At 38.3% G+C, this 142,412-nt stretch overlaps 10 protein-coding genes and 7 pseudogenes across 17 annotated transcripts; 4 read left to right on the top strand and 13 right to left on the bottom strand.

Moving 5' to 3' along the window:
- Positions 1 to 1,082: 1,082 nt before the first annotated feature.
- LOC148915993 (sterol 3-beta-glucosyltransferase UGT80B1-like) lies at positions 1,083 to 10,421 on the bottom strand. 2 transcript variants are annotated; one of them, XM_089054602.1, is made up of 14 exons: positions 9,776 to 10,421; positions 9,569 to 9,685; positions 8,645 to 8,793; positions 7,955 to 8,197; positions 7,332 to 7,443; positions 6,719 to 6,889; positions 6,008 to 6,071; positions 4,676 to 4,733; positions 4,388 to 4,565; positions 4,057 to 4,187; positions 3,335 to 3,437; positions 2,514 to 2,590; positions 2,109 to 2,156; positions 1,083 to 1,283 (listed from the first exon to the last, which is right to left on the bottom strand). In XM_089054602.1, exons 1-14 carry the CDS (start codon positions 9,843 to 9,845, stop codon positions 1,098 to 1,100), a joined length of 1,707 nt encoding a protein of 568 aa, XP_088910728.1. In that variant the 5' UTR covers positions 9,846 to 10,421; the 3' UTR covers positions 1,083 to 1,097. The 2 variants fall into 2 exon arrangements, with proteins under 2 accessions (XP_088910728.1, XP_088910727.1); XM_089054601.1 differs by having other exon boundaries at positions 9,569 to 10,421.
- Positions 10,422 to 11,188: 767 nt separating this feature from the next.
- LOC148915992 (uncharacterized) lies at positions 11,189 to 13,071 on the top strand. Of its 2 annotated transcripts, XM_089054603.1 has the most exons (3): positions 11,191 to 11,329; positions 11,594 to 11,717; positions 11,843 to 13,071. In XM_089054603.1, exons 2-3 carry the CDS (start codon positions 11,685 to 11,687, stop codon positions 12,926 to 12,928), a joined length of 1,119 nt encoding a protein of 372 aa, XP_088910729.1. In that variant the 5' UTR covers positions 11,191 to 11,329; positions 11,594 to 11,684; the 3' UTR covers positions 12,929 to 13,071. The 2 variants fall into 2 exon arrangements, with proteins under 2 accessions (XP_088910730.1, XP_088910729.1); XM_089054604.1 differs by lacking the exon at positions 11,594 to 11,717 and having other exon boundaries at positions 11,189 to 11,329.
- A 931-nt stretch (positions 13,072 to 14,002) lies between these two features.
- LOC148915991 (butanoate--CoA ligase AAE1-like) lies at positions 14,003 to 17,380 on the bottom strand. 3 transcript variants are annotated; one of them, XM_089055317.1, is made up of 3 exons: positions 17,150 to 17,380; positions 16,212 to 16,531; positions 14,003 to 15,624 (listed from the first exon to the last, which is right to left on the bottom strand). In XM_089055317.1, the coding sequence occupies exons 2-3, from the start codon at positions 16,407 to 16,409 to the stop codon at positions 14,158 to 14,160; spliced, it is 1,665 nt and encodes a 554-aa protein (XP_088911443.1). In that variant the 5' UTR covers positions 16,410 to 16,531; positions 17,150 to 17,380; the 3' UTR covers positions 14,003 to 14,157. The 3 variants fall into 3 exon arrangements, with proteins under 3 accessions (XP_088911443.1, XP_088911442.1, XP_088911444.1); XM_089055316.1 differs by having other exon boundaries at positions 17,159 to 17,380; XM_089055318.1 differs by lacking the exon at positions 17,150 to 17,380 and having other exon boundaries at positions 16,010 to 16,355.
- Positions 17,381 to 21,828: 4,448 nt separating this feature from the next.
- Positions 21,829 to 23,265, bottom strand: LOC148915990 (UPF0496 protein At1g20180-like). Its single transcript, XM_089054569.1, has 2 exons — positions 23,081 to 23,265; positions 21,829 to 22,985 (listed from the first exon to the last, which is right to left on the bottom strand). The coding sequence occupies exons 1-2, from the start codon at positions 23,118 to 23,120 to the stop codon at positions 21,931 to 21,933; spliced, it is 1,095 nt and encodes a 364-aa protein (XP_088910695.1). The 5' UTR covers positions 23,121 to 23,265; the 3' UTR covers positions 21,829 to 21,930.
- Positions 23,266 to 27,608: 4,343 nt separating this feature from the next.
- LOC148915989 (egg cell-secreted protein 1.3 pseudogene) lies at positions 27,609 to 29,898 on the bottom strand (annotated as a pseudogene).
- A 5,433-nt stretch (positions 29,899 to 35,331) lies between these two features.
- On the bottom strand, positions 35,332 to 41,292 carry LOC148915988 (TMV resistance protein N-like). The gene is given in 9 exon segments (XM_089054192.1): positions 35,332 to 35,723; positions 36,695 to 37,445; positions 37,539 to 38,504; positions 38,507 to 38,575; positions 38,689 to 38,964; positions 39,063 to 40,164; positions 40,258 to 40,358; positions 40,360 to 40,784; positions 41,123 to 41,292. Coding segments are annotated over 7 exon segments (3,627 nt in total). The 5' UTR covers positions 40,768 to 40,784; positions 41,123 to 41,292; the 3' UTR covers positions 35,332 to 35,723; positions 36,695 to 36,740.
- Positions 41,293 to 43,613: 2,321 nt separating this feature from the next.
- On the bottom strand, positions 43,614 to 45,284 carry LOC148915987 (agamous-like MADS-box protein AGL16). The gene is made up of 5 exons (XM_089055030.1): positions 45,271 to 45,284; positions 44,451 to 44,550; positions 44,320 to 44,359; positions 44,129 to 44,214; positions 43,614 to 43,889 (listed from the first exon to the last, which is right to left on the bottom strand). Exons 1-5 carry the CDS (start codon positions 45,282 to 45,284, stop codon positions 43,614 to 43,616), a joined length of 516 nt encoding a protein of 171 aa, XP_088911156.1.
- A 9,808-nt stretch (positions 45,285 to 55,092) lies between these two features.
- On the bottom strand, positions 55,093 to 55,730 carry LOC148915986 (egg cell-secreted protein 1.3 pseudogene; annotated as a pseudogene).
- A 1,194-nt stretch (positions 55,731 to 56,924) lies between these two features.
- On the bottom strand, positions 56,925 to 60,855 carry LOC148915985 (TMV resistance protein N-like; annotated as a pseudogene). Its single transcript, XR_016128109.1, has 3 exons — positions 60,595 to 60,855; positions 58,504 to 60,468; positions 56,925 to 57,328 (listed from the first exon to the last, which is right to left on the bottom strand). The product of XR_016128109.1 is annotated as a TMV resistance protein N-like (transcript).
- A 65-nt stretch (positions 60,856 to 60,920) lies between these two features.
- Positions 60,921 to 61,926, bottom strand: LOC148915984 (disease resistance protein RUN1 pseudogene; annotated as a pseudogene).
- A 6,274-nt stretch (positions 61,927 to 68,200) lies between these two features.
- Positions 68,201 to 68,584, bottom strand: LOC148915983 (egg cell-secreted protein 1.1-like). The gene has a single exon (XM_089055029.1). The coding sequence runs from the start codon at positions 68,582 to 68,584 to the stop codon at positions 68,201 to 68,203; it is 384 nt and encodes a 127-aa protein (XP_088911155.1).
- Positions 68,585 to 70,477: 1,893 nt separating this feature from the next.
- On the top strand, positions 70,478 to 71,352 carry LOC107881455 (uncharacterized; annotated as a pseudogene).
- A 19,307-nt stretch (positions 71,353 to 90,659) lies between these two features.
- LOC103336259 (TMV resistance protein N-like) lies at positions 90,660 to 111,717 on the bottom strand (annotated as a pseudogene). The gene is made up of 6 exons (XR_016127811.1): positions 110,012 to 111,717; positions 108,820 to 109,918; positions 108,338 to 108,606; positions 107,186 to 108,217; positions 106,357 to 107,090; positions 90,660 to 90,996 (listed from the first exon to the last, which is right to left on the bottom strand). The product of XR_016127811.1 is annotated as a TMV resistance protein N-like (transcript).
- LOC103336581 (TMV resistance protein N-like) lies at positions 90,838 to 96,825 on the bottom strand. 2 transcript variants are annotated; one of them, XM_089054189.1, is made up of 7 exons: positions 96,561 to 96,825; positions 95,705 to 96,230; positions 94,500 to 95,601; positions 94,114 to 94,389; positions 92,895 to 93,989; positions 92,058 to 92,799; positions 90,838 to 91,009 (listed from the first exon to the last, which is right to left on the bottom strand). In XM_089054189.1, exons 2-6 carry the CDS (start codon positions 96,211 to 96,213, stop codon positions 92,104 to 92,106), a joined length of 3,678 nt encoding a protein of 1,225 aa, XP_088910315.1. In that variant the 5' UTR covers positions 96,214 to 96,230; positions 96,561 to 96,825; the 3' UTR covers positions 90,838 to 91,009; positions 92,058 to 92,103. The 2 variants fall into 2 exon arrangements, with proteins under 2 accessions (XP_088910315.1, XP_088910316.1); XM_089054190.1 differs by having other exon boundaries at positions 95,705 to 96,227.
- Positions 111,718 to 120,279: 8,562 nt separating the features above from the next.
- On the bottom strand, positions 120,280 to 126,429 carry LOC103330132 (receptor-like protein kinase FERONIA; annotated as a pseudogene).
- A 1,556-nt stretch (positions 126,430 to 127,985) lies between these two features.
- On the top strand, positions 127,986 to 129,467 carry LOC103342453 (uncharacterized). The gene has a single exon (XM_008246079.2). The coding sequence runs from the start codon at positions 127,986 to 127,988 to the stop codon at positions 129,465 to 129,467; it is 1,482 nt and encodes a 493-aa protein (XP_008244301.2).
- Positions 129,468 to 135,819: 6,352 nt separating this feature from the next.
- On the top strand, positions 135,820 to 139,073 carry LOC103336590 (histidine kinase CKI1-like). The gene is given in 7 exon segments (XM_008239646.2): positions 135,820 to 135,870; positions 135,957 to 136,019; positions 136,126 to 136,501; positions 136,888 to 137,373; positions 137,376 to 137,470; positions 137,549 to 138,760; positions 138,855 to 139,073. Coding segments are annotated over 7 exon segments (2,502 nt in total).
- The last annotated feature ends 3,339 nt before the right edge of the window (positions 139,074 to 142,412 follow it).

Raw genomic sequence — 142,412 nt, 5'->3', positions numbered from 1 at the left:
GCTCAAAGCATAGCCACATAATTTCACATATTCTTTGACTTCAAGACACTACATTTAAATTGCCAGATGCAAGACCAACTATAAAATAACAATAGAATGCTTTCTTCCTTTTTCATATTATGGGAGTTTACAGCCTTAGGATATTCTTCCTTAATTTACAATACAATGAAACATACATGCACATCTCTGGAATCTCTAAATGTCATTTTAATTTGGTAATATTCTCCAGTTGTTTATGTAAGTGACTGTTCAAGCAGGTAGACAATGCATCGTGTGTGATCTGGACTGAAAATACTCAAGTTTAAAGAAATCTTTTGTTATGCTCACATAATGTAGTTCAATATGAAACTTAAACAAGTGACATGTTTTGGGATTATGGAAACAAAAAAACAAAAAAAAAAGATTATGAAAGGACTCTGTTTTTGTGTTTTTAAAAGCGATCATCTTCACCCAAATAATACACATATTACATGGGAGCTATGTATTTTTAGTTAAGAAACTATAATTCAGGTCAAAACGAGCAAAACATTGTGAAAACATCTTTGATATGCATTGTTTGGCCCATTGCTTAAGCTCTAGTGTTTTATTTGTTGTCTAATATAGTGTCAGAAAAGCTCTTGTTGCAGGAGGCCTCGTGTTCAAACCCCCCAATTCTCATCTCAGTAATTTGTTGATTGCAAAGTGCAAGGTGAGGCTGCACCTATATAATAAGCCTCTCCGCGTGCAAGATGGGGCAATACATGAAGGAATGTGTGTGTGAGCTCGATACACATTGTTAACTCATTCTTTAACAGTTTAATCTGTTGGGGGTCCAGTGGTTGTAACAACACACACACACACACACACACACACACACACATACACACTCATGCATGTGTAATCTCTTCATGAATAAAATCTATAGCTAGGTTGTATTTGATTCAATAAGAATTAAGAAATATTAGGTATGAAAAGCAATCTTAAGTTGTCACAACTTTGAAAAATAACTAGAATAATGAATGCCATAAGAGTTAAAATAGTATAATTATTTCCATATTGTACTGCACCCGTCAATTTCTTCAGTCAGATGATAAATAATTTTCAAGCTAACATGTTTTCTACATAAAATAGGCAGAAATAGAAATTAGAAATACCTCTGGCTCCAGCATGAATCTGATAGCATTTGAAAGGCTCTCGACACTGAGCTGAGAAATAGGTATTGGTGCAGGCCCCAAGCCTTTCTCATGAATCCTCTCACCCCAGAAGAACTGATCTCCAAAGAATGGCACTATGGTTGTTGGACACTGTACATTGTAAAATAGTGCTGTTAGATCATCTCCAACAAGTTTCAACTCCCTTCGAATAATAAACAAATAAATAAATATATCTAACAGGTAAAAATAGCTTTAATTGTCACAGATCGTTGAGACTATTATCCAACCCAAGACCACACAGCAATGGATGGAGACGCCTAAGATCTTCTAGACTACTATGCAAGGCTTCCATTTACCCTTGTTGGATGATAGTCTTAACAAGCCCCTCATGTGTGTGTCGCATTCAAGCCAAAAATGAGGACAACTTAAATGGGTGAGGTAGGAGCATGTAGGTGGGAGCACGTAGGTGGGAGCACATGTGGCCATTAGGCCCAACACATGGATGACTTGCACTAATACCATGAAGATTTTGTGAGTTTTCTTAATATATTCTTCTTAAGTGGAGGATCCGTTCAATCTTACAAAGACTAAACTAGTAAATATAGAATAATAAAGCATAGATTAAAGAATAGAGTTGACTTGAGAGAGCTATACACAGTAACTCATAAAAACAAATAACGGAAATTAAGAAAGTTGTGTAACATATTATGTGACTAAAGTTATCTTGTATCACATAATATGTTGACTCATTCAAAGTACTCTTCAAAACATTGATCACAGAATACTTTCTTTTCTTTTTCAGCTTGGCAAGATTTGAATCAGGAAACGACCCCAACTCCACTCCACCCTTACCACCTCAGCCACAGGCCAGGTGGGTTGATGCCAAAAAGTCTCAGAAACATGTAAAGATAATGCATCCATTATCCCAGAAAGTATGGATATCGGAACAACCACACCGACTGAAAAGAATCTTACCCCAGCTCTTAATCCTGTAGCTGTGGTTCCAGCACCACCGTGATGAACCTGCATATTAGTGGTAGTATAGCTTCAAGTTAGCTGACCATCCCCAAACTCTAAACAATAGATATTTAACAAAAACATGCAGTAATAATCAATCTCTACAATTTTTTCTCAATTGATTTACCCACAGTTTGTTACTGTATGGCACTTGGAAATTTTCAGTTTCTCTAAAGATTACAGGAGTAATAATTAGTTAAAAAAGAACAAAAAGTGAAACCTACTACTAATCTGTAGACTAAAAACTAACATTTTCTTAAAGAAAAAAAATTAAAAAAAGCTTATTTTTGTCAAAAAATTAAAACAATTCACCTACATCTAAAAGGTCCCTTAAACTTATTTTTTAAAAAAAATGCAACTCACTACTGCTGAACATTGAGGAAACAGCCAATCGTGAGGACAGTCCTCCAATAGGAAAACATTATCAGATGCTTCTGTAACTGCAACATGGAAATCAAATTAGACAAAAGCATATCAGATGCTTTATCATTAATGCAAAACAACTGACTACAACTGATTGTCTTTTTCCTTTTTTTTTCTGGGGTAAAAATACCGTTATAACAAACATGTAATTTGATAGGAAATACAAAAAGTAACATGAATAATCAATTGAAATTCGAAACACATAAAGGAAATACAAACAAATGGGAGAGTATGTCCAAGGGCAAGCATATGTGAACAATAGGCATTATATAAACCAATAAATTATGGGAACAATCTTTGACGTAACCATTACAACAAACATAATCGGACAGAAAATACAAAAACTAACATGAATACTCAAATTGGCATTCAAAACAAACAAAGGAAATAAAAAATGTGTGTGTGTGTGTGTGTGAGAGAGAGAGAGAGAGAGAGAGAGCATATGTCTAAGAGAAAGCATACGTGAACAGTAGGGTTTACAGACCTTCTAACTGTAATGCTATCATGACCCCAATCAAATTCCAAATCTTACAAAAGTATCATCCCAAAAGATGTAGCCTTTATTAACTCTACTGTTTCTTACCAAAAGATGCAACAGAAATTAATTAAAAATAATGGCGATATAGTCCAGTTCTATATCAACATGGACACTGATTGGAAAACCAAAGTGCGTAATATGTAAAGAACTATAAAATACTGTGGAATTTCCAAGGAATATCAGATTAAAGCATGAAATTTTATTGGAAAAAGAATACACTTACAATTCCCCAGGTCCCCCCAACCTCTGTCAATTATTCCTCTCTGTCCTGTATCTTTCAATGCCTCCAATATAATCTCCGTAGTTTTCTTGGGGTCCTCAAGTGGCTTAACAAGCAACAGGTGTAGTTTCAGATTTTAGTGCTTTCAAAAGTCATGATGAAAACATGATTTTATAAGCCACGAATGTGAATCATGAAAGAATTAAAAGGTTTACAAAAAAAGCCATCCATCTATACATATCCCACCTCCCTCTTCAAAAGAAAAATATACTTTATTATGTCCATAAATTATCATCCAGATTCCATGTAATGACAGAAATATCTAGAGGTAGAAAATTCAAGTCTACACTATATGCAAAGGTAGGAACATTATCATTTTTGGAAATTAATTAGTATGGTTGTCAAGCTACTCAAAGAGCCCTTGGAACTTCGTTAACAGAAGATACATACAATATTAGACGAGATAACCGTCCATTTTCTAGGAACAAGGTTAATTCCCACCAGTCCTTCCAAATTTGATATAAGATTTGATTATAACATAGCATGTACCCTTCCTCTCTGTTGAAGCAAAGCATCATGTACAGGAGCTTATATATTTTTAGAGTATAAGAGCCTCTCTTCTAATTGTGATACTTTTGAAGGAAAAACTTGACAAGAAACTAACAGAAGAATAAAAAAGGAATACACACTACAACTCGAATCACTTCATACATGAGATCACATACCATGCTTCCGAAGCCAATATATATAGGTTTCGACCCTTTCTGAATCCAAAGAACAAACTCATCTTGAGGTTGATGCTTTGACCCAAGGTTTAGGAAACAATAACCAACGACATCCACAAGAGGCCCCCAATCTGCAAGTATTATACATTGTCAAACCTTCCATCAAATATAGCATAAACATTGCATACATTGACACAGGCAGTGACTAAGACAGTGAAGGATGTCAAATGACAGCTGTTATATTCACATTGAGACGAACTCCATTAAACTTTCAAATATAGCATAAACATAGCACACATTCACACTGGCAGTGACTAACACAATGACTTACCACTTGGCTTTGGCACAACATGAGGGCTCCACATATAGCCTGTTGGCAAATGAGATATTGATCCATGGTATGTGCTGAAGTATGCAATAGGAGCAAGCTTCAACTTCTTTTTTCTGAAATCATTAATATATCCCCTAATGCCCCACCATATCAGCAAATCCACAACAATATATGAAAGCTGGATGTGGCAAAGACAAATGGGAATAAATTTGTCATGAAGTTAGTTCAGTAATTCAAAAAATATGACAATAAAATAAATAGAAATAGAACACTAAACAAAGAGCATACCCAATAACCAGCACTTTGAGGTACACGTGCCAGTGGGTGAGGAAATTCATAAGTAGGCCTGCCTATAGAAAAGACAGGTAAGATGGCATAACATAGAAAAAAGTTCCAATCGAAATAAACCAGTATTCACATGCTACTGGAAAAATAATAATAAATAAGAGCATAAAATATTTAAACTCCATTAATTAGAATCTCGAGTAATTTCATACATGTCAACTTAAAACATCAATGTAGTCCATGTGACTGAGAAAGTCTTTTCCAACCTTTTCTGCTTCTGGGTGGTATATATTAAGTAATAATTATATTTCCAACACTTCACTTGACACTTTCTAAAATCTAAACTAAGGAAGAAACTTATGGAGGTAAACCTGGATCTTATATATCAAACACTGGTGAAGATCAAAAGGCTCAAAATGGGAGCATTCTGATCCCATCCATGAAACTGTTTTAATCCTGGACCTAACAATCTACGATCACCTCTTGTGTTGCCTCTTTTTTTAGCCTCTTAGTAGAATGTTACTGAATATACATATAGGGAAACATTCTCTAATTAAACAGTCTACCATATTTTCCGACTGTCAATTTGAACAACTTCTCAAGTGGATTCTTGTTTGAATGAGTGGTCCAGAAGATTGACAGGTCAAACACAACATGTCAGATTGTCTTCCAAAAGAACATTACTTGAGACACATACACATGGATATTATTAATCTACTCATGTATACAAGACGTGTGTAAACAAGTGAAACTGGGCCATCTTATTGTTGACTTAGTACAAATATTATTCCAAGCATTGCTCTAGTTTAGAAATATAGATTCTTCAGGAGAAGTAAAAGTTGACATGATACATGCATGCAATATACATATGTGAGCCCTTAAAGTGAGGATGTTTGCATTTTAAGATACGTGTGAACATCCTCTCTCGGGTCACCCTGAAATGCAATTCAATGATTAGAAAGGTCTGTTGCTTGGGTCGCTCCTTAAGCATCATCCATGTAAAAACTCACCAAACCGGTAACTGTTTGGCCATCTAAATTTTTCGAACAATCCGTCAGCTAAAACCAAAATTACTTTCATTGCAATCAAATGGCTAAACAATTTTCTGTTTGGCTGATCTTTTGCATGGATGATTCCTAGAAGAGAACCTAAGAAATGGGCGGTTCCAATCATTGGAAAGCAGACTGGGGATAGTTTTTATTTTTTTTTAATGCAAACACTCACCTGAAAATTATCCAAGATTTATGTTTCACAATTTGTCAAAGAACATTCAATTTGTAAATGGTGTTTTTTCTGTATCAAAAGAATGCAAGAAAAGAACTGGTCAAAACTCACGTCCATGGCATTGTGAAGAAAATATGAAGGGGTACTCCAAGAGCTTCAGCAACATGAGCATGTCCTGCAAGACAAGAAGTGGTTAAGAATATGTTCATATATTCTTATATAACAGGAGGATAAGGTTAACACTTAGTTCCTCTCTCCTCAGACAACATATTCCACCAAAACTATTTGACTTTAAGGAATTAGCAACCACGGAGACATCTATTTACTCTTAATAGCCGAACTAGAAATAATGTCTCATTCTCCAATAAATAGTTATACTTCCAAGTTGTAACTGGGCCAGGCCCAATATGTTATACAACCATCTGTTACTAAGTCTATATTTCAGTGCATGGCTTCCAACCACTGTGTTATTCTCCTAAGATCAATGGGGAAACTATTCTGATTTCAAGCCCGATAGGACCCTGCACCCAATGTAAGGGAGGGTCTAGAGTTTCAATTAAACTTGATTAGAATGGCATGGTCCAGTAATAAAAGATGAGGTAAGACGCAAGAAGTCTGAAATGAAGTGTTAACATTTACACAAGTGACACAACATTTAGAGAAACACACAGGACCAAATCATAAGCTAAGAACACAACTTTCTAATTCTATTGTCAATAAAAGCTCATTCTAAAACCCTGGCATAGACAGCAATACATACTGACTTAAAGAAAATATAACTCAATTGAAGTGACATTAAATATTCCACTTGTGAGAACTCACCATAAGCAGGAGGGTTTGCAATAATTGCCTGTGCCTTAAAAGGCACACCAGTTTCTATATCTGGTTCTGTGCAGGCTGGAAGAAGAGATTCAATAATTGCCTTCAGTTGCTTTCTTTGTATAGATATTTCTGCTGGCCCAGATGGAATGAGACCTTTGTTTCTGGCCATATCTAAAATTAAAAGGCACTGAATTTCAGTTATTCAATAAAGAACTTGAGGGGAGGATGTGATAACATTAAATATATTTAGACGTGTTAAAGATTGTCCTTCAATTTAAAGTCCAAGCAATGAAAAATCTTCAACTTTGGCTAAAAAAATATAGAAGTTAGTAATTCTAAAGCAGTCAACATTCAAATATTTAGCTTGAGTTTCACACAAACTCTTACAGATTGACTTTCATAAGAAATTATGGAGAGAGGGAGAGGGAGCATGAGCCAGAAAATTATTAATGCTTCTGTCACACCTCTAAAGAATCACATGGTAGAACTGACCACATATCAGGCAAAATAGACAGGGACACAGGAAGAGAATCTACCAACAATATCGCCACAAAAATAAGATAATTTGCAATATATTATCAAAAATGTATTTTTAACATTAGGGACCTCTTACATCCTGCCAAAACACGAGGATCACCACCCAAAGGATAAAAGTCTACACCAGCTGACTTTACAAAAGCACTGAAGTTAGCATGAGTTGCCAGCCTAACATGATGGCCAAACTCCTGCAAGAAAACATCAAACCATCTAAAATCATTAAACCATGGAGAAAATAAATGTAGACAATAAGGTAGGTACCCTACATTATTTTATAGCAAGGACAACGTTACAATCATTAACCTATCCACATCCTTTTAGCCCAAAACTTTGAGACGCAATATATCACAACAGTGGTACAAAACTAAGCTTCAGAATGCAGTCATTGGACCAACAAAACAACACCTAACCATAAAGATATCAACAATATCTGCACTTGCTTAAGAACCAGTACATCAAGTAGAATCCTCATAACATCTGTATAATAAAAATTTGTATTACAAGTACAAACTGAATGCCAAGGTTACATGGATCTTAAATGTAATCTGGATTGATGAGATGTTGATTTTGAAGGAATTCTTTCACACTGAAGACATATCATGATATTTATAACTACAAATACCTACGAAAATACTAAGAAATCAGTGGCATCAAAAGTAAGCTATTCAAAACAAAGTCATCCAGTTATGTTAGACATGCCTGAAATCTCTTCGCCATAGCCAGAAAAGGCTGTACATCTCCTCTTGTTCCAACCACAAGTATGGCAATTTTCAACCTTGGAATTGACTTGGTAGTACTGGAAGTCATATTATCAAGATTGACAGGCACATCTTCAATACTCTGGAGCTCTAACAACTCAGAGGCAACAGGTGCACTTTTTTCTAAATCAACTTCTACTGTTCCATCATTTTGTATCTTGACCATCTCAACAATTAATTTTTTCTGCAAACCAAAAACAAAAATAATGATCAACCAAGGAGAATGAACCACAAAAATGTGCAAGAGTACATAAAACCATCTACATTTATAATTTTGTTAATGCTGATTTGGAGGATGGTGGATAACTAGCAGACTCAGTGGTTGGAGCCACTAAATTATTTAGCAGTGATATAACTCAATTTATGTCATTATTCTTATTTAATCATCAGGTCCGGAAACAGTATAAGATACTGTAAGACAGGGACGGTGTCGGACACTCATGCTTTGCAAATAAAATTAGGGAACAACATTCAGCATTAAGTTGCAGTTGCATGAAAGAAACTAGCCCAAACAAGCATGTTTGTAATGAATAATGCACATCTCTTGTACCTTCTGCAGTTAGACAAATAAAAATTTATATGCAAACATGAGTATGGCAATGAACTAGCTCATGCAGATGATGGTATCTACCTTTTCACGCTCTGACAGTCTATCCAGCTTGAAGTCATGCCTGGGAAGTCCCTTCTTCTCAGTCATGGATCTAGAGAATTTAATCTCATGATCCTCAATTAGTAAACCTTTGGGAGTGCCAATAGGTGCAGTGATGTAATGGTCCAAGCCTTCATTAACATATGCTTAGGTATCAGTGAGCATATATCCGATAAACACTAAAACAACAGAATAACATACGGTAAAGGTGTTCTAATATGCTGTTAAAGTCCAACAACATCGGGGGTCAGTATGATCATATCATCCTACTAATTGGATTAACGGTTCTGATCATATCATCCTACTAATTGGGTTATTGGTTCAGATCATAATCAGACTATCCAACTAATGGGATCATAATAAGATTCATGTCATCCTCCGATCCAATTACAAGCTTAGTAATAGGTTTGGCCACAACAATAATGGTGGATATAATCATATAAATCCCTCAATTTTACAGTCTGAGTTGTTTCCACAATTTAGACCACATTAAGTTTTACTTTTTGTTTCTTTTTCGGTTTTGTCTACCACTTCAATCTGGGCATCTATATTCCATGTTCCAACACTTAGTTACATCTAGAAGGAACTTCACAAAGTAATTTCTGATTACTAAACTATAGATAAACATACAGTAATAACTACAAAGGTATAGCTGCTTTTGTTGGTTTTCGTTTTCCCATTGTATATACAAATAAATTAACAAACTCTGGTTATGTAGAGATAATATCAAGTTTCTCGGCCAAATAATAGTAATTCCATATTGTCTAGAAATTATTAGAAGCATATAGTTCACACTAAAGAGAAAGAAGCTGATCAACTCTCTTCCCGGAAAAAGCTTCATTTTAAGTCCTTCAATGCATAACAAACAAGATAAGCAACAATAACTCAGACTACGTGGGCACTAACCTCTCTGAGGTGTCTGAGGTGAAGAACCAACATTGATCTCCTTTGACTGAAAAATCTCTAAAACTGAAGTGTGCCTAGAAGAATTTGTCTTCTGATTCCTCTCCTCCCGAAAAGAACCTGCATCCAAATTGTTCATTTGAAGACTTATTATATTATCCATTTCTAGTGACTTATAATAAATTCCACAAGCGTGCTGAAAATCCTTACTCTGTTCTTGGCTGCTAACACTTTCCTCTACCAAATCTTTCAAGGGATGGTCAACCCCATTACTCCCCATTTTGCCTATTGCAAGGCTTGAGCAATCGAAGCCCACGAAACCACAACTCCAACAACCTTAGTTTCAGTTCCTAATATCCAAATTCTTGAATTCACTAAAAAGTGAATCTGAAAGCATGAGGCAATATCAACATCAACCAAAACCACCACCTAATCCCAACTGCAATAACTTACAATTCAGTTCCCAGTACCAAAATGAATCTACTGAAATTGCTGTTGAGGATGTTAATAAAGACAAACAACAACAAAAGACACACCAAAACAACAACCCTCAAACCCTTTAAAATCAGTTCCCAATATCCAGAACCTCAAGTACAAAACAGAGAGAAGAGCTGAGAAACCAAGAAAGCCCAACCAACAACCAAGACCCACCAGTCCCTCAATTTCAAAAACCTTAAACAGCTCCACACAGGGTCTAAATTATTGAAATTTAGCTGTTGCATACGCGGATCATTGACAGCTCTACTTGCTAACTGTAATTTGACCCACCACTACCAGTCAGTCAAAGCACAGAACGTTTGGTGGCCAAAAGTTTTAAAGTTTAAACCGCCTTTAAATCCCAAAAGCAATACCAAATTGAAGAAAAGTGAACTTTCAGCAAAGAATCCAAAAACCAAAAACCAATTTTATGGGTGCTGCTGAATTTTGATGCCCAATAAAATATGGCGCTTCAACTCAACTCAACTCAAGTGCTAAAGAAAAGTCGAAGAACTGCTACAGACAAAGGGAACAAACTTGAAGAAAATTTCCGGGTCTTTGAGTTGAGAGGTGGTTCTGTTGCAGAAGCAGCAAAAGACAGGGGAGGGGGCAAAGGAAGCTTCTCACTGTCTGGATTTCAATGAACATGGACATACATGAGACAGAGTTGTACGGGACTGAGTCGTGACTCGTGCAAACTCTAGTGCTTCTAATTCATGTCATATCAAATATGTGCTAACTCATCATAACAGCACTTTAATTCAATATGAATTTTCAACTTTGCCCTCCTATGAATTCTTATCGCCTCAAAGGTTTGGGGATTATGTTTTTTCTGATTTATTTTTAATTATTAGAACAGTTAATTATATTTTTATCTATGTGGAAGTGGGTTCACTTGCCACGTCATCCATTCAAGTGGTGTGATGATTTATGTGTATGAAACTACAAAAACACCCCTGCCACGTCAGGAGTACCTGGGAAAGTGGGAAACATGAGACAAAAATTATGGTACCGTCCCTTCTGCAGCGCACTATGCTTCTTCTTCTTCTTTGCTCTCTCACGCGAGCTCGACAGAGGGGCAATTCTCGGCGTGCAATCGGCTTCGTCCGACCTCCGATTGACGTGATTTTTGTTGCTAAATGTTCTCATCATCCCCTTCTACATCACTCATTGATCATCCGCTCCGATTTGCCACTTTACGCTGCTGATTTTAGCTCCAAAATTTCTTAGAATTCCGGCCACTGTGAGTTTGACTGGCGATTTGGGTTACTTCCGCCCATCTTTCAGGTATGGTCCAACAACCAAAGTTTCTTAGTCGTTAAAGATCTTCATTTTGGTATGAATTATGACTGGTTATTTGAAGTTTTTCGTCGTCCAAAAATTACTCCGGCAAACCACCAGCTGGGAGGCCCGTGGGGTACTGTTGAATTTATGTGCTTGGCTCGGTGTGTAGTCCTCTATGTCCTGAGCATGAGGGTGTGCTCAGACTTGCGATAGTTTGATTGACTTTTGTCTATTGTGACTTTTGTCTTTTATCTATGGTGTGCTCAGGTTTGTTTGCGCTTAAGAAAAAAAAAATCTCCATGGATGGTATGTTTGTGTGAGAACTATAGGTCATCTCCGAGAGAGTCTGGGGTTAACTATGAGGAAGCGGGTTTTGTTAAGTCTAAGTGAGGTATTAAGTTTCAGTGGGAGGAGTCTTTTTTGTTGTTGAACTTGAAATAGTCTTAATTTAATGCTTGTTTATCTTAGAGTGGGTATTCAAATGTTTAATTAACTGTTGACCTTGTTTTCTAATAGGAAATGGACCCAATAAAAGGAAGAGGAAGAGGAAGATGCATAGGCCGCCAAGGCAGAAGTAGAGCCGGAGCTTTACCACAGACAGAGGTTGTTTCAGAGGTTCCGGAAGATTTTGAGCAGGAGCCGGAAGTTTCGCATAGGGCAACACCTGTGCCCACTGTACAGTTGGATGTTCATACGACAAAGTTGTTTGCTGAGTTCTTAAAGGCCAGAGGACATGGAGTTGCTCAACCTGCGTCTAGGGATCCTCCATTGCCTGAACATGTTGCTAATTCTCGATTGTGTGCATTGATCATTGAGCTCAAGGCACTAGGAGCTCAACCTTTCTTTGGGGGGAGTGATTTCATGATGGCGGATTACTGGATTCGTGACCTGAAGAACTGCTTTAGTATAATCGAAATCACAAGTGTGGAAAAGAGGAAGGTAGCCGCTTTTCTCTTACAGGAGGAGGCTCGTGTGTGGTGGGATACTGTGGTCAAATCCAAGAATGAGACCCAGATGGATTGGGAAGAGTTTGAGGCTCTCTTTTATGATAAGTACTTTCCTTATGTTGTGAAAAAGGCGTTACAACGTGAGTTCCTGGAACTTAAACAAGGGTCCCTAACTGTAAGGGAATATGAGTCCAGATTTTCAAAGTTGCTTCGTTTTGCACCGGCGTTTGATGAGGAGTATACAGCTTATCGGTTTGAGGAGGGATTGGCTGATCATATCGGTATGTATGTGGTTGCCTCGACACACAAGACCTTAGTTGAGGCGGTACACTGTGCCATGGCAGTCGAGAATAGTATTGAGCCATACAGACTGTACCAGGATGAACGAAGAGACTATAAGGGCAAAGGGAAGACATCATCTCAGAGTAGCTATGGCTCGGGTAAACATGGTGGTATTAGAAAGAAACAGAGAACGACAACTCTGTATGAAGACATCACAGCTGCATCTGGTCAAGAGGGTGGGCTAGGGGAGTGTTACCATTGTGGTGGAGTTGGACATATGGCTAGAGATTGTATTAATCGCAGTGCTCATGTATGTTACACTTGCAGTCAGCCGGGGCATATTGCTAAAAATTGCACTCAGGGGCAGACCTGAGTGTTCACTGGGTGGCAGAGAAATGAGGAAATGGAAGTTATGTTAACTATTGTTAGTAGTTTTGTTGAAGTGTTGTTTGATACTGGAGAATCATGTTAACTATTGTTAATAGTTTTGTTGAAGTGTTGTTTGATACTGGAGAATCATGTTCATTCATTTCTTAGTTTAACTTAAGAACACTTGACACCTCATCAATTTAACATAAGATCAAATGGTTAAATTCACGGAATATATAAATTGTTCGAATATTAAAACATTACGGTGTAAATTGACAAAATTAAAATCCTGTGGCTCATTTTGAGAGTGACCTTGAACCTTCATGGGCTAATATGTTGGGGTTTTCAGCTTTAGACTACACACCATTACAAATTTTATGTTGAACTATATTATAATTTAATGACAAAATAGACATAGACAAGTTATTCCATAAAAGATAAAAACATCTAAGTACTAGCATATAATAGTTTTTTGAGATTCCGGTATGAGTTTTCAATTTTGAGTCAATTCAACCCTTCAAATGGTTGGTTATGTTTAAAATTTGACCAGTTTCTGAAATTTTTCAAGAAAATTCCGAAATATGTACTGAAATTTTCCAAAAATTGAAAGTTCTCCAAATTGGACTGGATATTGAATTCCGAATTTTAACATAATTGAAATAGAATTTTCATTCCAAAAATCAACCCTAGTTCTGGGCTATCCTTAAGTAAAACGCACGCGTTTGCAGACAAATTTTTGTTTGCAGTTTTAAGCGAATTTCAGTTTATACGTTACATAATAGGTTTTGGTCATGAACAATATGTTTGCATGGATTTGAAACCTTCTTACAAGCTTTAGAACACCTACTGTATTGTGCAGTGAAGTTGAGTTTTCATGGCCCAAAGTTTAGCTTGAAGAGAATTGATGACAAGGGAGGCTAAAAGATGTAATTTGGCCTTTTGTATTTGATCTTAACTGGAGTTACTAATTTCTGCTGAATTTAGGTATACTCATTCTGGATCAGAATGAATTCAATCCAACTTAAATTTTTCTGGTTTAACTGACAAAAGTATTCCTGCATTAATGTAAAAAGAGGAATGAAAAAGTGGCACACTTACAAGTTCCCATTACTAAATTTCACAGGATAAAAGTGTGGATGGAGTAGCAGAACAAATGGCAATTGACAATGCCTACTTACAACTTGAAAGAAACAGACTGTCAAATAAAACAGTCATCAGCTACAGCAAGAGGCTTTACAGTTTGCTGATGGTGTTCTTGGTGAGGCTTTCCATGGCCTTAGCCTTTTCTCTCAATACAAACTTCTGCACCTTCCCAGTCGAAGTCTTTGGCAGATCTTCAAAAACAACTGTTCGAGGAGCCATATAGTGGGGTAACCGATCCTTACAAAACTTAATAATCTCCTCTGTACCAGTTTTACAGCCATCCTTCAACTTCACAAATGCACAAGGTGTCTCCCCCCAATATTCATCAGGCCTTCCCACAATAGCTGCCTCAAGAATATCTGGATGACTAAAAAGCACTGATTCCACCTCAATTGTGCTAATATTTTCGCCCCCGGAAATGATAATATCCTTCGAACGGTCCTTTAGTTCTATGTAACCATCCGGGTGTTTCACCCCCAAGTCCCCACTACGAAACCATCCACCTTTAAATGCATCCCTTGTTGCTTGATGATCTTTCAAGTATCCATTCATCACGGTGTTGCCCCTGAACATAACCTCACCCATGGTTTTTGCATCAGACGGTACACTCTTCATGGTCACAGGATCTTTAACATCGAGTTCCTCCATGCCAAGATGTTGCAACCCCTGTCTAGACTTGATCTTTGCCTGTTCAACCCGAGGCAGGGAATCCCATTCAGGCTTCCAACTGCAAACTGTCCCAGGACCATAAGTTTCTGTCAAACCATATGAGTGGGTTACATTGAACCCAAGTTCTTCCATCTTGAATAGTACCTGGGCTGGTGGCGGTGCAGCTCCAGTCATGACTATTACCTTTCCCGGAAGTGGCCTTCGCTCATTTTCTGGTGCATTTACAATCATGTTTAAAACGGTGGGTGCACCACCCATGTGGGTCACCTTGTGCTGAGAAATACAGCTAAATATTCCTTTTGCAGTGACATTTCTTTGGCAGATATTGGTGCCACCCTGAGCAGCCACAGCCCAAGTGAGGCACCAGCCATTGCAATGAAACATGGGCACACACCATAAATACACAGGCATTGAGGGCATCTCATTGAGAAGAATTGCTGCAAACGAATTGAGATAGGCACCTCTGTGGCTATAAATGACACCTTTTGGGCTTGATGTAGTACCTGAAGTGTAGTTGAGTGAAATTGGATCCCATTCGTCTTTTGGCTGTTGGATCTCAAAATCGAGTTTTCCCCTTCCTAATAGGCTCTCATATTCCAAGTTCCCAGAAATGGGGTTGCAGAACTCAGGGGACAATTGATTACTCTCTGGGATTAAGACTAGAACAGGTAGCTTGGTTCTAGTCTTGGACAGAATGTCAAATGCTCCTTTAGCAACATGGAAAAGTTGGTAGTCTACAAAAACGAATTTGGCATCAGAATGTTTTAATAATACTGACACCATTTGTGAATCATGGCGTACATTAAGTGTACAGAGAACTGCGCCTGCCATTGGAACACCAAAATGGAGCTCATACATTGCTGGGATATTTGGAGCCAATGCAGCTACCTGTGGGAAAAGGACATCACGAATTAATCTGCACTGGTGCTTTAAGAATAAGGCAAAGAGGAGTAAAATCTAAGAAAGAAAAGAAATCAAAAGTTTTAATGATTTATATACCCCAAGCCTTATGTGAAGAAGAGGGTAATTAGAAAAGAAATTCAGGGAGAAAAAAGTGTTGCACTGTGAGCATGACATGCACATCATTGGCTAGACTGAATCTCATGGAGATACAGAAGGATGGCCAAAATAAACATGGATTTTGTGAATCACTCTTAAAGGAGAAACTTTAAAATTCAATTACTTCAGCTACAAATGTGTTCAAAGTGGCCGGAACATGGTAGTAACGACACAAAAACATCATCAAAATCTGAAAGCAAGGAGAACAACCAACCTCCTCTCCCTCACTATGTTGATTGGATATTGGGACATGTCACAAATCCAAACTTCCCCAAAAGGAAATACAAAAGAGCAAATAAACAAACCAAACCACTGAAACCATAAAAAATGAAGATGCAAATTGCAAAGTAGTCAATAATGGGAACAAACAGAGCAAAACTTCTACAATAACATGAAATAAGTAGTTTGTTGCAAACCACATCTCCACGAGAAATTCCGAGCTGGGAAAGAGCAGAAGCGAGTCTGGTGCATCGTTCAAGTGTCTCTCTCCAAGTGTAGATGATGCTTCCGTATACAACAGAAGGCCTGTCTCTGTAGACTATGGCCGAGCGCTCCAGGAAGCTGATTGGAGAGAGGGGGATGTAGTTAGCAGAACACCTGATTGAACCCTCCATCAATTTCACCAGTCAGGCAGCCCTGTCCTTTTGAATTAAGTGATGGAATAGTCTGAGAAGTGATAAACCTCCAAACTCAATATAATTTTTTTCCCTGTGAGTTATCAGTCATCGGTTCTTTTCTGTTTTATACACCAGTATCAGAAAGAAAAGAAAAGAAATCAATTATAGAGATAAAATAACACAACTAGCACAAGAAACTATCACAGGAATGAAAAGGTAAGTGTTTGACTAGTATACAAAACTTGGGAAGAAGATAAAGGGCCAAAACAATGAAGGTTGAAATTTTGTATGGGAAATACTGAATTTGATTAGCATAAAAATCTGCTCATTTCACCGCCCACCTTTGGACTTGGGAAAGATTGAATTTTCATATTACAATTGTTGACTATCAGTACATGGACAAGAGAAAGCTCCACCTATATACCATTTGACCATCTCAACAATACCAAAACCATTCTGCTTCATAAAATCAAGCATTCATCTATTTATGTTGTAGATTTCATATCAGCTTTCATGTTTTGCTTGGACAGAGCAGAATCTTTTTTCTTCTTAATCTATATATGTCTTTGTTTTTTCATAATCTAGATTAAAACCCACAATCAGGAAAAATTTTCTCGACAATCCAAATTCCTAATTCAAACTAACCCACATCTTTTATAGCAAAGTAAGATGAAGAGAAATAAAACTTTCCCACATCAGAAATTATAAACCAAAGCAATCAGATTGGAGAGAAAGACCTATCTTACTTGGGTTTGTTGTGTTGCCGTTGTGATTTGCGAGTGGTTGAGAGGCAGAGTGAAGACCGAAGAGAGAGAGAGAGCCTATTCAGCGTTACATTGTCATCATATTTATATAAAAAGAAACTAAAAAAAAATCAGTTATGATCTCTCTCTCTCTTCACCTGCTTCAGAAAAAAAAAAACACTCTCTCTTTTTCGATAAATACTGAAAAGATGTTTATGACAACCAAGAGATTTGACAATTTCTTCCTATTCTATTGCAAGACCTATTTTACATTGTGAATTTAAACCAAAAATCAGCATATATACACATATATAATGAGTACCACATCTATTGTAGAATACCTCTTTTTTTTAAAAAATTTAAAAATATACAGAAATTTCAGGATTACATTCATAATTTAGTCTAAAAAGAAACTAGCTACAAAGAGCCATTACAATAATAAAGCGATCCAGCATCAAAATTTAGACAATCTGCGACTCATCTATTAACGATCATGTAGGATTGAAGAAACTTTGGTATAGACATCCCAACTATAAGAGTGCAAACTCAGAACAAACCAAAATAAGTTAAGCTTGAAAAAATCAAACCATAAGAGCATCCACAATGGGCTCCCTAAACCACCTCCTTAGCTAAAATTTGGGGAGGAATTGAAAAAACCCACCTCTAATCATGCTCTCTATCCAGCTCTTAAAATAGGAGAGACCTCTAGAAACTCCTAAATCCGAGGAGAGAGAAAAGGCTCCTAGTGACTCCCTATAATTAAATGCTACCATATTTTATTATTATTTTAAACATTTATTAATGATATCTTTAATTTTATCAATTTTTTTTTCTTTCTGCATTTTATATTTGTAATCACTTTCTATTGCAAGTTACCTACACCGTCTGTTCTATTCTTTCTGCCGTAGCTGTAGGTGCTTTGCAAAGCACAAACAAACATTTTTTTTTCGATTCTTTTCACTGTAGACATTTGCAAAGACACTAACACCTTTTTTTTTTTTTTTTTTTCCTTCTCTTTTAAGTTCTTTTCCCTGTAGGTATTTTGCAAACCACAACAACCATAGAATATCAAAATTGAACAACAAATAAACTTACAATATCATTGTAGTTTATTATTTTGGAATATTTAGTATTTGAATATGAATATTTTATTGCAAATCAGGAATTAAATTTAAAAAGAAGTAAAACATTTATGACTCTCCAAATTAGGGAGTATGGTTGAAGTTGGAATTTTTTAGAGAGCTCCTATAATAGCTTTTTGTGTTTTTAGCTAAATTTTAACTAAGAAATAGGAGTGTGATTATGGATGCTCTGACATGACCGCCTGCACTTCTCAAACCGAGGCGGACCGTCTTGGTGCAGACATCACACGATGCCGGGCCCACTACTAAAAATCCAAGACATCCTACCAAAATTTTGGCAGGGTCTCCCCTAAAATGCTCAAACTCAATAATATTCAACCTGCATAATTTACATAATAAGTATATTCCAATTGCAGCATGCTTTTAACATACAACAATCCAACATAAAATAGCCTCGGCCTCAAGTAGCAACTTAACATGGGCGATAACAGAGCATCTACAGAATTTGTTTACAACAAATGGAGTAGAAAGAATTTACACAGACCTAACAACTAATGAAAAGTTTGGAGCTCGCTCCGCCTGAACGCTTCCAAAGCAACTACTGCCTGGGGAGCGCAAAACAGAAATATGTGAGTGGATAAAAATAAAGTTTAGACTTTAAATCAACATAATAACCCCACTATGTAAAAATAATGTTCTAGCATGCAGTTTCACAATTCATAAATCAAAACTCAAAACACAGTATTCCAAAGTCCAAAACATCTCCACATTTCAAATCCACAACTCATTTCCCAATGATATGCAACTCTCATCAACCCGTAAACACTCATATATAAATATATATATATATATATCTAGGACTATAATATAATATATACTTCTCTCCATACTAATGTACCGGGGAAACAATCCAACCGGGATTGTTAATGTACGCAGGATTTAAACACTAACCGGCGTCCGGGATGAGTAGTCCAACCGGGACGAACTCCATAGCTCACGCCGCATCGCCAACGACACGTGTAGCTCACAAATCTCATAACAAGTCCTACGCAGATATCATCACCCCACCGCATCGCCAACCACGTGTGTGATGATACTAAGCAATATACATACTCTTTCCATACGCCGCATCGCCAGCGACACGCATGAAAAGTGTCTCACACACCGCGCTAACGACATGTGTGAGACCCAATCTCATGGCCTTCCCACCCCACCGCGCCAACGCACGTGTGCGGGAAGCCTAGTAACTAGGGAATGGTACTCACCTAACATACTCATACATCTCACAACCATCCTCAAACTCATATCGTTCCACAATCTCACCACAACAACCTCTCATACTCTATACATAGACAATATAGATAGTCACCCCAAAATCCATATCAACATATTCATCATACTCAAATATATGTATCCATACTCAAAATATATTACAATACGTATAAGAATATTCAAATCCATCAACCAAATAATTATAAAATCAAAATCACCATTTAAAATATATGCACAAATCTTTCATCAATAAAACCATGCATATGCTTAAAACAAAGTCCACTCACAAATAATCCTAACTTTGCCGCCCGAGAGGGTCCGTCACGCTTTATGAATGGTCGATGAAGTACCTATTTCGAGATACGAACCCTTGATTATTATAACGTACTTCAAAACGGAAATTCACAAGAAGAAATACTTAAATCCCCAAGTTCCCGGTACTCTTACGTCCCAAGGAATATCCTAAGGTCCTACAGTTTGGGAATCGCTTCCGATCGCACGGTAATCGCGATTTCCTAAACTTCAAATTATTGAATCGAACATCTGGGGCTCCGATTCACGATCCGCAAAATTCTTATAGGTTTCTAAGAGTACCTAGATCAACATACTTCAGTTTGAAACGATCCAACGGTTAGAACTTATCGAACCGGATAACGCACAATATGCGAAATCCGTTCGATAGTCAAACGACATCCAAATTGAGATCCGCAAAATCCTAAGCACTCGTGACGACCTAAGAATCTCATCAAGATAAAGAGTAACTTCTCCAGCCTTGCCCACGCGCCGCCACACGCTGCAACGTGTAGAGAAATTTCCGACGAAAATCTCCAAATTACGAACCACCCTTCCAATCCTAGATACTACTCGACTAATGGAGCATCTTTTTCAACTACGGCAACGCGTCCATTCGGACGGCAAGTGGCGAATTTCACATTGAAAACCGCCAAAACCTAACTTCCAAATTGTGAATCTAAATCAGAATCGATCAATTCCTATCCAACAGCCACTAAAACACGTAAATGGATGAGAAACCTCACCTACCCGGAAATGGTGGTCGGAGGAGAGATCGAGCGATCGGAAGTTCTGTCGCTAGCGACTTTTCCGCGTTTTCGAATATCAAGGTTCGAGTGTCTTGGGGAAGAGTCGACGGGTGGTCGGAAGTGGTGGCGGTGTGGTGGTTTCTGCTTGAACGATGAGGGAAATCGCAGAGGGGAGGGGAGAAGACGCGAGAGAGAGAGAGAGAGAGGTAAAATTGGAAAAAATCTGATTTTTACCAAACTCTTCAAATATTTACGCGCCACCGAACATATTTTGATCGCAAAACTGTTAAATCTCCGATTCAAGCCTTCACTTTGTCTACGGTTTCGTCTCGACCACCTACTTAACCAAACCACTCGTGGTCCCAAAATCTTCCGAATAAGAAATTGACCAAAATTACCCTTAACCCAAGAGTAAATTAATATTTTCTCTTAATTAAATTGAAATAGGAAATAACTGGAGTCGGGGTGTTACATGCTCTAACAATATAAATAAAACACTCACAATGTAAAGATGGAAAACTCTCATAATGCAGAGTACCTCTCTAAAATCAGGTGCAAATGATATTAAGTGATAGCCAGTAAAGTGGTCGTTAAATGCAGGTGCAAATGATATTATCAATATAATAACATACATATTTTCTCCTATATAGACATCTGCATATTATTATTATGTAGATGCTATATATTTTATATTACCTCTCTATATTTACAATGATATCCACACAATAATAACTGCGAACACACCCATTAATATGTTGGTTCAATCTTTTTGTATTGGAGCTGAATCAGTTGTTTGGAAATATATGGGAAAAAGCCGAGAATCTGTGGAGGTTGTGATAAGAACATGTTAGGTGGTCCCCCTTTGGATCCTTGTGTGGTTGTTGTCTTGCCGATGGTTCTTGTCCGCATTTGGCTTCATTGCCCTTTTTTAATGGTACTTTCATAGTAGCTTGCCAAATTTGTTACGCAAACAACCATATTGGTATTTGACAAGTCACAGACACCACTCGTACCGACTTCATTCCAGATTGCACATTTCTCGAAATAAAGTTGGGGTGAGCATCACTAGCACTCATCACTTCCCCTCGAGAGGATTATCCCAATTAGGTTTGAAAATAACATATAACGATATACGCAATCTAATGAAATGATGCATACCAAACACAATGTCAAATAATATTTTTTTATTTTTTTGAGCTGACAACAACGTCGAGTCTTCAAAATAGATCGGATGCTTACACAATTGTTTTATTTTTTAATATAAAAAAAAAATAACATGAACCCCCAATAAATACTGTAGTATAATTATGTATAATTTACAGATATTGAATTACTATGCTGTACAAGACTTTTATATAGCCACCTTCCTAGACTCCTAAAATCAATTGTCTACGCAAGATTTTTTCATCTCCTTGATGACCAAAGCTCTAGCTCTATTGATCGTCACAAGACACAAATACACATGCTCTTGAAGCTCCTCCACTTGCTTTCTGAACCCAATATCACTCTTCTTAAGCTCCTTCACAACTTGCAACGAAAACTTATCCTCTCTCCTCTCCAAGCAGAACCGAATCATTGACTTGTTGTGTTCAACCTCATCATGAAGCCTTGCCACAAGTCGGCTCATTGTGTCGAAATCCCTGTTCAGAATGTAAGTCCCCTTGGCGGCTACATCAAGTTGCTCTCCGACTTTGGTAAGAATCCTACTTCTCAAAGACGGGATACTACTCAACTTTTTCTTTAAGCGCTTAAATGGGAAGCTGATGATAGCTGGTCCCATAAGCAAGGCAGTAAGAGTATGTACGGCTAGAACAACAGCTGATATAGCAATCAAACTACAAGCTGCTGTTATGCAAATCCCAGAAGCCTTTTTGAAAAACTTGATGAGCTTAATCTTCCGCGACACATTTTTTCTCATCAACTTCAGGTGGTGCAAAACCGACGAGTACTTGTCATGAATGAGCTCAAAGTCATGGTTATTAGGATTTGAAAAAGGGTTAATGTTGTTTTGGAGAATGAACAAGTTTAGTTCAGAAACAATCGATTTGATTTTGTTCGGGGAAAAGTCCTCAAATTTATCAAGTGCTTGTTGAACGACGCGGTGGTTGGATTGGATACGTTTGATGCTTTTTAAGAGGTGGCTACATATTTTTGAGGCCTCAGCACTGATGTCAAAGTAGTTGAGCATAAGGCCTTTCAATTCAGGCACCTTCGAAAGAATCGCGGATTCAAGAATACCAGGTATGGCTTCTTGACCAGGTTCTAGGAGGACTTCTGAGAATTTGTGATCATTGCTGTAACTAAAAGAAGATGATGGCTCGTTTACAAGCAATTGAGCCTTATTATAGAAGTCTGCATATGATTTGGTTCTAAATGCACTGAGGTACTCATCGTTCAGATTGAAGCTTTTTCGAACTTGTCTTATCACTTCTTTCCCTGAAAACCAATAATCCAAAATTGTAGAGGCAAAAAAAGATGAAGATATAACTTTCAACCGAAAAATTAATTAAACAAAAACATATACAACATACCTTTTGCAATCTTTGAAGAAGCTTTAAGTTTTGCCCACATATTGAGGTCGATCTTTTAATCGGAACAACAAACTTGATGTCAATCTTAGCTAGGTTAAGAAGAAGAGCTAGCTCCCAATTTGTGAAGAAGAGATTTAATAATGATCTTGAATTCATAACCCACCTGTGGGGCTTGCTTAGAGCAACTCCACCCATATTGCCCTTAGCCATGGCAAGGGGGGAGCTAGCAGCCACTATTCACGTGAATAGTGGTTGCCCTTGCAAAATCAATTTTGTGTTTCCACCCGTTGCCTAGCTAAGCATTATTCATTTTTTGTTTTATTCACAATTTTATTTACCTTAATAATTAATGTGGATAATATTTTCGGATAAGATTTTCGGTTCCTACGTGTCAATACTATTCATATCTCATAATCGGATAAAATTTTCAATTTCAAATTTCAGATAAATTTTAAAAAAAGGCTGGTATTTATAGAAAAATTCATTAATTTTGGGTATTTTTAAAAATTTTCCGAATTTTTCCAGATTTTATGGCAAAAAATTGGCTGCTTGGATTGGAGGAAAAATCAGATCGGAGAGCAGACGACGCCACGCGGCAATGGAAAAAAATCAAATCGCGATGCGTAGCGATCAGAGCGAGGGCATCTTGTAGCGATCTTGTGTGATCGAAGCAAGATCATAACGAACCCTCGCTTTGGACCCGGGCTAAAGTTGCCTTGGCCACTTGGTGGGTCCCACACCCCGGCCCGGGCCGCATGGCTGGAAACGGATTTTGTTTTTTCCCTCCTCGGGCTGGGCTGTGCTGCTGGACTTGCTCTTATAAGAACCTTAAAAGAAAGAACAAGGGGAAGGGCTTGAATGAGCTAGCTATTCAACTTTGTAGCTAGTCAGTTTGTTGAATATATCTCTGCTTTATTAAAAGGCTGTTTAAGGATTGTAGTTCACGCTGTCTTTTTCGTAACTCTAATATTTTCATGAGAGAGAGAGAGAGAGAGAGAGAGAGAGAGAGAGATGAGTTACTTCTCCAATTTGTTTGCAAGCTTTAAGGCTAAATTTGCTGAAGAGTCCTCCCTTCTTGAGGACCTTTTTTGCATCTGACACAGCCCTCTTTGGCCTCTCTTTTTCGCCTTTATGTATATTTTCTTCTTACAGTTATACATAACCTATATAGAGGAGTATCAAGGAGGCCGAAAAAACACTGCTTCAAGCCTACAATCAAAGTGGCCATTGTACCCTTCAAGATGAAATTCTCATTTATACAAGTTATATAAAACAAATAAATAAATAAAATAAGTTAATTATAAGTTTTGGGGGGGTATACGTACACACCTTATAGAGGCACCTCTGGATGTTTGCATGGCCTATCACCAATTTTGAAACTCAATCATTGATGTCTAGTAAGCTATATATATTTATCTTTGTCATGCAACTGGTACCAAATCCCAAATTAATCGTGTGTTTAGCAATCTATCATTGTCACATTTTCATCATCAATCAATCAATCAATGCTCTTCTCTCTTTCGTAGATGTTCTTCTTTTCTTAAATATTTCCATGATCTAAAATAAAAATTTCTATTTTAATCGAAGCATTATCTGTTAGAGTATATCTACTTTCATCAATTTGGCAAATGTGACATAATTTGTAGGACTTTCTGGTATGTAGATGTATACGTACCTAATTAATTAATGAGAAACCATAGTCCCCAAGAAACTGCCATGCATGAGAGCCACCATTCGTAAATACAATAAATTTAGTTTCATGTTCTAAATATCAATACTTTGCCTCCCTCACTACACTTTGCATCATTGTTCCTTTGATTTGGAGCACATAAAACTTTGGTCGGTGTCTCGAAAATGAGAAGCATGTATAATAGACATAAACTTCAATGACTTAAACAAAGGTTCAAAGATGCAAGACTTGTTCGATTCTGTAGAGTTGTTGTTTTCTTTTTGTAGTTATTTTCTTTTAGTTAAAGATATAAAGAGGAAAAAGGATGGTACGGGGGATTGTACCTTAGTGGTTAAGAGCTTTTTAGTCTTAAGGTTCGATTCCCCTTTTTCCCAATATAAGATGAGAGAAATGAGAGAGCGATGAAAGATGATCACCAGAAGAAGAAATGAGTGAGAAAACAAAGAATTAAAACTTGAAATTGTTTTTAATTTTCCGTTCTATGTTTTTTACTCCCCTAACATAAGGGCTTAACCCACCTTTAAACAAACATGCAGAGGGAAGTAGCATTGAGCTGACATAACTAGATTAGGTCGTGAAATATGGGAATGGCTTTAGGGAGCGTCGATGCTTCACCAAGGTTGGTCGGCAGGCAGGCAAACCTGAAACCTGTTAATTGAAATATGAGGGTAGAAGTTAGAACACCGCTAACAATTTTTGAGTTTGTCAAATCAGTGCATTTGAAAAAGGCTTGTGTGATTAAAAAGACATGGCGTCTCATAATTGAACAATAAATGCTGCGCTAGGACACACGTGGAGCCTTTAGCTAATGACATGTGGTACTGCAGTTTACAGGTTTAGAGAAGATATATGGGAGAAAGTCCCATGCACGTAAGGAAAGATTTCACAAGATACTCAACCTTTAAATGAGAGAGAGAGAGAGAGAGAGAGAGAGAGAGAGAGAGAGAGAGAGAGGAATAAACGTGGAGAGTTCAACATGTGATGGAGGGATCATGCATATCTCATGCATTTGGTTTGGCAAATTGGCATTCTTCTCCCAAATATCATTAATTAATGCGTAGAGCTAATAGCCTTTTTGTTTTAAGAAAAAAGAGAGGATAATAATGCATATATACGTGTATATATATATATGCGCGAAAATGATGTGAGGTCACACCCATCACACTGCTGTATCATTCATTCATATTACAACACGTGTATAATCTAAGTTCATGATATATTCATCATATGTTATCCAGTAATACTATAACACATATAAGATCATGAGACGGTGTCACATCACACTTCAAAATTTGTTATGCATTTGGTCTCCTACATGTTTTCCTCATCCGCTATAAAAATTAGGCTTTTTAACACAAAACATCTTTAAGGTTCATGAAACTATTAGGTTGCGTTCTGCCAACGAAGTCTAGCCCAATGGAAAAGGACCTTAACTTGCAGACCAGAGGTCTCAAGTTCAAATCCCCACGGCATCATAGTTATGTGTGTGTGTGTGTGTGAGAGAGAGAGAGAGAGAGAGATCCTCATGCCCTGCAGTTTAGATTGGGGATGACAACGGGTCGGGTAAGGGTCGGGTATGACAATACCATCCATGTCCCAGCTCTCTATCCCTGCCCTCGTCCCTGAACCCATCCCCATTTAATAGGTTTCGGGAATCCCGTCCACGTCCCGTCGGGGACTATTCCCACTACCACCCGAATACCCCTTTTTCTGCATTAAAAAAAAACCGCATTTGGTAACTTAGTTGATAAATCGCTTTCAAGAGAACAAAACAATGAAAACGCGTCTGATAAAGAATACGTGAAAAAGACAAAAATAGTGAATATGTAACTTTAATTAAAATGCATTATTTTTTTTAATACAACATTATGTAATCAATATGTGAGTTTCAAAAAAAAAAAAAAAAAAAAATTAGTACGTATATTATTTTTTAAAAGTATTTTTTTAATCATCTAAAAAAATACCATTTAAAAAATAGAATAAAATTCTAAAGTATAAAACTAGAATTATATATATATATATATATCTCTTTCTCTCTCCTCAAAATTGAAGAATCAGACCAACCCCCCCTCTTTTTTCCACTTTCTCTTCATGCTACTGCACTCTCTCTTTGTCTCTCTCTCTCGGCAACCTCACCTTCCAGTAGCTTCCTAGCTCCTTTTCCTTTTCTTGGACTGAAAATTGTTCGGCAATTAGTTGTTCAACAATGGTGGTTCAATTCAATTGCGTAGAGATTCTGTTGGGTTCGATTGAGTGACGGTGATGTCAATCTGGTTCGATGGGGCAGTGGTGATTTTGATTGTGTAATAGTGGTGGTTCAAGCTCTGCGTGTGGTTCTCTGCTGTCAGCGTCTGACAGTGGTTTTGGTCTGATGGGGAGAGAAGATTGAGTGAGAGAAGCATCGTGTTTTCAATGTTTGTTTTCTGTGAGAACGAAAACAGTTTTTTTATGTTTTCTACAAGTAGATGTGAAGTTGTTCTTGTTTTCATAAAACATTCTCCGTATTTTCTATTTTTGCCCACTGAACAGGTTTTTTGTTTGTTTTTATTTTCTCAAAATGAAAATGGGCTCTCAAAACATAAACGAACGGGGCCTTAGTTTTTTTTTTAATTTTTAAATAATTGTTTTTTAATTATGGAAGAAGGCGATGACATTACCCATTTTCTTATTGGAAAAAAAAATTACATTCAATAAGGTAAACTTAAAAACAAAACTATGCATTCATGATAGGCCATATAGAATTCGATAGAAACTGATTATTCTAATCATTTAGTCTTAAATAGTACTACACTCATAAAGATGAGACCAATTAAGCCATTAAAACACTGCGACTGATTCATGCTAAAACATAATTAAGATGAACAAAATAGACCCTACTAATTAAGTAACTAGCGTGGCTAGAGACCCCATGCGTTATTCTTATTGATTGAAGATCTTAAATTCTTCAAGGGACCAACTTCTCCAAATTAGGAACAACTTTTACATTTATAGGATCATGAATTGATGGTGGTGATGGTGGATTTGCCGGCGGGGATTTAACATGATTGGCTTCATCACAGTAACCCTTGAGTACATCAGTCTCTTCCGCGGTAAACCCTAGTGTGCCAAGTAAGGCAGGCCAACACCGATGCTCAATGGTCCGAATGGCTTCACAACAGCTATGACCCAAGTAAGTCTCAAAATTCAAAAAAAAAAAAAAAACATGACAACCTCATCAGAACATGCCTGGAGTTGGAACAAAGAGTCCCAGCAGTTGGAAGATCCTTCACCCAAATTCAACCTGGCAGCGAGGTTCGATTTCAACCGAATTAGGTTAGGATTCAAAGGTTGAGCACTTGTGGCTAAGAATGACATAGTCAAGGCTAGAAGAGCTGTGAGAAGGAAGAGCTTGAAAGTTGTGTAAGCTGCCATTTTGATTATTGTGGATGAGTAAGAGCATGATACGAATGAAGGGTTTTATATAGATGGTGAGGTGATTGTGTTATAAAATGAAAAATAAAAAACGTTACGTGCATTGGGTGGTGAAGAGGCTGCCGAGGATAACTCATAATGACTATGATCATGTGATTATTTAACGGCAAGAGAAGTGGATGAGACTCAGCTCACCATATGATGATGCATATATTATTTGTAACAAAATTCGTGGGAATTAAAATGATTAAACGTAATTCCCGACCAATGATTTATCAGACAAATTAATGGATAGGTTCTCGTCTTTGTGATGGTTCGTTTGCTTGCTAGCTAGTGTAGGTTTTCTTTGCTGATGTCAAAGGATCGACCATTCATTTGCTCACTGGAAGTTGGTTATTGTGTTCACTATTCGTGCTCATTCCCAAAAGATTGAATGAGACCCCTAATTCGATGATTAAGTTTATGTTTGCTTTATATTTTAATTTCAATTTTCCATTGGATTTTTAATTATTGAAAAAATATGCTTACCTGTTTAGAGCTAGACAACGATAATTTGTGATTGTGGGTTTGCTTTGGCATTGGTGCTTTTGCATGCCTGCCTACGGAAAGGCTATAATGAGGGCTTAAAGTGAGGAGGTTATTTGAGGAGGTCAAATCTCACCATCAACAAATGTAAAGAAATCATGGGACTTAAATATTTTAAAAGTTTTGATGGTCGGATCGGTCTCCTCAAATAACCTCATCACTTTAACTCCTCATTGTAGAAGCTCCCTGCCTGCCTGATTAGCTAGAGATTTTGGGCTTTAGTTGGTGCCTTTCAGCCTCAGTTGCTAACTTCAGCTTCTACTGGACGAGAATTCTATAGTGCGGGCCTTATCTAAGCCTCTTGGATGTTTGTTTGGCTCTGTTGTGCTTAATTGGGCTGTGTTTGTTGCTTGCTATGTTTTTAGCGTGCCTTTTCTACACTGTGTTTCCCTTTTACTTGGGATACACTTGTTGTTATGGCTGGGCATGGTATGAGATGACACGGAATGAAGGTCATTCCAGTGTCAATTCTGAATAGGGGAATCAGGATGGGATGACACGGGATGAGAGTTTTTGAAAACACATTCAAACCATACCGGACCCAAACGGGATCGGTATGATTCTGTATCAATGTTGATACCTTAAAAAATCTGCAACAGATGATGTATCAAGTGAAGACTGACAGTGAATGGAAATAGTTGAAAGAGATTCATCATATTCAAGAGTTAAAAAATAAGTCATAATTCAAGGCTTTGCTTGATCACTACTGATTTCCAATATCTTTGAAAATAAAATAAATTACTTTCCACCTTAATAATTAGAGTGGGAGGGGTGGAAAATTCTGTTATATATTATGCCTTGTGCAATTAGGACATATGAAGAACAAGTTGAACAAGGCGCAACCTTCTCAACCTGCTAAGCTTGATTTAATTGCTCATGCAGAAATGGAAAAAAGAAATGGAGATTTCTGGTGGAAAGGGAATCGATATGGCATGTGCCGTGATATGGAAAAAGGAGAACAATTGAAATATGGAATTCAAGAAACTAGATGGGATAAAATAGCAGTGGTGAGTGAGTGAGTCACTCAGAAACTAGATGGTATTCCGGTTTTGATGCCCACCCCTACTTGTTGTTCCTTTTTGAACAATATCTCTATAGCTTACAATACATCTTAATGTTTTGTGATTTTGATTATAGCATATGTAGTAATGTCAATCTTCTTATAGCTCCAAAATGTTTTCCCTAGCGTGAAAATGTCATCCTCTCCGCTTTTGTGAAAATTTGAGTACATTCTTATGACCAGATTGAATTCATTAATCATGTGGTACTTCTTAACTCCAATTCTACATATATTTTACAATGAAAAAAGTTACTATAATTTTATTCAAGATACAACTAGCACTGCCAAATCCTACTCAACTTATTCTGAAGTTAATGAACCTCTCATGAATTCCATTATGTTTGTTGAAATATAATCCATTCTGGCTGATTTACTCTGCTCGCTGATTTACTGCTCGCTGATTTAATCCAGATTCTCGATTCGTCCAGTTCGGCTGATTCGTCCGAGAGTATTCGCTCTGAAGTGTTCGGGCCTCGCTGATTTGTTAAAGCAGATAATTTTCTATTTTCTTGTTCTGTCTATTTTAAATGATGTAACGAGAGCCATTAGATCATAGTCTAGGTGGATTCTCTAGCTTAGATCTGGTATGACACGTGTAAGCACCTAATAGGGTGACAGTTGTAATTACAGTAGAAGAGAATCACATTTCTCTCTACGTCACCACACTATGTAAGCTGCAGTTTTGCAAGAATTCAATAGAACAGTGCTTTCATCATTTTTCTCTTCATTCTCTCTAGCTGAAATCTCCAGAAAATACATCTCTTCCTAAATCTGAAAATACATATATAAACTAAGAACTCTAACATGGTATCGCGAGCCAGGTTCGATTGCTTGAGCTGGGCGTGAATCTGTGATTGAATCGGAGAAATTGGTTTTTGTTTGAGCTAGAACTTGAGCTCATCTGAAGATCGCGATTTCTCAAATCCAATGTCTAATATGGCAGGATCGAGTACCTCTGAGCTGCGAACTCCAATTTTCAATGGAGAAAATTATGAGTTCTGGAGTATCAGAATGAAAACTATTCTGAAATCTCATGGTTTATGGGATCTGGTTGAGAATGGGTTAAGTGACCTAGATCTGAAGAAGGAGAAAGAGGAGGCTGTAGACACTGAGAAGTCTATGATGGTTCTGATGAAGGATGCTCGTGCACTTGGATTGATCCAAAGTGCAGTTTCAGATCAGTTGTTCCTCAGATTGTGAATGAGGAGACCTCAAAGGGTGCAGGATATTCTGAAGCTGGAATTCAGAGGAGATAAACAGGTACGAAATGTCAAATTGCAAGGGCTACGTAGGGAATTTGAATATACCCGCATGAAGGATAGTGAATCTTTATCTGTATATCTGGTTAAGTTGTTTGATATAGTAAATCATATGAAGAGTTATGGTGAGGAACTATCTAGAGAGAGAATTGTCCAGAAACTATTGTTTAGTTTACCTAAATCTTATGATTCTATCTGCTCTGTAATTGAACACTCTAAGGACCTTGAAACACTTGAGGTTCAAGAGGTTGTTGCTTCACTGAAGAGCTTTGAGCTCAGATTGGATAGACACACTGAGAATTCTACAGAAAAGGCCTTCACTAGTCTGAATGTTGGTAGAAAAACCCGACCCTAGTCTGAATGTTGGTAGAAAAAACCTTGAAAATGGAATTGCTTCTGCAGATCAAATATCTCAGAGAAATTGGAAATCCAACGATGGAAACAAAATGGCCTGCAAAAATTGTGACAGATTTCATTATGGAAAATGTTGGTATGAAGGAAAACCTAAATGCCATGGTTGTGGGAAGCCTGGACATATGATCGAGATTGCTATGAACACAAGAATGTGCAGAAAGTGAATTAAGCAAATCAGGAGGAAGATTGTGGCACTCTTTTTATGTGTGTAATGCTGCAACTGATGTGAAGGTAAATCACTCTGGTATATTGACATGGTTGTAGTAACCACATGACAGGAGATGAGGGACTTTTGGTCAATATTCAAAGGAATTTGAGCTCTAAGGTGAAGATGGGAACTGGAGAAGTGGTCCCAGTTGCTGGAAAAGGAGTTTGGTGATAAAAACTAAGTTAGGCAAGAAGCACATTCATGAAGTAATGCTTGTACCTGGCCTTGAAGAAAATCTGCTTAGTGTTGGGCAAATGATGGAACATGGCTATCACCTTGTGTTTGGAGGAAATGAGGTGAGTGTTTATGACAATCAGTCACTAGAAAATCTGATTGTGAAGGTGCAGATGACAAATAATAGATGCTTTCCATTGACGATGATGCCTGCGAGTGAGTTGGTTCTAAAAGCAAGTGTCACCCATTGCTTGCAGACATGGCATAAAAGGCTAGGGCATTTAAATGAAAGAAGTATAAAATTGCTTGAGAATCAAGGGATGGTTCATGGCTTACCTCACTTGGAGCAGAAGTCAGTTGTATGTGATGGTTGTATGCTTGGAAAACAGCATAGGGATTCTTTCCCTTTGGAATCCACTTGGAGAGCTTCAAACCCTTGGAATTGGTTCACACAGTACATCTGTGGACCAATGAAAACAGAATCATTATCTGAAACAGGTACTTTCTACTGCAGATGATTTTACTAGAATGTCATGGGTGTACTTCATCAGAAATAAGTCAAGTGCATTGGAATGTTTTAGAAAATTCAAAGCTATGAGTGAGCTGCAAAGTGGGTATAAGATAAAAGGCTTGAGAAGTGACAGGGGTGGAGAGTTTCTATCTGGAGAATTCAACAAGTTTTGTGAGGAATCTGGTATTCAAAGGCAGCTAACTATGGCATATTCTCCACAGCAAAATGGAGTGGCCGAGAGGAAGAACAGGACAGTAGTGGAAATGGCCAAGTCCATGTTGCATGAGAAAGGTGTTCCCTATGAGTTTTGGGCAGAAGCTGTAAATACAGCAGTCTATTTGCTAAATAGATGTCCTACCAAGGCTCTTAACAAGATAACACCATTTGAAGCTTATACTGGCAGAAAACCAGGAATTGCCCATTTAAAAATATTTGGATCACCTTGTCATGTGCTTATTCCTTCAGCATTGAGGCATAAGCTTGAAGAAAACAGTCACAAGTGTATTTTTGTAGGCTATGGTCTCTGTGAAAAGGGATATAGGCTGTTTGATCCAAGTACTAGGAAGATAATTCTGTCCAGAGATGTGCAATTTGATGAAAATGGCTTATGGAAGTGGGAAAATACAAATGAAGAAGAGATGGTAGTCCCTTTGCCTACTGAGAATCAAAGCTGTGAACCAAGTCAAAGCTTGGATACATCACTGCAAATGAATGAAGAAGTCACATTACGAGCTGAACCAAGTCAAAGCTTGGATACACAAATTCAAATAGTTGAAGATACCACTCTGCAAGATGAAGGCATGGGTGAAAGTTCTCATTTCTTTGATCACACACCAAAGAAATGGAGAAGTGTAAGTGAAATCATGGCTGAATGTAATGTGTGTATTGTGGAACCTGAAAATTATGAAGATGCAACTCAAGATGAGTCATGGAGAAAGGCAATGGAAGCTGAACTGGAAATGATAGAAAAAAATGACACTTGGAAACTTGTCGAGAGACCATTTGCTAAACCTGTGATTGGTGTTAAGTGGGTCTACAAGACTAAACTGAATCTGGATGGTACTGTGCAGAAAAACAAGGCTCGTTTAGTGGCTAAAGGCTACTCACAAAAGCCCGGTATTGATTACAATGAGACTTTTGCCCCTGTGGCAAGGCTAGACACCATTAGGACTTTGATTGCTCTTGCAGCACAAAAGGAATGGTACCTATTTCAACTGGATGTGAAGTCTGCCTTTCTCAATGGCATTCTAAAGGAGGAAGTTTATGTTGAACAACCTCAAGGATATGTACAAGAGAGCAAGGAAACCAAGGTGTACAGGTTGAACAAGGCTCTATATGGACTGAAACAAGCCCCAAGGGCCTGGTATGATGAAATAGATGCCTATTTCAACACTGCAGGTTTTAAGAAGAGCTTAAGTGAAGCTACTCTCTATATCAAAACAAGTGACACCTCAGGTATTATCATTGTCTCACTCTATGTAGATGACATTATATATACTGGAAGCTGTCCTAAAATGCTTGAAGAGTTTAAACAAGATATGATGCAACACTATGAGATGACAGACTTGGGTATGTTGCACCATTTTCTTGGCATGGGAGTGGAACAAACTGATAAGCATATTTTCATTCATCAAAAGAAATATGCCATGAAAATTCTTGAGAAGTTTGGAATGAGAGATTGCAAGTCAGTGGCAATTCCATTAGTGGTGAATGAGAAATTGTGTAGAGAAGATGGAAGTGAAGCAGCAGATGAAAATGAATTCAGACAGATTGTAGAGTCTGCTGTATCTGACTGCCACAAGACCAGATATCATGTTTGCATCTAGCTTGCTTGCTAGGTTTATGCACAAACCCTCAAAGAAACACATGGGAACTGCTAAAAGGGTGCTGAGATACATACAAGGCACATTAGATTTTGGAATTGAGTTTGAAAAGGGGAAAACAGCTACTCTAATTGGGTACTGTGATAGTGACTGGGCTGGGAGTGAGGATGATATGATGAGCACCTCAGGATATGCCTTCACACTAGGCTCAGGCATGTTCTCTTGGGCTTCCATCAAGCAAAACACAGTTGCTTTATCTACATGAGTATGTGAGCGCTGCAGAAGCAACTTCACAAGCTAAGTGGCTTAGATTTGTGCTTGAAGATTTTGGTGAAGAACAGGTAGAAGGGACTTCAATTCTATGTGACAACACCTCTGCAATTGCAATGGCAAGGAATCCAGTTCATCACCAAAAGACAAGGCACATCAGCAGGAAATTTCATTTCATAAGGGAAGCCATTCAAGCAAAAGAAATCGAATGGTGTACTGCAAGACGAAGATCAGATAGCAGACATTTTGACTAAGGCTCTGCCTAAGGATCGGTTTGTGAGGTTGAGAAGCTTGCTTGGAGTGAAATCAGCTAAAGGATTAGATGGGAGTGTTGAAATATAATCCTGTCGCTGATTTACTCTGCTCAGCTGATTTACTTGCCGCTGATTTAATCGATTCACTCGATTCGTCCCGATTCCGCTGATTCGTCGATTCTGAGTATTCGATTCTAAGTGTTGATTACGGCTGATTTGTTAAAGGAAGTAATTTTCTATTTTCTTGTTCTGTCTATTTTAAATGATGTAACGAGAGCCATTAGATCATAGTCTAGGTGGATTCTCTAGCTTAGATCTGGTATGACACGTGTAAGCACCTAATAGGGTGACAGTTGTAATTCTGTTAGAAGAGAATCACATTTCTCTCTACGTCACCACACTATGTAAGCTGCAGTTTTGCAAGAATTCAATAGAACAGTGCTTTCATCATTTTTCTCTTCATTCTCTCTAGCTGAAATCTCCAGAAAATACATCTCTTCCTAAATCTGAAAATACATATATAAACTAAGAACTCTAACAATGTTTGCATAATTTGAAACTCAGAGATGCTAAATAAGAGAAGACTGCATAATTGAATATTAAATTGCACAAACTATCAAAGATATGATCAATGAAACAGACAAGGGAGGAGTTCCAACAAAGCAATTGATCGGTTTTAGATCAAAACAATGCCAATGTTTACGCATATGATTGAGAATTCTTGTTGGCTTATTTCATCCTACACACAACAGAATATAGCAGTTTAAATAGTCACATAAGAACCAGGTAGGTCTAATGAGCCTGTAGATTTTGAGGTGAAAATTTCATGCGAACCTGGCCAATAAGCACGCAAATACTTTTGATCATTTCGAGTTGCACATTAGCAATGTGCCCAGTATCGGCCATGGCATCAGGAACCCAAATTTCAGTTGACAACAGGACACAATTGGCTGGCTTCAACAACAGTAGTCTTGTAATTATGTACTTTAATGCAGAAACAAAAAAAAGTTACAGTATGTCCTGTTTATTTGCATCATAAATCTTGCATATACATACTTTTGCAATGGGAACAAAAAAGCAGCAAGATAAATTGTTCTCCTCTCCTACTTAATATCATTGAAACGTGTCGGAAGACATATCATTGAAACAAACAAAACAAAGAACCATTCACTTGTTGGAAGACATATCATTGAAACAAACAAAACAACAACCATTCACTCTATCTTAAGATAGATGAGATCATGGAAGACATATACTTGATTGCCGAAAGTAACTACTTAATGATTTGAAGTATGTTAGCAGATGCTTTGCTCAAGTGCTAAATAATATGCAGCAACATGAGTTAATTAACCTGATTAATTAGTGCTCTGCAGTAGTTAACAAAGAAATGTTCTTTCTCAGATGCATAAAGCTCCTGTTATCAACCAAGATGACAAATGTACATGAGAGAGAGAGAGAGCAGAGGAATTATCATCGAAGATATGAATCTAATGATAAATGTATGGTTAGAAAAGAAAATGCAGGGAGACAGATGGTGGTGACTTACTAATAATATCCGTTGTGAGGTGCAGATATTTGAGGAGGAGTTTTTAACGAATGTAGCAAAATTTTAGCTCCTCCTTTAAGAATAACAGTTTTTATTAAACTTTTCAACAATAGCGAAAAATAAGAGGGGGCAAGAGCTAAGTAGCAAATCAAAAGTCCCATGCACCCCCTGCTGTAGTTGAAAATTTTCATAAAGTTGTTAAAAAGAGGGAGAAAATCTTTACAAATTGAGAGAAATTCAGATATGCTCCTAAAACAAAACAAGGAATAGAGCCAAATAAAAAAACAGTGGGAGAACCAAATGAAGGAGCAATATAAGGCCAAAAGAATGAAGCACAAGCAGTGGAACAAACAATAGTACGTCAAATAAAAAAAAATGAAAACTAGAATAAGCCAAAGCAGCAACTCACATTAAAATGCAGCAGCTGTGATGCCTCTTGCTTTGAAAGTGAGGAATCATAGCTCAGTCCCAATCACATCGATCTTTTTTCTTTTTCTGGGCCGAGCTTCGTCAACAACATCATTTAATTCATCTTGGTCTGCATCTTCGGAAAGAGCATGGGTATTGCAGAAGAGAGATTTTTGGTGAGAGCTACCACTTCCACTAGGACTAGCCTCCTGGTCATCGTGGCGTTGTTGACCTTGTCCATCAGCTGATTTGGTAGGACAAGTAGTAGTGCTCTTGATGATGGATTTGTTCATCATGATCTGGTTGAGTTGTTCCACATCTTGCTCGTGCACCAAACGAAACCCACACTTCTTCACACTCGCACAAGATTTTTCGTCTCTCCACATTATGTCTTGAAAATAATCAGTTGTGAACCAAACCTTTATCTGACCGCATATCTTCTCAAATTCTTTAACAGATACATAAATTACCCAAAGGTGATCTGACACAGCATCGCAATACATAAAAGATTTTGAAAATACTCCATTTATTACTCCTGGTGCGGAACAGCTAATTTTAAAATAACGAAATTCAGAAAGATCAGCCGGAACTTCAAACACAGCATATAAAGCAATTCCCATCCCCGTGGTACATGAATCCAGAGGTAGCTGCACAGTTAGGGAATCTCCCAAACTTTGATTACTGAACCACTCTGGAATTTTCCTTCCAGGAGTAAAAATTTCGAATCTGTCAAGATTTATACAAGGGAGTACCTGTACCATATACATAGATATATACGAGGTTAGTAAGTTGTAATTATTATTATAGCAAACAACAAAAGAGACAGACAGAGAGACAGAGAGAACCTTAAGGTATCGATGTAGCATTTTCAGTATTATACTATCGCAGCCTTCATTGTCAACCAGTACAAAGCAATTGGCACAATCAAATCTACGATAATCAATATCGTTGTTTATATCCACTAATGAGCAATTTGACGAAAGGTGTGGTAACATTTTTAAGGAAGTGCAATCGGCTATGTTTATATCCACCAATGAGATAAGCTTAGAAAGATCTGGCAATTGTTCAAGACTTTGGCACCCATTCACCCAAAATACCTTAAGCTTAGAAAGACATCCAATGCTTGCAGGAAGGCTAACAAAATTGTTTCCACTAAGCTCTAATTTTTCTAAAGAGAACAAGCAACCAATATCACTGGGAAGATCCCCTTCACAAACACCACAATTACTCAGATCCAAATACTTCAAAGAGAATAAACCATCAAGCGAAGCCAACACAAAAGCCTTTCTTCCATTTAAGCGGGGGGAGCCCCACCAAAACCCTGATTTATTAGGCTGTGGTCCACTTATTCCACCCAAAGATAAACCAATCAGTTTTTTCAAACCAACAATGGAGCGTGGCAGCTGTCTTATAGAAGTTTCAGACAAATGAAGCCCTGTAAGAGACTCCATCTCCCCCATGTTCTCTGGGAGTTTCTCAACTTTTGAGCATCCATTCATCCAGAGCCCTTGAAGAGACTTGAAATTACAAATTTCACTCGGAAGACCCAAGAGATTTTTGCAATCCGATAGAATCAGAGTAGTAAGGCCAACTAGAAATCCTATTGATGAAGGTAATTTCTCAATGGACGTCCCCAGTAAACTAATCGTTGACAAAATTTTCATTTGCCCTGAAAATTCTGGAATCTTTTTCAATTTTGAGCAAAAATCAAGATCCAAGCTTTTAAGACATTTAAGATCTGCAATTGACGGGTGAATCTCAACCAAATTCGTACAACATTTAAAACCCAACAACTCAAGATTCGGAACGCCATGCTGAAATCTGGGGTTGTGGTCAAGTTTTCAGAGCCAAGAAGGTCCATTTTTTTCAAGTTGGGCAAGTCCTGTACGATTCATAACAATGGTAGAACGGATAATTAGCTCAGATTTATTTTAATTTTTAAAATAAAATATAAAAAAAAACTAATTTCTAGAATGGCATATGGTCTACTCTTACCTTTCTTCCATCCCAAAGCCGAATAAGTTTGCTCTCACGCATCTTAAGTGCAGTAAGGAAATTCGGTTGAAAACCTGAAGGGAGAAATTTTGAAGGATAAAGACTCCATATGATACTTCTCAAGGAATTAGGAAGAATTCTGGGGCTTGAAGAAATGATCACATTGTCGAATTCAAGAACTTTCAGGTTACACATCTTAGAGAAGGCTTCACAATTCCAATCTGCCATTTCAAGTCTCCTCGTGCGTAAGGCAATGCCTTTAATTTTGTTTGTTGCCTGTAATTAAGAATAGTAAAGGAAAAGTTAATTGCACATTTAAGTCAAATTTCAATCATATTTCTTTCAAAACTTGGTATTTTCTACATAATTCTTACCGTATTGTTTATGAATACTTGAGAGATATCATCATGATTGCACAATCGACTTCGTCTACCGGGCTCATCAGGACACTCTCGACGAACAATTTCCAATGCCATTTCTTGTATCAAATCATGCATCTCAACCGTGTTATTTGAAATATCAATAGTTAAAAGTGATTTTTGAACAAGAGCATTTATCCCAATATGACCACATAGGCCACAACTGTCTAGTATTTCAATTACTTCCTCCTTGTCCTTCCCCTTATGAAAAAATGCAACATCAAGAAATATATCCTTGTTCATCTCATCTAGCCCATCGTAACTTATTTTGAGCAAATCAATAATTTCTGACTTAGGAATTTTCCGCAGCTTATCCAATTCACTTTTCCATTCATCTTGATCTCTTTTATACACTAAGCATCCCAAAAGTTTAAGAGCTAGTGGAAGGCCTCTGGCATAATTTACAAAACCCTTGGACAATTCCAAGAAACCTTCCTCAGGCTCATTTTTTTTAAAGGCATTCCGACTGAAGAGCTCAAGAGCATCATCATCACCTAATCCCTCTACCTTATATGATACCTGCATATCATGCTTAACTAGCAACCGTTTATCTCTAGTTGTAATAATGATTATACTCCCCTTACCAAACCAATCCTTTTCACCAGCCAACTTTTCAAGTTGGCTTGATTCACTCACATCATCAAGAATGAGAAGAACCTTTTTATTATACAAGCAATTCTTAATGACAGAGGTTCCCCACTGTTCATCCCAAACTTGAGTAATTTGATCCTTTAAGATTGGGGAAAGAAGTTGTCTTTGTAGATGAACAAGATTACCACGTTGAGAAACCTCTCTAACATTAGCAAGAAAGCTGCTAACTTCAAAATGGGTAGAAATGCTATCATAAACTAGCTGAGCAATGGTTGTTTTGCCAATTCCGCCCATTCCCCATATCCCCATAAAGCGAACATCATCCGTAAGATGAGCTAAAAGCAAATCTATGTGCTCACGTATAAACTTCATTCCCACCAACTCTCTGGAATCTAACAATTTGAATCTGCGATGTACTTTCATCCACACCCGTTCAACAATATTTTCAATAAGCTTTCTTTCACACCTACAAGGAGGAAAAGTAAAAGGATCATGAAGTCTAAAATATAAGCCATGGGTTTTGTTAAGACATATAGAGAAGTTGTTCATTCATGCTTACTCATTCTTTGAATCTATCCCAGATAAATTGGCTACTTTTGTTAAAGCATCTCTCCAGCGCTTCACCTTATCGATGTCTTCCCTAAACCTTTTCTCATGCTCAAGCAAAGGCGTCCGCAAAACTGCCGCTTTGTTTTCTCACATCGGAGGGATCCACATGATAAAACACTGGCAGAATTGTGCCCTTGGATTTCATGCATTGGAGAATCTTTGTAAGCTCATCCAAGCACCAGGAAGAAGATGCATAATTTGGCGAGAGAACAACGATTGCAAGTGTTGATTCTTCGATTGCTTTGATGAGCTCTGAAGAAATAGGTGTCCCTATTTCAAGCTCACGATCATCCTTGAATGTTTTAATGCCCCTGAGCTGCAATTCGTGGTATAAATGGGATACAAAGCTATGTCGAGTGTCCTCACCCCTGAAACTCAAAAACACATCGTGGTTCGGTTGAGGAGCAGACTGATGAGGTGAAGGAAGAAAGGCAGAGTCTCTTTGGGTGGTCAATGCCATTTGGCAATCTGCTGCTTCTGCAAACACTCAATGAAAATAAGCCTTTCGCTAATTAAATCTTCAAAAATCCAAACACTCAACTAATAAATAGAAAGATGATGATAAATGGCTTGCAAAAAGAAAAGGATTGAAATTTAAAGAGGTCTTTTTTGGGTAAACCAGAGGAAAACAGAGGAATTCAATATATAAACATTAGAAGGAACAAAAATACGAATTTCAACATTTAAAACAAAAATATAAGCCTCATGACTACACAAGTGAACTAAAAATTGCATACGCTTTAGTCAACGTTACCTGAACAAAACAGATATGGAAATGTAGTCGAAGCAAGCCAACAAGTTTAGCTTAGTGTTACCTCAACCCCGAAAAAATTACAGAGCCAGAGAATTTGTAATACCAGCAAGCCAGCCAGAAACTCTCAAAATATACAACTTCTCAAGACCAGCCAAGAACCCTACAAGAAGAAACAAAGCTAGCAGCCTCAGAAAAGAGAGAGACTTGGAAACCGTGTAGTGGTGAGCACACGGTTTCTCTTTTCACCAATGGGAGTCATTTATCTTTTTTATTTTTCTAAGGAAGAGGGAGGAAGAACCCCATAAAAGAAAGCAACATGATTCTTTTGCTTTTCAATGAGTGCTTTCTTTTGATTTCAATGAGAGCTTTCTTTTGCGAGTTATTTGGATGGTCGCTTTCAAGGAAATATGCAGGTAATTACTTGATATTTCCCTCACGATAATAACGAAATTTGGTTAAGGGGTCAAGGATTTTCTTTTTACATGTATTTTCATACTACTACAACTCATCAATGAAGGAAAAAAAAATTCATTTGCAATCATAAAAAATAACTAGTTAATTCTGAAAATTAATCGAGGAATTTTTTTGAGTACAAGCGCAACACAAAAGTTTATATGTAATTAGAGCAATTTGAGCAATCAATAGACTCAAAATGGCTTTGCTTTCAAGATCTTGTCTTTTGCAAGCACATCGATATTTTAATTGAAGTCTATGCACACTAGTATTTTTAATGAAGGACTATACTCATAGCAAGTTAGTGCATTTTATTTTATTTTATTATCACGTCAATTATTTGAGTGGTTGCATAATTTTCTTTTGGTCAAATTTAACTGATTTGAAAATTGGCTGCACACATTTTAAATAAAGCCAAAGGAAATGGATCTTTCCATGGAGAAGCCAAGAAATTTCCTATGTGAAATTGGGTCTATTCATTCACCTTCAGCCAACTTTGCCAAGCATTCTCCTAACAAAACCCATAAAATAATAAATTGTCAAGAAGAAAAAAATTTGTTTATATGCAATTCCCAACCAACTTCCGCACACAAAAAGACAAAATAGCGGAAAAGAAAAGGGAGTTTCACTAAAACACCCAAAATGAGAGTTGAAATTATAAAAAAACCTAAGCACTATTTAAACATATAATGACAGGACCGCCCAATTTCTGAAAGGGCGGACCCGCTTAGGTGCTGACATCACCCGATGCCGGGCCCACTTACTAAAAACCCAAGACATCCTACCAAAATTTTGGAGAGTCTCCCCTGTAGACTGCTCAAACCCAACAATATTTAACTGCATAATTTACATGAAATAAATCCCAACTGCCAGCATGCTTTTAACATACAACAATCCCAAAATAAAGTGGTCTCCGGCCTCAAGTAACAACCTAACATGGGCAATAACAGAGCATCTAACAGAATTTGTTTACAACAAACAGTTGAGTAGAAGGAATTTACACAAGTCCTATCTACGGATGAAATGTTTGGAGCTCGCAACCTGCTCGAACACTTCCAAAAGCAACTCTGCACAGGCAAAACAGAAATATGTGAGTGGACAAAATAAAGTTTACATTTTAAATCAACATAATAACCCCACCATGTAAAAATAAGGGAAATAGCCTTCTATGCCACCCTTTTGCTAATTTTAACTAAAAATACCACCTCTTCCCAATTTTTTTACAACTAACACCTTTAAATATAAAATTATTGCCCACTTATTGTACCCATATCATTTTTTCAGAAATTGGCTCTCTCTCACTGTCTTCGCTCTTTCTCTTCGGCCCATCTCTCTCCTAGTGTACCTCTCTCTCTTCGACGCAGTTGTTCTTTCCCACCAACAGTGGCCGTGCTCATCCAAGCGGAAATCCATCGTTGACATTGACGAGGTACTGTTCATAACCATTTTCTTTGAAATGTGGGGTTTTTGTGAAGGTTTATGGTGTCTGAATTTCTAAGAAATTGGTTTGGTTGCTTAGAAATTGGGTTTGGGTTTATGGGTTTCTATGAACTGGGTAATAACGCACACCCATTGTCACTGGCTCGCAGCCACTGTTCACAGAAATCAAACTCTTCATTTTGTCACAAAACGTTTGGGCTTCGTTCACCTTTTGGAATCTTGGGTTAGCTTATAGTAGATGTTTGTGCACTGTTAGGTATTTTAAATTAGAATCAGTGGTTGTGGCTGATCTGAGAGGTTGTCTATAAGACCACAAAATCAATTATTAAATAAAACATGATTTCGGAGAAATCATGACAATGTAAGCTTATAAAACCCCGTCTTTGATATTTAGGATAACAGATGGCTGCTTAACTGACCATCGAGCAGTTGTCTATTTCTATCACAGATTCTAAAGTTTGTTTCATGGAACATTTCATACCAAAGCTGCTGGTACCTCTGCTGGATGCATTTACTGTAAGTATGACTCACTCCTAGAAGATTGCTTTTCACTGTGGTGCAAGTTGATGCATAATGACAGATAGCCACCCACAGCTGTGAAACAACTTTGCGCTAATGCAGTTGTAATCTGTTGTAGAATTTGAAGAGATATTAATAGTTTAAATAAATTGGTAAGCTTTGCTTATTCTTTCATTTTTTGGGGCATAAGAATCAATATAGTATGTTATAGGTATGCATATTGTTAGCAGTTTTAGGACATACCCTAACTTGATTCCTTTTGCTGGTATTTCATTGTTCTGAAGCCGAGGCTGAGTTTGATTCTGTGGCTGGCTTAGCTGCAGATGGATGGGTGTTTGCAAATCATATCCATTAGTGATGGTATATGGAGGTTGGGAACTTTTGTTTTCTTTATTCACACCCCTTGCTCCATAAACCTGAGATTAAAAACTTCTGTTTCAGCCTTTTCTAGAGGAGAAACCATCACATTTGCTTATATTATAATTAACATAATGGCCTTATGTTTTTGGCTTAGTGATATCTCATTTAGCTTCTCTCTCTTTCCTTCTACCTGTCACCTGTCTCCTCCCTTTAGTGAAGTATAATGTGTGTTAAATAGAAGAGTAGAGCTTAAGGGATATATTTTAATAGTATTATACAATCTTTTAGACAATACCTTCTCTAGCAGTTCTGCATTCTCTTTACCTACAAGGTCTAGCTTCTTATACAGTTCCATATTCTCTTGCTGTATGAGATTTCCCTAAAATAAGTAAAAAGAATGATATAAAATAGGTATAAATTAGGCCCCAAGGACTTGAATTAACATAAATGGACTAGGAGAAACTGAGGCAGTTTTCTTTGGTAACCTTCTGTTCAGTTCTTTTATTTCATCATTTAGTATCTGGTCCTGCAGAAAAATGACTGAGTGTCATGCATGTGCTACATAAAGAAGGGATCTTGACAGTAGTAACTGAGACTATATAATCAGGACTAGGCACCTTTTTCATCCGGACACCTTTCAAACTTGTCTCCAGTTGGTTTTCCAGGCTCTGTAGATCTTTGGCACTCAAACCAGAAAGTTCTTCACCCATTAACTGCCTGCAAGTTTATACAGAAACATCCAGCCAATCTTTCATTTGATCTCCAATGAACGGTCGCAAATGTTAGTTTTTAACTTGGAAAAATAAAATAAAATTGAAAGTTACTTTTGGGAAATGTTGAACTTTTATAATGAATATGGCTTCAGTGCAGAAGGCTTGATAGTAAATAGAAAATCTATATGCTGGGGGTTGATAGTAAATAGAAAATCTATATGCTGGGGGTTTTCTGGCTAGCTAAAAATGTGTGAGAAATGATGAATCTATCTGATTGCAGCCTATTTAATGTTTAATACCTTCATTAAAAAAAGGTTGTTGATAGTGCTTTGACTATCTTGCAGATTATAATGGCAAAACCAGCAGGTGGCGCTAGTAAGAGAGATTAGCCTGCAGGGATGGATGAGGACTAATTTTGTGTGTATGACAATTGACTATTTTTGATTGTATTGCTGTATGTTAGGGATCTTTTGTTCCATTTTAGTAACAATTTTGTTTAGGAGAAAAAGAAACATATTGCAGGTCATGCTTTGTAAATGCCACTCTTCTGTTACGATGGACATGTGGTATGCCCTTGTTGGGTAGGGTTGGATTGAAACCATGGTCAAGTGCTTGGGCCATGTTTAGTGAGAAGCTTGAATGAATTTTCTTTTCTATTGTCTTTTCAAGCATGCCAAAAATCATCCTGGTTTTGTAATATGTGGTTTGTGCCTAATTAATTTACTGTGAATCTTGCATTTTTGTACCCAATATTCGATAGTTGCCTTCTTTTGAAAGAAGATTCATTGAGGGAGAGAATTACTTTCCTTTTGAATATGAATCGATGTGCAACTCCAACTATCATTTCAAAGGTCAACATCAATTCATGCTAATATAATGATGGATAACAATTGTCGTGTCTATGAGATTTGAATTCAGGATTACTTTTAATGAAGTGGAGACTGTTATTAGACCAAATGGCCATTGACATACGATATAATAGCAATATTAGGTCAATATATGTACACTATAGAGGCAATATTAGAGCAATATAACCACAATACGATAGCAATAGTATTACAATATCACCTATAAAAATATTATTATTGTCCACTTATTGCTGATTTTTCAAATGTTCAGAAATTTTGTTCTCTCTTAGCTCACTCAGCTCTCTCTCTGGCACATCTCTCTTTCTCTTTGGTATCTGTCTATTGCAGCTCTCTGTCTCTCTTTCTCTCTCTCTCTCTCTCTCTCTCTCTCTCTCTCTCTCTCTCTCTAGTGCAACTTTGTCTCTCTCTCTCTTTGCTCTCTTTCTGTAGCGCAGCTCTTTCTCTTTCTCTCTGTTTCTCTCTAGCTTCGTTCTGTCTCTTTCTCCCCCTATTCGATCTCTTGCTCTCTGTCTCTTTATTCATACCTTCCTTTTTTTGTAAATTATTTTTTAGTTGTTATTATTTTTTTAAATAATTTCTTACAATGTCTTACAGGTGCAATTATGATGCACCTGACTGCCTGTTTTTGAAAGGCACGTTGTTTCTTTCTCCTCCTCATCTTCTTTTTGAATGAAGTATGGCCTAAACCGTAAACCCATTGATGAGCCGTAGTCAGTATACATACAATATAATAGCAATATTAGGGCAATATACATACACTAGAGAGGCAATATTAGGGCAATATAATGGCAATACGACAGCAATAACATCACAATATACATGCAATACGGTGGCAATATGCATGCAATATGTATACAATACACAAGCAATATTAGTACAATACACATGCAATAGGACAACAATATTAAGTCAATCTACATACAATACACACACATCCATTACAGACTACAATTTAGACATGGAAAATAAATCGTCACCGAACCCTAACAATACTGTCCCGCGAAGCAAAAATTATTTCTTTCATAAAACTTGAAAATTCAATTGTTATTACATAGTCAACTAATCTTTGCTCTAGTATATACACACTTCCTACCTATAATTATAAATAATGGAGAGCTCACAAATTCTACTAATTTGATCTTAACTTCATCAATTTGTTCTTCGGTGTATGAGTTAGGCTCTCTTCTTGCACATTTTCCAAGCTGTTATATTCTCCTCCCGTGTAGCAATATCAGCAACAACAAGTTATCTACAGATCTGAAATCATAACTGCAGATGATTCTCAATTAACAAAGAGGAAAACCATTTTCTTTTATAACTTTGGTTTTGGAATATATAACAAAATGCAATAGTTCAAACTCAGCCTCGGCCTCAGAACAATGAAATACCAGCAAAAGGAATCAAATTAGGGTATGTCCTAAAACTGCTAACAATATGCATACCTATAGCATACTATATTGATTCTTATGCCCCAAAAAATGAAAGAATAAGCAAAGCTTACCAATTTATTTAAACTATTAATATCTCTTCAAATTCTGCAACAGATTACAACTGCATTAGCGCAAAGTTGTTTCACAAATGTGGGTGGCTATCTGTCAGTATGCAATCAACTTGCACCACAGTGAAAAGCAATCTTCTAGGAGTGAGATGTCATACTTACAGTAAATGCATCTAGCAGAGGTACCAGCAGCGTTGGTATGAAATGTTCCATGAAACAAACTTTAGAATCTGTGATAGAAATAGACAAACCAATTAGGTGTGTAAATTTATGCAATAAGGGGAAAGCATGAGAAGTTCACCTTTTCAAAAGTAGTTTCCCCCATTCCTGTTTTGTAGAGTTCATAAACCATGGCAGTCAAAAATATTTTACTCAGCCTGGAAGAAGTTTTCATCACCTGCCAGGAAAAAACAAAGAAAAGAATTAGCATTAATATATCTCTGAAGAAGGTAGAGAGAATTCTTATTAAATTTTTTTTTTTGTTCTTCCAGATACAACATAGATAAATAAAACTTCCTTTCAACCCAATAACAATTTATGCAGCTAAAGTTGTATGGAGTTGAATGCTACTAGTGCAGAAATTCACTACTTTAAACCAGCATCAGATAATTTGGGTCCTGAAAGCCATTTTTCACCATGCTACTCCTTTAAAGAATGGCACTTATAAGATTTAGCAAACTCCAACTGACACCATTTTCATCTTTGTTACTCGACCAAAAAACTATGTAGCTATCTGGATCTCATGTATTTCATATTAGGAATGCATATTAACGTAGTAATCACTGCGTCATATGCCTCACTCAAGGGTATTGATTACCTCTTCTAAGATGTAACATACCATTTAAATAAAAGAAGTTTCACCAACAGAAATCATTTTTCATCATGACTGTAAGATATAATCTGACTCACTTGAATATGAGGTGCCTGGAACATTTCTTATATGGCTGCTTCAACCTCTGCCATTCCAACAAGTGATTTTCCTGCAAAGTAGGTACATATAAATCCTGTAAGTGACAAGAATTAAAGCCTCAAAGCAAGATAATAACGCTCCTAAACAAAGCAAGCACATAGAGTTTAAGCTACATGAGATGTTGGTGCTTAATAATACCAATGTAGTAACAGAGTATTTCTTTTGAAACTTCAGGATACAGGAAAGAATAGAAGTTGACAATTCTAATTCCTTGGTTGACCAAAAAAGAATACTGGTTTAAAGGTTGCTTAATTTTCATTTTTTCAAATAAAAGAAAATGAAACAAAACCAATACCAAAAACAGAACAAAAAAACGAAACATGTATTATTTGGTATTTAAACCAGCTCTTCTATGACACAAACTCTCATTATAGGACCAGTTGGCCAATGAAAGGCCATGTTTTTTTTCTCTGACAAAAGTAATATTCTAAACTACTCTAAATTGACAAAAGCAAGCTCAGAATTGCAAGTCATGTTCTTATAGAGAAGTCCAGTGAGTTTATTTCCAGCAATGTCAAGATATTTAATGGAAAGCAGTGACAACCATGATGACAAAAATGGCCCTACAAACCCATTCAATGAAATGTCCAGCTTCTGGAGCTGATAGCAGGAGCCTAATGCAGTCTGGATTCCCAAGCGAAACTTGTTCTTTCTTAGCACAAGTGTGACCAACTTGGAAGGCATACTTGGAAAATGAGGCCCAAAATAGTTGTCTTCCAAATCAGAACTTGCAAGTTTGTCAAGTTTCGAGATTAGGCACTTCCCGACAAGAAGTTACTTGATAGGCGAGAGAACTTTGAGAGTTTGTAAAGATGCCAAAGAATATGGCAAAAGCCATTAAGCATATTGTTTTTCAGACTGAGAACAGCCAAGACTGAAGTGAACTCAATAACCGGAACTTAACCAAAGGAACTTGTTATGGTCAAGTATGAGAGTCCAAGGTTCTCGATATGAAAGTTGGAGAGGAACTGCACCACTTAAGTAATTTGTGCTTACATTGAGAATCTCCAAGTGAAGACAAATGCCCAATACTTGTGCATTGGCCCCATAAACCAAGAGAAACCAGTGAAAGCACTTTCAAGCTTGGTAAGCCAACAAGAGTGGCAAAGAAATAGTCTCACGAGAAATCACGAGGCGTGGAGGAAACCCATTGTTGCCAATAATGTGCAGCTGGGTTATGTTGCCTTCATAATAGGATAGAGTCAAAGATGGAGTTGGTTCAATTTTGCGAAGTCTCGATGTTGCTTCTATGGCTGAAGTGGTTAAGGCCGATGGGTAGTTGAGAAGGCTGGATCTTCGAAGGGTTTATGACCGAGTGTGTTGTTGTAGCTGGCTTGAAGGATGGAGAGAGAGGAAAACTATGATGAGCAGAAGAAGATGTGAATGGCAAACTAGCTTTGCCATTAGAACCATCAACAAAACCCAAGTTGCAGAAACAACACTCAATAGATGAATCTATTTCTCCCTTCTTTCTCTGCTTCACTTCTTCCAGGAAGGCTTAAAACTTAGCTTTTGGGGGAATGAAAACCAGATTTTGCTAGAAAACTATGATGACATTTTCAATTGCACCAAACTGACTTAGCCCTTCAAAATCTATCCTTCAATTTATTTTCCAACTTTTTTTTTTCTTTTCTCTCTTTGGTTATGTTTACTAATTAAACATCTGAACCCAACAAACTTAGTGTGCTAATTATGGAAAATACTTCTGTACCACCTAGTTCCTTACAAAGTGAGAGTGGGTGTGAGTTATTACCCAGTTCATAGAAACCCATAAACCCAAACCCAATTTCTGAGCAACCCCTAACACTAAAACCCTAAACCAATTTCTTACAAATCCATACACCATAAACCAAATTCACAAAAACCCCAAATTTCAAAGAAAATGGTTATGAACAGTACCTCGTGGATGTCAACGATGGAGTTACGCTTGGATGAACAGCCACTGTTGACGGAGAAAGAGCATTGCGTCGAAGAGAGAGAGGTACACCAGGGAGAGAGACGGGCCGAAGAGATAGAGCGAAGAGAGTGAGAGAGAGAAGCCAATTTCTGAAAAACTGATATGGGTACAATAAGTGGACAATAATTTTATATTTAAAGGTGTTAGTTGTAAAAAAATTGGGAATGAGTGGTATTTTTAGTTAAAATTAGCAAATGGGTGGCATTGGAGGTCATTTTCCTAAAAATAATGCTCTAGCATGCAGTTTCACAATTCATAAACCAAATACTCAAAACACATCATCCCGAAATCCAATAAATCTTCAAAATCTCAAATCACTAGTCCATTCCCAAAGATATGCAACTCTCATCAACCCGTAAACACTCATATATAGATATATATATATATATAACTATAACTATAATATAATATATACTTCTCTCCATACTAATGTACCGGGGAAACAATCCAACCGCAGGGATTGTTAGCCGCAGGATTTCGAACATTAACCCAAGCGTCCGGGGATGAGTAGTCCAACCGGGGCGGAACTCCATAGCTCACACGCCGGCACTGCCAACGACACGTGTAGCTCACAAATCTCATAACAAGTCCTACGCGCGCAGACAATATCATCACCCTCATCGCACGCCAACGACGTGTGTGATAATACTAAACAATATACATACTCTTCCTATACGCCGGCCTGCCAACGACACATATGGGAAGTGTCTTACACATCGGCACTGCCAACGACATGTGTGAGACCCGCAATCTCATGGCCTTCCCACCCCACCGACACTGCCAATGACGTGTGTGGGAAGCCTAGTAACTAGGGAATGATACTCACCTAACATACTCATACATCTCACAACCATCCCTCAAACTCATATCTTTCCACAATCTCACCACAACAACCTCTCATACTCTATACATAGACAATATAGATAGTCATCCCAAAATCCATATAAACATATTCATCATACTCAAATATATATCCATACTCAAAATATATTGCCAATACGCATAAGAATATTCAAATCCATCAACCAAAATAATTATTAAATCAAAATCACCATTTAAAATATATGCACAAATCTTTTATCAACAAAACCATGCATATGCTTAAAACAAAGTCTACTCACAAATAATCCCAAGCTGCTCGACCCAGAGAGGTCCTGCCTGCTGCGAATGGTCGACCGAAGTACCTATTTCAAGATACGAACTCTTGATTAATATAACGCACTTCAAAACGAAAATTCACAAAAGGAAAAACTTAAATCCCCAAGCTCCCGGTGCGTGTACGTCCAATGGAATATCCTAAGGTCCGGTTACAGGTTTGGCAATCGCTTTCAATCGTACGGTTATCGCGATTCCTAAACTTCAAATTATTGAATCGGAACATCCGGGGCTCCGATTCACGATCCGCGAATTCCTATAGGTTTCTAAGAGTACCTAGATCAACATACTTCAGTTTGGAAACGATCCAACGGTTAGAACTTATCGAACCCGGATAACGCACAATATGCGAAATCCGTTCGATAGTCAAACGACATCCAAATTGGGATCTGCAAAATCCTACGCACTCGTGGCAACCTAAGGATCTCATCAAGATAAAAAGCAACTTCAAAATCCTAGATACTACTCGACGAATGGAGCAACTTTTTCAACTACGACAACGTCCAATTCGGACGGCAAGTGACCCGAATTTCATATTGAAAATCGGCCAAAACTTAATTTCCAAAATCAATTTCCAAACTTCAAAATCGTTCTAATCTAACCCCACAAACAGTTAGAGCACGTAAAAAGGAGAAGAAACCTCACCGGTTCACCGGAATTGGGCGGCGAGACGGCGGTGCGATAGCACGAAAACCTCCGTTCGAACCGATCAGACGTCGGATTCGAGGTTTCCGGCGGGAAATGGGGTGGGTTGTGATCGGGACTTCACGACGATTCAAACGGGACCGGTCACACGTCCCCGTGGCGAGCCGAGAGAACCGAGGAGAGAGAAAGAGAGAGTCGGAGAGAGAAACGGAGGAGAGAGAGTGCTTGTGCGCGGGAGAGAGAGAGAGAGAGAGAGAGAGAGAGAGAGAGAGAGAGAGAGAGTGAGGGGTAAAAATGAAAAATCTGATTTGTACTCCAAACTTTTCAAAATAATTACGGTTCTGCCACCGAGCTTATTTTGATCGCCAAAACTTCATTACAATTCCGATTCAAGCCTACCGCCTGTCTATGGTTTCGTCTCAGTACCACCTACGCAACCAAATCACTCGTGGTCCCAAAATCTTCTCGGATAAGAAAATTACTAAAATTACCCTTAACCCAAGAGTAAATTAATAATTTCTCTTAATTTAATTAAAATAGGAAAATAATCGGAGTCGGGGTGTTACATATAAACACACCCAAAAACCCATTATTACACACACTCAAAACTCATTTATAAACACACCCAAAAAGTTGACTTTGGGATTGATTTTGGGTGTGTTTCTATGTTTAAATAGTGCTTGGGTTTTTTTATAAATACATGTCTAGGATTGGGTTTATTTATAAATTTGTAAAAAGAAAATAGCCCAGTGCTGATTAGAAAATAGGCTTGAGTGGAGTCGTTCTATTATGAGGTCCTCAAGTGCATACCTATATTATTAGCCGTAGAATTAAATTGAACCGTCCAGATTTGAAATTAAAAGAATAACGCCACAACCGCTTAGCACAGCCGCACCCACCTTTTACTCAACAAACATTACCCGTGTCTTTTTCTTCAAGAAGTTAATTCTAGTTTTGTTCTCCGTTTTGCCCGACAGATTTGCTCATATGTCTGAGGGCCATGAAATAAGTATTCAGATCGAAGGATTTCAGATGCGTGGAAACTAAGACATTAGATGGTGGCAATTACTTGATCTTTTCATCACAATATATATGCCCTAAAATTTGGTTGAAGGCATCAAGGATTTTCCGTCTAGATCAATAAAGAGATAAATAAACAAAAACTTTTGTTTACAATGAGAAAAGAAACGAAAAATGTAATTAGAAAAAATTTAAAATTTGTAAAGCAATTTGTGCAGATAAGATAGTCAAAGGGTCTCGTCCTTTCCAAGCAAATATTTTAGACTAAAACTTTAGGCATCCATTATTGCATTGCATCCCTTTTTGTACTATATTTGAAAAAGAATGAACTACCGAAATGCCTCTTGAACTTGTACTTAATTATCAATTTATCCTCTAATATTTTTTTTAGTAAATTAAGGGCTCGAATTAAATTTTGTTATCAATTTCCCCTTACCATCTAAATCTTAACATTTCATCTAATTTGCCGTTACATATGACGGTAAATTGGTCATTTTAAATGTTATATACAAATTATTTTAATAAACAAGGGGCCCACCCACTTCATATTTTTCCCTTTATTGTAATTAAAATACATATTACAGGGTGGGGGAGGTCGAACGGGAAAGGGAGAAAGAGACCCCTGCCGCGCGCCGGGGAGAGGGGTTGGTGAAGAGAGAGGAAGAGATGGAGAAAAGGGACGGTGGCTTGTGGTGGTGGTCATGGGAGAGTGATGGAGAAGAAAATGGGTGGTTGCGGCGGTTATGGGTTCGTGGGGTGGGTCTGTGACAGGGGATGGGTGTGGGTCTGTGGGTTCTGGGTTTGTTGAGGGGTGGTAGCCATGGGGAATCGGATTAGGATGGGAAAGGGTGAATAGTCTGGGGGTAAAATAAAAATTGAACGGAGGTGGGGGAATTGGTTTGGACTGAAGGGTTGGTGGTCATGGGGGAATGGGGTGGAGAAGAAGACCGCAAGGGGGAGCGACTGTGATCTGTCTGTGATTGAGAAAATAAAACATGCACCATCACCCATCGAATTATTGGGTGAACATAATACAACAGAAAAAGTTCAAACTGAGTCCACATTTTCCTTTTCTTTTATAGGAATAGGAGGAGGCTCATGAGATTACAAACAACAAGCTAACAGCAGCAAAGCAACTACTTTTTTTGTGAATTGAGAGTTGCTTTTTGTCCCAGACTCAAATCTGGTTCTGGTTCTTGCTTTGGGTTTCGATGGTGTTTTGACTTTTTTTTTTTTTTTTTTCTTTTAATTAATTTTTTTTTAATGATTTGACGGATTATTGGATGACATGTTTTTGATTTAAACGAAAGGGGGAGAACTGATAATAAAATTTAATTCGAGCCCTTAATTCGCTAAAAAAAAAAGTCAATGAGTAAATTGATAATTAGGTACAAGTTAGGGGGACATTTCGGCAGTTTACCCTTTGGAAAATAGACCAAAGTTGGTTTATTTTTTAAATACTAAAAGTACATTGGTCCAAAGTCCACTTTCATTCTTTCAAAACCAACACAAAGGGCTTTTGTTTTGGTGTTTGGGCCATTACTTGGTTTGAATTCACTTAAATGCCCATAACTCAATGTATTTCAACCTTGGCCCACACTAAAGTTAGAGAATGGGTAGTCGTTACCAAGTTGACCCACGTGACCTTTTGGAAATGGGTTTTCATCATTAAGAGCGACTTGATCGCCATCTCTCTCAGCAAGGAAGCAAGCTGGCTAATTGATGCCAAAGTCAAGAGGAGCCATCTTCCAACTCGTTTTCCATCTGCAAAAGGATAGCAAATCAAAGGAACATCCCATCAGATCATCAGATCGAGGCTACTACTTCTGGCGCTCTGTTGCTTTGTGCTTTTCGGTGAAATATGTCCATGTTTGCACCAGAGAGATTTGTGAGGCTTCTTCTCTCTCGTTGCATTGGCGTGGATTATACATTTGGTTTTAGAGACGGACATAGAAGAGGGCGCACGAGACCGTAGCTCCATATTTGGCTGCAATTGAGTAATAACTGATGTGAGAGAGAGAGAGAGAGAGAGAGAGAGAGAGATACCCGGTGAGTAATAATCCAGTTTTGAGTTTTTTTACATGAATTTCACACCAAAGGGTAAATCAGGAAATCTGTATATTAAGTAAACTTTATAAAATAAAATAAATAAATAAATAAAACAAAAACTACATTCAATAAGGGTAAACTTGAAAAACAAAAACTATGCATTCATGACACGCATATAGAATTCGATAGAAACTTATTATTCTAATCATTTTAGTCTTAAATAGTAATTTACTCATAAAGGTGACCAATTAAGCCATTAAAACACTGCAACTGATTCATGCTAAAAAATAATTAAGATGAACGAAATAGACCTTACCAATTAAGTAACTAACGTGGCTAGAGACCCCATGCGTTATTCTTATTGATTGAAGATCTCAAATTTTTCAAGAGACCAACTTCTCCAAATCAGAAACAAGTTTTACATTTATAGGATCATGAATTGATGGTGGTGATGGTGGATTTGCCGGCGGGGATTTAACATGATCGGCTTCATCACAGTAACCCTTGAGTACATCAGTTTCTTCTGCGGTAAACCCTAGCATGCCAAGTAAGGTAGGCCAACATTGATGCTCAATGGTCTGAACGACTTCACAGCAGCTGTGACCCAAGTAAGTCTCATCATTCAGAAGAAACATGACAACCTCACCAGAACATGCCTAGAGTTGAAACAAAGAGTCCCAACAGTGGGAAGATTCTTCACCCAAATTCAACCCGGCTGTGAGGTTCGGGTTCGACCGAATTAGGTTAGGATTCAAAGGTTGAGCACTTGTGGCTAAGAATGGCATAGTCAAGGCTAGAAGAGCTGTGAGAAGGAAGAGCTTGAAAGTTGTGTAAGCTGCCATTTTGATTTTGATTATTGGGGATGAGTAAGAGATTGATAGGAATGAAGGGTTTTATATAGATAGTGAGGTGATTGTGTTATAAAATGAAAAATAAAAAACGTTGCGTGCATTGGGTGGTGAAGAGGCTGCTGAGAATAAATCATAATGACTATGATCATGTGATTATTTAACGGCATGAGAAGTGGATGAGACTCAACTCATCAACTGATGATGCATATATTATTTATAACAGAATTTGTGGGAATTAAAATGATTAAACGTAATTCCCAACCAATGATATATCAGACAAATTAATGGATAGTTTCTTGTGTTTGTGATGGTTGGTTTGCTTGCTAGCTAGGGTAGGTTTTGTTTGCTAATGTCAAAAGGATCGCTATTCGTGCTCATACCCAAAAGATTGCACGAGTCCCCTAATTGGATGATTAAGACGTTTATGTTTGCTGTTTGCCTGCTCTTGTATCCTTCCACCTTTTGGGTTTTGAATACATCAAGCATTATGTTAAAAAAATATATATATATATATATTTATGTTTGTTTTATATTTTAATTTCAATTTTCCATTGGATTTTTAATTATTGAAAAAATATGCTTACCTATTTAGAGCTAGACAACGACAATTTATGATTGTGGGTTTGCTTTGGCACTATGCTTTTGCATGTCTGCCTGATTCGCTAGAGATTTGTAGAGAATGTGGTACCAACCTTCGAACCCAAGACCACTAGGAGTTAGTGCATGCACTTAACCACAAGGGCAAGTTGAAGGTCAGTCCTTCGGTTTCTACCTTCGGCTTCTACTGGACGAGAATTCTATAGTACGGGCCTTATCTAAGCATCTTGGATGTTTGTTCGGCTCTGTTGTGCTTAATTGGGCTGTGTTTGTTGCTCGCTGAGTTTTTAGCGTGGTTTTTCTACATTGCGTTTCCCTTTTTATTTGGGATACCCTTGTTGTTCCTTTTTGAACAATATCTCTATAGCTTACAATACATCTTAATGTTTTGTGATTTTGATACTCTATAGTGTATGTAGTAATGCTAATGTCAGTCTTCTTATAGCTCCGAAATTTCTCCTAATAACAATCAAAACAAAATGATAGCTCCAAAATGTTTTCCCTAGCGTGAAAATGTCGTTCTCTCCGTTTTTGTGAAAATTTGAGTACATTCTTATGACTGGATTGAATTCATCAATCATGTGGTACTTCTTAACTCCAATTCTCCAAATATTTTACAATGAAAAAGTTACTATAATTTTATTCAAGATACAACTAGCACTGCCAAATTCTACTCAACTTATTGGGATGTTAATGAACCTCTTATGAATTTCATTCTGTTGCATAAGTTGAAACTGAGAGATGCTAAATAAGAGAAGACTGCATAATTGAATAAGAGATTGCACAAACTATCAAAGATATATCAATGAAACAGACAAGGGAGGAGTTCTGACAAAGCAATTGATCGGTTTTAGATCAGATCAATGCCAATGTTTACACGTCTGATTGAGAATTCTTGTTGGCTTATTCCATCCTATACACATCAGAAAATAGCAGTTTAAATAGTCACATAACTTGTGTCAATAAGAACCAGGTGGGTCCAATGAGCCTGTAGATTTTAAGGTGAAAATTTCATGCGAACTTGGCCAATAAGCATGCAAATACTTTCGATCATTTCGAGTTGCACATTAGCAGTGTGCCCAGTATCGGCCATGGCATCAGGAACCCAAATTTCAGTTGATTACAGGACACAATTGGCTGGCTTCAACAGCAGTAGTCTTGTAATTATGTACTTGAATGCAGAAACAAAAAAAAGTTAACAGTATGTCCTGTTTATTTGCATCATAAATCTTGCATATACATACTTTTGCAATGGAAAAAAAAAAGTAGCAAGATAAATTGTTCTCCTCTCCTACTTAATATCATGGAAACTTGTTGGAAGACATATCATTAAAACAAACAAAACAAACAACCGTTCACTCTATCTTAAGATAAATGAGATCATGGAAGACATATACTTGATTGCTGAAAGTAACCACTTAATGATTTGCAGTATGTTAACAGATGCTTTGCTCAAGTGCTATATAATATGGAAGACATATACTTGATTGCTGAAAGTAACCACTTAATGATTTGCAGTATGAGATCATGGAAGACATATACTTGATTGCTGAAAGTAACCACTTAATGATTTGCAGTATGTTAACAGATGCTTTGCTCAAGTGCTATATAATATGCAGCAACATGAGGTAATTAACCTGATTAATTAATGCTCAACGTTCTTTCTCAGATGCATATAAGCTCATGTTATCAACCAAGATGACAAATGTACATGAGAGAGAGAGAGAGAGAGAGAGAGAGAGAGAGAGAGAGAGAGAGAGAGAGCAGAGGAATTATCATCGAAGATATGAATCTAATGATAAATATATGGCTAGAAAAGAAAATGCAAGGAGACAAATGGTGGTGACTTACTAATAATATCAATTGTGAGAGCAGCGTTATTGGTCTTTAAAGTATTCAGGTGCAAATATTTGAGGAGGAGTTTTTAACGAAGTTAGCAAAAATTTAGCTCATCTTTTAAGAATAACAGTTTTTATTAAACTTTTCAACAATAGCGAAAAATAAGAGGGGCAAGGCCTAAGTAGCAAATCAAAGTGGTTATTCTCCAAATCAAAAGTCCTATGCACCCCCTGCTGTGGTTGAAAATTTTCATAAAAAGTGCAGTTGTTAAAAAGAGGGTGAAAATCTTTACAAGTTGAGAGAAATTCAGATATGCTCCTAAAACAAAACAAGGAATAGAGCCAAATAAAAAAACAGTGGGAGAACCAAATGAAGGAGCAATAGGGGAAAAACAAAACTTAGAGCAACATAAGGCCAAAAGAATGAAGCACAAGTAGTGCAACAAACAATAGTACGCCGACAATCCAAAAAAAATGAAAAGTAGAATCAGCAAAAGCAGCAACTCACATTGTAATGCAACAGCTGTAATGCCTCTTGCTTTGAAAGTGAGGAATCAAAGGTTAGTCCCAATCACATTGATATTTTTCCTTTTCTGGCCCGAGCTTCGTCAACAACATCTTTTAATTCATCTTGATCTGCCTCTTCGGAAAGAGCATAGGTATTGCAGAAGAGAGATTTTTGGTGAGAGCTACCACTTCCACTACAACTAGCCTCCTCGTCATCTTGGCGTTGTTGACCTTGTGCATCAGCTGATTTGGTAGGACAAGTAGTAGTGCTCTTGATGATGGATTTGTTCATCATGATCTGGTTGATTTGTTCCACATCTTGCTCGTGCACCAAACGAAACCCACACTTTATACTCGAGCAATATGGCTGGAGTGATACAGTCCTTGAATGATATGACTGCATAATAAGTTTTGAATAAAATCTTCGTCTGACTGCATTCCTTCATCCACCCCCTCTTGTTTCCATGAACATAAAATACCCAAAGGTGATTTGACACAGCATCGCGTATTTTAAAACATATTTGCCCTGGTGAGTCATAGTCAAATTCAAAAGCACCAAATTTAGAAAGGTCAGCTAGATTTGCCTCATCTGCCTGATCTTCAAACACAACACATACAACAATTCCCATCCATTCCGGAGGTAGCTCCACAATTAGGGAATCTCCCACACTTTGATTACTGAACCACTCTGGAATTTTCCTTCCAGGAGTTACAAGTTCGAAGTTGTATTGGTGAAGAGGCCTATGGATTAGCTGTACCATATATATGAGGTAACTAAGTTGTAATTATAAGTATAGCAAACAACAATAGAGAGACAGAGAGAGAGAGAGAGAACCTGAAGGAATCGTTGTAGCATTTTCAGTATTATACTGTCGCAGCCTTCATTGTGAACCAATACAAAGCAATTGGCACAATTAAAAATAGTACTATATGTATGTGATGTAAGATATATATTTGATGTAAGATGTGGTAACATTTTTAAGGAAGTGCAACCGGCTATGTTTATATTCACTAATGACCTATTTGACGTAAGATCTGGCAACATTTTTAAGGAAGTGCAATCGGCTATGTTTATACCCACTAATGACCTACATGATGTAAGATCTGGCAATTGTTGAAGCTTTTGGCACCCATTCACCTGAAGTGACTTAAGCTTAGAAAGACATCCAATGCTTGCAAGAAGGCTAACAAAATTGTTTCCACCAAGCTTTAATACTTTTAAAGAGGGCCAGCAGCCAATATCACTAGGAAGATCCACTTCACAAAGTCCACAATCACTCAGATTCAATGCACTTAAAGAGCATAAACCATCAAGCGAACCCAACACTAAAGCATTTCTTTTATATAAGCGGGGGAGGCCCCACCAAAACCTTGATTTATTAGGCTGTGATCCACTTTTTTTTTTTTTTTTGGTCTGAAGGCTGTGATCCACTTCTTCCACCCAAAGATAGATCCCTCAGTTTTTTCAAACCAACAATGGAGCGTGGCAGCTGTCTTATTGCAGTTCCATTCAGTTGAACCGTACGTAAACACTCATCTCTCCCATGTTCTCAGGGAGTTTGTCAATTTTTGAGCATCTAGACGCATCCAATACTTTAAGAGATTTCAAATTTCAAATTTCACTCGGAAGACCCGCGAGATTTTTGCAATCCATTAGATACAGATAAGTAAGGCCAACTAGACATCCTATTGATGAAGATAATTTCAAAATGGAAGTCCCACGTAAAATAAGTGATGACAAATTTTTCATTTGCCCTGAAAATTTTGGAATCTTTTTCAATTTTGAGCAAAAACCAAGATTCAAGCATTCAAGACATTTGAGATCTGCAATTGACGGGTGAATCTCAACCAAATTCTTACAATATCCAAAATCCAACTACATAAGATTCGGAACGCCACTGAAATCTGGGGTTGTGCTCAAGTTTTTAGAGTGAGGAAGGCTCATTTTTTTCAAGTTAGGCAAGTCCTGTACAATTCATAACAATGGTAGAATAGATAATTAGCTCAAATTTATTTTAATTTTTAAAACAAAATATTTAAAATAAACTAAAATAAACTAATTTCTAGAATGGCATATGGTCACTACTCTTACCTTTCTTCCATCCCAAAGCCGAACAAGTTTGCTCTAAGGCATCTCAAGTTCAATAAGGAAATTCGGTTGAAAACCTGATGGGAGAAATTTGGAAGGATACCGACTCCATGTGATACTTCTTAAGGAATTAGGAAGAATTCTGGGGCTTGAAGAAATGATCACATTGTAAAATTCAAGAACTTTCAGGTTACACATCTTAGAGAAGGCTTCAAAATTCCATTCTGCCATTTAAAGTCTCGCCTTGCGTAAGGCAATGCCTTTAATTTTGTTTGTTGCTTGTAATTAAGAATAGTAAAGGAAAAGTTAAATTGGACATTTAAGTCAAATTTCAGGATAAAAATAAATCATATTTCTTTCAAAACTTGGTATTTTCTACATAATTCTTACCGTATTGTTTATGAATACATGAGAGATATCATCACGATTGCACAATCGACTTCGTCTACCAGGCTCTTTAGGACACTCTCGACGAACGATTTCCAATGCCATTTCTTGTATCAAATCATGCATCTCAACACAGTTGTTTGAAATATCAGTAGTTAAGAGGGATTTCTGAACGAGAGCATATATCCCAATACGACCACATAGGCCACAACTATCTAGTATTTCAATTACTTTCCACTTGCTCTTCCCCTTATGGAAAAATGCAACATCAAGAAATATATCCTTGTTCATCTCATCTAGTCCATCATAACTTATTTTGAGCAAATCAATAATTTCTGAGTTAGGAATTTTCCGCAGCTTATCCAATTCACTTTTCCATTCATCTTGATCTCTCTTATACACTAAGCATCCTAAGAGTTTAAGAGCTAATGGAAGGCCTCTGACATAATTTACAAAACCCTTGGACAATTCCAAATAACCTTATGCCGGCTCATTTTTTCTGAAGGCATTCCGACTAAAGAGCTCAAGAGCATCATCATGACCTAACGCCTCTACCTTATATGATATATGTATATCATGTTGAACAAGCAACCGTTTATCTCTTGTTGTAATAACGATCATACTCCCCTTACCAAACCAATCCTTTTCACCAGCCAACTTTTCAAGTTGGCTTGATTCACTCACATCATCAAGAATGAGAAGAACCTTTTTATTATACAAGCAATTCTTAATGACAGAGGTTCCCCGCTGTTCATCCCAAACTGGAGTAATTTGATCCTTTAAGATCGGGGAAAGAAGTTGTCTTTGTAGATCAACAAGACAACCACGTTGAGAAACCTCTCTAAAATTAGCAAGAAAGCTGCTAGATTCAAAATGGGTAGAAATGCTATCATATACTAGCTTAGCAATGGTTGTTTTGCCAATTCCGCCCATCCCCCATATCCCCATAAAGCGAACATCATCCGTAGGATGAGCTAAAAGCAAATCTATGTGCTCACTCACGTATAAACTTCATTCCCACCAACTCTCTGGAATCTAACAATTTGAATCTGCAAGGTACTTTCATCCACACCCATTCAACAATATTTTCAATAAGCTTTCTTTCACACCTACAAGGAGAAGTAAAAGGATCATGAAGTCTAAAATATAAGACATACATATAACAAGTTACCTCAAATGCCTTACGACAAAACTTACTCATTCGAATCAAACCCAGATAAATTGGCCACTTTAGTTAAAGCATCTCTCCAGCTCTTCACCCTTTCTATGTCTTCCCTAAACCTTTCCTCATGCTCAGTGAACGCGCACGCAAAACTTCCGGTTTGTTTTCGTACGTCGGAAGGATTCACATGATAAAACACTGGCAGAACGGTGCTCTTGGAATTCATGCATTGGAGAATCTTTGTAAGTTCATCCAAGCACCAGGAAGAAGACGCATAATTTGGGGAGAGAACAATGATTGCAAGCCTTGATTCTTCGATTGCATTGAAGAGCTCTGAAGAAATAGGTGTCCCTCTTTCAAGCTTAGGATCGTCCTTGAATGTTTTAATGCCCCTGAGCAGCAATTCGTGGTATAAATGTGATACAAAGCTAAGTCGAGTGTCCTCACCCCTGAAACTCAAAAACATATCGTGGTTCGGTTGAGGAGCATACTGATCAGGTGAAGGAAGAAAGGCAGAGTCTCTTTGGGTGCTCAATGCCGTTAGGCAATCTGCTGCTGCTGAAAACACTCAATGAAAATAAGCCTTTTGCTAACTAAATAGAAAGATGATGAGAAACGGCAAAAAAGAAAAGGATTAAAATTTAAACCTGAGGAGAAATAAGGACGATGAGGAAACAAGTTTCAGAGCAAGGAAAAGGAAACAACAAGAGAGAAACAGAGAGAAACAGAGGAATTCAACATATAAACATTAGAAGGAACAAAAATACATTTAAAACAAAAATTTAATGCCATCTAAAACAATGCAGAAATTAATGTTTTACTTGAACAAAACAGAAATGTGGACGAAGCAAGCCAAGAAGTTTAGCTTAGTGTTACCTCAACACCGAAAAATTTACAGAGCCAGAGAATTTGTAAGACCAGCAAGCCAACCAGAACCTCACAAAATATACAACTTCTCAAGATCAGCCAAGAAACCGACAAGAAGAAACAAAGCTAGCAGCCTCAGAAAAGAGGAGATATAAGTAGTGGCCAGAGAGAGAGAGAGAGAGAAGGTTGAAACCGTGTACTTACAGTAAGCACACGCTTTCTCTTGTCAGTTATCTCCAACGTCTCCAATGGGAGTCTAAAAGTCTTGGGTCAATGAGTGATTTCATTTGCTTTTCAATGAAGAGGCCAATTATTTGATCCCGAAACAAATAAATAAAAAAAAAAATATATATATATATATATATATATATACAGTTTACTTTTGATCCGTCTAGAAGTCATCAAGAGCGAAAAATGTAATTAGAAAAAATTTAAAAGTTGTAAAGCAATTTCAAGGAGGCAATTGTGACCAGTATTGCGTTCAACATAAGGAGTGTCAAACGATCATCCCGCGAGAAGTTGAGTTACGAAGAAGTTGGTACATTGTCTAGAGTGTCTAGAACAAGTTTGTATACTTCTTGTAATCATTATTCTATAGTAGATTTGCCTTGGACTATCAGGTCCTGTGGATTTTCCCCAGAGGTGGGGTTTTATCACGTAAAATAACTTCTGTGTTTTTATCTGTTTTTACGTTGTGTACTGTAGAGGATTGATACGATGTATCAATCCCTTTGGCATGTTTTTATATAATGCTGTATTACTCTTGACTACTCAAAACGCAGACTTTACTCGATTAGTATTTTAAGCCATCCTATAGGTATTTTCAAATAGATTTATCAGCAGCGGATGGTGATGGTGGTGTCGAGGGAGGGGATTGAATATGATCGACTTCATCACAGTTAGAGGTGTCAAACGGCCTTACCGGCGGAGAGATAGAGGGAGAGAAGGTTGAAACCGTGTAGTTTCAGTAAGCACACAGCTTCTCTGGTCCTCAATGGGAGTCCAAGTCTTCTTGGGTCAATGAGTAATTTCTTTTGCTTTTCAATCAAGAGGAAGGAGGGCATCATTTCATTTCAGACGAGTTCTGCTCATAGACCAATTATAGGGGCCCCCCACGTCGTGCCAATTATTTGAATGGTCGGTTTCTTGGTAAAACATTGGTGAGATTTTTTTATTTTTTTTATTTTTGATGAACACGGTGGTGAGATTTAATAGAAGGACATATCAAGGCAATTACTTCATCTTTTCCTCAAGATAAATATGGAGTAAAAGAGAACAATCGATCAAATTATGGATTTTTCCTTTCTCTACAGTGTTTACTTATGATCCATCTAGAACTCATCAATAAAGAGAAGAAAAATAACTTTTGTTTACGATGAGAAAAGAAACGAAAAATGTAATTAGAAAAAATTAAAAAATTCTAAAGCAATTTGTCAAAGAGGCATCCATTGTTGCATCCCTTAATACACAAATGTATCACAAATTCTACGACCATGTTTTGTGTTACATACATATATGAAAGTTCCAGTCTCTTAAGATTTCCATTTTAATTTGTATGGCTGGTGTTTTTAATTATATTGCTTTGGCCTTCATCTCTCTTTTTCATAACTACATCCATATTGCATGTGTCGTTTTTCAAACACCAACATCACCAAACAAAGCCTTACTAATTATTAATTTATTAAAATAGCAAACATGCATACATAATTTTTTATAATCTTACCTAAAAAAACAAATTCTTCAAGGAACCAACTTCTACAGACCAAAACTGTTCTATTAATTAATAGGTTTGTCAATAGCATGTGGTGATGGTGTTGACGGAGGGAATTGAATATGATGGGCTTCTAAAGAAAACAAAGAAACCAGAGAAACAAAGGAAAACAGAAGAATAGTTTTACTGAATAATCCTCTTCTCATTTACTTACTTTTCTTTCTTAATTACATTTACATTTTGAGGTGCATATATATAACCAAGGCTGTACTAAACTTTCCCTAACAACCTGCTGTAACAAACATAACATCTTAACAAACTAAATGAGCTGTCATGAGTCATGACTTGGCATCTTTATCTTTACACCCCCTCAAGCTGAGCTTGGAAAGACTAGGAGTACCAAGAGAAAGCTTGGATTGAAGAAAGAGGAACCGATTCTTAGACAAAGATTTAGTATGAATATCAGCTATCTGGTCTTGGCTGCAAACATACTGAACTGTAACCAGATTTGCAAGAACCAACTCTCGGATATAATGATAATCAATTTCCACATGTTTGGTTCTGGCATGAAAAACAGGGTTTGATGCAAGGGAGATAGCAGAAATGTTATCACACCAAATGTTAGGTTTAACAGAGGAGGAGAAACCAAAATCTCGAAAACTTTGCAGATCCATGTAACTTCAAAGGCAGTGTGAGCCGAGGATCGATATTCACTTCAGAGACGAGCAGCGACTGTAGGCTACTTTTTAGCACTCCAGCTCACTAAGTTGGAGCCAAGAAACACACAAAATCCACCCGTGGATCTCCTATCAAAAGTGCAGCCAGCCCAGTCTACATCAGAGTAGGCGGATAGAGTGAGAGGACCTTTATGAAACCATATACCATGTGAAGGTGTACCTTTGAGAAATCTGAGTATTCGCTAGGCTGCCTGCAGATGTGAATCAGTTGGAGCATGCATGAATTGGCAGACTTGATTAATGCAAATGAGATATCAGGTGAGTCCAAGTTAAATACTGTAGGCCTCCCACAATGGATCGATACTCTGTGGGATTTTCCAAAGATGTACCACCGTGATCCAGTTTGGTAGTTCCAAGAGGTGTAGAACAAGGCTTAGCACCCTCCATTTTTGTCTTTTGTAACAAGTCCATCAGATATTTACCTTGATGGAGAAAGAGTCCCTCGTTGGTGCGTTGAACTTCAAGACCCAAGAAATAATGTAAGGGACCCAAGTCCTTTACAGGAAACAAAGAGCTCAGTTTCTTGAAAGTTACAAAGGTAGAATACACCCCAGATTTTCTTCTCAAAGGAAAGAACCAGCTATATCGGATGTAATCATCTACTAACAGCAGGTAATACTGAAAACCACTCACAGAAGTTACAGGGGCAGGTCCTCATACATCACAATGAAGTAAAGCTAGACTATGGGAAGTAGATGAACCAGCAGGGTGAAAAGGCAGTTTATGATTTTTAGCTATAGCACAATCCGAACAAAAGAAATCAACGGAGGATTTACCTTGCAGTGCAAGCTTATTACCAGAAATCACTTTTCGAAAAATATTGGAGGAGGGATGACCCAATCGACTATGCCAAATCTGCACTGGAGTTTTAATACTGACAAATGCTGAAGAAGAAATTGAAGAAGCAGGACCAGGTGAAGGAGAGCTTTGCAAAGGATAGGATCCATCTCTAACTGGTCCCCGCAAAAGCATCTTCCCCATAAAACGATCCTTGACAAGGGATCCATCAGAATCAAGTGTCAATGAACATGAATTGTCTTTGACAAATTGAAAAGCAGACAACAAGTTGTGCTTCATTTGAGGAACATGAAGTACATTTTTCAATTTAAAGGAAGTACTGGGAGTATGTAACAAAGAAGAACCAATATGGTTGATGGACAGACCTTTACCATCACCAATATAGATTTTGTCTTCACCGGTGTAAGGAGATGAAGAAGATATGTTGGAGATGTCATTGGTAATGTGAGAAGTTGCGCCAGAGTCAATGAGCCAGGAAGGAGAGGGCTTTGATGTATAGTGCGCACACATTGCAGCAAGCTTGGTGGGAGGGATTTTACCAGAGATTGCAGGATTCATGCGATCATAGCAGTCTATGGCCTCATGACTTGTATTTCCACAGATCTGGCAAGGAACACGAGCACTAGAGGAAAAGGAACCACGAGAGTTGGAATTATGACCACGATTGAAACCAGAAGGGAAGCCAGAGTTGTGGTTGCCCGATGAGAGCCAGAATTGTAGTTGCCCCGATTATTGCCATAGTTGCCCCGATTGATGGGAAATTGATTGTTCCTGCCACGATTGGAATTATATCGAAAAGAGTTTTGAAGCGATGGATGTTGAGCAACAAATGCTTGAGGTGGTGTAGGAAGAAGAGGCGGTGAGACTTGGGCCTAGAGAGCATGAAACGATTCAGGTGGTTGCAGTGGAGGCAATTTTCTTCCTTCGAGTCATGGAAAGCTCCTTTGTGAGTAATAAACCATGTAATTCATCAAGAGATGTTGAAGAGAGACGGAGCATGATAGAATCAATGAATGATTCAAACTCATCAGGAAGCCTAGCTAGTGTGGCAGCAATAAGATCGCGATCCGAAACCGAAGCTCCGGCTTGCGGTGAGGGAATCGGAGATTTCCTTGATCTTTGCGTATAATCACCATTGTTTGGGAGCCTTTCAATACTCAAGACGAGAAGCGAAGGATGAATATGAGCATCGAAACACCACCAAAGCGCTGCTCAAGTTTGAGCCACGATCTCTGGACGAAGAAACACCAACATGGAAACGGAATGACTTCCTCGAGAGTGTTGAATTGAACCAGATGAGAAGATTCTGATCCTTCTCATACCAACTCTCGTAAGCAGGATTGAGTGATCGATCTGGTAAAAATGGCACCGGACAAGGCTCAGTTCCATCAATAAGTCCAAGAAGCTTGTAGCGACGAAGAATTGGGGCAAACAGAGCACACCAAGGCAGATAATTCAAACGCTTGAGCTTGATCGGCACCATGCTACCGATGTTTTGAATCGTAAGAGAAGTGTAGGTTTGGGGCGAATTAGGGTTTGGAAAGGAAGAATTTGGATTATGAGTGGGGATAGACGGAATCGGAGAAGAGGATTCAAGAGGTGACGCCATCAGAGATGAAGGAGACAAAGAATCAAGAGAAAGAACAGCAACAGTCAATTGCTTACAGATTAGAGATTAAACCGAGATCCGAGCACAGAGCGGAAGAGATTAGGATCGAAGAGTGCCGTGAGGCAGTGGCGATTGATACCATAAATAAAACAAAGAAACCAGAGAAACAAAGGAAAACAGAAGAATAGTTTTACTGAATAATCCTCTTCTCATTTACTTACTTTTCTTTCTTAATTACATTTACATTTTGAGGTGTATATATATAACCAAGGTTGTACTAAACTTTCCCTAACAACCTGCTGTAACAAACATAACATCTTAACAAACTAAATGAGCTGTCATGAGTCATGACTTGGCATCTTTATCTTTATATCACAATAACCCTTGAGTACATCAGTCTCCTCGGTTGTAAACTCTAGCATGCCAAGCAAGGCAGGCCAACACTGATGCTCAATGGTTTGAATGGCTTCGCAACAACCATCCCCTAAGTAAGTCTCACCATTTAGAGAAAACATGACAACCTCACCAGAACATGCCTGGAGCTGAAACAAAGAGTCCCAACAATTTGATGATTCTTCGTCCAAATTGAACTTGGCTTCGAGGTTCTCGTTCGATCCAATCGGGTTATAGTTCAAAAAGCGAGCACTAGTGGTGGCTATGAATAGTGGCATGGTTGTCGACAAAGCAAGAATAGTGAGAAGGAAGAAGTTGGAAGCTGCCATTTTCACTTTGGATGATTGAGAGATCGATGTGATGTGTAAGGAAGGGAGAATCCAAGGGTTTATATATAGAGGCCACAACAAGAGGAATTAAGTTTTACAAAAACGTTACGTGCATGGAGAGATGGGGTGGTGAAGAGGCTTGTCAATCATTATTATTAATATCACTCATGCATGTGTTATTACAAAATTAGTGGGCAATTAAGACTTAAATAACTAATTAAATACTAATGAACCGTTGAGATGTTCATATCAAAAAGTAAATTAATTAGTTTCAAGAAGACAAATAATAACCAAAATCCTATATTGTCGATACATATTGTATTTGTATATAGCTTCAAAGGTGCCATAATAAATTAAATAAGCTTGCTATTGGATTTTAATGATAAGTTTTGTTGCTTAATGCTTATGTTAACGTTACTGAAAACCTAAGATGGCAATTAATGCGTCCAATGAGATACCATTACAATTTACTAATTAATTAGCTTTCTTTGTATCCCAATTGGATTTCAGACATTTAATTAATACACAACATTGTCCCATGTCTGAGTCAAAAAGAAAAATAATGTTACGGGTGCTGTAATTTTTATGCGAGTAAAAAGAAAATGTTTTTATTCTTGCTTCTTCTCCGCTTGATTAAATTCGTTCGTTTTGAGTAAAAAAACAAGATTTAGAAAACAGCAAAATGTATATTGCAGCATATACATGAGAATTATTATCCTCTCGTACCTAATAGAAAAGATAAAAAGAAATTCTCTGTTCTAATCATTTGAATTACTTATTGGACACACTGCCGCTTTGAATATTTGATTGCTGAATGTAACTGCTTGATGATTTGCAGTATGTTAACAATGGAAGTCCAAGTCGTCGGTCAATGAGTGATTTCTTTTGAAGAGGAAGGAGGGCATCATTTCATTTTCGGACAAGTTCTTTTGCTTTTCTTTCTTTTATTTTATCGTCACGTCAATTATTTGAGTGATTGCATAATTTTCTTTTGGTCAAGTTTAACTCTACACCTATACATACTGATTTGAAAATTGGCTGCACACATTTCAAATAAAGTCAAAGGAAATGGATATTTCCATGGAGAAGTGTTAAAGGAAAGAAAATCGGTCAATTATATGAGATTGAGAGATTGTAGGATCTGAATATAATTAGCAAATAATTAGTATGTATTTACTTAGAATAGACGTACTCTATATGTATAAAGCTGCTGTATCTGGTTGAAGTTAAATTATATATATAGAATACATTAAACTTTCTCATGGTATCAGAGCACCTATCTTGGTGACTCTGCCCAAACATCTTCCGCTACAACCACAAACGTACTACAAACACCATTGAAACACAACATCATGAGTGAATTAAAATCTACAGAGACGACTCCTATCTCTTCCGATCCTCTGTCTTTGTACAACTCCGACACACCGGGACTTTCCCTAGTTAACATCAAACTCGAAGGTCACAATTATGGCCAATGGAGCAGATCTATGCATCTTAGCCTCAGCGCCAAGAACAAGCTTGGATTGGTTGATGGATCAGTCAAGGCCTCTTCATCCAATGACCCGAAATTCTCAATCTGGCAGCGCTGCAATGACATGGTCCTGTCATGGATCTTGCACTCTCTTCATCCGGACATCGCCAGCAGTGTCCTTTATGCTAAAACAGCGGCGGCTGTTTGGACAAATCTTCGAGATCGTTTTCACGAGCAAGGACGCCAGAATTTATCAGATTCGACAAGAAATTGTCGAGTGCAGACAAGGAACGCAAACTATCTCCATCTATTACACAAAGTTGAAAGCTCTTTGGGATGAGTTGGCTTCATACCAAGAGACCTTTATCTGCGACTGTGAAGGACTAAAAAACCTTGCTGAGAGAGAAGAGAAAGAAAGGGTGATGCAATTTTTGATGGGTTTGAGCAACACCTACTCTACGGTTCGAGGATCAATTCTCATGATGAATCCCTTACCTGACACACGCAAAGTTCACGACCTGGTTCTCCAACACGAGCGCCAGCTAGAGGTGACCAGCAGGCATGACAATCTGGTTACTCCACATGTGATGCAAACGGTCGTTCTTCGGTGGCCGCCACTCCCTCCACAGGTTGGTCACAATCCCGCAAATCCCTAAAGTGCTCATATTGCGATGGAGATGGTCATCTGAAAGAACGATGCTACTATATTATTGGTTTCCCTGTGGGCCATAAATGGCATGGCAAAAATGTTAAGCCCAGAAACCAGCGTTCCGGTCCAACAGCTCACAACATTGAAGCCATTCAATCACCAACCTCACGCCATCACCAAGACAACCCCCGTTGATGGCCCAACCTTCACCACTGAGGAGTATGACGAACTTATTGCTATGCTTCGTAATAAGAAGGGTAACAGTCAGCCTCTAGCATATGCAACAGGTATCATTACACCCACTTGTAATATTGCACAAAATGATCCACACTCCACGCTATATTGGATTGTGGATAGCGGGGCCACCGATCACATTTCTCATTCGGCTCCTACACATAATCAAACTGCCACACATCATGAATTTGTTAGTTTGCCCAACGGAGAACAGGCAGCAATACGTAACATTGGATCTATGAATCTATCGCCCGACTTGTCTCTTGATGGAGTTCTACATGTTCCAAGTGTTAACTTGTTATCTGTTAATAAATTAACGCGAGCTCTTCGATGTATAGTAATTTTCTTTCCAAATTTTTGTGTTGTGCAGGACGTGGATACGAAGAAGACGATTGGCCTAGGCAAGCATTTTGATGGGCTTTACTACCTCACGCCTACCCAAAATCCTCACCTTGCTACTCATGTTCGTCGTACCTCCACGCTTTGGCATCGACGTCTCGGACATCCGTCATCTACACCCCTTCACTCTTTATCCAAGACCATTCCTGAAATAATGTTTCATTCTGAGCACATTTGTGATGTTTGCCCTTTGGCTAAACAAACCAGATTACCATTTACTTCTAGTTCAATTAAAACAGTTGCACCTTTTGATCTTATTCATTGTGACATTTGGGGCCCTCATAATACCCGTACACATTCTGGGGCACATTATTTTTTAACAATTGTTGATGATTTCACTCGTTTCACTTGGGTTCATCTTATGAATTTTAAATCTAATACACAAACCATTTTGAAATCATTTTTTTATTGGGTCACCACTCAATTTAATCGCTCCATTAAAACTCTTCATTCTGACAATGGTAGCGAATTCCTATCCATGCGTCCATTCTTTCTTGAACATGGCACTAATTTTCAACATTCTTGCACATATACTCCTCAACAAAATAGGGTCGTTGAACGCAAACATCGTCATCTCTTAAAAATTGGTCGCGCACTTCGGTTCCAAGCTAACTTGCCCTTGCAATTTTGGGGAGACAGTCTTCAAACAACATGTTACCTCATAAATCGACTCCTCACCCCCTTACTCTCTCATAAAACCCCTTATGAGCGATTACATGGGAAATCACCTTCTTATTCTCACCTACGGGTTTTCGGGTGCCTTTGCTATGCCACTCACCTTAACCCTACTCACAAATTTGACACCCGGGCTCGTCGTTGTCTTTTTCTAGGGTATCCTCTTCGTCAGAAAGGCTATTATGTCTTTGATTTTGAAACAAAGAAATATTTTGTGTCTCGGGATGTCATTTTTCATGAACACTCATTTCCGTTTTCTCACTCCCATTCTAACCCTCCCACAGACCAACCCATTCTGCCTACTCCTCCTACCACTTCAGACCTTCTTTTTCTCCCAGGCCTGATGACTCCAGGCCCACATTCACCACACTTACCTCCACCAAACCCGGCCCACTCTGATAAGCAAATCTCCCATTCTGATATCCTTCCAAACCCTACTTCCCCAATCTCCACACCGAATCTCCCTTCTCTCAATGGCGGCTCTAGTTCTCCAACTCTTCTTCGATTGACCAGCAGTCGTCCTCCCTTGAACCTTCACAGCCTCATCCTCCTCCCCTTGACTCATCCTCATTCCCTCGCCGGTCTGCGCGTGTCCCACGTCCTCCTTCCTATCTTCGAGACTATGAAGCTCATCACACCGCCTTGCTCACGCCCGGAGTCGCTTCTTCCTCCACATTTGGAACCAGGTATGCCCTTCATCGATATGTATCTTACTCTGGTCTCTCTCCTACTTATCGGAATTATGTGTGTAATATATCCCGATTGGTAGAGCCTTTTTCATATGCACAGGCCTGTCATGACCCTCAATGGGTTGCTGCGATGAACTCTGAGCTGCAAGCTCTTGAAGACAACCACACCTGGTCGCTGGTTCCTCTGCCTCCCAGTCATCATCCCATTGGTTCCAAGTGGATTTTTCGGATTAAATACCACTCTGATGGCTCCGTTGATCGTTATAAGGCCCGCCTTGTTGCCCAAGGGTTCAACCAACGTGAAGGTATTGACTTCACTGGCACATTTGCTCCGGTTGCTAAGTTAATCATCGTCACGCTACTCACGCCAGGCTGCTCGCCAATGGTCTCTTCATCAAATAGACGCTCGTAACGCGCTTCTCCATGGTGACCTTCCACGATGAGGTTTACATGTTACCTCTGCCTGGTTCACGTCAAAAGGGGGAGCATCATGTTGTATGTTGACTTCACAAGTCCTTGTATGGACTGAAACAAGCTCCACGGAGCTGGTTTCGAAAGTTTTCATCTACTATATGTGGCATTGGTTTCAAGCAATCTAGGGCAGATTACTCTCTGTTCACACAGGTACATGGAAGTTCCCTGACTATTATATTGCTCTATGTAGATGACGTGATCGTCACAGGGAATGATGAGGAGGTAATCTGTAAATTGAAGCATTTCCTTGGCAGCCAATTCCGAATCAAAGATCTCGGACCCTTGAAATATTTCCTTGGTGTTGAGGTGGCACGGTCGAAAACTGGAATTTCTATATGTCAACGCAAGTATACTCTTGACATTTTGGAAGAAGCTGGACTATTTGGAGCTAAACCAGCCAAGGTTCCCATGGATCCTGATATAACATTATCTTCTACAGTTGAACTGCTCAAAGATCCTACTAGGTATCGACGCTTAGTTGGAAAGCTAATCTATCTCACAATTACAAGGCCAGAAATTACTTATGCAGTCAATACACTCACGCTTTATGCAAGAGCCTAAACGCCAACATCTTGATGTCAGAAATCGCCTACTTCACTACCTTAAAGGAGCCCAGGCAAGGGCTGTTATTCTTTACAGAACAAGTTGAACCTAATTGGTTATTGCGATGCTGATTGGGCTCGATGCCCAATGACAAGCCGACCAGTCACGGATATTTCATCTTTCTTGGTAACGCACCGTGTCCTGTAAAAGCAAGAAGCAAGTTACAATTGCGCGATCATCTGCCGAAGTTGAATATTGTTCAATGGCTGCAGCTACATGTGAACTCACTTGGTTAAGATATCTATTGCATGATCTGCATGTTACTCATGCTGAACCTACAAAGTTGTTTTGTGATAATCAAGCTGCTCTATATATTGCAGCAAATCCAATGTATCACGAACGAACCAAACACATTGAGCTCGATTGTCACACCGTTCGTGAAAGAATAGAAAGATGTGAGATCAAGACTAGATATGTGCAAACCGGAGAACAGATACTGCAGACTTGTTTACCAAGCCATTGAGGGCACCTGCATTCTGTTCACTTTTGGGCAAGTTGGGTGTCATCAATATCCACCTTCCAACTTGAGGGGGAATGTTAAAGGAAAGAAAATTAGTCAATTATATGAGATTGAGAGATTGTAGGATCCGAAAATAATTAGCAAATAATTAGTATGTATTTACTTAGAATAGACGTACTCTGTATGTATAAAGTGCTGTATCTGGTTGAAGTTAAATTATATATATTGAATACATTAAACTTTCTCAAGAAGCCAAGAAATTTCCTATGTGAAATTGGGTTATTCATTAACCGTCAGCCAACTTTCTTACCATAGGAAGGGTTATCGTTCGTTAGGCAAGGCGGAGCCAGCCCAGAGCTGCCCATGCATACCAACGGGCAATTCCTCTGTAATCCAAACCACCGCCGAAGCTAAGCTCCTAGCTCAAATGACAGCTCTTGGCAGGATATGGCTAAGTTACAGGTGAATACAACAATCTTCTCTCGTCCAAAGTAGAAAACACAGAATTGCTTAACCATCAAGAAATGCAAAACACTCGCACTCAACCGATCCTCTCAGAGCCTACAAACCCCTCACCAGCAGAAGAAAGGTAAACATGGGGCAAAGGCCACGCCTGCGCCCTCTAAACAACTGATAGTTCCCGCACCTAAAGGAAAACCCCACGTACCAAAGAAGGTATATTCCAATTCTCGCCATAGATTATTGGATCGGGAGGCCGAATGGCAGAAATCACCAATCAAGATTAATGCAAGCCTAAACGATTCCCGACTAAGGATTCTGGGGAATAAATCTCCCATACGAAGGGTAGAAGGCTTGGAGTCAACGGCAGAGACCGACGACAAGTACAACCCCTCTACTAATCGGTCATCAACCTACCGTTCGGAAACTCCAACAAGGTACTCGAGGTCAACCCGATCAGGTCCCCTCGCGTTCGGAACACTACACAGGAGGAGATCCCAAGCCGAGACCCTATCATTCACCTCCTTCTTCAGAGAATGCGAAGATGGATGACGATAGGACTCGTTCTCAAGAACTCGATTGGGAAGGCTTCGGCCAGGACCTCACCGAACGGATAAGGCGCCACTGCAGATGTAGATGTACAACCATTGCGCGTACTATTTTACTCTGGGTCGAAGATCCGACACACTTGCATTCCTTCCAATCCGCCATCGGATGCAAAGGCCTCGATGGCGAGGCCAATGCTCCGCTTCCATCGCGTTAACAGAGCAAGCGAATCGGTTCTACCGATTGGAGCGAGCACGGTGGACTCCTTTGACGAGTTAAAGCAAATATTGCTCAACAATTTCATGATCCGCCGACCGTTTGTGCTCGGCCGACGACCGTATAATCGCTCGCAAAAGACAACGAGCCTTTGCGTGAGTACGTGCGGTTCAACCATGAATACTCGAGATGTCGGATATCGATGATAAGGCCGCCTTCGGTGCCTTTAAGAGTGGCATTCGGTCCTTACACTTTCGGTATTTGGTACATAGCAGAATTGGCGCACGCTCAAGAACTGATGAAATAGCGGCAATCCACGCAGCCGAGTACTTCAATTCGAAGACCGAGCCTACGGCTCGACAAGATGAACCCATACAACGGTCCACAATAGGACAGGGATCATCATTCGCACCAACAGAAAAACCTACTGGATTCTCCGAGAGCCACAAACGAAAAGACACTGGAGGCTCTCGAAAGAGCACTCCAAGAAGAATGGGAGATACTGGCAGGGACAGCTACCGAGCACCACTGCTAGCTCACAACCTAGGGACAAAGGCCTTCACCCTACTTAATACTTCTTATGAAGCGGTGCTGATGAACGAGAATGAGATCATCCCAAAGCCGGCCTTCCGGAAGACTAATAGGCAAGACAATCGGGATACGGAAAATTCTATCTATACCATCAGCAAAATAGTCACAATACCGAGGACTGCATAAGCTTGCGAAAAATTGTCGAGCGGCTCATTCAAAAGGGCAAGCTAGATCGACATAGCCGGACCACATCAAAGTGCCGTGCATCAATGCCTCAGCAGATCAATATGATCAACACGATTAGCGGAGGCCCAAAACTCGCAGGGACGTCTAATCGATCAAGAAAGCAGATGCCGGTGGCACAATACCCCAAATCCTCGGCATCGAAAATAGCCGGCACACCAAGGTGCCGAAGGTCAGATAAGAGCCCATCACCTTCTCCGAAGAAGAGAAAGAAGGGATCCTCTATCCACATGAAGACCCCATGATCATCCGAGCCGAGATCGCCGAGTTCGATGTTGGGCTAATCTTGATCGATTCTGGAATTTCGGTAAACGTCATCTTTGCCGATGCGTTTAAAGGACTCGGGATAGATGACAATCAACTCAATCGACATCTCTCGCCCTACTCAATTTTTCAGGGAACTGGTCCACCAATCACAGCGTCTTTGCCAATCGACTTATGCATGGCACCCAAGAGGACTATGGTCTACGACTAGTTCCTTGTTGTTGACTGTCCCAACGGCATACAACGTCATAGTCGGTCGAATGGCACTTATTGCGATAAAGGCCCAATAATCCTCACATGTTGTTTATGAAATTCCTACCGCTCATCGCACGGAGCAATTCGGGCGACCAGCTTAAGCGCTGAATTGTTACGCCACGGCGTTGAAAATCAAAAGGGTGCAAGACTACACCGATCTAAACAAAGCTCGCCCAAAGGATGCTTCTGTTGCCTCGTCGATCGAGTTAGTAGACGCCATCGCTAGTTATGAATCGCCACTTCATAGACGCATACTATGGATATTATCAGATCTTCATGCATCCTGTCGATAATGAGCACAAGACATTCATAATGGATAAGGGCCTATACTACTACAACGTCATGCCATTCGGCCTGAAGAATGCGGGCGCGACCTATTAGAGACTAGTTAACCGAATCTTAGCCAAATAGATCGGCAGCACGATGGAGGTCTATGTGGATGACATGCTAGTAAAAAGCCGAACGGCAGGGGAACATTTGGAGAATCTATCCCACAAGTTCAGCATCTTGAAGGACTACCGAATGAGACTCAACGCTACAAAGTGCGCCTTGGCGTATCTTCGGGGTTTCATGATCAGCCGTAGGGGTATCGAAGCCAACCCCAAAAACATCAAAGCCATAATCGACATGAAGGTGCCGAAGACACAAAAAGACATCCAGAACCTTACTGGACGAGTTGCAGCCCTCACTCGCTTCATCTCCAAAGCCACCGACAAATGTGTACCGTTCTTCAAGGCTTTGAAATGGGGCAAACACCATGTAGAGTGGACCGCCGAGTGCAACAAAGCGTTTCAAGACTTGAAGGACTACATGGGCCAGGCACCATTGTTTTCAAAGCCCTCCCGGAGAAATTCTCTTTTATATCTTTCGGTATCCATTACGCTTTTAGTTCAATATTAATACGGAAGCGGAGAAGGCGGAGTTACAGATCTTTATGTCAACAAAGCCCCGCAGAACGCAGAACTCGGTACCCCACTCGAGCAACCGCCCTCGCTCGTAACGCGTTGCACGAAGACTTCGACCCTATTCCCGTGCTCACACTATCACCATCTTGACTAACCACCTCTTGGCAAGTATTCCAAAACCCAAACGTCGAGCAAATTGGTCAAATGGGCCATCCAATTGGGAATTTGGTGTGCAGTCAAACCTGCACTGCCGAGAAAGGTCGCAAAGAGCGATTTCATCTATGTGAGGCTGGCCTTGTACTCACCGCCCCGATAAGATCAAATGGAATATGCCTTTGATTTGGCTTCAACGTCAATAACGAGAATACAAAGCCTTCTTAGTCGGCCTTCTAGCAAAGAGAATGGGAGCTAGGCAGGTCAAGATCCACAGCGACTCCAAACTCATCGTAAACCAAATAATCACAATTTTGCAGCCAAAGATATATCTATGACGGCATACTTATCATCGCCCATCGATTGCTCCGAAGTTTCAGCCTCACGGGATTCGGCAGTGCCCAAATTGAAGAACAATCATGCCGACGATGGCGGTAGCCAGCCGCTTCGCAATCAACGACAAGGTTGGCCAAAAGGTCTCTGCGAGATCCTTGCCCAACCAAGCATCAGATCGGTTGGCGTATGTACCATACTTAACGAACGGTACCCTCCCGAGGACAGTGCACAAGTGAGGAAACTATGCTACCGATCGGTAAGGTACACGATTATCAACGACATCCTCTACAGACGTGGCTATACGACCTCCTACCGAAATGCGCATTACCGATCGGGGGACTTTGTCCCGACGGAAATTCACAACAAGATGTGCGGCGACCACTCGGGTTCCCGGTCATCGGCACACAAGGCCTTCGGCAAGGGTACTATTGGGCGACCATGCATCGGGACGCGATAGAGATGGTGAAGAAATGCAACAAATGCCAACGTTTTGGCAATATACTACCGACGCCCTGCCGAACCGCTTACACCGATCTCGATAAGAACTTGGGGACTCTGCTTATACCCAAAATGAACAGCCAATGAAAATAAGACACGTGGGCAAAATCGAGTCCGGTCATGGTCGCCTTCGCACCTAGCCTACCGATCCGTCAATTAGAGCAACACCCTTCCCGACACGTGGCATGCTCACAATCGACGCGTCCACAATCCCACATCGAAATTCTAAACACATTGCACACCTCCCAAGGTCTATAAAAGAGGGCAACAGTCCCAAAATAGAGGTAATCAGAACTTACGGCATACAAGCCTATTGATCTGTCCAGTTAACATTTTCTATATCTGAACTTACTTAAGCATCGGAGAGCCTTCGGCCGGTACCACACCAGTGCCCCAGGCCTGACCGAGCATTTTTCTCATCTTGTAGATCGTACACTTTACCGAGGCCTGTAGCATTCCAACGGCCCAAAATCACTAAGTTGAGCCCAAAAGTGCCGAACCACTTTTTCGCATCAACACCATGAAATAAGTATTCAGATCGAATGATTTTTCATGGACTATAAGTGGTGATTTCAGATGTGTGGAAACTAAGACATTAGGTAGTGGTAATTTTAGTGAAACCCATCTTCAACTTTGGACTCCTCTGTTTCTCTCGTGCTTGACAATAGATGGAAACTAAGACATTAGATGGTGGCAATTACTTGATCTTTTCATCACAATATATGGAGTAAAAGAGAACAATGGATCAAATAATTATCACGAAATTTGGCTAAGGCATCAAGGATTTTCCGTCTAGAATTGATCAATAAAGAGATAAATAAATAAGAACTTTTGTTTACAATGAGAAAAGAAACGAAAAATGCAATTAGAAAAAAATTAAAAGTTGTAAAGCAATTTGTGCAAATAACATAGTCAAAGGGTCTCTCCTTTCCAAGCAAATATTTTAGAATAAAACTTTAGTCATCCATTGTTGCATTGCATCCCTTTTGGTATCATATTTGAAAAACGGACCAAAGTTGGTTTATTTTTTAAATATTAAAATTACGTTAGACCCAAGTCCACTTTTGTTTTTTTGTTTTTTTTTTGTTACAGGGTAGGCCAAAGCCAGACAAGAAAAAAAAAAAAAAAACAAACAAGGCACAACCCTATTTGGGCTCTTCCTAGATCATCATCCAGCAACAAGCTTGAGAGGGAGACAGGAGTAGACTCATAGTTATGAAGCCCCAAGGGTAACTCATACCCCAAGTTAGCAAGGTGATTAACTGCTCTGTTTTGCTCCTTGTAGATATGAGAGACATTGCATCTCCAATCACGGTTAAGTAACAACTTGCAGTCTTCAATCAGATAAAAAAGAGGATGTGACAAGCCTTAGCAATCAGAGAGACAACAGACAAGGAATCACATTCAATATCAAGGGAGGGACATAATGCCCTTGGCCCAAGCCATTTGCAAACCTCTAAGGAGACTCCATAGCTCAGCCTCATTAATATTTTCAATCCCAAAATTGGCAGAGAACCCACAAATCCATGCTCCATTAGATTCCCATAGCAAACCACCAGCACAGATCTTCCAAGAATTCGTTTTACAGCTGCCATCCACATTCAATTTGAAGTTGCCAAGAGTAGGAAGACTCCAATGACTTGGATGACCTCCCTAGTAGGCTTAGCATTAACCACATTATTGGCATCAAGCCATTCACTAGAAAATTGCAGAATAGTATGATTGGGGTTGGGAGGAGTCTTATAGTAGGGGTTAAAAATAGAGTTACATCTCCATTTCCAACAATGCCAAATAGAGGCAGTAAAAACAAGTGTCCAAGGAAGGTTGCCGGAGAACGTAATCTTGCTCTTGAGGTTAATTCTTAGCCAATAAGTAAAGTCTAAGGAGAAAGAGTGAAGAACATCAAAAGGAACCTTTATGTAATTCCATACCTTAGGATCAAATCTACATCCTCTGAAAACGTGACCCATAGTCTTTGGAAGGGAAAGGCATTTGTGGCAGTTAGGATCAGTTGTCATCAATCTCTTCTCCCTTTGAACATTAGTAAGGATTTTGCCATGCCCAATTAGCCAAACAAAGGTTTTTGACTTCGGGGGCAAGCACAACATCCAAATGAAGTCCCAAGGCCAAGGCATAACATCTGCATCATCAAAGAAAGAAAGGTATATATGGAGATTTAACAAAAAAAAGCCATTATTTGATAAACCCCATATGCATTTATCATTTCTTTGAGACTCAAATCCAGTATGGATAGCACAAATCCTTTGCACAATTTCATTAGGTAAGACCTGCTCAAGCGCATCAAAATTCCATCCATGGTCAGACATAAAATCTCGCACTGTCCACAACAACATGTCTTCAAAAAGGGGAATAGCGGAAAAATCCTCAAGCAAGCCACAACCCAACCAGTTATCCTTCCAAAACAAGGTGTCATCACCATTGCCAACCCTCCACTTTAAACCTTTAGGAAGAATCTTAGCACCAAATAAAATTCCTCTCCAAGTATTAGAATAATTAATATGAGCAGACTTATTAAAGTTCAGAATGCTTTGATTATTGAGGTATTTTCGATTCAGAATATGACTTCAAAGGCCTTGGAGAATGAACAAGTTTAGCTCAGAAACAATCGATTTGATTTTGTTCGGGGAATAGTCCTCAAATTTATCAAGTGCTTGTTGAACGACGTGTGGTAGTTGGATTGGATAAGTTTGATGCTTTAAGAGGTGGCTACATATTTTTGAGGCCTCAGCACTGATGTCAAAGTAGTTGAGCATAAGGCCTTTGAATTCAGGCACCTTCGAAAGAATCGCGAATTCAAGAATACCAAGGATGGCTTCTTGACCAGGTTCTAGGAGGACTTCTGAGAATTTGTGATCATGGCTGTAACTAAAAGAAGATGATGGCTCGTTTACAAGCAATTGAGCGTTATTGTAGAAGCCTGCATATGATTTGGTTCTAAATGCACTGAGGTACTCCTCGTTCAGATTGAAGCTTTTTCGAACTTGTCTTATCACTTCTTTCCCTGAAAACCAATAATCCAAAATTGTAGAGGAAGAAAAAGATGAAGATATAACTTTCAACCGAAAAGTTAATTAAACAAAAACATATACTACATACCTTTTGCAACTTTAAAGAAGCTTTAAGTTTTGCCCACATATTGAGGTCGATCTTTTAATCGGAACACCAAACTCGATGTCAATCTTAGCTAGGTTAAGAAGAAGAGCTAGCTCTCAACTTGTGAAGAAGAAATTTAATAATGATCTTGAATTCATAACCCAACTGTGGGGCTTGCCTATAAGAACCTTAAAAGAAAGAACAAGGAAGGGCTTGAATGAGCTAGCTATTCAACTTTCTAGCTAGTTAGTTTGTTGAATATATCTCTGCTTTATTAAAGGCTGTTTAAGGATTGTAGTTCACGCTGTCTTTTTCGTAACTCTAATATTTTCATGAGAGAGAGAGAGAGAGAGAGAGAGAGAGAGAGAGAAAGCAAGAGAGATGAGTTACTTCTCCAATTTGAGGGTGGAAGTTAGAACATCCTTAACAATTTTTGTTTTTGAGTTTGTCAAATCAATGTTCGAGGAAAGCTTGTGTGATTAAAAAGACATGGCGTCTCATAATTGAACACAAAATGCTGCGATAGCACACGTGGAGCCTTTAGCTAATGACACGTGGTACTGCAGTTTACAGGTTTAGAGAAGATATATGGAAGAAAGTCCATGCACGTAAGGAAAGATTTCACAAGATACTCAACCTTCAAATGAGAATGAGAGAGAGAGAGAGAGAGAGAGAGGAATAAACGCGGAGAGTTCAACATGTGATGGAGGGATCATGCATATCTCATGCATTTGGTTTGCCATTCTTCTCCCATCCTTAATTAATGCCTAGAGCTAATAGCCTTTTTGTTATTAAAAAAAAGGATTATAATGTAAGCGCGAAAATGATGTGAGGGTACACCAGCCATACTGTAGTATTATTCACTTATATTATAATACATATATAATTTAAGTTCATGATATATTCATTATGTGTTACTCATCAATATTATAGCACATGAATTAATAATATTATGTGATAGTGTCACGTCACACTTGAAAATTTGTTATATATGCATTTGGTCTCCAACATGTTCTCCTCATCCACTATAAAAATTAGGCTTTTTATCACAAATTTTTTTTTGAGGTTCAAGAAACTATCAGGTTGCGTCCTATTAGTGGGGTATAACCTAGTGGAAAAAGGTCTTGACTTGCAGACTAGAGATCTTAGGTTCAAATCCTCGTAGTATCATAATTGTGTGTGTAGGTGTGAGAAATCTTCATGTCCTACAAATTAGACTATCGCTTGTCCTGTAAAAAACAAAATAAAAAAATCAAGTTTAATCCTTTTATTTTTAACTTTTTTGTCATTCATGATCTTTAAGGTTAACATGTGTGCTCACATGTAATCTATACCGTTAAATTTCGTCCAAAAATATGTTAAATTGATAATATAGCACACATGTGGATCTCAAATATCCAATTATATTATGTCATGCGGATAAAATGAAAAATTCATTTTAAAGAAATTAGAGCTCTTACTAAGAGCACTTCCACCAGTTGCCTTTTGCACCCCAGTCTTGAATTAATGTCCACAACAGCAAATGTTAGACTGGGCAAGAATGGGTCCCATTTACTCAGGCTCTATGCAGGTTTGCTTGATGTCAGTGTAACATCAGTGACCAATTTAAATACCCAAATTTTTTTTTTTAAAAAGTACCAAAGTATTCAAATAATTTTTTATAAATACCGAGCCATGTTCTTCACTTCTAACACCAAAACTCCATATAAATTCCTCTCCTCATATCTCATGCCAATTGTATTTGTCTTCACTTGCCATGACAATGAGTGAGAAAGCAAAATTAAAAAGGATAATGTCTGCCCTTACTCGCCTTTGCCTTTTGCCATGACACAATGGGTGGAAGAGCTCTAAGAGAACCCAAGATGAGGTAGCGCTGGTGGTGGGGGTTTGGTGCGATGGAAGAGGTGGGTTTAGGGCTTCTTAAAAATAAATAAATCTTTTGCTTTTTTTTATATTTAGAATCTTTATAATTTTTAAAATATATTTTTAATTTAATTCACGTGGCATTATATCATTGGATATGTGAGGCCCACATGTGTGTCTCTCCATCTATTTAGCAGACTTTTTGACGCATTTATCCTTGAGAACAACGAGTAATACAAAAAAAACAAGAGGAATGCTAGCAGCCTTCTCTTTTAGACCTTCTCCCTTTTCAGTATGACATGTGTCACTTCTTTACCCTTAAAACAATGTCATTAATGCACTAGACAATCTAATTTTTATTTTCGAAGTTTATCCTTGTTAAATGTATTAATAAAATTAAAAATATTTAATTAATTAATTACACATAAAAAAATTAAGTCTCTCTATCTTCCTCCTTCCCCGTTAAGTTCCTCCCACTTTAATCATCAACCACCCTCTTCCTACCCCATAACACCTCAACCAAATCCACCCCACACTTAGTGCCGGACCTATTAAGGCATAAGACGATGCAACTACGTCTCCCATCGCCAAAAAAGCCTCTATGGACTCTGCATCTTGCCCCTTTGGTGACATTGGGCGGTGCACTCAACTTGCACTCAACTTGATAAAGGGCTATTGAAAAAAGGCCTTTTAACAAGCTTTTGTTTTTCTTCTTTTTAAACAAGGAATATACAAAAATATATAATAAATTAATTTAAATTTAAAAAAAAAAAACTCTTACATTCCACAACTCCTTATTCATGTGGTATTGAGAGGAGTTATCTTTATAGAGGATTAACAACAATATTCTTAACACCAATTTTGAGCAACACTTTTTTTTAGAACAAACACAAATTGCACAACTCCAAAGTAAGTTTGATGTTTTTTTTGTATACACCATTTAATTTCTATAAACAAACCCAAAAAATGATAATTGACCCTATTGAATTTAATTTTGATTATTAAATTACTTTGATGCCCTATTGAGTGTTTTGGGCTTTTTTATATGTTTTTTTAGTTGGGTTTGTTTTAAGAAATCAATGGCAGTTTTGTAATAACCCAAACCTAAAATTAATATTTAATTATTAATTTATTTGAGAAAAAGACAAAAATACCCCTAGAATATTTTATTAGTTTAAAAGTTGACTTTTTGACCGGGAAGGAATTTGGAGATTTTAATTGTACCGTTGCGTAGAGCGCGACGAAACGAGTTCGTAGACATGTAACGGGCTCAAATCGGAGTTGTAACGAAGGAGTTACGATCAAAAGAAGTTCAGTGGCATAACCGTAAATATTTCAAACTTCAGTTTATATAAACCCAGAAATTTCTGGGTTTCGGCAGCTCGACCAGCCAGCTTCCCGGGGCGATTTCTCCCACCTCCGGTCACCGATTCAGGCAAGACCGGTCACGTTAGAACCACCACACTTTGGTCTTCCAGTCCCAGCCCATCTCAGCCTCTATCTGCCGTCGTGGTAGCCGAAAACCGCCACGAAACAGGGTGGTTTGGACAGTTTTTGACGGAATTTCGTGGAGCTCGTTCTCCCTCCTCCGGCCATCGTTTCAGACGAGTGAGGTATGGTTTTCTAGCTATTTTTCGTGCTCTAGCTGCTGGTTGGGTAGGATTTCAGAAATTTCCAGCGTAGATAGCTCGATTTACGAGCTAGGTTTCAGCCGGTTTTCGAGTCACTGTTCCGGCCATTTCCGGCCACTTTTTGGGGTTGGTCCAAGAACAAAAGTGGTTCCAAATAGGGTGTTTTACCTAGGATAGGAGTCTTGAACCGAGATGTTGAGATTTTCCGGCGAGGCGTTATCGCTTTAGGCACCACGCGCTGCCAGCGCGTGTGGCGGCGCGTGGGCAGCAGGGTGGGGACCACAGTCAGTTCTAGAGTGATCTCCTAGTCCTCACGAGCGCATAGGATTTCGCGGATCTTAATTCGGATACCGTTTGAACCCCGAACGGATCTCGCCTAGTGTGTGATTTCCGGGTTCACTAGTTTTGCACCGTTGGATCGTAACAATTTTCAGGTATGTTGATCTGGTAATTCCAGGATCGTATAGTATTTGACGGATCGTAAAACGGAGTCCCGGATACTCCGAAAACGTCAACCCTAGAGTATGTTTTACTTAATTGAACCACCATGTCGTCGTGTGAAAGAACTACGTGTGGCTTGATCCTCGTAAAGGCGTACGAGGCAGCCTTTACAGCGCAGCCACGAGATAGGGCCCCGAGTTTGTGTTATCGCCTGAGGCATTTTGGTCATTTACGATCCACGATACTGGTGTCAATTTAAACGGATTCGCCGGATTTCAAAGTGGAATTTGGGTCGGGTCGTTTCAAGTTTTGTAATTTAAAAGAAATTAAAAGCCTTTTTGTTATGTTGTAAATGAGTTTTGAGTGTGTTTATAAAGTTCATTTCATATAGGGTATTTTTATAATTTGGGCTCCTATATTGGGTATAATAGTGAATCTCCCTTTTTTATTTCTTCCTCTTGAGCAAATGCCAATTTTGTTTTTTTGGTTTTTAAAAAATTTTCTTAACCTTTTTTTTTTTTTTTTTTGGTGTGTGTGGGAATTAGCTCTCTTTGTTGTATTTGTATGATCAGTAGCAAACTCGAGAAGAAAGAGGTTGCGAGACGCATGAGTTCAAGTACAATCAATTATGATTTGCTTATTTAATTAATAATTTGATATTAATATTCGTTAAATTATTGATTTGATATTGATTTCTATATTAATTGATATACTATAGTCAATTAGTCATAAGCCTTATACCCTTATTGTTTCAATTATAAGGATATTTGGTTGTCAATATTTTTAATTATTATAAAGTTTTTAGCTTTTCAAAATGGCTTATTTATGTACATGTCCACTGTGCTTTCTCTCATATTACCACATGGGCTTTGAAACGTCCTCAAAATATCCTCCACACTTTTAAAAACGGTCTCACGTTACTCATTCCACAATATTACAGCATATCTGTTACGTCCTTTGGGCCCTACTTCGCTTTCAATCCTTAACATTGGAGAATAATGGTTTTTCAGCTTCAGAAAAGGGAAAAGGGGGTATTTGGGTGAGAATGGGAAATTTGGAGAAGAAGGCTAGGGTTTATCCATTCAATCTCTTGCCAGGATTCCCTTGATTTAGTTTATTATCTCTCCTTTCAGTTCTTCCTGAGCGCTTGGTATTTTTATTGTTTGGGGTTTTCCTTTTCTCAACCTCCTTCATGCCTTGCTTGGTTAGTTCCTCCAACTACAACAATAAATTAAAAAGACTGACATAGAAGAAAACAAAACAATCAACAACCAGCAAAGCTCTTCTTCTTATTACTTTCAGAGTGAAGACTGGAGAGGGGAAAAACAAAGGAAAGAAATAGATAGAGCCAAGCCAACACTAAATGCACAAAAGGAAGGAATTTCAACTACCTCTTATGCAGTGACTTCTCCAAATTAAAAATGCACAAACCAGAAAACTTTTGCTGGGCCTTTCCTTGGTTATTCCAAACTTATTTTCGGTAAGCCTGCAAATAAGACATCATTCTGGGTCATCAACTTAGAGAGTTCTACGAGACGTTTGACATAAAACAAAATCAAACTAGCACTCCATTAGCAAACTGAGTACACCAATAAAAAAACACAAGAGCTTGATTTTTCAAAACAGTAGAACCCAATGAACGCAAGCTCATGACAACTCAATTTAAAGCTTGCCTCCGTCATGGAGCCATGCATTCATATCTCAATTCAAAGGATAGACAGAAAATCAAGCACCAGAGACCAAAAAACGTTTGTTCACTCATTCACCTCATAAGGGTCAGTTCCCTTCTACCCAATATTGCAAATAATGCCTGCTATAACACTAATTCCATCATCAAATTGCATTGCAGCTGTTTTTTTCCACTGTAATTTAAGACACGGTCACACGGGTATCTTCCATTAATTTCAACCAGACGGGTCAAAATCATATACAGCACGGGAGCGCTACATTTCTCTTCTTTTTTCTTTTTCTTTTTTCTTTTTTTTAAAAAAATATAAAGGGAGGACTACGTTTCAAAACAATGACATTGAAACAGCTCAAACTTGCCCAAAAGGCTCTGGTATCAAAACGTAAAATGGCTCTAAGGGTCCGCCCACACATTTTGCTTGGAAAACCTCTGTCCTTTCTGGCCTGTTGGTGTAGGATTTGCCAAAGAATAATAGATCAGGTATGTACAGATTGAAACTTTGAGAAAGTGAACCCACTTGATGAATGAATTGCCACTTTGAATTGCCACCATACCCATGAAGCATTACAAGAGCAGGCTTTTGATAAGCTCTAGCCTTCTTCTCCAAATTTCCCCGTCTGACCCAAATACCCCATTTCCCATTTTCTGAAGCTGAAAAACCCTTATTCTTCAATGTTAAGGATTGAAATGAAGTGGGGCCCAAAGCACGTAACGGAACGTCTATAATACTAACGTAATGGGTAACGTGAGACCGTTTTTAAAAGTATGGGAGTATTTTGAGACGTTTCACAGCCCAAGTAGTAATCCGAGACAAGTGTAAAAGCACATGAGGCATATACCTAAATAAGCCTTTCAAAATTACACCTCCGATGAAAAATTCTTGGATCTACTAACGTCCACACAAACCAAGCCGCCCATTCGACCACCCTAGCCACACACCCACCGCAACCCACAGCCAACTAACCCCACCAACAAACCCAGGCCTTATTCTCTGCTCCAACTTGTCTTAGCCCTCTTCCCTTCTCTAACTCGTCTCAGACCAAACCCACCCAATCCTCGATGCAGTGGAGGCGCGACCCCATTTTGATTCTTTATTACTACTGAAATCAATTCCAAGATTTATTGAAAGAAAATATTAGAAAACATTTTTACAATTGAAACCCAATTTTTCTCTCCCAAATAATCTTTAAAATTTGGATGAAAAAATTAGTCCTTTTGCCGTGCCACACTCACCCAGTAGCAGTTGTTTTATTTGATACAATTTGTTTTTATAATATGAAATTTAGGATTTGGGTTTGTTTTTTCTTTATTATATGGCATGGCAGCCTTGGGCGCATGAGATGATGGATGTCTCTGTTTTATTTTTTACTACATGGGCTTTGGGGTGGTGAGGTGGGGGCTTGACGTGGAAGATGAAGACAAAGGGAGAAAGACTTAGTTTTTTTTTTAATTTCTAAATAATTGTTTTGTAATGATGGAAGAAGGCGATGACATTACCCTTTTTCCTATTGAGAAAAAAATTACATTCAATAAAGGTAAACTTAGAAAATAAAAATTATGCATTTTTTATAGTCTTAAATAGTATTATACTTCGACCTAAAAAAAAGAAGGTATTATACTAAAAAAGTTGAGACCAATTAAGCCATTAAAATACTGCGACTGATTCATGCTAAAACATTATTAAGATGAACAAAATAGACCTGAATAATTAAGTAACTAAGGTGGCTAAAGACCCCATGCGTTATTCTTATTGATTGAAGATCTCAAATTCTTCAAGGGACCAACTTCTCCAAATTAGGAACAACTTTTACATTTAGGGGATCATGAATTGATGGTGGTAATGGTGGATTTGCCGGCAGGGATTTAACATGATCAGCTTCATCGCAGTAATCCTTGAGTACATCAGTCTCTTCTGCAGTAAACCCTAGTGTGCCAAGCAAGGTAGGCCAACACTGATGCTCTATTGAAAATACCTGCAGGATGACTCAAAATGCCTCGAGGAAGGTGAATAGGCCAATTAAGATTCTAATCAAATAAATAAAAATAAACTTGGTAGCAGGATTGATATGGCTTATCAATCACATAGCGTCGGGCATAAAATAAAAGAACACGCAGAGAATTATTTTACGTGGTAAAACCCCACCTCTGGGAAAATCCACTGACTCTCAGTCAACACAAATCCACTATAGAACGATGATTACAAGAAGTACTCACACTTATCCTAGACACATTCTAGATAATGTTTACCGACTTCAGTAACTCAACTTCACATCGGATGATCTTCGACACTCCTTATGTTGAGCAATACTGCCACGATTGCTTCAAGCTTACCGGAGGAAAACCGCCACCACGGTCTTGGTGCCCTCAACCGTATGAGTCACCGACATGCATATGAATGCAATATGAATGATTAAAGTGTTTGATAAATCACCAAGTAAACATTGAACACTTGATGATTTATCTCAAATATACGCACAACAGCTTTTCTTAGAATTCTATATGCTCAAAACAAATATCTCGAAAGCTGTCCAAATAAAGTCTTCAGTTACCCCCACATTAGTCACCAAATGTCACCAATTATTGGTAACTGTTGCCACTTTTTGTTTTTGGTAGTGCTTGCTAGCTAGTGTAAGTTTTCTTTGCTGATGTCAAAAGGATATATCAGACCATTCATTTGCTTACTGGAAGTTGGTTATTGTATTGAATGAGACCCCTAATTGGATGATTAAATTTATGTTTTTCTTTATATTTTAATTTCAATTTTCCATTGGATTTTTAATTATTGAAAAAATATGCTGACCTGTTTTAGAGATAGACAACGATAATTTGTGATTGTGGGTTTGGCATTGGTGCTTTTGTATGTCTGCCTGATTAGATAGAGATTTTGGGCTTTAGTTGGTGCCCTTCAGCCTTCGGTTGCTAACTTCAGCTTCAACTGGACGAGAATTCTATAGTATGGGCCTTATCTAAGCCTCGTGGATGTTTGTTCGGCTCTGTTGTTCTTAATTGGGCTGTGTTTGTTGCTTGCTGAGTTTGTAGCCTGCCTTTCCGACATTGCATTTCCCTTTTGATTTGGGATACCCTTCTTGTTCCCTTTTGAACAATATCTCTATAGCTTACAATACATCTTAATGTTTTGTGATTTTGATACTCTATAGCATATGTAGTAATGTCAGTCTTCTTATAGCTCTGAAATTTCTCCTAATAACAATAAAACAAACTGATAGCCCCAAAATGTTTTCCCTAGTGTGAAAATTCGAGTACAGGATTATGACCAGATTGAATTCATCAATCATGTGGTACTTCTTAACTCCAATTCTCCAAATATTTTACAATGAAAAAGTTACTATAATTTTATTCAAGACACAACTAGCACTGCCAAATTCTGCTCAACTTATTGGGATGTTAATGAATCTCTCATGAATTCTATTCTGTTGCATAATTTGAAACTGAGAAATGCTAAATAAGAGAAGAATGCATAATTGAATGAGAGATTGCACAAACTATCAAAGATATGATCAATGAAATAGCAGTGTGCCCAATATCGGCCATGGCATCAAGAACCCAAATTTCAGTTGACTACAGGACACAATTGGCTGGCTTCAACAGCAGTAGTCTTGTAATATGTACTTGAATGCAGAAACAAAAAAAAGTTAGGAGTATGTCTTGTTTATTTGCATCATAAATCTTGCATATACATACTTTTGCAATGGAAAAAAAAAAGCAGCAAGATAAATTGTTCTCCTCTCCTACTTAATATCATTGAAACGTGTTGGAAGACATATCATTGAAACAAACAAAACAAACAACCATTCACTTGTTGGAAGATATATCATTGAAACAAACAAAACAACAACCATTCACTCTATCTTAAGATAGATGAGATCATGGAAGACATATACTTTTTTGCGAAAGTAACTACTTAATGATTTGCAGTATGTTAACAGATACTTTGCTCAAGTGCTATATAATATGCAGCAACATGAGTTAATTAACCTGATAATTAGTGCTCTGCAGTAGTTAACAAAGAAATGTTCTTTCTCAGATGCAAAAAGCTCATGTTATCAACCAAGATGACAAATGTACATGAGAGAGAGATAGAGAGAGACAGAGAGAGAGCAGAGGAATTATCATCGAAGATATGAATCTAATGATAAATGTATGGCTAGAAAAGAAAATGTAGGGAGACAGATGGTGGTGACTTATTAATAATATCCATTGTGAGAGCAGTGTTATTGGCCTTTAAAGTATTGAGGTGCAGATATTTGAGGAGTTTTTAACGAAGGTAGCAAAATTTTAGCTCCTCTTTTAAGAATAACAGTTTTTATTAAACTTTTCAACAATAGCGAAAAATAAGAGGGGGCAAGACCTAAGTAGCAAATCAAAAGTCCTATGCAGCCCCTGCTGTAGTTGAAAATTTTCATAAAAAGTGCAGTTGTTAAAAAGAGGGAGAAAATCTTTACAAGTTGAGAGAAATTCAGATATGCTCCTAAAACAAAACAAGGAATAGAGCTAAATAAAAAAACAGTGGGAGAACCAAATGAAGGAGCAATAGGTGAAAAACAAAACTTAGAGCAATATAAGGCCAAAAGAATGAAGCACAAGCAGTGGAACAAACAATAGCACGTTAAATCCCCAAAAAAATGAAAACTAGAATCAGCAAATGAAGCAACTCACATTGAAATACAGCAGCTGTGATGCCTCTTGCTTTGAAAGTGAGGAATCATAGGTTAGTCCCAATCACATCGATCTTTTTTCTTTTTCTGGGCCGAGCTTCGTCAACAACATCATTTAATTCATCTTGGTCTACCTTTTTGGAAAGAGCATAGGTATTGCAGAAGAGAGATTTTTTGTGAGAGCTACCACTTCCACTAGGACTAGCCTCCTCGTCATCATGGTGTTGTTGACCTTGTGCATCAGCTGATTTGGTAGGACAAGTAGTAGTGCTCTTGATGACGGATTTGTTCATCATGATCTGGTTGAGTTGTTCCACATCTTGCTCGTGCACCAAACGAAACCCACACTTCTTCACACAAGATTTTTTGTGTTCCAGCATTATGTCTTGATGAGAATAATAAGTTGTGAACAAAAACTTTATCTGACCGCATATCTTCTCAGATTGTATACGAGATACATAAATTACCCAAAGGTGATCTGACACAACATCGAATATAGTAAATTCTTTTGGAAATACTCCATGTGTCCGCATTCCTTGTGGGGAACAGTTAATTCGAACATAATGAACATCAGAAAGATTAGCCTGAACTTCAAACACAACACAAAAAGCAATTCCCATCCACGTGGTAGGTAGCTCCACAGTTAGGGAATCTCCCAAACTTTGATTACTGAACCACTCTGGAATTTTCCTTCCAGGAGTTAAAATTGTGAATCCGTAAAGAGGCCTAATAAAACGGAGTACCTGTACCATATACATAGATATATACGAGGTTAGTAAGCTGTAATTATTATTACAGCAAACAACAAAAGAGAGACAGACAGAGACAGAGAGAGAACCCGAGGCTGAAGGTATCGCTGTAGCATTTTCAGTATTATACTGTCGCAGCCTTCATTGTCAACCAATACAAAGCAATTGGCACAATTAAAATGTATTCTGTTCTTTAATGAGCAATTTGACGAAAGATGTGGTAACATTTTTAAGGAAGTGCAATTGGCTATGTTTATATCCACCAATGAGATAAGCTTAGAAAGATCTGGCAATTGTTCAAGACTTTGGCACCCATTCACCCAAAATGACTTAATCTTAGAAAGACATCCAATGCTTGCAGGAAGGCTAACAAAATTGTTTCCACTAAGACTTAATTTTTCTAAAGAGGACAAGCAACCAATATCACTGGGAAGATCCCCTTCACAAACGCCACAATTACTTAGATCCAAATACTTCAAAGAGAATAAACCATCAAGCGAAGCCAACACAAATGCCTTTCTTCCATTTAAGCGGGGGAGGCCCCACCAAAACCTTGATTTATTAGGTTGTGATCCACTTCTTCCATCCAAAGATAGATCCCTCAGTTTTTTCAAACCAACAATGCAGCGTGGCAGCTGTCTTATAGCAGTTCCATTCAGATGAAGCGTATGTAAACACTCCATCTCTCCCATGTTCTCTGGGAATTTGTCAATTTTTGAGCATCCACTCACCTCGAGGTGTGTAAGAGACTTCAAATTACAAATTTCACTCGGAAGACCCGCGAGATTTTTGCAATACTGTAGTGACAGATCAGTAAGAGACTTCAAATTACAAATTTCACTCGGAAGACCCGCGAGATTTTTGCAATACTGTAGTGACAGATCAGTAAGGCCAACCAGACATCCTATTGATGAAGATAATTTCTCAATGGACATCCCACTTAAATTAAGCATTGACAAATTTTTCATTTGCCTTGAAAATTCTGGAATCTTTTTCAATTTTGAGCAATAACCAAGATCCAAGCTTTTAAGACATTTGAGATTTGCAATTGACGGGTGAATCTCAACCAAATTCTTACAAAATTGAAAATCCAACAACTCAAGATTCGGAACGCCACTGAAATCTGGGGTTGTGGTCAAGTTTTTAGAGCCAAAAAGCTTCATTTTTTTCAAGTTGGGCAAGTCCTGTGCAATTCATAACAATGGTAGAATAGATAATTAGCTCAGATTTATTTTAATTTTTAAAACAAAATATTTAAAATAAAATAAAAAACTAATTTCTAGAATGGCATATGGTCACTACTCTTACCTTTCTTCCATCCCAAAGCCGAACAAGTTTGCTCTCACGCATCTTAAGTGCAATAAGGAAATTCGGTTGAAAACTTGATGGGAGAAATTTGGAAGGATACCAACTCCATTTGATAATTCTCAAGGAATTAGGAAGAATTCTGGGGCTTGAAGAAATGATCACATTATCAAATTCAAGAACTTTCAGGTTACACATCTTAGAGAAGGCTTCACAATTCCAATCTGCCATTTCAAGTCTCGCCATGCGTAAGGCAATGCCTTTAATTTTGTATGTTGCCTGTAATTAAGAATAGTAAAGGAAAAGTTAATTGCACATTTAAGTCAAATTTCAAGATAAAAATAAATCATATTTCTTTAAAAACTTAGTATTTTCTACATAATTCTTACTGTATTGTTTATGAATACATGAGAGATATCATCACGATTGCACAATCGACTTCGTCTACCAGGCTCATCAGGACACTCCCGACGAACAATTTCCAATGCCATTTCCTGTATCAAATCATGCATCTCAACCGTGTTATTTGAAATATCAATAGTTAAAAGTGATTTCTGGACAAGAGCATTTATCCCAATATGACCACATAGGCCACAGCAGTCTAGTCTTTCAACTACACGCTCCTTGAACATCCCCTTGTGAAAAAATGCAACATCAAGAAATATATCCTTATTCATCTCATCCAGTCCATCGTAACTTATTTTGAGCAAATCAATAATTTGTGAGTTAGGAATTTTCTGCAGCTTATCCAATTCACTTTTCCATTCATATTGATCTCTCTTATACACTAAGCATCCCAAAAGTTTAAGAGCTAGTGGAAGTCCTCTAGCATAATTTACAAAACCCTTTGACAATTCCAAATAACCTTCCTCTGGCTCATTTTTTTTAAAGGCGTTCCAATTGAAGAGCTCAAGAGCATCATCATTACCTAACGCCTCTACCTTATATGATATATGTATATCATGTTTAACTAGCAACCGTTTATCTCTAGTTGTAATAATGATTATACTCCCCTTACCAAACCAATCCTTTTCACCAGCCAACTTTTCAAGATGGCTTGATTCACTCACATCATCAAGAATGAGAAGAACCTTTTTATTATACAAGCAATTCTTAATGACAGAGGTTCCCCACTGTTCATTCCAAAGTTGAGTAATTTGATCCTTTAAGATTGGGGAAAGAAGTTGTCTTTGTAGATGAACAAGATTACCACGTTGAGAAACCTCTCTAACTTTAGCAAGAAAGCTGCTAACTTCAAAATGGGTAGAAATGCTATCATAAACTAGCTGAGCAATGGTTGTTTTGCCAATTCCGCCCATCCCCCATATCCCTATAAAGCGAACATCATCCGTAGGATGAGCTAAAAGCAAATCTACTTGCTCACGTATAAACTTCATTCCCACTAACCCTTTGGAATCTAACAATTTGAATCTGTGATGCACTTTCTCCCACACCCATTCAACAATATTTTCAATAAGCTTTCTTTCACACCTACAAGGAGGAAAAGTAAAAGCGATCATGTAGTCTAAAATATAGGACATACATATAACTTCGCCACTTGAAGTTACATCAAATGGCTTACGAAAAAACTTACTCATTCTTTGAATCAAACCCAGATAAATTGGCCACTTCAGTTAAAGCAGTTCTCCAGCTCTTCACCCTTTCTCTGTCTTCCCTAAACCTTTCCTCATGCTCAGCGAACGCGCACGCAAAACTGCCGCTTTGTTTTCTCACATCGGAGGGATCCACATGATAAAACACTGGCAGAATTGTGCCCTTGGGTTTCATGCATTGGAGAATCTCTGTAAGCTCATCCAAGCACCAGGAAGAAGATGCATAATTTGGCGAGAGGACAACGATTGCAAGCCTTGATTCTTCGATTGCGTTGAAGAGCCCCGAAGAAATAGCTGTCCCTCTTTCAAGCTTTGGATCATCCTTGAATGTTTCAATGCCCCTGAGCTGCAATTCGTGGTATAAATGGGATACAAAGCTAAGTCGAGTGTCCTCACCCCTGAAACTCAAAAACACATCGTAGTTCGGTTGAGGAGCAGACTGATCAGGTGAAGGAAGAAAGGCAGGGTCTCTTTGGGTGCTCAATGCCATTTGGCAATCTGCTGCTGCTGAAAACACTCAATGAAAATAAGCCTTTTTCTAACTAAATAGAAAGATGATGAGAAACGGAAAAAAAGAAAAGGATTAAAATTTAAACCAGAGGAGAAATAAGGACGTTGAGGAAAAGTTTCAGAGCAAAGAAAAGGAAACAACAACAGAGAAACAGAGAGAACTCGGAAAATTATATATGTTTTGTATTTCAACAGAGAGAAACAGAGCAATTCAACATATAAACATTAGAAGGAACAAAAATACAAATTTCAACATTTAAAACAAAAATATAAGCCTCATGACTACACAAGTGAACTAAAAATTGCATACGCTTTAGTCAACGTTACCTGAACAAAACAGATATGGAAATGTAGTCGAAGCAAGCCAACAAGTTTAGCTTAGTGTTACCTCGACCCTGAAAAAATTACAGAGCCAGAGAATTTTTAATACCAGCAAGCCAGCCAGAAACTCACAAAATATACAACTTCTCAAGATCAGCCAAGAACCCAACAAGAAGAAACAAAGTCATTTCTCTTTTCTTTTCTTTTTGCTTTTTCTTTTTTATGAAATAGGGAGGAAGAACCCCATTAAATTCTGCTCAGAGACCAATGGGAGTCCAAGTCTTCTTGGGCAATGAGTAATTTCTTTTGCTTTTCAATGATAGAGGAAGGGGGACATCATTTCATTTCGGACAAGTTCTGCTCAGAGACAGAGACCATTTATTTGAATGGTCGGTTTCTTGGTTTTCTCCAACGTCTCCAATGGGAGTCCAAAAGTAAGTCTTGGGTCAATGAGTGATTTCATTTGCGTTTCAATGAAGAAGCCAATTATTTGAATGGTTGGTTTCTTGGTTAAACTGTTGTGAGATTTAATTGAAGGAAATATTAAGGCAATTACTTGATCTTTTCATCACGATATATATGGAGTAAAAGAGAACAATGGATCAAATAATAATCACGAAATTTGGTAAAGGGGCCAAGGATTTTCTTTTTTCACACGGTTTCTTTTTTCACCAATGGGAATCATTTGTATTTTTTTTTAAAAAAAATTTATGAAAGAGGGAGGAAAAAGCCCATAAAAGAAAGCAACATGATTCTTTTGCTTTTCAATGAGTGTTTTCTTTTGATTGGATCAAGCGAGTTATTTGGATGGTCGCTTTCAAGGAAATATGCAGGTAAAAATTACTTGATATTTCCCTCACGATAATAACGAAATTTGGTTAAGGGGTCAAGGATTTTCCTTTTACATGTTTTTTCATATATGTAATGAGAAAAACTAACTAGTTAATTCTGAAAGTTAATCGAGGAATTTTTTTGAGTACAAGCGCAACACAAAAGTTTATATGTAATTAGAGCAATTTGAGCAATCAATAGACTCAAAATGGCTTTGCTTTCAAGATCTTGTACTTTGCAAGCACATCGATATTTTAATTGAAGTTTATGCACACTAGTATTTTTATTGAAGGACTATATTCATACTGAGTGGTTGTTTGAGCAAGTTAGTGCATTTTATTTTATTTTATTATCATGTCAATTATTTGAGTGGTTGCATAATTTTCTTTGGTCAAATTTAACTTATTAAATAAGCCAAAGGACATGGATCTTTCCATGGAGAAGCCAAGAAATTTCCTATGTGAAATTGGGTCTATTCATTCACCGTCAGCCATCTTTGCCAAGCATCCTCGTAACAAAACCCATAAAATAATAAATTGTCGAAAAGAAAAAAATTTGCTTATCTGCAATTCCAAACCAACTTCCACACACAAAAAGACAAAATAGTGGAAAAGGAAATGAAGAAACAGAAGGGCGGATCAAATAATAAATGGAAAGGTTGGAAACTAGGACATTAGATGGTGGCAATTACTTGATCTTTTCATCACGATATATACGGAGTAAAGAAAAACAATGGATCAAATAATAATCACGAAATTTGGTACAAGGCATCAAGGATTTTCCGTCTAGAATTGATCAATAAAGATATAAATAAATAATAAAAAACTTTTGTTTACAACGAGAAAAGAAACAAAAAATGTAATTAGGAAAAATTTAACATTTGTAAAGCAATTTGTGCAGATAACATAGTCAAAGGGTCTCGTCCTTTCCAAGCAAATATTTTATACTAAAACTTCAGGCATCCATTGTTGCTTTGCCTTACTAGCTAAACAAAGCTGGAGAATCCTCCAAAATCCAAATGCAAGCTAAGCTCGTTACTACCTGAATTGTGATTTCCTTAACGCCGAAAAAGGTTTGCGTGCCTGGGTGTGGTCTAGCCTCCTTGAAGGAAGGGATGCTTTGATCAGAGACTCTCGCTGCTAGATTTTTTGTGTGAAAAATACGAATATTTGAAAACACCTTTGGCTTTCTCCTCCCCATGATGGGATTATCCAAGTTAGGCAAGTTGTTCCCCCATCAGTCCCTCAGTTAGTTTGCGAGATTATGGAAAAGGAGACAGATTATTGGAAGCTAAAGTTGATTGAGCCGTATGTACAACCTTGCACTTGGGAGATTATCCGATGTTGTACAATTGCAAATACCGAGAGACAAGACAAAGTGGTGTGGCCCTGGACAACTAATAGTGCTAAAATATGAAAACTTTGAGAGAATATTTGTTTGTGGGAATTTTGACAGACCGCAATTTCCCTGAACCCGAGCGGATCCGTCTTGGTGCCGACATCACACCGATGCGGACCCACTTACTAAAACCAAGACATCCTGCCAAAATTTTGGCAGAGTCTCTGTAAAATGTTCAAACCCAACAAAACTCAACCTGCATAATTTACATCATAAAATCACAACTGCTAGCATGCTTTTAACATACAACAATCCAACACAAAATGGCCTCCGGCCTCAAGTAGCACCTAACATGGGCGATAACAGAGCGTCTCAGAATTTGTTTACAACAAGCGAGAGTAGAAAGGATTTATACTGAGACCTAACAACTGATGTAACACCCCGACTCCTTTATTTTCCCTATTTAATTTAATTAAGGGAAAATATTAAATTACTCCTGGGTTAAGGGTGATTTTGGTCACTTTCTTATCCGGGAAGATTTTGGGACCGTGAGTGGTGTGGCTGCGTAGGTGGTACTGAGACGAAACCGTAGACAGGCGGTAGGCTCGAATCGGAGATTTAACGAAGTTTTGGCGATCAAAACTTGTTCGGTGGCAGAACCGTAATTATTTCGAAGTAAGTTTGGGGTAAAATCAGATTTTCACATTTACCCCTCACTTTCTCTCTCTTCCTCCCGCGTCTTCTTCTTCTCCTTGCGATTTTCCTCCTTCTCGTCACTGTTCACCGATCGGAAACCACCACACAGCCGCCACCTCCGACCACCCCGTCCGACGAGACCGGTCCCGTTCGAACCGCAGCCTCTCCCTCTCTCTTCCCGCCAAGACCGAAACCCTCGGGACTCGCGGAAATTGCGAAAGCGTGGCGGGAATGACTGGAACTTCCAGCCGCTCGATCTCTCTCCTCCACCACCATTTCCGACGGGTAAGGTGAGGTTTCTCATCCATTTTGTGTGTTCTAGCTGGCTGTGGGATAGGTTTTGATAGATTTGCAGGTTAATTCTCGAATTGGAAACCTAGGTTTTGGCCGGATTTCAATTTGAAATTTCGGCCACTTGCCGTCCGAATTGGACGTTGCCGTAGTTGAAAAAGTTGCTCCATTCTTCGAGTAGTATCTAGGATTGGAAGGGTGAGCGTTGGTTTGGAGATTTTCCGTCGCCGGAAATCTCTCTACACACCCGCGCGCTGCCGGCGCGTGTGGCGGCGCGTGGGCAAGGTGGGTGAAGTTGTTTTTCGTCCTGTTGAGATCCTTCGGTTGTCACGAGTGCGTAGGATTTCGCGGATCTCAATTTGGATATCGTTTGACTATCGAACGGATTTCGCATATTGTGCGTTATCCGGGTTCGATAAGTTCTGACCGTTGGATCGTTTCCAAATTGAAGTATGTTGATCTAGGTACTCTTAGAAACCTGTAGGAATTCGCGGATCGTGAATTGGAGCCCCGGATGTTCCGATTCAATAATGTGAAGTTTAGGGAAATCGCGATCACCGTGCGATTGGGAAGCGAATCCCAATCTGTAACCGGACCTTAGGATGTTCCTTTGGACGTGAGCGCACCGGGAACTTGGGGATTTAAGTATTTCCTTTCGTGAATTTCCGTTTTGGAAGTACGTGATGTTAATCAAGGAATTGTATCTTGGAATAGGTACTTCGGTTGATCACTCGCAGCAGGCGGGACCCTCACGGGGCCGGGCAGCTTGGGATTACTTGTGAGTGGACTTTGTTTTAAGCATATGCATGGTTTTTAATTATGAAAGTTTTGTGCATATACTTTAAATGATGGTGACTTTGATTTAATAAGCCTTTGGTTGATGGATTTGAATATGTTTATATATCTTGGCTATGTATTTTGAGTATAGACTTATATATTTGAGTATGGTGATTATGTTGATATGGATTTTGGGATGGCTATCTATATTGTCTATGTATAGAGTATGAGAGGTTGTTGTGGTGAGATTGTGGAAAGATAGGAGTTTGATGGATGGTTGTGAGATGTATGAGTATGGTAGGCGAGTACCATTCCCTAGTTACTAGGCTTCCCACACACGTCGTTGGCAGTGCCGGTGGGGTGGGAAGGCCATGAGATTACGGGTCTCACACATGGCGTTGGCGTGCCGGTGTGTGAGACACTTTCCATACGTGTCGTTGGCAGTGCCGGCGTATGGGGAGAGTATGTATATTGTTTGAGTATCATCACACACGTCGTTGGCAGTGCCGGTGGGGTGATGATACTGTCTGCGCGTAGGACTTCTTATGAGATTTGTGAGCTACACGTGTCGTTGGCAGTGCCGGCGTGTGAGCTATGGAGTTCCGTCCCCCGGTTGGACTACTCATCCCTGGACACGGGTTAGTGTTCGAAATCCTGCGTACCAGCTAACAATCCCCCGGTTGGATTGTCTCCCCGGTACATTAGTTTGGAGTGGAGTATATATTATATTAGAGTCCTAGCTATATATATATATATATATATGGGTATTTACGGGTTGTGGAGAGTTGCATGTATTTTGGGAATGGGTGTGGATTTGAGCTGTGGAGTTGTTTTGGACTTGGGGATTTTGTGTTTTGAGTTTTGGTTTTTCTGAATTGTGAAACTGCATGCTAGAGCATTATTTTTACATGGTGGGGTTACTATGTTGATTTAAAGTGAAACTTTATTTCTGTCCACTCACATATTTCTGTTTTGCGCCCCCAGACAGTAGTTGCTCCTGAAGGCATTCGAGCAAGTCACGAACTCGAACTTGTCGTCTGCTGATAGGGTGCAGTATAAATTCTTTCTACTCCCCTGTTTGTTGTAAACAAATTCTGTAGACGCTCTGTTATTGCCCATGTTAGGCTACTACTTGAGGCCGGAGGCCATTTTGTGTTGGATTGTAGTTTGTAAAAGCATGCTGGCAGTTGGGTTGTACGTTGATGTAAATTATTGCAGGTTGTTTATTGTTGGTTTGGGCATTTTACAGGGGAGACTCTGCCGAAATTTTTGGTAGGATGTCTTGGACTTTTAGTAAATGGGCCCGGCATCGCAGTGATGTCGGCACCAAGACGGGTCCGCCTGCGGTTTGAAATTCGGGCGGGTCTGTCGGACGACAAGCTTGGAGCTCGTGACTTGCTCGAACGCCTTCAAAGCAACTACATGCTGAGGGGCGCAAAACAGAAATATGTGAGTGGACAGAAATAAAGTTTCACTTTAAATCAACATAGTAACCCCACCATGTAAAAATAATGCTCTAGCATGCAGTTTCACAATTCAGAAAACCAAACTCAAAACACAAGATCCCCAAAATCCAAAACAACTCCACAACTCAAATCCACCACTCATTTCCCTAAAGATATGCACTCTCATCAACCCGTAAATACCCATATATAAATATATATATATATATAGCTAAGACTTTAATATAATATAAACTTCTCTCCATACTAATGTACCGGGGAGACAATCCAACCGGGGGATTGTTAGCTGGTACGCAGGATTTCCGAACACTAACCGCGTCGGGATGAGTAGTCCAACCGGGGGACGGAACTCCATAGCTCACACGCCGGCACTGCCAACGACACGTGTAGCTCACAAATCTCATATCAAGTCCTACGCGCAGACAAGTATCATCACCTCACCGGCACCGCCAACGACGTGTGTGATGATACTCAAGCAATATACATACTCTTCCCATACGCCGGCACGCTAACGACGCGTATGGAAAGTGTCTCACACACCGGCACTGCCAACGACATGTGTGAGACCCGCAATCTCATGGCCTTCCCACCCCACCGGCACTGCCAACGACGTGTGTGGGAAGCCTAGTAACTAGGGAATGGTACTCACCTACCATGCTCATACATCTCACAACCATCCCTCAAATTCACATCTTTCCACAATCTCACCACAACAACCTCTCATACTCTATACATAGACAATATAGATAGTCATCCCAAAATCCATATCAACATATTCATCATACTCAAATATATATGTCTATACTCAAAATATATAGTCAAGAGGTATAAGCATATTCAAATCCATCAACCAAATGCTTATTAAATCAAAATCACCATTTAAAATATATGCACAAAACTTTCATCAATAAAAACCATGCATATGCTTAAAACAAAGTCCACTCACAAATAATCCCACGCTGCCCGGCCCCGTGAGGGTCCCGCCTGCGAGTGATCAACCGAAGTACCTATTTCAAGATACAAATCCTTGATTAACATCTCGTACTTCCAAAACGGAAATTCACGAAAGGAAATACTCAAATCCCCAAGTTCCCGGTGTGCTCACGTCCAAAGGAACATCCTAAGGTCCGATTACAGATTTGAAATCGCTTCCCGATCGCACGGTGATCGCGATTTCCCTAAACTTCAAATTATTGAATCGGAACATCCGGGGCTCCAATTCACGATCCGCGAATTCCTATAGGTTTCTAAGAGTACCTAGATTAACATACTTCAATTTGGAAACGATCCAACGGTTAGAACTTATCGAACCCGGATAACGCACAATATGCGAAATCCGTTCGATAGTCAAACGATATCCAAATTGAGATCCGCGAAATCCTACGCACTCGTGACAACCTAAGGATCTCATTAGGATGAAAAACAACTTCACCCACCTTGCCCACACGCCGCCACATGCTCCGGCAGCGCGTGGGTGTGTAGAGAAATTTCCGGCGACGGAAAATCTCCACACCAACGCTCACCCTTCCTACCCTAGCTTCTTCTCAAGGTCAGGATCACTTTATTCAACTACCACGAGGTCCAATTCGCACGGGAACTGGCCGGAATTTCAAATTGAAAACCGGCCAAAACCTAGGTTTCCAATTCGGTTCCAAACTTCAAATTCGATCTAAACCTAACCCAAAATCAGCTAGAGCACAGGAAATGGATGAGAAACCTCACCTTACCCGTCGGAAATGGTGGCTGAAGGAGAGAGATCGAGCGGCTGGAAGTTCCACAATTCCCGCCACGTTCTGCGTTTCCGGCTAGCACAGAGACGGTGATGGCTGAAATTGGTCGGGAAGTGACGAGGAGAGCCGACGTTGACGAGACCGGTCTCGGCGGCCGTGGGTATGAGCGGCGGTGGTCTTGGAAGGTGACGGCTGTGAGGAAGTCGAAGGAGAGGGAACGCGGGAGAGAAAGAGAGAGAAAGTGAGGTGAAATTGTGAAAAATCTAATTTTACCCCAAACTTACTTGAAATAATTACGGTTCTGCCACCGAACAAGTTTTGATCGCCAAAACTTCGTTAAATCTCCGATTCAGGCCTACCGCCTGTCTACGGTTTCGTCTCAGTACCACCTACGCAACCACACCACTCACGGTCCCAAAATCTTCCCGGATAAGAAAGTGACCAAAATCACCCTTAACCCAAGACTAAATTAATATTTTCCCTTAATTAAATTAAAATAGGAAAATAATCGGAGTCGGGGTGTTACAAATTTTCTGTGTATTCTTCTCCCTGTAGGGAATCATATTTATAATACAACGAAACCTGAATGGGCAAGAAAATAATAAATTCATAAATCTATTTACAGTAGGAAATCAGGAATTAAAGTAAATCAATTACAATTATAATAGGAATTCTTGGTGTGTAAGGAAAGTAAGTCAATATCCACAAGTCACGGCAACACTCCCCCTCACATTGGTGCATAGATGTAGCTAATGCCCAACTGATCCAGTGAATTGTGGAATGCTTTACTGGAAATCGCCTTTGTCAAAATATCCACCAATGGATCCTTTGATTTCACAAAAGGAAATTGAAACACTTTAGCCTCAAGCTTCTGTTTGATGAAGTGTCGATCCACCTCAACATGTTTAGTACGATCATGTTGAACTGGATTCTGTGGAATGGCTATAGCAGCCTTGTTGTCACAAAAGAGATTCATTGTGGATGTAGGTTTATACCCAAGTTCAGTAAGCAACTTTCTTAACCAAATAAGTTCACAAATCCCTTCATCATGCCTCAAGTCGGCTTCTGCACTGGATAAAGCTACTACATTCTATTTCTTGCTCCTCCATGTCACCAAATTATCTCCCACGAATGTGAAGTAACCCGATGTGGATTTTCTATCTGTTACATTACCTGCCCAATCTGCATATGAATAACCATTAATATTTAGATGACCATGCTTTGAGAACATAAGCAAGCGGGAAGTTCATTTTCTGTTTACTAATATTAGCTTCATTTGCTGGGAGATATGGAAGACTGGATGTAATTTTGTCTTTAAGAGCAGCCACATTGATCCCCGTCTCACTTATTGATCGAGCAATGCAAAACCGTAGGGAGTTTTTAGATGCTAAGGCCAAATCTCCTATGCCTTTTGGGGATGCTTCAGTTGATCCAAACATTCTTGCTCAAGGGTGGAGGCCTCCAATGTCTAACTATGTGAAAATTAATTTTGATGGAGCATGGAAAAAGGACTCGCATTTGGCAGGGCTGGGTGTAGTTGCTAGAGATGCTGTCAGATCCTTTTGTGGTGGTTTAGCGACTCTGTTCCATTACAACTTGGCTCTGGTTGCACAGGCGGCTGCTAGCCTTCGTGCTTTCAAATTTGTTCTAAATCATAATTTCACCGACATTATCCTTGAGACAGATTCGAAGATTCTGGTGGAAAGAGTTAGAGGAGGAGAAAACAAAATGGTATTTGGGCTATCCAACCTCTTCTGGATGAGTTTAAGAAGATCTCTATTTGTTTTAGATCAGTTCTTTGGAGCTGGGTGTGAAGGAAATTGAACCGTGCAACGCACAAGGCTGCGGCGATTGGAATCAGAGCGGAGCAATTGGAAAGTTGGGCTATCAGGCCACCTCTGTCTCTTGTGGGAGTTTTACTATCTGATGGCCTCCCTTGTCCTCTAGGGAGATTTTCATAAATTATTGTTGCTTTAGATTTGCTCTTTTGTGACATAGGTTGTTTATCTCGGCTCTCTGTCTGGAGCTTAGTTTAGTCTCTGTCTTGTTCACTGTGTTTTGTTGGCGCTGCTTTGGCGTTTTGTTAATGAAGAACTTATTCAGACCCAAAAAATAAAGAAGATAAATGAATGGCTAGAAAAAGAAAATGCAGGGAGACAGATGGTGGTGACTTACTAATAATATCAATTATGAGAGCATCGTCATTGGCGTTTAAAGTATTGAGGTGCAAATATTTGAGGAGGATGAGTTTTTAACGAAGGTAGCAAAATTTAGCTTGTCTTTTAAGAATAACAGTTTTCATTAAACTTTTCAACAAAAGCGAAAAATAAGAGGGGCCAAGGCCTAAGTAACAAATCAAAGTGGTTACCCTCAAAATCAAAAGGCCTAAGTAACAGTTTTTATGAAAATTTTCATAAAAAGTGCAGTTATTAAAAAGAGGGAGAAAATCTTTACAAGTTGAGACAAATTCAGATTTGCTCGTAAAACAACACAAGGAATAGAGCCAAATAAAAAAAAACAGTGGGAGAACCAAATGAAGGAGCAATAGGTGAAAAACAAAACTTAGAGCCACATAAGGCCAAAAGAATGAAGCACAAGTAGTGGAACAAACAATAGTACGTCGACAATCCAAAAAAAATGAAAAGTAGAATCAGCAAAAGCAGCAGCTCAGCTCACATTGAAATGCAGCAGCTGTGATGCCTCTTGCTTTGAAATTGAGGAATCATAGGTCGGTCCCAATCACATCGATCTTTTTTCTTTTTCTGGGCCGAGCTTCGTCAACAACATCATTTTATTTCATCTTGGTCTGCCTCTTCGGAAAGAGCATAGGTATTGCAGAAGAGAGAATTTTGGTGAGAGCTACCACTTCCACTAGGACTAGCCTCCTCGTCATCGTGGCGTTGTTGACCTTGTGCATCAACTGATTTGGTAGGACAAGTAGTAGTCCTCTTAATGATGGATTTGTTCATCATGATCTGGTTGAGTTGTTCCACATCTTGCTCGTGCACCAAACGAAACCCACACTTCTTCACACAAGATTTTTTGTCTCCCCACATTATGTCTTGAGAATAATAAGTTGTAAAGAAAACCTTTATCTGACCGCATATTTTCTCAAATTGTTTACGAGATACATAAATTACCCAAAGGTGATCTGACACAACATCGCCTATTTTAAAATATTTTGAAAATACTCCATGTGGCCGCATTCCTTGTGCGGAACAGCTAATTTGAAAATAATGAAAATCAGAAAGATGAGCCTGAACTTCAAACACAGCACATAAAGCAATTCCCATCCACATGGTAGGTAGCTCCACAGTTAGGGAATCTCCCAAACTTTGATTATTAAACCACTCTGGAATTTTCCTTCCAGGAGTTACAATTTCGAATTTGTATGGAGGCCTAGGGATTACCTGCACCATATACATAGATATTTATGAGGTTAGCAAGTTGTAATTATTATTATAGCAAACAACAAAAGAGAGACAGAGAGACAGAGAGACAGAACCTGAAGGTATCGCTGTAGCATTTTCAGTATTATACTATCGCAGCCTTCATTGTCAACCAATACAAAGCAATTGGCACAATTAAACTTACGATAACCTATTTTGTTATCCACTAATGAGCAATTTGGCGAAAGATGTGGTAACATTTTTAAGTGCAACCAGCTATGTCTATATCCATTAGTGAGATAAGCTTAGAAAGATCTGACAATTGTTGAAGCCTTTGGCACCCATTCACCCAAAATAACTTAAGCTTAGACAGACATCCAATGCTTGCAGGAAGGCTAACAAAATTGTTTCCACTAAGCTTTAATTCTACTAAAGAGGACAGGCAGCCAATATCACTGGGAACATCCCCTTCACAAAGTCCACAATCACTCAGATCCAATATCCCCAAAGAGCATAAACCATCAAGCGAACCCAACACTAAAGCATTTCTTTTATATAAGCGGGGGAGGCCCCACCAAAACCTTGATTTATTAGGCTGTGATCCACTTCCTCCACCCAAAGATAGATCCCTCAATTTTTTCAAACCAACAATGGAGCGTGGCAGCTGTCTTATAGAAGTTCCATACAATCGAAGCTCTGTAAGAGACTCCATCTCCCCCACGTTCTCTGGGAGTTCGTCAATTTTTGAGCATCTAGACGCATCCAATACTTCAAGAGACTTCAAATTACAAATTTCACTTGGAAGACCCGTGAGATTTTTGCAATCCATTAGATATAGATAAGTAAGGCCAACCAGACATCCTATTGATGAAGATAATTTCTCAACGGAGGTGTGACATAAACAAAGCCATGACACATTTTTCATTTGCCCTGAAAATTCTGGAGTCTTTTTCAATTTTGAGCAAAAACTAAGAGACAACGTTGTTAGACATTTGAGATTTGCAATTGATGGGTGAATCTCAACCAAATTCTTACAACATTGAAAATCTAACTCCTCAAGATTCGGAATGCCAGAGAAATCTGGGGTTGTGGTCAAGTTTTCAGAGCCACAAAGGTTCATTTTTTTCAAGTTGGGCAAGTCTTGTACAATTCATAACAATGGTAGAATAGATCATTAGCTCAGATTTATTTTATTTTTTAAAACAAAATATTTATTTTAAAAAAACTAATTTCTAGAATGTCATATGGTCACTACTCTTACCTTTCTTCCATCCCAAAGCCCAACAAGTTTGCTATTAGGCATCTCAAGTGCAAAAAGGAAATTCGGTTGAAAACCTGATGGGAGAAATTTGGAAGGATAGCAACGCCATTTGATACTTCTCAAGGAATTAGGAAGAATTATGTTGCTTGAAGAATTCATCATATTATCAAATTCAAGAAATCTCAGGTTAAGCATCTTAGAGAAGGCTTCACAATTCGAATATGCCTTTTCAAATGTCCCCATACATAATTTGATGCCTTTAATTTTGTCTGTTGCCTGTAATTAAGAACAGCAAAAGAAAAGTTAATTACACATTTAAGTCTAATATTGTTTTAAAGAGAAATCATATATATTCCAAAACCATCTTTATATAACTTCTTATCGCATTGTTTATGAATACATCAAAGATATCATTAATTAAGTCTAATACCGTGTTAAAGATAAATCATAAATCTTCCAAAACTTAGTATCTTTTATATAACTTATTACTGTATTGTTTATGAATACATGAGAGATATCATCATGATTGCACAATCGACTTCGTCTACCAGGCTCTTCAGGACACTCTTGACGAACAATTTCCAATGCCATTTCTTGTATCAAATCATGCATCTCAACAATATTGTTCGAAATATCAAAAGTTAAAAGTGATTTCTGAACAAGAGCATTTATCCCAATATTACCACATAGACCACAATTGTCTAGTATTTCAATTACACGCTCCTTGAACATCCCCTTATGAAAAAATGCAACATCAAGAAATATATCCTGGTTCATCTCATCCAGTCAATCATAACTTATTTTGAGCAAATCAATAATTTCTGACTTAGGAATTTTCCGCAGCTTATCCAATTCACTTTTCCACTCATCTTGATGTCTCTTATACACTAAGCATCCCAAAAGTTTAAGAGCTAGTGGAATGCCTTTGGCATAATTTACAAAACCCTTGGACAATTCCAAGAAACCTTCCTCAGGCTCATTTTTTTTAAAGGCATTCCGACTAAAGAGCTCAAGAGCATCATCATCACCTAATCCTTCTACCTTATATGATACCTGCATATCATGCTTTACTAGCAACCGTTCATCTCTTGTTGTAATTATGATTATACTCCCCTTACCAAACCAATCCTTTTCACCAGCCAACTTTTCAAGTTGGCTTGATTCACTCACATCATCAAGAATGAGAAGAACCTTTTTATTATACAAGCAATTCTTAATGACAGAGGTTCCCCACTGTTCATTCCAAACTTGAGTAATTTGATCCTTTAAGATTGGGGAAAGAAGTTGTCTTTGTAGATCAACAAGATTACCACGTTGAGAAACCTCTCTAACATTAGCAAGAAAGCTGCTAACTTCAAAATGGGTAGAAATGCTATCATAAACTAGCTGAGCAATGGTTGTTTTGCCAATTCCGCCCATCCCCCATATCCCTATAAAGCGAACATCATCCGTAGGAGCTAAAAGCAAATCTATTTGCTCAAGTGTAAACTTAATTCCCACTGACTCTGTGGAATCCAATAATTTGAATGTGCGATGCATTTTAATCCACACCCATTGAACAATCTTTCCAATAATCTTTCTTTCACACCTACAAGGAAGAAAAGTAAAACGATGATTAAGTTAGAAATATAAGCCATAGTTTTTGTTAAGATATAAGGAGAAGGTGTTCATTCATGCTTACTCATTCTTTGAATCTATCCCAGATAAATTGGCTACTTCTGTTAAAGCATCTCTCCAGCGCTTCATCTTATCGATGTCTTCCCTAAACCTTTTCTCATGCTCAGTGAAGGCGTCCGCAAAACTGCCGCTTTGTTTTCTCACATGGGAGGGATCCACATTATAAAACACTGGCAGAATTGTGCCCTTGGATTTCATGCACTGGAGAATCTTTGTAAGCTCATCCAAGCACCAGGAGGAAGATGCATAATTTGGCGAGAGAATAACGATTGCAAGCGTTGATTCTTCGATCCCTTTGATGAGCTCTGAAGAAATAGGCGTCCCAATTTCAAGCTCACTATCATCCTTGAATGTTTTAATGCCTCTGAGCTGCAATTCGTGGTATAAATGGGATACAAAGCTAAGTCGAGTGTCCTCACCCCTGAAACTCAAAAACACATCGTGGTTCGGTTGAGGAGCATATTGATCAGGTGAAGGAAGAAAGGCAGAGTCTCTTTTGGTGCTCAATGCCATTAGGCAATCTGCTTTTGCTGAAAACACTCAATGAAAATAAGCCTTTTGCTAACAGAGGAATTCAACATATAAAGTAAACATTAGAAGGAACAAACTATGAATTTCAACCTTTAAAACAAAAATATAATGCCATCTAAAACAGAAGTGTGGACGAAGCAAGCCAACAAGTTTAGCTTAGTGTTACCTCAACAAAATATAATTTGTAAGTCCAGCAAGCCGGCCAGAAACTCACAAAATATACTTCTTAAGATCAGCCAAGAAACCAACAAGAAGAAACAAAGCTAGCAGCCTCAGAAAAGAGAGAGACTTGGAAACCGTGTAGTGGTGAGCACGCGGTTTCTCTTTTCACCAATGAGAGTCATTTCTTTTTCTTTTTTCCTTTTTTATGAAAGAGGGAGGAAGAACCCCATAAAAGAAAGCTACATGATTCTTTTGCTTTTCAATGAGTGCTTTCTTTTGATTGGATGGTTGCTTTCTTGATAAAACTGTGGTGAGATATAATTCAAGGAAATATGCAGGCAATTACTTGATATTTCCCTCACGATAATAACGAAATTTGGTCAGGGGTCAAGGATTTTACTTTTACATGTTTTTTTCATACTCCTACAACTCATCAATGAAGGGGAAAAAAAAATTCGTTTGCAATGAGAAAAAATAACTAGTTAATTCTGAAAATTAATTGAGGAATTTTTTTTAGTACAAGCGCAACACAAGTTTATATGCAATTTGAGCAAACAATAGACTCAACAATAGACTCAATTTGAGCACATCGGTATTGTAATTGAAGTTTATGCACACTAGTATTTTTATTGAAGGACTATATTCAATCCATCGTGGCATCCCTTTCTGAAACTGCAAAATGTATACTGCAGCATATACATGTATTTTTGCAATCGAAAAGAAATTTAGACATGAGAATTGTTATCCTCTCCTACCTAGACCAATAATTCAAAAGATAAGAAAAATCTTATCTTGCACAGAGTGCGTGGTTAACAAAAGATATTACCGCAGAGAGACAAAAATACCACATCTATAAAACAACTGTGTTGGCATTGAAAAGCCTCATCACTACAGCAGTGAACTAGAAACTGCATATGCTTTAGCTTATTAATTAATGTTACCTGAACAAAGCAGATATGGTAATGTAGACGAAGCAAGCCAACCAAAGCTTGTAAACATAATATTGGGTAAAACCATAAGAACCCCATCCATGACCCAAGATCTTGAACTTCATGATTTTCACAATAACATCAGGCAGAAATTCAATTAGACTTAAATTACATACATACCTTGAATGATTAGTCTTCAACCATATCAAGATATTTGTCTTGAACGATCCGTAGGCAAACCGTCAGTGTGAAGAAAATAGATTTCTCTTTCTAACCTTTTGCACGTTTACAAAACCCTAATACGTAGTGTACACATAAGATGGGTATGTGCACTATTATAGGCAGAGAGAGGACCCGTTTTCCAATGAAGCCCATAATTAATTATCACCCATCACGGTAATAATAGGAAACTACTTCTCTTTATTCGACCAATATAATTATTCTGAATAATATTTATTAAACCAATTAAACAATTTATTTACCACATAGGTCACTTCATGCGGGCCACACAGAATATTTATAAAATATTCTTACATTCTCCCACTTGGCCCATATGATAAATTTACTTTATGGTTCAATAAATAAACATTAGGCGCACGATACATTCAGAATAATCCTCACTTTCATATGGTCAACATAAATACCGCATTTAAGCAATTGTCTAATGCGAATCATGGCGGTTATGCATCACTACAGCAGTGAACTAGAAACTGCATATGCTACTTATTAATTAATGTTACCTGAACAAAGCAGATATGGTAATGTAGATGAAGCAAGCCAACCAAAACCCACAAAAAATACTTCTCAAAATCGGCCAAGAAATTAACAAGAACAAGCAAAGCTAACGGCCTCAGAAAAGAGGAGATATAAGTAGTGGCCAGCAGAGAGAGAGAGAGAGAGAGAAAAGGTTGAAACCGTGTAGTTTCAGTTATCTCCAACGTCTCCAATGGGGGAGTCTAAAAGTAAGTCTTGGGTCACTGAGTGATTTCATTTGCTTTTCATTGAAGAGGCCAATTATTTGAATGGTTGGTTTCTTGGTTAAGCTGTTGTGAGATTTAATTGAAGGAAATATCAAGGCAATTACTTGATCTTTTCATCACAATATATATGGAGTAAAAGAGAACAATGGATCAAATAACAATCACGAAATTTGGTTAAGGCATCAACGATTTTCCCTTTCTCTTCAATGTTTACTTTTGATCCGTCTAGAAGTCATCAAGAGCGAAAAATGTAATTAGAAAAAATTTAAAAGTTGTAAAGCAATTTCAAAGAGGCTTTGCTTAATTAAGGGTCTCGTCCTTTGCAAACAAATATTTTAGACTAAGACTTAGGCATCCATTGCATCACTTAATACGCAAATGTATCAGATTTAATTTATTTTAAAAAAAATTTATGAATGGTGTTCTTAATTATATTGTTTTGGGCTCCATCTCTCCTTTTCATAACTACATCCACATTGCATATGTAGTTTTTCTGACACCATTAACATCACAAAATATAAGTGATGACATAATGGCCAATTAACACTACAACAAAAAGTGAAAAAGACGACCAGAAAAAGACGACGGTAGAAGAAAAAACCGTCGTTGTGTTTAAAAAGACGACGGTAACAAAAAACCGTTGTGGATAAGTGACTTAAACAACTAACTGTTGAATATTTATTTATTTAGGACATTAGATGGTGGCAATTACTTGATCTTTTCATCACGATATATACGGAGTAAAGAAAAACAATGGATCAAATAATAATCACGAAATTTGGTATAAGGCATCAAGGATTTTCCGTCTAGAATTGATCAATAAAGAGATAAATAAATAATAAAAAACTTTTGTTTACAACGAGAAAAGAAACAAAAAATGTAATTAGGAAAAATTTAACATTTGTGAAGCAATTTGTGCAGATAACATAGTCAAAGGGTCTCGTCCCTTCCAAGCAAATATTTTATACTAAAACTTCAGGCATCCATTGTTGCTTTGCCTTACTAGCTAAACAAAGCTGGAGAATCCTCCAAAATCCAAATGCAAGCTGGGTGAGAATTATGAAAGCTCGTTACTACCTGAATTGTGATTTCCTTAACGCCGAAAAAGGTTCGCGCGCCTGGGTGTGGTCTAGCCTCCTTGAAGGAGGGATGCTTTGATCAAAGACTCTCTCGCTGCCAGATTTTTTGTGGGAAAAATATGAATATTTGGAAACACCTTTGGCTTTCTCCTCCCCATGATGGGATTATCAAAGTTAGGCAAGTTGTTCCCCCATCAGTCCCTCAGTTAGTTTGTGAGATTATGGAAAAGGAGACAGATTCTTGGAAGCTAGAGTTGATTGAGCCGTATGTACAACCTTGCACTTGGGAGATTATCCGATGTTGTACAATTGCGAATACTGAGAGACAAGACAGAGTGGTGTGGCCCTGGACAACTAATAGTGCTAAAATATGAAAACTTTTCCATCTAGATCAATAAAGAGATAAATAAATAAAAACTTTTGTTTACTATGAGAAAGGAAACGAAAAATGTAATTAGATAAAATTTAAAATTTGTAAAGCAATTTGTGCAGATAACATAGTCAAAGAGTCTTGTCCTTTCCTAGCAAATATTTTAGACTAAAACTTTAGGCATCCATTATTGCATTGCATCCCTTTTTGTACTATATTGAAAATGGACCAAAGTTGGTTTATTTTTTAAATATTAAAATTACATTGGACCAAAGTCCATTTTCATTCTTTCAAAACCAACACAAAGGGCTTTTGTTTTTGTGTTTGGGCTATTATTGTTGGCGTGACTTGTGGATATTGACTTACTTTCCTTACACACTAAAAATTCTTATTATAATTGTAATTGATTTACTTTAATTTCTGATTTCCCACTGTAAATAGATTTAAGAATTTATTATTTACTTGCCAATTCAGGTTTCGTTGTATTATAAATATAATCTCCTACAAGGAGAAGAATACACATAAAATTCCCACAAACAAATATTCTCTTATAGTTTTCATATTTTAGCATGGTATCAGAGCGTCGATCTTGGAATTGCTGACTCTAGTTTCAAACCCCCGCCGCCGCTATGGGGGTTCATGATTTTTTCAACCCTCAGGAGGTAGCACCACCGACTCATTCTATCCTTCTCAATTGACCATAGCTGAGTTGAGTGCCCAGATGGCTCTGCTCCTATAGATGCAGACTTTGGCCCCAAATCAAATCCTAAATCAGGATCCTATTTTGATGACCCCAACCCCGATCCGAAATCAGGATTCTATTTTGATGACCCCAACCCCAACTATGACGACGACGAGCCCGACGACAACCCGACCCCCACTCCAATTATGACCCCGACCTCGAATTTGTCTCGATTGGACCCGATCCGACTCTGGCCCCGACTCAGCTCAAATCCCGATCCGAATTCCTATTAAACCTGTATCTTATGCATCTTCCGCTGCACAGATTATGACTTAGTCAAAGGGTAAAGAGATAAATAAATAAATTTTTTTGTTTACAATGAGAAAAGAAACGAAAAATGTAATTAGAAAAAATTTAAAAGTTGTAAAGCAATTTGTGCAGATAACATAGTCAAAGGGTCTTGTCCTTTCCAAGCAAATATTTTAACTAAAATTTTTGGCATCCATTGTTGCATTGCATCCCTGTTTGTACCATATCTGGAAAATGAACAAAGTTGGTTTATTTTTTAAATATTAAAATTACATTGGACCTAAACCCACTTTCATTCTTTCAAAACCAACAAAAAGGGCTTTTGTTTTTGTGTTTGGGCCATTACTTAGTTTAAATTCACTCAAAGGCCCATATCTCAAAGTATCTCAGCCTTGACTAACACTAAAGTCAGAGATTGGGTAACCGTTACAAAGTTGACCCATGTGACCTTTTGAAATTAGGCTTTCGCCATTAAGAGTGACTTGACCGCCGTCTCTCTCAGCAATGAAGCAAGCTAGCTGATTGACGCCAAAACCAAGAGAAGCCGTCTTTCAAGTGCTTAAGAAACGTTGCAGCTGATTTTGGAGAGAGAGTCCTCAAGTGCTGTTGTTGAACCTCTATAAACAGCTAAAACTCGTAACAGATTGGATAGAGAAATCTCCAATCTCTCCATTATTGTAATTTGTTCTTCAATGTAGCTAAATGGAGAAATCTTTAGCTTTTGTCTTAATTTATTATCATGCCTGAGTTGAATAGAGAAATCTCCAGTTTCTGAAACTTTACTTCCTCTGCAATTTACTTTACTCATACTTTACATTCTTGCTATTTATTTTTCTCGCACCTTACTTAACAGTGATTTACTTTGCCACTCTTTATATTTGAATTTTTACTTTTCAGCGTAATATAACTGTTCATTGATGGACAGGCCCAAAACAAGGATTTTTAGGTCCGAATAGGGCTATCTTATAGGTTTGAATCATACCATTAGGCCCGAATTAACTAAGTTTTAACCTAATCCAGGGTTATCTTAGGCCTGAATTAGGTTTTTGAACCCAATCAAGGGAACATTGACCACAACATTGTTTTTTCTGTTTGGCTAGGTACCATTCTTATCTTCCAAGCCATAGGCGTGCAATTGAAAGAATATTGAAGTCCTCTTAATTTAGGCATAGAAAAGAACTCATCCAAGCCAGTACCCCCCTTGGAGCACAATGACTTGATCAGAGGTCTAGAACAAGCGCAAATCCATTGAACAAAGCATTCTACATCACCTATACCAGGTCTCTATTGGGCTAGTCTCATGCCCAATAATGGCACACCTACGCAAACTACGAATCGGGCCAAAAGAAGCAGATCATTAGGGCTCAGCCCGTGCTCTCCTGCCATTTTCAACTTGATCCAACTTTCAATTTTGTCCAAAATTGAACAGTCCTCTAACGAGCCAAAGATCTAATCGGGGCATTGGTGTTGACCCAGCCACCTTTCTTTTCATGCTTCATTCCTAAGAAGGAGCAGGGAGCGAAAAAAGGGCATCAGTACATATTTTTGCAGCATATACATGTATTTTTGAAATAAAAAAGAAATTTTGACATGATAATTGTTCCTCTCCTACCTAATAGAAAAGATAGAAAGAAATAAGATCATTTCAATCAAATTGAAACTTCTCTTTTCTAATTATTTGAATTACTTATTGGACACGTCACACACTGCAGCTTTGAATATTTGATTGCTTGTAACTGCTTAATGATTTGCAGTATGTTAACAATGGAAGTCCAAGTCTGCCGTCAATGGTGATTTCTTCTTTCTTTTTCTTTTTTTTTTCTTTTTTTTTTTTTGGTGAAGAAAAGGATAAACCCCAGGCAACAAAAGCTAGACAGTACAGATCATCCAAGGCTTAGCCACCCCCAGCAAATTATCAGTAAAATTGGAACTAATCCACTCTAGAACATCATCAAAAAACCAGACCCCTAGATCCATATTATGGCTCCAATTTGCCAAACAGTCTGCAGCAACATTCCTTTCCCAATAAATGTGAGAAAGCTCAATGGTTTCAAACTTGCTCATCAAATGAACACAGGTATAAATTAATCCAGCTAAGGGGTGAAGACAATTGTGAGCATGTTGTTTCACAATGAGTGATTTCTTTTGAAGAGGAAGGAGGGCATCATTTCATTTTCGGACAAGTTTTTTTGCTTTCAATGAGTGCTTTCTTTTTTTTTTAATTGTCACGTCAATTATTTGTGTGGTTGCATAATTCTCTTTTGGTCAAGTTTAACTGTTAAATTGAACATGTCCTAAATAGATAAAAAATTTAATTGATTGATCAAACCATCAAAACTACAAAGAATGAATGAAGCTAGAAATTTAGTTTAGATAATAGCTTTGATCTAAATAAATTTTTGGGTATATTCAATTGAGATTTTAAAAGATTATTTAGGGATAAAAAAGTCTAGTTGATTTAAGCAGAATGTAATTACTTTTCTATAATCAAGATTTTTTACTTATAGATTTTAAAAGAATTATATCATAGGATTTGTAAGATTTGAAAGGACTACCTGGATTTGAAAACACCACATGAATTTCGTCAAGTACATAAATCTTGCAGTATACATACTTCTGCCATGGAAAAAAAAAAAGTAGCAAGATCTCCTACCTAATATCATATACATACTTTTACATATGTCCTGTTAGAGAGAGAGAGAGAGAGAGAGAGAGAGAAGTAGGGGGATGGGGGTCATGTGTGATGTGTTTTGGGGGTGGTGGGGGTGTTGGGGTGGGGAGAAAAGGAGAGACTCTTTGTTTTCCTTGTGTTGAGGCCCAAAAAATCTAATGCTGGGCCCAAATATATTTTTGGCCCAGTACAACACCAAGCGGAAAATCCTTATTTAAACAACATGCCACACTACAAGTTTAAGTGGGCTCAAGCCACGCGAATGCCTGAGGCTTGCTGAGCGGGTTGTGGTATGGATGGTTGCGAGCATTCACGAGGCCCATTGATGGTCCAAGGAGTGGAAGTTTTGGACTACTTGGGAGCACCAAAACTCAAGCCCATTCCTTGAGCCCAAACATATGGGTAAGCATGAGAGAAAACTCAATAGCCCATCCCCTTAAGAAAAGGCCCAAACATCTTAGAAAAATATCCAATAGCCATAGCCCATAAAAAATCCCACATCAGCCAAAGCCTCTAGCAATCTGACGAAATCAAAGGGAACTCACAAACCGCTGGAAACAAAACAGCCCAACCCAGCACCTTATAAAATATCCAACATCGTGCATCTCTGTTAAAACCATATCACAGCCAAACCACCAAAACCAAGCAAACCCATGTGATGATCACCTTTTTGACCAAGCACCCTTACCCATTCTTTCCTCTTCAAGCTTTGGTGAGAAAATAAGAAACAAAAGTGGGTGGCTCCTTACCCACATGGAGAAGTCCTGCTGCCTGAGAACCTTGGAACTCCAAAAAGCTCCATGCCTACATGCTCAGGCTAAGGAAGTTTCACCAAATAGGATGGAATGGAAGAAAGTGAAGGAAAAGGGGAGAGGGTGGTTTGATAAAATTGAGTCTTCCAAGCGCCTATAAAATGAGCCACTTTCTACCCAGCAAAACAACACACAACAAACCGATCAAAGGCAAGCATCCCCTCTGGAATCCTTCAATTTCATGCTTTGTTCTTCCATCTTCTTCATCTCTTTCCATAAACACACATCCAGAGAGCAAGCATCATCTTTCATCCCTAAAACCCCTGCAATTTCGAGTCTTACTCCTCCATCTCTCCCCATTTTCTCTTCTGTTGTGCAACCCAGGAATCTGCTAAAGCCACCCATGCTTCTATCTTCTTCCTCTCTTTCGGATCGAAGGCAAGCAACCATATCTACAGAGAGCAAACATCACCTCTCATCTCTGGAACCCTTCAATTTCAAGCCTTATTCTTCAATTACTTCTCTTTTTCTCCTATGTCAAGCCAATACAGAGCCTGAAGCTTTCGTCAAGCTGCTGGAAAATTACCCAAAGCACCTGTTCATCTACCATAATCTGTCTCTCTCTCTCTCTCCTCAACAAATCCTCACGAAATCATTACTTCAAGCCTCTGTTCCTCATAGGAAACCTAAGCCTTCTCTCTCTTATGCTAAACTCATGAATGCTCAGCTCCCATGCCATAAGCTTCTCATGCCAAGCCCAAGAATTTATCTGTAAGCGACTATTAGTTTCATCGGTGAAGAAGACCAAGGTGTTTCCTAAGACTCAGCTACCCTTTCGAAACACTCTTGGGGCTTGATCTTTAAACTCAGACTCAAAGGGCAATTTCATGCATTTTTATCTTTTTCGGTAGCCCAAGCCCATTCGTCAGGCTACTGGAATAAAAGACCCCTACACCTTGAAAATGGAAAGACTAAACTACCCTTAAAATGGATGAAAATTTTGATGGTATTAAAGTCAAATGACAAATTATGGATTTTGAAAAATTAAGGTGACATTTCTCTTAAATTTTTCCTTGAAGTGACAAATTGAAATTGAGGTATAAGTTCAGGTGACATTTCTACTAAAATCCCTTCATGACATTATTTTAAGCATAAGGAAGGTGACACATGCTATGAGAAAAAGGGAGAAAGTCCAAAAATGAAAGTTGGAGAGAAGGTTGTTAGCATTCCCCAAGCGAGAATTAATAAAAATTAAAAGATATAGTGCGCGACTCTATTTATTTTGTGCTTTACACCATTTCCTCATGAGTTGGGTTGGGTTGGGTTGGTTTATCCACTATCCCTCCCTTGGCACGTTTTGCACGATATATAATATGTGTAATGTAATTCATTAACGGTTGAATGTATTTTTCCGCACAATTATTGGAGGGAGGGAGAGAGAGAGGGGTTGTGGAAGAAGATACCATGGAAAACAGATGTAGAAGAATCCGATAGAGAAATAAAAAAGATGTAGAAATTGACGTGGAAAGAAGTAAAGTAATGGCCTTTATTTTGGTAATTCATGTTTTGTGGAATAAATTATCAAAACCAATGATAAATTGAAGGAAGAATCGCCTCAAGTTTAGGCTCTTGTGGTAAAGTTCCACTTCAACTAAAACTTTGTTGCAATGTGACACTTATAGCTTAATTACCTACGAATAATATTAAAACATACCATACAATCCAAATGAAGCTTCTGAATTTTAGCTAGATATTGCTCTATTTAATTTTAATAGAAAGGTTGTTGCTCGATCATGATCGTCACGCATCATCTTCTACTGGAATCTTTGATCTCAGAAAAAATTGTCTCGGACATCCCTTTAATGGAATTGTTGGTAGTCGAACAACTTTGGTCACTACTGGTGTTGGTCACCCTATTACTGTTCTTCAAATCCGACGACTCTGTCCAGCTAAAACTAAAACCTCTGTTGCTCTCATTCATAATTGCAGCCTTCTTCATTTCATCATCTTCGTCCATAGTTTTATTGCATACACAAGCCCCTCCACCACGTCATTCATCGACGGCCCTTTTTTCCCATTCTCATGCATACAACTCACCGCAATCTCAACGAACACTTTGAAGCACTCATCTTCAATCTTACCTTTCAAGCTTGGATCGATGATTTGATCAAGTTCCCCATTCTGATGGCATGCCTTGAACCACATACCCAAACTCATTTCCTTCCTCTCCAATGTACGCATCAAGGCTGGCCTTGCACACAACACTACACCGAATGAGTACACATTGGACTTCTCTATCAGTTGATCTCGGAGCATGTATTCCGGGTTCAAATACCCATAACTACCCTTCACCACCATGCTGATGTGGTTTTTGGACATGGTGATTAAGCCCATTTTCGACAACTCGAAATCTGAAACCTTGGCCATCCACTTCTCGTCCAATAAAATGTTTGTGCTTTACACATCACGGTGAATGATGGTGCCTTTCGTACCACCGGTGTAAAGGTAGTGCAAACCTCGGGCTGCACAGATACAAATCTTGAGCCGTTTTTCCCAAGGAAGAGGTTGGGCATTAGGGTTGGATTTTGGGTTCATTAGATGATCATAAAGAGTGCTATTTTCCATGTACTCATACACCGAGATCATCTTTGTTCCATCTCTACAGCAACCAATGAGGGACACCAGATGTTGGTGGCGGAGTTGGGAGAGCATAACGATCTCCGTCCTAAACTCATGAGCCTACTATTGTGACTTGGGTTTAAGCCGTTTGATCGCAACAAGCGTGCCACCGTCTATGCTCCCTTTGTACACGTGGCCGAACCCACGAACACCAATAATGGAACCCTCTTTGAAGTTTCTGGTGGCGGCTTTGATCTCAGACAATGAAAACTCACAACATAAACTGGAAGGTAGAAATGGGTCATCATCGTCTCTTCTTCTTCGCCTGAAAACCAAGAATCCGAGGACACAGAATAATACAACTATGGCGCAAACTGCATCAGCAACGATGGTAAGCACATCAATTTCACTATACCAAGCTCTTGGCGCCTATTTCAAGCCATAGAGAGCTTTGTGCAGCTTGTAAACCTTGCTTTCACTCCCCTTCATCACAAATCCCTCCAGTTGATCTACATACACTTCTTCCTCTAAGACACCATTTAGAAAGGCTGACTTGACATCTAATTGATACAGCTGCCAACCTTTCTGAGCTGCAAGTGCAATTAGAGTCCGGATTGTGTCTAATCTAGCCACTGGTGCGAATGTTTCATTGTAGTCCACCCCTGGTTTTTGTGAGTATCCTTTAGCCACCAATCTTGCCTTATTCTTCTGTACTGAACCGTCCAGATTTAGCTTAGTTTTAAACACCTATTTAACCTCAATCACTGGTTTATCCATAGGTCTGTCAAAAAGCTCCCATGTATCATTCTTTTCTATCATGTTCAACTCATCTTTCATTGCCTTCATCCATGACTCATCCTTCATAGCTTCTTCAAACTTCACAGCTTCTTCAAACTTCTCAGGCTCCATTGTGCACAAATTGCATTGTGCCAGAATGTCATCCAACTTCCTCTATTTCAAAGGAGTTTGATCAAAGTTCTGAGTGTCTTCCAATCTGCTGCTTGCCTTGCTTGATCCTCTATAAGAAACTAAGTCTAAAGGTTTGAAACCAGAATTTCTATTTCCTGTAGGTGTCTCAAACACTTCCACTTGAGTATTCCTAGGCTGCACTTCTTCATTCACCATTATCACATAATTTTCAGTTGCTTCCTTCCAATTCCAGGTTGCTCCTTCATAAAAAAACAATATCTCTTGACAATATAAGTTTTCTAGTGGCAGGGTCAAACACTCTATAACCCTTCTCACATGTTGCATATCCAACAAACACTCCCCTTCTGCTTTTGGCATCCAACTTCTGTCTACTTTCTTCTGGTTTATGCACAAAACACACACTACCAAATACCTTCAAATGAGCAACACCTAGTTTTCTTGTGCTATACGCTTCAAAAGGAGTCTTGTCTCTAAGAGCCTTGGTAGGACACCTGTTCAGAATGTACACTGCAGTGTGTACAGCTTCTGCCCATAAGTAATAAGGCAGCCCCTTCTTATGAAGCATAGCCTTAGCCATCTCCACCACTGTCCTATTCTTCCTTTCTACCACTCCATTCTGCTGGGGTATGTAAGCCACGGTGAACTGTCTTTGAATTCCTCCATCTTCACACAGTTTATTGAATTCACTAGATGTGAACTCACCCCCTCTATCACTTCGAACACATTTCACTTTGTAACTACTCTGCAACTCCACCATAGACTTGAATTTTCGAAAACAATTTAGTGCATCCGACTTGTATCTCAAGAAGTAGGCCCAAGTCATCCTTGTAAAATCATCTATGAGCAGCATAAAATATTTATTACCTGCCAGGGACTCAGTTTGCATTGGTCCACACAAGTCCATGTGAATTAGCTCAAGGGGTGTACTTGCCCTCCATGCTTGGTTCTTAGGAAACCATTCTCTATGTTGTTTCCCAAACTGACAGCCTTCATAGACTCCATCTACAGCTTCCAGATGTGGCAGACCATGCACCATCTCCTTTTCCTTGAGCTGGTTCAGCCCTTTTAAATGTGAATGCCCCATTCTCTTGTGCCAAATCCAAGTAAAGTGAGACACACCAGCTCTTAATGCAACATAGGTATTTGAAGACAAAGACAATGGATAACATCTATTCTTTCTCATTTCCACCTTCATAATAAGGTTTTCCAATGAAGCATCATCAAAAATATTGCACATATTACTTCCAAACACCAAATGGTGACCATGTTCATCCATTTGACCCACACTTAACAAGTTCTCTCTCAAACCAGGCAGATACATGACCATCTTGATAAACTTTGTACCAGAGTTTGTGTCAAGCACTAAAGTGCCCATGCCAGCTATGCTTACAAGCTCCCCTGTTGGCATTTGTACCTTGCCTGTGACACTTGGATTTATGTCAATTAATAGCTCCTTGTTCCTAGTCATATGATTACTGCAGCCACTGTCTACATACCATTCTCCATTTGCACTCTTCTTTGAAATTGCACAATTAGCAAAAAACAGATTTCCTCTTACTTCTACTTGACTTGCATTGTTTGCTTTCTGCACTCCTTTGTTTGCAGTACAATCTCTAGCCCAATGTCCAAATCTATCACACTTATAGCACTTAGATTGGCCCTTATATCTACATTCCCCAAAATGGAATTTCGAGCAAACTTTGCATTGAGGCTTCACTCCATCTTGATGCACATATTGTGATCCATGTGAGGTATGTGCAGCACCAGCTTGCTGTGGCTTCTGCCTAGACTCCCATGGTTTGTTATTCGACTTCCAATTTTTCTGAGACTTAGCAGAACCAGTTTGAGAACCATTCTTATTCTGCCCTTTTGTTTCAACTGAGACAGAACCAAATGCCTTCTCAGCTATATCCACATTATGCATATCAAACCGCTGCTCTTGACTCTTCAATATTGCAATAACCTCCTGCAATTCAATAGTCTCCAAACTCTTTGTATTTTCAATCACCAAACAGATTGGATCATAGACTCTACTAAGACTGATTAATACCTTTTGAACCAGCCTCTAGTTTGATAACACTTCTCCAAATGTTTTCATTTGATTTATCAACTCATTCAACCGAGTAAGATATGCAGTTAATTGTTCACCTTCACACATTCTCATATACTCAAATTCTCTTCTAAGGTTCTGAAGTTTTACAGATCTGACCTGATCACCACCATGGTACTCACTATAGAGCAGATTCCATGCCATTTTAGTGAGTCGCGTTTGCAATCCGAGGAAAGATCTGGTCAAAATCGCATTCGAATGATGCCTAGAGCCTTTGCGTCCTTCATGAGCACATCAATCATCTCTGTATCAGCTTCTTCTTCCTCCAATGATTCTTCAAGCTTCTTCGTCTTCTTCTTCGAATCAGGGGTTGGAATCCCCTTTTCTACCAGATTCCATAGCCCAAGAGATTTGAAGATCGTCACCATCTTAATCCTCTAGAACTCGTAGTTCTCACCAGAGAAAATCGGAGTTCGAACTTCTGAGCTTCCAGATCTAGCCATATTTTGGTATGAATCAAACAATTCCTCTTCTCAGATGTTTAGCTGAGCTTCGATTGAGCTCAGTGACCCACAGATTAGGCCCAGATCAAGAGACCCAACCTGGCTCTGAGGCCATGTTAGAGTTTTGAATAGGTTGAGAGAGAAGAAAGAATGCAGAGATAAGAGAGAGCTGAGAATGAATCAATTCGTGTGTATTTTTCTATTGCACTGTTCTGTCAAAATAAAACCAGCTCTGTGTGAGCTAAAAGGCTGTTAGAAAGAATAGTTGGATTCTCTTACATCACTGAGAATCACAGCCCTACATCCAAAACTGCTCTCTAGGATTTTTACACGTGGCTATAACCACTTAACATGTCTAATGCCTAACACTTGTCTAATTTAGAGACTAAGTGAATACACCATTTAGCTTAGAGGCCTAATTACATTCTTATCAGCTCACCACTTATATTTCAACAGAGTTGACTTCTTCTTCAATTGTTTTAAGGCGGTTTTCGAAGGCGTCCGCTTTGGTGGCGGTGGGTCGGCGTTTGGTCCAGCGAGATTTCCAATTGTATCACTGAGTTTGAAGAGTTCAAGGCCGTTCAAGAGTACATCATTGTATGTAGTCTTCCAATTTATTGGATTTGCTTGCAGTGCAAGAAAGAGCTTAACTTTCTTCTAATGAGGGCCTGCCGGCATGGACATGACATAGTCCTTGTAGATCCATTTCCACCACTCCATATGATTATGTCGGCTTGTGGCTCAGCAGTTTGATTCGCTACATAGATTATAAAGGATCGGTCCCTGGTGTCGATAATTTCAAGCTCGAACTCACAAAAATGAAGCTTGAGTAGGTAAAAAAACTTGGGATCTACGGGAAATCCCCAGGTCAATTTGTAGCTCTTGTTTCTGGTGTGTTTGCTGCCCATGGACTGCCTCGTTTGGTAAACTTCTTTTGGAGCAGAGTACTCTGGTATTTTCAAAAACTTCAGTTGAATGCTAACGTTTTGTGGAAGAACAGTCCACTTGGAACTCAAATCATCCAAGTACTTCTGCTCCTTTCGTAGACTGTCCCAATTTCGGTACATACCAGTGTCTTGATCGAATGGGATTCTGCTTCCTCCGATGTTTATTCGGTACACCATCTCCATTGCCGTGCTGTTTTCAATTCGATAATTGTTTCCGTTTACTACAAAATCAGCCCCATATCGGTTTTCAGGAGAAGTGTAGTAAAGATTGGTAGGCATGGACACAATCTCAATCCCATTAATAAAGGCATAAGCCTCTGGGATTGCTCTGCTCGGAGTTAACGTGATGGTCAAGCTCTGTCCTTCATCAATGTTCAAACAGAACTCTCTTATTAGCCTCTCAGTCTCACCAGCATCAGCAGAAGCATTGAAATCATGAAGAAGGGTAAAGCCACCTGCTTGGACAGAAAGAGGGCTTTGGACAGGTCGAAGCCGGGGTAATATGAAACTGGGTGGAAGTAGAAGCGAATAAACTTCTGCCCAATGGAGAGGGGAACTTCGTAAGTAAATTCGGAGCGAGAAATCCTAGCTGTGGTGTAGGGCACTTGGCTAACAGAGGAGGAGGGAGGGGCTTCTCTGACTTGGAAGGAGGTGTCGGTGCTAGCTTGGTTAAACTCAGAGGGGAAGAGTTTTGAGTTGATATCTCCAGTCCAATTCCGGTTGTCATCCAGGTTCAATGAGGGTCCGGAAGAGCCACAGATGATGGTGATCTCGTCGACCGCAGTGTAGATAGGTGCAGAGAGTAGGGCGATTTGCAGAAACAGGGGAAGGAGGTAAAGAGGCAGAGCAAGGAGAACTAGTTTCTTCATGGTTATGGTTTTGGAAAGGTGTTTGCTGCTAATTGGGCTCTTGATAATAGCAAGAGAAGACGAAGCTCAGAGGGTAATTATGGTGTTGATTGAGAGGAGGATGATGATCAACTGAGAAACGGGGAAGCTGCTGAAACATAACAGAGAGATTACCCTGTTTAATTTTCAAATGTAAATTTGTAACTTCTGATCAAGAAGTGTGTATTCACATGGAGAATAAGCTACAAAGTGGTGTTCTCTGAAAGTTCAGAGCTGCTCTTTTCCATCTTCTTGGTGGAGAAACTCCCAAAATTAAAAAGCTTTCAGCTTTCTTCTTTTTGGTGTAAACTTTTTCTTTGCTTTTTTTATTTAAAAAATAGGTTCGTCAAGAGAGAATAATTCAGACATAAGCTTTCTATTGTTTCAGTGCTACCATATCTGTTGTCATGTGTTGATGGGTCTGGTAGGTAGGCCTATCCTATGGTTGTCATTTCAAATGTGTTAGTGGAGGTCTCCTTGTTCTATTTTAAGGGGAGAGGGGGCAATCCACAACACAAGGGGTTTCTGCCATGGGGTTTGCAAACAAAGACCTCAACTACTGAGGTAAACACCCACTGGCTGCCTAAAACAGTTTTAGAACCTACACTTCCACAAGGGGACCAAAACGTCCAATGATTTAATCAACTAGTCTTCTAGTTGTCGTTACATTATTGTTCGCATTCATAATATTGAATTTCTCATAACAGAAATGGGATATGGATCAAAGACTTGCTTTTTCTTTTTCCGTCAAACATCAAAGACTTGCTTTTGGGTATACTGATCCTATAATAAAAAATATATCACATATGCTTTTTTTTTTTCCTCTTTTAATCTTAGCCATCTCACTTTGTTAAAGTAAAGGGGAATGCTAGCAACATTCTCGCTAACTTTCTTTTTTAGTCCTTCTCTCTTTTCCTCATGACATGTGGCACCTTTTTATTGTTAAAACAAGCTAGTTTTTATTTTCCAAGTTTAACCTTAATTAATAAATATAACCAAGTGTTTTTTAATTTTTATTTTTTTTAATTAAACACATTAACAAGTCAGGACTTTTTCTCTTCCCCAGCTCCCTTACACGTCAAAATAACCCAAAGATGGAAGCAGGGGCGGATCTTAAGCCAGGGCATGGTAGGTTACCGCCTACCCAAAAATATTTCACTAAAAAAAAACTTATATATAAGCTATGTAATTGATATCCATTCCATGTGTTGGTATACACTCTTGCCTACCCAATCCATATAAAACCCACAACACAAGCCCACAACTTTAAAAAACTGAAGAAAAAAAAATTATAACCAGTCAGCCCATGTTATGAATGGCCCAGTCAAACTTTAATAAAAGAAAGAATATAACTTAAGCAGCCAAATAGTGGCTGTGCAAAGGTGCAATTCCAGACAAAGTCGGGAGAGCTTCTTCTCAACGCAAGTCTTGGTTGTGCTGTGCAATTGTGGCCACTGGACAGCCTCTTCTCTTCTCTTCTCATATACAAGGAAACAAGTGTTCTTCTTAATCTCTTCTCTTTAATTATCTTCTTCTATTGGGTTGATGAATCACTTGATGAATCAGGCAAGGAACAAATGGCTATTATTCTAAGATTTGTTGATTATGATGGATTTATTCGTGAACGCTTTTTTGATATTGTGAGTGTCGTAGACACTAATGCCTTGACTCTTAAACAAGAGATATGCAAAGTGCTTGATAATAATGGTATTCTAGTGGAAAACATGCGTGGCCAAGGGTATGATGGTGCTAGTAATATGCGTGGTTCATGGAATGGATTACAAGCATTGTTTCTTCAAGATTGTCCATATGCATATTATGTGCATTGCTTTGCTCATCGCTTGCAATTAGCATTAAATGGTGCGGCTAAAGATGTGAAGGTTGTATGGAGATTTTTTTCAATGTTGACTAACATTGTGAATTTTGTTAGTGCTTCTGCTAAGCGCCGTAATGAGTTAAATTTAATTCGAAAAGCTGAACTCAAAGAGTTGTTGGATTCTGGGGAACTTGAGACAGGTAGAGGACTTAATCAAGGTCGTAGTTTGAAACGAGCTGGAGCCACTCGTTGGGGATCTCACTTTGCCTCTATTACAAGTTTAATGAGTTTATTTAAAGAGACTAAAATACTTCTTCAGGAAATCAGTGAACATGGACCTAACCAACAATTTCGTGGTGATGCAGAGAGTAACTATATTGCTATGATGTCTTTTGAGTTTGTGTTTGCATTGCTTTTGATGGATAAAATTATGGGATTGACCAACTTTCTCTGTCAAGTGTTTCAGAAAAAAACTCAAGATATTGTAAATGCTTTAAACTTTGTTGAAAACACAAAATCACAGTTCCAAGATATGAGGGCACATGGCTGGGATGATTTATTCATGAGTGTGGTATCCTTTTGTGAACAACATGGTATTGATGTTCTTGATATGAGTTCTCGTTACATGATGGGCACACGTCGTTCTTGTCAACAAAAAGATTTTATTACAGTTGAACATTACTATCGCATTGATGTATTTAATGATGTGATAGATTGCATGTTGAGGGAGTTAAATGACAGATTTCCAGAGCAAACAGTTGAACTTCTTATTCTTAGCTCAGCATTGGATCCTCGTAATTCCTTCAAATCATTCAATATTGGGCATCTATGTAAACTTGCTGAGAAATTCTATCATGCTGATTTTAGTCCAAGTGACTTAAAAGGTTTGGAAATTGAGTTGAGGTATTTTCAAAATGATATGCATCGCCTTCCCTGCTTTAAGGACCTCACCACTCTTCCTCAGTTATGTCAACAATGGATGGAAACAACTTTGGCAGAAAACTACCATTTGCTTTACAGATTGATTCAGTTGGTGTTGACTCTTCCTGTTTCTACAGCAACAACGGAACGAGCTTTTTCATGTATGAGAATTATTAAGAATAGACTTCGAAGCACCATAGCTGATGAATTCCTTGCTGATTGCATGATTCTCCACATTGAAAGAGAGTTTGCTAATAGTATCGATAATGAAGAGATAATTGAAGAATTTAAGATTTCTAAGCCTCGTAGAGTACAATTTTAGATTAAAATAGTTTAGTTTTTGTGTTGCATTGCATTTACTTCTTGTTTTTTTGTTAAGCTTTTATTTATGTATAGATATGCATATTTGAGGGTAAGGCTCATTACGTCCCCCCTGACTAGGTGTATCTTTTTATTTTTATCAATAAAATTCACTCGTACCATCAAGTTTTTAAGGTAAATTTCACCTACCTGACTTTTGAATCCTGGATCCGCCACTGGAAGGATGTCCGAAGGCATCTTTGTTCTCAGCATACATAGTCCGATAAGGCACCTACCTTGTACACTCTTCTAGTTTCTAACTTTGCCAGCCATCTAGAAATTGAGAAAGGTGTAATAGTCACATATATCTCAAGCACTCGATGCCACAAAGGTTTCTAATCACTAAACGAGTGGAAACCAAATTGGGTTACTCAACATATTTAACGACTAAAAACCTAATTATCTACACAATAAGTTCATTAAATACTTACTTTAAACTTTAATAAAATAAAAAATACTTACTTTAAATTATGTAACAGTTCGATCCCATAAGGTTTAAAAAATTTATTTTCTTCTCCAATAAAATCACCCTAGCTCATGTTTCATCCTTTTTATTTTATTACATGTATTGCATCTCCTTGACTGAAAGCATATAAGGCATGGCTAATGTCTAAGAGTTCCACTTGTGGAACTACGACAATGATTATCAAAAAGCTTTCATTTACTCGACCATTCATTTGATCACAATTATTTGAACTACTAGTATATTAAGAATCCCAATCAACCATTCATTTGACACTCCCGCTCTAGGGCAATAAAAATAGGGAGATTCACTATTATACCCAATATAGGTGCCCAAATTATTTAAAAAAAAAAAAAACCCTATATGAAATGGATTTTAGAAATATACCCAAAGCTCATTTACAACATAACAAAAAGGCTTTTAACTTCTTTTAAATTACAAAACTGCTATTGATTTCTTAAAACAAACTCAACCCCAAAACTCCATTAAAAAAAGCCAAAACACTCAATGGGGCATCAAAGTAATTTAATAATCAAAATTGAATTCAATAGGGCTCAATGCACCACCTATGTCTAACCTCGTTAAAATTTCCGTTAAGTTTAAGGGTATTTTCGTTTGCTACTTATAACTAAAAAAGGCTCAATGCACCCTATGCATCAGTGTTCAACCAAAATTTATTTTGGAACACATCACCAGCAACCACCCCCTCGCTTTTGACCCCCTTCCTATTCCACAATGTATGATTCTCTTTCTTTATTGTTTGCATAATAATAGGGATATACCTTCTTCTTCTTCTTCTTCTTTTTATATACAAAATAATAGGAATATACTTAAGCAGTGTATGACGACGAAGAAGTTATAAGATAGAAAATTTAAACACTTCTCTTCCACGTAATATCAAATTGCCATGGTCCTATCATTAAATCTTTTGCCTTCCTGCATTTTTTTGCTTGTCGTTCAATTCAATGAAAGTTTGATTTAAAAAAAAAAATCACATTGCAATTACTCTCTTCCCCTATATCTAACGAATTCACAAAATTTAACATCAAAGACAAGAACTTGAATTTTATAACTTCATCACAATTTTATAGCACCAAATTAATATCTATAAAGTATAAACTAAAGCAACTAGGAGGGGCCTTTATCACATTTTTTTTTAAAATTAAAGAGTATAGCCGCGCGGCTATACTCGGGTTTTCAAATTTTTTTCAACAGAAATAGTATAGCCAGGCTATACTTTTTTTCCAATTTTTTTTACCGAAATAGTATAGCATCGCGGCTAAACTTGGATGTCTTTTAAAGAAATAGTATAGCCAGGCGGCTATCCTCGGTTTTTTAATTTGTTTAAACAAATAGTATCGCCGCGCGGCTATACTATGTTTTCCAATTTCTTTCAAACAACTAGTATGGCCGTGCGGGTATACTATCTCTTTTTAAAAAACAAAATAAGAAAAAACCTAGTATAGCCGTATTTCTTTAAAAAAAAATTAGAAAAACTAGTATAGCCTCACGGCTATGCTATTTCTATTTAAAACAAAATTGGCAAAATCCGCGTATAGCCGCGCGGCTATACGATTTCTTTTAAAAAAGAAAAAAGAAAAATCTTCATATAGCAGCACGGCTATACTATTTAAATACATTATATTAAATGATATAATTGCTCAGCTATGCTCTTTAATAAAAAAAATTATGAAAAAAGGACCCTCCTAGTTGCATTCGTTTATACTTTATAGATATTAATTTGGTATAGCCCCTGCTATACAAGGTTTTTTTAATTTAAACAAATAAATAAATCGTATAGCCGAGGGGCTTTACTCAGCTTTTTTTTTTCTTTTCTATTTTAAAAATAGTATAACAGCACGACCATACTCTTTAATTGTGTATATATATATATATATATGTATATGTATATGTATGTATGTATATACATATGTACTATACTTGTTTTTTCTAATTTTTTTGAAGAAATAGGATAGCCGCCCGGCTATATTCGGTTTTTTATTTTTTAAAAGAAAGAGTACAGCCGACCGGCTATACGCAGTTTTTATTTTTTTTAAAGAAATAGCGGCTAAACTCGGATTTCACAGTTTTCAGAATAAATAGTATAGCCGATCGGCTATACCGGTTTTTTTTATACAAAGAAATTGTATAGCTGCGCGGCCATACCTTTTTTTTTTTTTTAAAAACAAATTTTTTTAAAAAATAGTATAGCGGCGCTGGTATACTTAGTTTTTTTTTTTTTTTTAAGAAACAGGATAGCCGGGTGGCTATACTCTTTTTTTCTAATTTTTTAAAGACATAGTGTACCCCGCGCGGCTATACTCTTTTTTTTTTAAAAATATAAAATTAGTTTCTTTGTTTTAGTGTTTTGGCCAACTTCATTGATTTAATATATGTAATTAAGTAATATCTTAGTCTTTTTTTAATTATTTTAATTAGTAATTATGTTTTAATTATCCTTTCTTTAGTGAGTATTCAAATTTTTTTTTATTGATTCCATAAATTACTTAATAAATAGTAATTAATTATTTTAAATTATTATGCGAACTTTGTTTCTTGTTTTTTGTTTCTTTATATTAAATAATAATGGACATGTCTATAATAAATTGCATGGTAATAAAAAAAAAATAACCAAGTAGTTATGCCCTTTATGATCTCCAAATATTTATCTTCTTGGCTCGAGACTTAAGCCTAAATTTCCTTGTTGTGTGGGTTGTTACAGAAGAAATGGGTTGTGATTCCATTAGCACACTAGACCTTGGTTGGTCTATAGCTGTATTTGCAATTCAATTTCAACAACCCACGTCAAGATTCCAAGAAACAGAGAAATATAGAGTACGATAGGGTAGGGGTTGGGGAAGGTTAACTTTATATATATAAAAATTCTGTTTTTTACATTTATTTTTAGTTAAAGGAACAGACGAAAATACCCTTAAACTTAACGAAAATTTTAATGGAGTTAAACATATGGTGAATTGCAATACTTTATAAAGTTCAGGTGGTTAAACATAAAAATTAAAAATTCAGGTGGTAATAGAGCACCTAAAAGTTCATGTAGTATTTATGCAAATTTTCCTTCTTCTTTTTTTCCCAATTTTAGGCTAAACAAGTGGGTAGGTCATTAGCCTAAAATAGAGCACCTAAAATCAGGCTAATTCGACCTACCCACTTGTTCGGGCCCACTATATACAATATATCTCATAATTCGAACAGTTTAATTAATTATTTAAGCCTGATTAATTTAAAGATCAAACTTGCAAAAATTCACTCAAAAGAATATCGTTTAGTTATTTAAAGGTGATAAAATAAATAGACAAAAACAATATTTTTAATCAACAATGAATATATCCTTGATAGTAGTCAAATGGCTAAACAAAATTCAGAATTGGGTGAATTTATGCAAGAAAATGATCGTTGATATAGGAACCTAAAAAAACAAGCAATTCGGATCATGAGAGTACATTGTGGAGTGACACAAAATTAAGAGCTAACATTGTATTAACTTAATAACAGGTTATCACTTAAAAAGTCATATTTTTAATGTATGGTTCTGTTTCATATAATATGTGGCGGATCCATGAAGTTTTCAAAGGAGGGGCAATACATTTTGATAGGACGGAATTTAAAAAAAAATTAAAGAACATATTAAAATGATTATTATAATGAAATATATATTACAATAGCTATAATCAAGTAATTGAAGCAAAATAATCAATCTTAAAACTATTTTTCATTAAACAAAACTAAAGGACGACGTCGTTTGTGAAAAAGAAAATTAGGGTATAGAGTTATCTTCTTCCTTCGTGAACCATCGCCTCAGCCTCTATTAGAGACGCCTCTGCAACACATCGTGCACCTCGCATCACCTTGAACCATGATAGTATGTGTAACTTGCCAAACGATTGGCTCCTTGAAGTGATTTCCAGACCCCTTACATAGTGCTTTAAAACCTTGGGCGCTAGCACAGAGGGGCAAATCTAGCACCTCCATGGCTTTTTTCCGACGAGGAAGGTGCAGGTGCACCTTCTTGCGCCTCTGTAGGTCCGCCATGATATTCAAGATCTTGTACTTATTTGTAATTTGTTTGGTTTTTAAGTTGATGTTAAGACTTGTACTTTCATATCTGTGTCTTGCTTTTTTTCTTCTGAACGAAGGAAATTTATTAAGAACAAACACACTGCAAAGAAGTCCACAAAGTATAACAAAGAAAGCCAAGAGGCCTAACCATACTGACCAAACAGATGCCCAGCACCAAAAAGAAAAAAACGACTAACTAAAATTATGTAACGTGCCACCAGACTGAGAGTGAAAAAATATTCTTCAGAAAATATTCAACAGAGTTGTCTGTGTTTTACTTGCTTACTTATTTAGCCTTGACATTTATTGCATGCTCCATTGTTTAACAAAATATTTTCTATTGCAGGCTGAGAGGACTGAGGAAAGACGTAAGCAGGTATGGATTCTGCTCCTGATGCAAGTAATTTAATGATATGGCAAGGGACTGCATTTTATCGGACTCTGATCTTGAATATCATGTCATTGACAGGATAAGGACATGATATTCAAGATCTGCTAATTAAATAAGTAATCTTCTTGAGTTATGAGAGAGAGATTTGCTGCAAGGAAGACTGAAATCTTAAAAGGGTAAGTAATCTTTGTAGATTCAAGTTTATTTGCCCATTAATAAAAAAAAGGAAAGATTTATGGTCTTTTATTTGGGTGTGTACACCAAGTCAAGTGCTAAAAGGGAGGGAAAGATTTAAAATTGAATTTCCTTGTGAGGGTTGGGAGCCATGCAAGGAAATACAACTCTAGTTAGGAAAAGGGGAAAGATTTTTACTCTTTTTGCATTCCACATCCAACGCAAGGCAAAACAAAAACAAAGAAACAGGAAGGCAAGGGCACAGACGCCAAAAACTAAATCTGGAAGCAACAGATGCCCAGCAAACGAGCGAAGGAAACCATAAACAACAGCAAGAAAAACAAAAACCAAATACAAAGGAACTGATGCTGGGAAAGATTTTACCACGTAAAGCAAAGTTGGGCGTGAGAGCAACTCGACCAGTATCTCAATATCCAAAGGTGACATCTGGATTTCGTGCTTATTTATTTCTGAAGATAAATTCTTGATTTTGCATCCATATCCCAATTTAAATATTTATGTGTAACAGATGTTGTTTCAGAGTCCACAGTTTAATATATATACAGTTATTTTCTCCCCTTATGTCCGCACGTATTATCGTGCGGATACCATTGTAAAGCAGCGAGGGATATATATATATATATATATATATATATATATCCCAATTTAACCTCTGTGTCCTGATCAAATTGGAGGGTATGAGGTTTGTTGAGGAATTGGGGTTGTCGTTGGTGCAGTGAACAAAGGGGGTTCAGATTTGTCTTTCTTAGGGTTGTTTTTCAAGATATTGTAGAGCACTATTGGCTGACTCCGTTGATGCCCCTAGAAATAAGCTTGTACGTTATGCCCTGGGTTAAATCAAGTGGCTGTTTTGAGGAATCAGCCGCCAGCTTCCCTTTTTAATGAAATCTTGCTTCTTCTAAAAATAAAGGGTGTTGTTTCAAGAAAACTAGGGTTTGTGGCTAGTTTAAAAGATAGTAAATTTGAAACTCAAAATTTTGTCCTGATTTAGGGCTGGGAATTTTACTGGAGAGTTTATAAGAATTCTCTAATATATGCCAGTTTCTTTTTATTTTTTAATTTTTTATTTATTTTCTGAATTTAGTTTTTCAGGCTAAATAAATAAAACTCTTTTACTTCTTTTTAGCTTACATTTTCATGAAAATTTGCAGGATATAGCTCTTGGTTAACTAACAAATAGCAGACCCAATGAAGCTGCAACATTGGACTGTGTTGCGGCATGTTTTCTTCGTCTTGTTGGTAATTTTTCTTCTCATCCTTCTAAATTTCTCATTGTTATCACTTTAATACTTCATTACAAATATTCAAACTAAACTTTACTGTAGGTAATTGGCATGCTGGTACTTTCTGGTTTATTGATCGGTATCATCAAACATATCGAGCATAATGTAAGTTTAATCTCTAAAATTTACAGTTCATTATTTTGTTAATTAATTATACATGTAATCTACATAATAATTAATTAATGTTACAAGAATTTTCGAGACGTTTCAGGTTCTTGCATTTGCTTACACGGAGAGTGGGCTAGTCAGATTTGTTCACAAGAACAGCAAAGTAGCATTCACACTCCTAATAGTGATGATTGCTGTTATGGGAGTCTTCAGTGTGAGTTATATTTTCGTAATGCTTAGTGCTGGGAAACGGGAGATGCTTCTTTGTGCCACACTCATAAAACAAATGGAGGCGACTCAACAAGCTGAGAGGAAGAGTATGAGGAAAAGTCTTGCGTTTGTTTCTGCAAGCCATGATGTTCGTGCTGCTCTCACCGGCATTACTGGTTTGATCGAGATATCTTACGATGAAGTAGCCCGAGGTTCAGAACTAGAGACGAATTTGAGACAAATGGAAACTTGTACGAAGGACCTTTTAGGTAAGTTATATTGTTAAATATAGTGATTACCTGGTACTGGGTGCTGCTCTACACTGTATTGTTGATATTTAATATTTTACCTAATTGCCTTTTTTTTATATAATGTATGCACAGAACCTCCAATATATGCAATATACGCTTGTGATAAAACATTTATGTGCATATAACGTTTAAATTTATGTGTAGGAATTTAAATTAGGCAGCTAAATATTGCGTTTCATTTTTTTTCAATATTATCATCTATTGCAATACGATGTCTGTTATTTTTATCGCTCGTATATTCTTTTCTCAATTGTTAATAAATTAATCCTTCCATACATTTTTTTTTTTAATGAACTGAATCCTGCTATACATGTTGATATATCAGTTGAGTACTTGTTATATAGGTATATTGAACTCTATTCTTGATACAAGCAAAATTGAAGCCGGTAAGATGCAACTTGTGGAAGAGGAATTTGATGTGGCCCAGCTACTTGAAGATGTAGTTGATTTGTATCATCCTATGGGTTTGAAAAAAGGCATAGATGTGGTGTTGGATCCTTATGATAGCTCTATTACGAAGTTTGCACGAGTTAAAGGCGATGGGGGAAGGCTTAAGCAGATATTGTGCAACTTATTAAGCAATGCCGTTAAATTTACTTCAGAGGGGCATGTGACAGTCCGTGCTTGGGTCGAAAAACCCGATTTCAAGAATTCTATAGCAGCGAATTCTGACCGGAGTGGTGCCGTATTGAAAAATTTGCTATGCTTTCTATCAAACAAGAAGAAATCACAAGATGATGACATGGAAGTAATGAATGGGGTCCAGCAAGATCCAAATTGTTTGGAATTTATTTTTGAGGTGGATGATACTGGGAAGGGAATCCCCAAGGAGAAGCAAAAGCAGTGTTTGAAAACTATGTACAAGTCAAAGAAACAGGTCTTGGAGAAGGAGGTACTGGCTTGGGACTTGGTATTGTTCAATCTCTGGTAAGTAAAATATAAACTTGTTTAAGAATTTCTTGAATTTAGGGCATGCGTTAAATTTGATTTTTTTGTTTGCACTAGGTACGTTTGATGCATGGCGAAATAAGAATTGTGGACAAAGAGATTGGGGAAAGAGGGACATGCTTCAGGTTTAATGTTCTTCTAAGTAATATATGTGAGAATGTCTACAAGGATAGAAGAAAAGAAGAAGACCTTGAATTGGGAATAGCTGTCATTCACAGTACTCCCAGTACTCCCGGGCTGACCGCTCGTGCCCCAAGTCCTAAGGCAGAGGGATCCAATGTTGTATTGCTAATAAAAAATGAAGAGCGTCGAAGAATGGTGTACAAGTTCATGGAGAGTATTGGGATAAAAGCATGGATGTTAGAACAATGGGAACAACTTCGTCCTACTCTCAAGAAGATAAAACACAAGGGGAAAGGGTACTATTCTCATCACCATAGTTCTTCAGGAATATCTGATTTGGGTTTGCAAGATTGCTTGAGCAAATCCACATCATGCAACTCTAGCTTTAGATTAAAGGAGGTGCACCCTTTGATGGGTGCAATGGATGGAACAGAAAACATAATCTCTCTCTTTAAGAAGAATAGCACGAATCTTCGTGGCACATCGTCATGCTTTACATTGCTAGTGATTGATACTACAGCTGGACCATTTGAGGAGTTATGCAACATTGTAGCTGAATTCCAAAAAAGCCTTCAAAATGCTTGGTGCAAGGTTGTTTGGTTGGCAAATCCATTGATACAAAGCAACATTAACTTTGACAGCCTTGATCCAGACGACGTTATCAAACACAAGGCGCTTCACGGTACCCGTCTATATGAAGTGGTAAGACTTCTTCCAGAGTATGGAGGTGCACTGCCAAAGAGATTAGGGGGCACATTTGATGTTGGAAAAGTCTCCAGAGCCCCTAGTTCATCAAGATACCAGTTTCACACCGACCGTGAATTTGAATCCTTGTCTTCACCAACTCAAAATCACAAGTCTCACAATGTTAGCTCCAAAGCAAGAGACCTACCAGTTGAACATGGCCGCCCACTTCCACATAGAGAAACAGAAGGACCTGATAAGCCAAGCAGGCCTTTGGTTGGGAAGAAGTTTTTGGTTGCTGAGGACCAAAAAACCCTAGCTCATATTGCCATGAAAACTCTTACAAATTGGGGTGCAACTGTGAAGCTTTGTGGAGATGGAGGAGAAGCCCTAGACCTAGTTCGCAATGATCTAGTCACCCATAGGAAACATGGATATGATTATATATTAATGGACTGCCAGGTAAATACTCTTATTAATATCAAACTATAAAAGTAATCAATTCTTTCCCATATTATGTTCTAACAGTTCCGACGTCGTTTTGGTGTTCAAACAGATGCCAATAATGGATGGATTTGAAGCAGCAAGAGAGATAAGGAAAGAGGAGAAATCTTACGACGTTCACATTCCGATCATTGCATTAACTTCTCATGAACAAGGCGAGGAAACAAGAAGGATGATTGAGGCTGGCATGGACCACCATTTAACCAAACCCTTGAAATTGGATAGTCTACTTGAAACAATTAGATACATTGACAGCAATGCTACTATATAAAATAATTTTACTTTGTATACTTTCCATCTATTTTTTTAATTTAAATTCATTGAGGTTCGATTGTTTTGTTGTTTGTAAATAATATGATAATTTCGTGATTTTTTTCCCAATAGGGTTGTGGCATTCATGCACGCCTACTATGTTTTGGAGGACGAAGTTGAATGTTTGTATGCATGTCTCATTTTCTCACCTTCTTTGCTGAATACTATTTATGTGGCTGTCAATATTATCGAGATTACCAGTTGGCTATTTATAGCGTTTCTTTTGAGATAAACTAGTTTTAATTGTACTTCAGTTTATACTGTTTATAGCGTTTCTGCTACGTTATATAGGTTGGTATAGTTCTATCTTGACAGCAATTTATAAATGTTAAAATAAATACGATAAAAGCAGAAAAACAAGTAAATGGAACACAAAATTTCATTGAGTGACCTCACGGTTGGCCCAGTGGTAAGGGCGTTTCAGGCCCTATGTAAACGGGAGATCCTGGGTTCGATTCCTGCCGTTGGTGAATCAAGCGATGAGGGCTAGGGACGGGGTGAAATTCCCTATAGCCTCGCCGGGTCCCGGAAGGGGTGGATGGCCGTGGCTTGCCACCAGCTGTCCCCCTTTTTAAAAAAAAATAAATAAATAAAAATAAAAATAAATAAATTTCATTGAGTGACCTCAAAACAATTACATGGTCTTACATACAATAGTTTCTCTTCGACATGTTTTTTATTTCTTTTGTTACAATAACTACAGAATTCTTTTCCTACAACTGAATAATGCAAAGTTGTCCGAAAATGAAACAGCCTTGAACCAAATTGGTGAAGCATCTTAACAAGAAGCTTCCAGGAGGTAACAATCTAGGTTGAGCTGTCATAATTAAAAAAAATATTAAAAAAACTGTCACGTATCTTAACTTCTTTTATTACATGACCCATCAAGTTAAGACTCTTACTTTATCACAAAAGATTAAGGTTAGTAACGCATCATCACTACCAAAAAGAAAAAGTGACAATAGTCACCATTATTTGGTGACATTTGATGACTAATTTTTGGTGACTGGAGCCTTTAGTCACCCCAGCATTAGTCACCAAATATCATCATATAGTGGCAACTGTTGCCGCTTTTTTGTGTAGTGCATACTGTTACAAAAGATTTACAAAAGCTGGGTAAAAAAAAAAATCAGCCAATGTACCTGTCACAAACTGGGTACGACTTTGAATTACAAACACATACAAATATAAAGGGCCCAAGTTGAGATAGCCAAAACATTTACAAAAACATATAACATGAATTTAACCATCCTTAACCGATAACAAAAGGAATTATCCACTAATTAACTGAACTTAAAGCAACATTACTGACCAACATAGTGATTAGAACGGAGGAGAGTCTCTGGTTCTCTCCATTTTCAAGACATTTTCTGTTTTGTCTTCCACAATACCTGAATCATAAAGATATATATATTTTTTTTTTTGGCATATATGAGGAGTCAAGATAGAGCAAATCGTGAGAGACACAAAGAGAGAGTGACAGAGAGAAAACAAAACTCAATTAAGCTAAATTTTCTATATCCATTACAAAAATGAACATACCTTAGCAGCAGCTTAAAGGGAAATTATATAATTAATCAAACAAGCGTGTGTGTGTGAGTCTGTGACACAAGAAAAACATTGAAAAACAAATATGGTCAGAATCAATGTAACACCCCGACCCCAAATTTATCCCATGTTTAATTAATTTAAGTGGAATTGAGAAATTACCCGTGGGATAGGGGTATTTTAGTCATTTTCTTACCCGGAAGGAATTTGGGAATTTCGGTTGTACCGTTGCGTAGAGCACGGTGAGATGAGTTCGTAGACACGTAGTGGGCTCGAATCGGAGTTGTAACGAGAGAGATATGATCAAAAGAAGCTCAGTGGCATAATCGTAAATTTTTGGAAAATGGATTTTTGGTTAAAAGACGGAATTGCCCCCGTCATTTTCTCTCTCTCTCCCTCCTCTCTCCTCCGTTGGTTCGCGACAATGGAGGCCGCCACGCTTTTGGCGGCCGTGCTCGTCCGACCACCAAAGTCGACGGGCGGTACCAAAATGACCGCCGTCCTCTTCCTACCCGATCGGTCTCGCCAACCGCCGTGTTTTAGGAGAAAGCGCCGGTTTTGAAAACCGCGGCCGTTCTCCGTCGTCCGGCCGCCATTTTTGGCAATCAAGGTATGGAAATTCATCCCGCATGATCTAGCTGATGGTTGGGTAGGATTTCATAAATTTTGAGGCTAAGTAGCTCGATCTACGATTTGAAATTCGGCCGGTTTTGCGATCGCGATTCCGGCCACTTCCTTTGGGGTATGTCCAAGAACAAAAGTAACTCCAAATTAGATGTATTACCTAGGTAGGAGTCTTGGCTCACGATTTGGAGGATTTCGGCGATGCGATATCGCTTAGACACCTTGGGCACATTTCTGTCCCATTGTGATCCTCTCGATGTCACGAGCGCGTAGGTGTGCTCGGATCTCATTTTGGATACCGTTAGGGTTCCGAACGGATATCGCATATTGCGTATTTTCCGGGTTCGCTAGGTTTGGACCGTTGGATGGTCCCGGTTATAATATGTTGATCTAGGAATTACGGATCGTGTAGGATTTGACGGATCGTAAATGGAGTCCCGGATACTCGAAAATGCCAACCCTAGGGTTAGGGTTTTAGTGATCCGATCGTGCGATCGTGAGCGATCCGACCGTCCGATCTGGACCAAACTTGCAGGATATGTGTCCTAGAGCCTGTAGAACCTATAGGATCTTTCGGATCGAATTTGGAGGTCGTGGGCCCCGCGGGCCTGTTTGACCAAGTTTGGGTAGTTTGACCTGGGTTGACCGCTAGACTTTTGTTGTAGTTCTATCATCCCAGGAGGGTTAGAATGACCTTAGTGACAGGTCTTGAGCGTTGTTGAGTTAAATGGTTTATATGCGAATTTAGAATATTATTATATGATTTAAATTGCGGAAATTATCGATACTGTGCCAGGGTTGAGTTTTGTATAAGATTAGAAATTATATTTTTATATAATTAATTGTGTGGATGTTTAAAAGTAAATAAAGCGGTTGAATGTTAGCTTACAGTGCTATACGCACTACCCCCCATATTGTGGTCATGTTGAGGGTGAGAACGTGCTGTGAGGTCGCACGCGTCTTTGGATTAGCCGTGTTGCACTACGTGGCGGGTGCGTCCCGACGTATGAGGAGATGTGATTGTGTGATGGTGGTGAGAATGTAGCTGGTGGTGAGAATGTAGCCGAGCCCGGAGGTCGCTCTTTGGATTAGCTCTGGATTAGCCGGCGCGAGATGTGATTGTGTG

The sequence above is a fragment of the Prunus mume genome, linkage group LG6 (genome assembly GCF_029339155.1).
Source record: "Prunus mume cultivar Tortuosa linkage group LG6, ASM2933915v1, whole genome shotgun sequence".
Classification (NCBI taxonomy): Eukaryota; Viridiplantae; Streptophyta; class Magnoliopsida; order Rosales; family Rosaceae; genus Prunus; species Prunus mume.
This window is presented reverse-complemented; position numbering and strand designations above follow the sequence as displayed.

What these genes read in the sequence shown, in the direction of transcription:
- LOC148915993 (XM_089054601.1), bottom strand. Translation starts at nt 9,845, where the DNA reads ATGGGGAGTAATGGGGTTGACCATCCCTTGAAAGATTTGGTAGAGGAA. An exon ending in TCCTCGTGTTTTGGCAGGAT is followed by an intron (nt 6,890 to 7,331) that starts GTAAGAGGTCCC and finishes TTTTAATTTTAG; the next exon opens with ATATGGCCAGAAACAAAGGT. An exon ending in TGCAAACCCTCCTGCTTATG is followed by an intron (nt 6,072 to 6,718) that starts GTGAGTTCTCAC and finishes CTTGTCTTGCAG; the next exon opens with GACATGCTCATGTTGCTGAA.
- LOC148915992 (XM_089054603.1), top strand. Translation starts at nt 11,685, where the DNA reads ATGAGGAAGCGGGTTTTGTTAAGTCTAAGTGAG. An exon ending in TTTTGTTAAGTCTAAGTGAG is followed by an intron (nt 11,718 to 11,842) that starts GTATTAAGTTTC and finishes GTTTTCTAATAG; the next exon opens with GAAATGGACCCAATAAAAGG.
- LOC148915991 (XM_089055317.1), bottom strand. Translation starts at nt 16,409, where the DNA reads ATGGAGGGTTCAATCAGGTGTTCTGCTAACTACATCCCCCTCTCTCCA. An exon ending in GAATTTCTCGTGGAGATGTG is followed by an intron (nt 15,625 to 16,211) that starts GTTTGCAACAAA and finishes CTTTTCCCACAG; the next exon opens with GTAGCTGCATTGGCTCCAAA.
- LOC148915990 (XM_089054569.1), bottom strand. Translation starts at nt 23,120, where the DNA reads ATGTGGGCAAAACTTAAAGCTTCTTCAAAGATTGCAAAAG. An exon ending in TTCTTCAAAGATTGCAAAAG is followed by an intron (nt 22,986 to 23,080) that starts GTATGTTGTATA and finishes ATTGGTTTTCAG; the next exon opens with GGAAAGAAGTGATAAGACAA.
- LOC148915987 (XM_089055030.1), bottom strand. An exon ending in AAGGTGTCCGGATGAAAAAG is followed by an intron (nt 44,360 to 44,450) that starts GTGCCTAGTCCT and finishes ATTTTTCTGCAG; the next exon opens with GACCAGATACTAAATGATGA. An exon ending in ATGCAGAACTGCTAGAGAAG is followed by an intron (nt 43,890 to 44,128) that starts GTATTGTCTAAA and finishes TTTTAATCTCAG; the next exon opens with GTTTATGGAGCAAGGGGTGT.
- LOC148915983 (XM_089055029.1), bottom strand. Translation starts at nt 68,584, where the DNA reads ATGGCAGCTTCCAACTTCTTCCTTCTCACTATTCTTGCTTTGTCGACA.
- LOC103336581 (XM_089054189.1), bottom strand. Translation starts at nt 96,213, where the DNA reads ATGGCATTGAGCACCCAAAGAGACCCTGCCTTTCTTCCTTCACCTGAT. An exon ending in GGCTTTGGGATGGAAGAAAG is followed by an intron (nt 93,990 to 94,113) that starts GTAAGAGTAGTG and finishes TGAATTGCACAG; the next exon opens with GACTTGCCCAACTTGAAAAA. An exon ending in AGCGATACCTTCAGCCTCGG is followed by an intron (nt 92,800 to 92,894) that starts GTTCTCTCTCTG and finishes TATATGGTACAG; the next exon opens with GTACTCCGTTTTATTAGGCC.
- LOC103342453 (XM_008246079.2), top strand. Translation starts at nt 127,986, where the DNA reads ATGGCTATTATTCTAAGATTTGTTGATTATGATGGATTTATTCGTGAA.